At 43.7% G+C, this 144,179-nt stretch overlaps 4 protein-coding genes across 8 annotated transcripts; 3 read left to right on the top strand and 1 right to left on the bottom strand.

Moving 5' to 3' along the window:
• The first annotated feature begins 988 nt into the window (after positions 1-988).
• LOC147888446 (uncharacterized) lies at positions 989-3,435 on the top strand. Of its 4 annotated transcripts, none has more exons than XR_015543041.1 (4): positions 989-1,389; positions 1,472-1,660; positions 1,759-2,945; positions 3,022-3,435. XR_015543041.1 is itself a non-coding variant. In XM_087392862.1 (3 exons), the coding sequence occupies exons 1-3, from the start codon at positions 1,332-1,334 to the stop codon at positions 1,905-1,907; spliced, it is 384 nt and encodes a 127-aa protein (XP_087248988.1). In that variant the 5' UTR covers positions 989-1,331; the 3' UTR covers positions 1,908-3,435. The 4 variants fall into 4 exon arrangements, 2 of the variants coding, with proteins under 2 accessions (XP_087248988.1, XP_087248987.1); XR_015543040.1 differs by having other exon boundaries at positions 1,759-3,249; positions 3,326-3,431; XM_087392862.1 differs by having other exon boundaries at positions 1,484-1,660; positions 1,759-3,435.
• Positions 3,436-15,318: 11,883 nt separating this feature from the next.
• On the bottom strand, positions 15,319-17,973 carry LOC147888445 (pentatricopeptide repeat-containing protein At2g33680-like). Its single transcript, XM_087392162.1, has one exon. It carries the CDS (start codon positions 17,971-17,973, stop codon positions 15,319-15,321), a length of 2,655 nt encoding a protein of 884 aa, XP_087248288.1.
• A 14,241-nt stretch (positions 17,974-32,214) lies between these two features.
• LOC147888444 (zinc finger CCCH domain-containing protein 19-like) lies at positions 32,215-87,796 on the top strand. Its single transcript, XM_087392695.1, has 10 exons — positions 32,215-32,863; positions 33,002-33,081; positions 34,947-35,134; positions 35,510-36,425; positions 36,522-36,643; positions 71,205-71,264; positions 71,385-71,435; positions 85,886-85,956; positions 86,168-86,319; positions 86,465-87,796. Exons 1-10 carry the CDS (start codon positions 32,358-32,360, stop codon positions 87,484-87,486), a joined length of 3,168 nt encoding a protein of 1,055 aa, XP_087248821.1. The 5' UTR covers positions 32,215-32,357; the 3' UTR covers positions 87,487-87,796.
• A 37,097-nt stretch (positions 87,797-124,893) lies between these two features.
• On the top strand, positions 124,894-137,125 carry LOC147888443 (shaggy-related protein kinase epsilon-like). 2 transcript variants are annotated; one of them, XM_087392244.1, is made up of 13 exons: positions 124,894-125,480; positions 125,936-126,181; positions 126,329-126,421; positions 133,306-133,365; positions 133,637-133,909; positions 134,027-134,101; positions 134,258-134,314; positions 134,428-134,568; positions 134,885-134,935; positions 135,373-135,468; positions 135,562-135,645; positions 136,259-136,361; positions 136,497-137,124. In XM_087392244.1, exons 2-13 carry the CDS (start codon positions 126,020-126,022, stop codon positions 136,577-136,579), a joined length of 1,278 nt encoding a protein of 425 aa, XP_087248370.1. In that variant the 5' UTR covers positions 124,894-125,480; positions 125,936-126,019; the 3' UTR covers positions 136,580-137,124. The 2 variants fall into 2 exon arrangements, with proteins under 2 accessions (XP_087248370.1, XP_087248371.1); XM_087392245.1 differs by lacking the exon at positions 124,894-125,480 and having other exon boundaries at positions 125,966-126,181; positions 136,497-137,125.
• The last annotated feature ends 7,054 nt before the right edge of the window (positions 137,126-144,179 follow it).

Genomic DNA, 144,179 nt, shown 5'->3' with positions numbered 1-144,179 from the left:
CATTGTATAGTAGTTGTCTGAAAAAGGAATGGGTCCCAAACCATGAAGCAATTTCAAGACTTTCCACAGAGACAGTCATAGTATCCTGGAAATCAAGGTCAAAGAAAACAAAGAAGCACATGGGGTATTATGTAGAAGACAAAATAAAATTACCGCAACCAATTATTATGCACATTACAGAGTTCACAAAGATGCTCGCCCGGGAGGAAGTAGAAAGAGATAGCGCAAATGAAGAATGCCCATGATAACACCATTCAAATATCGAGAAAGAGTGAAGGTGGTGGTGGTTGTCAAATGAGAGTGAATGAAGATGGCACCCAAGCGACAAGTGACGATAGAAAGGACATTCTGAACAAGCAAATGTTTGGATCGCTCATTTCTGTGATCATGATAGAAAAGGACATTCAAACAAGCAAATGTTTGGATCGCCCATTTGTACCAAACTCATTGTAAAGGAAAAATTAAATTATTGAAAAGGCCACAGGAGATCCTTTGTACAAAGACTCATCCAGAGCAATATTTATTGTAAAACTTATGACATGATAATGTAAAATTGCAAGCATAGCTATTGCTATTTTTTGGAGTACAAAAGAGACTTCCATCATGTCTCATGTCTATATAAACCTTTTAATTTCTTGAATATTCAAGAGTGTTATAGTTTTCTGCATTGAAAGTAAAAAGAGTCTTACAGGTCTCTTATGTATACATTTTTAAAATGTTGTGAATCCTCAATAACTCGGATTTTTTATTTTAAGAATATGATTCTTATAAACAAGAAATACAAATTTAGGATTTAATAGTAGTTTTTGCATTATTTGTACAACATTGTAGAGAGATATTTTGAAATGTTTTATGTGAAAATGATAGTGCCCGGAAAGTAAACTTTTGATTCTCGAATGACAGTTTCATAAAGTAAACTTTTCATTTGGGAAGGATTTTAAGGAATAGTCCAAAAGTAGACATATGAGTCCAAAATTAATGAACTTGTTTTGATTCAAATTCTTTATTCCATTCTACTTTCCATTTTTTGTACGATTTCGGACGATTAACACATGTTTACATCATGCAGAGTTGCTGAAGTTCGCCGAGAAGAAACTTGAGCTTTCCAATGACGCGACATCGTCATTGGATGGTGCTTTTTGAGTGATTGTTCTAGTATTTTCTTCTGTGTGTCGACAGGGTCTTATGAATAATCGTTATGTCTTCAAGTGAACCCGAAGCGGCTTTTGTGGATTGCGAAGACGTGTCGGTAAAGGATGAGAAGGGAAAACATAAAGATGTCATGAATCATTCGATTGATCGGATGGAGAGCGACAATACAGTGGTAAAAGATGAGAAGCGCAAGGGGAAAAGAAGTTATAAATGATTCCAATGATGCGAAGGCAAACGGTATACCGTACATTCGTGTTCTTCATAGTTATAAATGAATCTCTACGTGTTGTTCGTCTAATTGTTTGTTGAATTTTTCTAGGTACCGACGCAGGAGCCCATGTGGTGAGTGCTTGGGCTACATGCTCTATCAGAACCTCTTGCCCTCGTCATAAGCTCAGCTTTCCTGCAACAACGATGGTTGATAAGAGCCCTTTGGTTCGTGGGGAGTCCTCCAGAAGATCTCTGAAGCGTGGTTTGGAAGCTATTGCCCGAGAGGCCCATGCTGAAGGTAAGACGTAAAGAATAAGTTACGAACGCAAATCAGTTAGGAATGTCAATAGATTGTTGTCTGGTTTGTCTCATCAGGACTTGGTTTCTGTTTTCCAGTCCACAAGATACTGCGCGAAATGAAGAGGAGAAGTAGAGTTTGTGTACAGATTACTATAAACATCGACCCCCTGTTCCAGAAACAGATAGCTGTTGAAGCTCTTCGGAATCCTGCGTACAGTAGGGCTACATTTAGATTTTGCGGATAATCTCTTTAATTTTTCCAGCTACCCACAATGTTCTTTGGTTCTTTGAAACCATGAACTTATTGTCTTCAATTGCTTTTATGCTGTACGAAAGCCATGTAGTAGAATTTCTTATCTATAAACGAAGCAAATACTTTTGCGTTGGAGATTCCTATTTCCTTTTTTTGAAGTAATCACTGTTACTTTGATCTTGATAGTAGTTTCTTGCTGTGAATGTCTTTAATTTGATGTAGAATTATCATATATGATCTGAAAGCTTGTGTATGGATACGTTTGTTTTTTATTATGCGATACAATGTCTGAGATCATGACAATACATCTCGTATGTGTGAGGTGATAGGAATACGAGTCTTCCCTTTTAATGTTATTCGATGTACTAAATTGCCCATAAAATTTTCCACCAATTACAAGTTTGGGGGGGGGGAGAATCATGAAGTGTGTGTGGACATAGTAGAGAGTTCAAGAGCACTAGTTCCTGCTGATTTCCTTCCTTCAAATCCAAATGTACTATCCTTGCTTTGCATTGAGAATATTTGTGAATATCTAAGCTATCGATTCGCATTCGAAGGAAAAGCTTTGTGCAAATATGGTACATTCAAGGCAAGTAATGTGTCCTATGCAGTGTACATGAGGGTGGACCTTACTGACAGTGATTGTTGCCAAACTATTGCTCTTCATGTTCCACACGCATTTGTTGCCTAGCTCAAAGATATCATTGAGGTCGATGGGTATTACAGGATTGAAGGACCTGCAGTTTCTAAGAAAGGTAATGGTGAAGGAGGTACCTGTAATGTTTCCTTGCGTATTGATGCCACGACTAGTGTTATCAAGGGGGAGCCCTTTGCAGGTGAAATATGCTTCCACCCTGACAAGGTAATCAGCCAGTACGTCCCATGGACAGCAAATCAGATGCAATCTACAAGTTCATTTACATCTGTCATGGACACTATTGCATTCGTTATTGTAAAGGTTGACTTGGATGGCCCTTTGTGTGACCAAGTCTTTGTTGCTGATGGACCTAATGCTGAGGATAGAGAAACGGTAAACATGTTTGTGAGTAGACTTTTTCCAATACAATCATTCTCTGCAAAGTATTTACACCTCTCTTTTTCTACAGCTCTCTTTTGTTGCCAAAAGATGCAACACATTGTCCTGACTGATACAGGAATTTCTTGATGATGGAGTAGTTATGTATGTTGCTAAAAATATATCTTTCATGTGTGCTCGACATTCACTCGGTATGTTTGACTTTATAATTCTAACGGCTGCCCCTGAGGAGAGCTTGCGTGAATCTATTTTGCATGCCTTCAAACGCTAAGTATCGAAGCTTAGCTATGGACAGAAGGTAATCCCAGATTTGAATCCCTTTGGATTTCACTCCCTCGTATGTACTTACCACGTATGATGTTGATGTGTTGTAGGTTACCGGCGTTTTGTAGTTTACAAATCTTAACGCACCATTGGTTGAATATTAATGCTTATCTTGTGGTGGCTCTCGCGTCACACGGGTTTCACTCAAGCCTTTCTGTTTCAGCTGTGTCAGTCTACTATGGCAAAATAATCCTTATTTAGACTTAACAAATTATGCAAAATATATCATTAGATTACTCTTCCATGTAATAGCTCCACTCGTGATATGCGAGGGTGACCGTTGTGCATTTATGTCACCGACTTATTAGCTGCAGATGCGATCGGTATACCGTCCATGAATAATAGTTGGATGATAGCTATCTTTATGTACTCTAGTTAGTGGCTCAGTTAGTATGCCACCTTGGTTAGCTAAGTTTGGTTTGAGACCCACATATAGGGTTCACCTATTTTTTTGTACTAAGAGAGTTATTTTGGCTTTCACAACTAAGAAGAGGAAAACTGTTTTCAGCCTTCACCTTTGTGTATATTCTCCCATTGTGTATGTGAGAAAGCCGCAAGTGAGACTCCTTCCTTCTCTCCCACTCTCTTCACAAAAGGGAGAGCTATACAGTGGAGGAGGCTATGACTTGGCTTGAATTGTCAATTTTTGAGGATCTATCAATGGGGCAGCCTAACTGTACATGGATGCATAGGGGAAAAAATTATGTTCTTATTCTTTGGATTTTGCAGGTGTGTGTAGACTACCAAGATCTCACCTAAGTTATCTCATGAGGTGCGAATTTCTTTGATAGGACGTGATTGGAACTTTATCATGATGACTTTTCATCTATCCCTCAGATCTCCTATTTTCACCTAGACCCTATAACTTAAAAAATAAAATTAGAATTGTGGGTGTTTGGGATAACTTGCCTCTTTTCAAGCCACGTATGTGTTGAGAGTGCCCATAAGTAGGGTGGATAGGGGCACCTTAGAGTTGTAAATGACTAGTACTGTTAGCTTGTTGGTGTGGACTTGCATAGTCTTTGCATGAGCATCCATTGGGAGTATTGTGGCCGTGAGATCTTAGTGGCCAAGTGACTCAACTTGATCCTGTGTGTCTCTTGTATGGATTTTTGCCTTCAAAGTCAGTACTCTCAAAGTAGGAGCAGTGGTAGGTTCTTATGGCACGCCGTCGCACTACTCCCTTTTTAAGAGCAGGTTCTTACGGGACTATCAAGCTAGATGTTATTATAGAAGCAGAATCATGGGTGAAACTTAGGGGTTTACTTATGGGAACGCATGAGGTCTCAACAATTGCTTTGGCTTTTGAATTTCCTCGCAATGCAACATGTTCTTGTGTCTCTACTCGTTTTTTAGGAGTAGATTCTTGTGGGACTGCCGTGGCCATTGATGGCATTATTCCTATTCTTCCTTGTGACCGATATAGTAGGGTTGTCTATGACCTTTCTGGAGGGGTCATTTCCTTTGGTGGGAAAATAATAGGTTCTTGTGCGGCTGTCTCTATCTTAGAGGTAGGTTCTTGTGGGTCTATTACTATCATGTTACTTAATGAGGCTAGATATTGCCTTGCACTTTTGGGGTGGTTGATGTAAGGCAAGGTAGTCATATAGTGGATCCTTGGTACCCAAATATAAGCATTGCCTTCATAGTAGCCATGATCCTTTAGTAACTGCTTAGGGATCCACCTGGGGTGACTCCTTTGCTTCTTAAACTTCGTTGCATGTCTTCTTCTTTGGGGTTTCCTTTATCTAGGAGCTTGAACCATATTTAGTGTGGGAAGTAAGGGTGAAAGCAAAGCCACATGTTGAGGATCTCTCTTAAATTTCAGATAGCATTGGCTTGGAGAGTATCCTTGGGAAGCCACTAGTCTCCTTCCTCCTGTTAGTCGTGCTGGTGACTCAAAGAGGAAGATGCTTGGTATATGTTTTCTGCAGGGATCTTAGGGGTGTGATGTCCTTGAAGGATCATGGTACAAGCTTTCCCATTTATAGTAAGAGCTGTGCAATGGGCAGTTGATGAAGCCTCAATCTTATTGGGGTGGTTCTTTGGCTCTCTTGTAGATCTGGGTGGATGCTGTGTTGGACTTGTATGCTGGGAAAATTTATGACTCCATGACTCCCAAATAGAGTGGAGTCACACATGTGTGCCCACTACTTGCTACTGTTGTTTTTCATTTGCACAATTGATGGCCCAACACCATGTCCTGCTAAGTATTACTTGTTCATCAATAGCATCTGCGGGCATCATATAGAATCAGCTTGCCACACTATGGTTACTCACCGAGATTTGTACTTCAATATACCCAATCACCAACGTGGCTTGACTATTTACATCTCGTACAAGTATAGGAGTGGGTTCAAGTTCACCTCTGATAATAATAATTGGTCACATACTTCTTGGGAGATCAAGTTATGGCTCACCCTGAGGTCCACTAAAGATTCAGTGAAGTGAAATCTCTTCTACTACTGCCTTGCAAATTGATATTAGCCCTAATTGTTACATTTTGGATTGGCAGGCTTGGGCCTCTTCTATTGCCTATCTCTTCATGTGGGCAACCTCTTTTTTGAGTTCCTGATGGATGGCTTGTAAGGTTTAGAGGGAAGGGGCCATAATAGCATTTAAGTTTGCTCCCATTAACAAAACCATCCATTTTGACTCCATCGAGGGTCACAATGCGGCATGACACTTGTGGTGTGATCTTCACAACTCGATATGGAACCATTCCACAATATTTAAGCTTGAATGTTCCTTACGCTATAAAATAGTATAAGGTCACCTTCACTAAGGTCCTTAAACTTTAGGTTGGAGTCAAACCATCATTTTCAACAAAGTTTTTCAACTTTTATGCCATATACTACCCTAAGCCTTGTTTCGTCAAGCTTCTTGAGCTCAATTAGCCTCTTTAGAATGGCTTCTTTAAATATTCTGTCTCAAACTTCCATTATTTCTTCTAGCGAGGCTAAAAGGTGTTGATTTGGTTGTAACTTTGTATGTAGTGCGATATGCCCATAATGCAGCGGCGGTGAGTTTGTGTTCCTAGTCATCTAGGCTAGCCTCTACCATGTAGGTCATTGTGAAGCATAAAGTTTTATTAGAGCTCTCAGCTTGACCGTTTGCTCTAGGCTAGTATGGAGTGGATTTTCTATGGACAATTAGAAACTCACTCATTAGGATGTGAATCGTTTCATTGATGAAGTGAGTTACTCAGTCACTCACAATTTCTAGTGGGAGGCCAAACATGATATAACATTCTCATAAAGGAATTTGGCCATTGCTCTGGTGTCACCCTTCCTAGTTGCCTTGGCCTCTACCTACTTGGTGAAGTAGTCAATTGCCACGATAATGTATCAAGGTTGTATGCCTTTAGTTGCTAGAATGATAGGTCTCATGAAATCAATGCCCCATTTTTCAAAGGGCTGGGCTGTAAGGACTCCTGTAAGAGGCATATAGTATTTCTTGTGGGGTAAGGAAGTTCTTTGGGGGTCGCAGTGTTGCATCTACAAAGAGAGTGGGCTACCATAGTTCGGCTTATAAGACCTAATGGGCCATGAGCTCTCTTGCAAATTGTCCTCTTGCAATGCCCGAGTAGGCTTCTTTTAATATCTCTACAAAAAAACGTCACGGATGTAGTGATGCATTATTTCCATCCTTACCCATTCAATAGCCCATATGCCCCATAAATCATCGCACACCCTTTGAGTTGGTAGGGGACAGTAGCACCAAAATGAGCTTGATCGTGTTGTAATATGCGAAATCCCACTCTTGGATACAAAATGGCCTAAGAACCCGGTGTTTAAACCAAAATTGGCACTTAAGAGGATTGGGGGAAATCCTATAGAGGCAACACCTCTCAAAGACTAGTCTGAGGTATTTGAGGTGGTCATCCCATGCCAAATGTATGCATAGTTCATCCAAGAATACCTCTAGGAAATCTCTCAAATTTTCCTTAAACGCTATGATCATCAACCTTTAGAATGTGGCGAGAGTGTTAGTGAGCCCAAAGAGCATCACCCTAGAAGCATAGACTCCCCATTCCGTGGCAAATGTTGTCTTATGTTGATTTGCCAGTGCTATAAATATCGAGTTGTACCTACAAAATCCATCTAGGAAGGTGTAAGCTTCCTTCCATGCAACTCTCTCCAACACATGCTTTGTGAAGGGCAACAGATAGTGGTTTTTATGCGTAGCAGCATTGACCTTTTTTACATCAACAGCATACTCTAATTTTATCATTCACAATTACTACGAGGGATACCCAGTTTGTATGTATCAATCTTATAGATGAATTCTAGGTCAATGAGTTTTTGTATTCCTCCCTCACTGTCATTGCATATTTGGGATTCATGGGATAGAGCCTTTGCTTTGACCAGTCTCATGTCATACATCATTGGGATGGCATGTTAAATGAAGTCGGGAGGTACACCCTTCATCTCTCTCTCTCTCCTTATGCTACAAGGGTTGGTTTATGTGGGATAACTAGAGAGAGAAGAAAGAGCTCTATTTATAGGGAGGAGGCTGGACTACCCCCTCCATGTTCTACTGCTACCCACCAGTCTTGTGTAGGGTAGACTAAACAGAATACAAAACTCAATTAACCAACCAATGGATGACCAAAGGTCAAGTCAAACCGATAGGATGCTGACTTAGTCTGCCTGCTGAGCTAATGACCAAAACAATCCAGGGAGTACCTAGCCTTTAAATAGACCCACTATTCATGCTGCCTAAAGTAGCCTCTCCACCCTTCATCTACACTTGAATCTACCTAGGTGTATTGCACCCTATTTTAACTAGTATGGGGACAGTGACCTCTTGCAGCACTCGGCCGTATTGAAAAACTCTTGATCATAAAGAGAAGTGCACATGTGCATGCTCATCCTCATATTTTCTTCTCTTTCCTTTGTCGTCTTCTTCTTTTCTTCTATGATCATCAACCAACCCAATCTTTCCAAAGCTAGATCAATCCACAATCATTAACATTTTTTAAAGAATAAAGTAGAGCTTCTTGTTATTCCTCATGAAATGCTATACGATCCCAATAATCCTTTGATTTTTCTTTGCATTTCTTAGCTTTGAAGAGGCTTCTTTCGTTTAAGATGATGAAGATATTTTGTTAGAGGACATGGATCTAAAAATTGGTTGGATTTTTCAATTTGTGCACAAAGAAGCATGAATGTCAAATTTGTTTAAATTAAACATTGAGAGCTTGCACATGAGTTAAATTTGCGAAAAAACTCCCCTTTGATTGATTAATGTCCTATTTTACATGGTCATATTGGTATCTGATTGAGAGAAGCCAAGAGCCTAACTAGCTATATTAATGTCAAGTGCACGCTCTCAACAAGTAGGTCCTATTCTCAGAAAGATACCTGACCTCAAACATTCTTTGCTCCACTATTTGACTCTTGGGACACTTAGTATGCGCTTAAATTCACTCAAGAGAGCTCTAGGAGTTCTTATGTCAAACTTGCACGTTGAGACTTAAATTAGTCCAAGTCATAAAACTCACAAGGTAGGCTCAAAATCGTGTCTTTACACCTTGAAGGAAAGAATTTTTAAGAGGTATGAGACTAGTTGTGACTCTCCATAGTAGCCAACTTTAATTACGGAAGGGACGAAGGTGACTTTCCATAGAACTTGACTTTAGCTCTAGAGAAAAATATACAAAATGAGCTAAGGAAACTCATGACTTTTATAAGAGGGCAAAAGAATTTCATGAGTAGTAACTATGCAATCATAAGCAAAGTCAGAGTAGATAACACGGGGGTTTTACTAGAACATAGAAGGAATAGCACGTGCTCATGACTCCTAGAAACAATTTGCATATGCAAGCTAGACTATATGCATTGTAATCCCCTTGAAATTCCATTAACCCTCAAATATATGCATGGTAAACGTTTTGAAATACTTGTTGTAATGAAGGGGGAAAAAGGGCTGATTTAGAGGCCTTTTAGGTGGGAAATGTGGAGGGACTATATAGGTCCCCATCCACTCCTTATTGTAGACTTCATGTGACATCTTATCCTATCTACTCCCACCTCATTCCTCCTACAAGCTGCCTACTCTCTCTCTCTCTCTCTCTCTCTCTCTCTCTCTCTCTCTCTCTCTCTCTCTCTTTCCCTTTTTCTCACTTCTCACTCCTTCCCCCTTCCTATCTCCCCCTCCTCCTGACTCCTTCATTACATTAGTATCAGAGCACCTTCCTAGGGCTCTGTGAGTTCTCCTCATTCCCATAGAACTGCGATGATACTAGCATCAACTGTTAGCATTGTGGGTTAGAGTAGATGACCCGAACATCTCCATAATGAGCATGGGGTAATAGCCATTGACGTATCTCCAATCATCTAGGCATACAGCTATGTCAGTGCCAACAGGTTTAAAGGTGGTACCTTCAGAGCAAACGGGTGCAATCGAATGGTCCGGTAGCAAAACTTTAGATCGACGCTCCCCTGGCTCCTAGCACCACCCCCGCTCCACCGTGATGATCCGTTGCAAATCTTCCATGAGCCTATAAGAACCAAAGCAAATCCATCACCCAACGTGTGCATCGAGACCCAAAGGCCTTCAATGCAATCGTCTGCCTCGTTGGCTTGTAGACCCATGCATTCCAACATTGCCTAACAAAACCATTTGTAAAGAGCTAATTTGACGTGAGACCCCAATCTGCCAACACTTACGAACGGCTGGGCTTCAACCCAAACAAGGTGAATGATATTCAATCATTCATAAGGCCTGCCCAAGATCAAAAAGTTGAAATAGAATACACTAGAGATGGGTAGGAAGGCTATAGGAGATAAAGAAAGAGAGAGATAGAGAGAGAGGGGGGTAAAAGAGAGAGAGAAAAAGGTGGAGGATTTCAAGGGAAAGAAATAGAAAGTGGGGAGTTGGACCAATCATAAATTTAGGACTTTCACAAAAAGAAAATTTTGAATTTTGGCTTTCATTAAACACACACTGGTCACTATACCCTACCCCCCTTGGGACATGCCAACAAATTAGTACGAATCACCACCGTCTTGTGATCACATCGTCGCTTGCGCCCAATTCTGCCCAAATTTTAGTCGCTTTATTTGCAAACCTTAGGATAAAAAGTATCAATTGGTAGGTTAGATTAGCCTGGGTTGGGTTAGTTAGGCTACATTGAGGTTAGTTAGCTGGGTTAGATTAGTGGTTAAGTTAGCTATGATTAGTTAAGTTGGGGCTTGGGTTAGGTTAAACTAACCAGGGCGACTTAAGTGTCTTAGTTATCCTAGGTTAGTGTATTAACAGTCCTAGGTGACTTAGGGGAACCCCACCCCCAAAAAAAGGACAAAAAGTCAACTTTTTTAGCCTCTTTCAAGGGGCTTTCCCAACCTCGTTTGGAGTCATTTTAGCTCTGTTATGAAGCCTCTTCTCATCAATCTTTCTCTCGAGCCTTTTTGGTGGTTCTAAACAGTATATCACGTGCTAAGCCCATGTAGAGGGTTTATGGTTGATGCACGTCGTGCTTATGAGCACCCATCTTTTGGACCATTGCATGTACCCCAACATGGGGATTATACTAATTTGGGTGATGCCTTTTCTGTGCCACAAAGCACTTCCTTGATGGATGCCAAGCTACCTTTCGACTCATAGTTTTTCGCTTCTACACATGCTGAGCCATCTATACTGAGCCGACCTACGGGTGTGCATCCGTTCAGTACTACACCATGAGTACACTTGGGTCTAGTTTTGGGTTGCAGTGCAGCTAGGAGCAAGGTCAGTCCTCTTCTCAAGCTTTTCAGAGGGATGCCTTTGGGAGGCAGACTTAGCCAGGGCCGCATGCTTCTATGGCTTTGACAGTGAACACTTTTAGACGCAGCCTATACTATGCAGCATAATGCAGGAAATGGGCATCAATTATCCAGGGATGATATGCTTTCAGATGCCTTATGCTCATATAGGGCTTTCTGTGTGATGAGATACCTTTTTCTCAGTATGTGAGCCTTAAGCGTGAGGATGCCCGATATTCTTGTGGGTACAACAAGAATTATGTAGCCAAGGACATGAAGGATAAGCTCTTAATCCATAAGTTCAAAGGCGACACTCACACTCCCAATGAGTTGGAGTGGCTCACAAAGTCAGAAGACTATTTCTACTTCTACCCCAAGACTGATGAGGAGCGCATCATCTTTGTTGGTATGCATTTGCAGGATTATGCTCACACATGGTGGTGGTATATGAGGGATTCACCTCAAAGGCCAACCACATGAAAGGGTTTTAAAGAAATGATGACTACTACCTTCGTATCCCCACCAGTATTTGTGAATTCTATGCACTGTCGTAAACTCGTATGGTTCAAGAGTATTTGAAGCCCTTCTGGAGGCTTTCCTGATTTGTACACGACATATCTGAGAAAGGGAAGTTGTTGTGTATCATTCATGGATTGAGTCCTTCACTGGCTACAGATGTAAAGCCACATAACCCTCAGACTATTGAGCGGGCAGCCCAACTTACAGAAGTATTTGAGCCAAAATATTCCAGCAAGTATAAGAATGTAACAAGCAACATGCATGTTGCTCCTTGAAATTGAGAAGAAGCCTAAGTTGGGTGATCGGTGTGATAGGAAATCTGGAGCAACGCCCTTTCCATGGTTTCCTACTATTTCAGGGAGTAAGATGTGTGCTAAGCAATACAGGCCATTAGATGCAAGCCAGGAACCAAGCCTACAACGGAAATGAAAAATCAGCAATTCAAGCTGTATACCGAGGGCCATAATGGACAGTAGGAAGAAAGAAAACTTGTGCTTTAAGTGTGGCGAGATATGGATGCCTAAGCATTAGGATGTGTGTAAGATGTGGAACGCTAGTTCAGCCAAGCTTAGCAAGATCACTGAACTCTCTAATGACGATGCTCCCGATGTTAGAGCTACGAAGGGAACTCATTTTCCTTTTGATCCGTGTGGTTCTACTACTCATGATGTTCATGGTATGCAATCACTTGACATTCAAACCACTCGTGGCATGCGAGGTCGTAGGCCTACATCTTTTCTTGTGGAGCATTAGGTTGCTATGCCTTTTCGTGCACATGAGGATGCTAGTGGTAATGCTCCAGTGGACGAGGAGGAAATTCATTGGGATGCCCAGCCAACACTTTGTCATCTCCCTTCATGCTTTGATGGGTGCCAAAAGTGCTAAAACTATCAGATTGAAAGGAATGATTAATGGCAGGACTGTTCTCATGTTGGTGGATGGTTGTAGCACTCACAGTTTTATTAATTGCAAAACCTTACAAAAGGTGGGACTTATTGCTACTGAAATAAATCATGGGCTGAGAGTAGAGGTGGCAAATGGATAGCATATGATCAGCAGATATGTTTTCCAGGGTGCAAGAATTAAGTTCTTTGATGATTATGAATTTGCAAGTGATCTCTTGGCATTAGATATGGGCCCAATAGATGCTGTGGGCTATGTTTGGTTGAAATCATTGGGCAAAATCAACATGACTTAAATGCTTTGTGGCTCAGCTTTGTCCACATGGTAGATTTGTAACATTGCATGGTATTACAACCCCCAAATTGCACGTCATTTCATCAAGGCAACTGGCTAGAGAGCTTGAGAGGGAGTGTACCATCTACGCGTTGAATGTGTCAGTATCCAAGGAGGGCAACATTTCCCGTGTTCAGGATTGTGATATGCAAAAATTGCTCTCAAAATTTGTTGATGTGTTTGCTGATATGCCTTTATAGATGCCCCCGAGGAGAGATGTTGATCATGCCATAGTCCTGGAGCCTGGCAATAAGCCAATTAATAAGGCTCCGTACCACCTCTCTAAGGCAGAATGCGAAGAAGTGGCAACACAAATGCGAGAATGCTTGAGAAGGATTTTCTCTCTCATAGCACTTCTCCTTTTGCATCCGCAGTGCTCTTGGTAAAGAAAAAGATACCGCATGTGCATTGACTGCAAAGACTTGAACAAGACCACTATCAAGAACAAGTTTCCAATCCTTAGGATAGATGACCTGTTGGATGAACTCAAGGGTGCTCAATTTTTTATTAAGATATATTTGAGGTCAGGCTACCATTAGATCAGTATGAAACAAGGAGATGAGCACAATCTCCATAGATCCTATTACACCAAGCAGCCCCAACCAACGAGTAGAAAGCCATGAATGCCTGTGCCAAGAAAACCCTCGTGTCTGCTTGGAAAGTTTTCACCCTCCACCCTAGCAAACATATCCTAAAAAATAAATGCGTAGAGAGATTACACATCCTTTGGTCATCACCCTGATATTGCCTGCTATCAAAACAACCCAGGTACCTTCCAAAACCACCCCCATCAGCAGGTCTCTGCAACTGTAAGCCATCTAGATGAATGCAGGAATGTGCCCAAACTCATCCTCTAAAAACACAACATAGTGCAGTTTCAATCTCCTGATAGTCACTCATAAGGCTGAAACCATAAACTCCATTACGCATAGCAGGGACTAGCTACTATCACATCCCCACTAACGTCATCAGCGCCCAATAGTGGTTGTAGACCATAGTATAAACATATGCTCTCACACATACTTGAGCATCTATTTATACAAAGGTCTTTGTACTGAGTTTCTGTCGGCAATTCGGAGGTGAAGGGCAAACTCAGCCGTGACAAAGGCTAGCACTAAAGGAGAGATGTAAGCCAATGCTGACTTTCTCTTTTGCTTGTTCACACTGTCATAACCATTCCCATCCTCTAAAGAATCATTCTTGTTTTACTCGCCTTTTCTAGGCTTGCCCTTTCCTGTTATCCTTCCATGTGAATTGTCATGCAACTTCAACGACACTTCCTCCTAGAGCAACAGAGGACAAACCTCCTCAAAGGTGGGAGGCTTCGACTTTCCTTCAGCTGTCAAGTTATTCACCAACCCATTGCAGTGTTGTGGAAGCTTGCTTGCCAAAAGCACGGCTAACTGATCGCTATCCACTCTCTGACTTGAGAATCTTCACCTTGACCATGTGGTCATTGAAAGACTCTTCCTCACCCATCGTCATCATAAATAACTGATTCTGGAGTGTTGCTATTCGGGCCACATTGTTAGTCTTGTACAAATCTTTCAGTATCTTCCAGGCCTCACAAGTGGTCTCTGCCAATAGAGAAGGTGCAGAAGCATCTAATCTACAAATGTCCAGAGGACCATGGATAGTGCCTCAACATCCCTGAGCTCCAAATCTTTGACATCCGCTGGATTAGCAGCCTTCATGAACCTGCCTGATGCATCCTTTTGATCTTGGGCCTTGGTCTCACCATCTTCAGTAATCTCCCATAACGATCTTACCATCCAGCAGATCTCTGCAGTAGACTACCCGCACTCTGATACCATGTTGAAGAATCCAATCATGTATTGCTACCTCACAGTTCAAGCTCAGTTACCATGTTAGAACAATGACCTTGCATCAAATCAAACCCTTTGACGTCACAAGTCGCCTATGTGGAAGAAATTGCCAGGACCTATCTCGTACTTACTGATCCAAAGTGCATATACAAAATGAGTGATGGAGTTGATCCTTTTGCGGTACCTGGGGTCAGCTGGAAGCATGGCATTTGAATTGTCTGATTCATATATGGTTCTGAGGAGCTTACATTGTTCAGCCATCTATCACCAATCGTAGTGGGATGCTAGAATTTCCTTTTCAGCAACATGAGATGTGCGATACCTCTCCATTAAAGGGAAGGACTCTAGTCTCAAACAGATACTTCCAGACTTATTCTGGATACTGCTACAAAACCACTCTGCTATGACCAAGAACCACCAACATTTGGCTCGACAAAAAAGTGTCACCATGGGCAGTGCATACCTCTCCTCAACACATCAGATTGCATAAATGGCAGAGCTCAAAGGGAAGGGATATTGCTAAAGATGCACTATTATCACCAGAAGTCCCCACAAACACACTTTCTGAGCTTGAAATGGTGAATGGGACCTACATCTCTGCAATTAACATTTCGCTGTTGTATATTGATATCATCATTACCTCGCATATGTTTACAACACATATGGGATGCCTCTCCATTATATTGAGTAAGGCACAAGCAATAGCCAAAATTTTCAATTGTACTGACACAGTGCATCTTCCTCTTCATCCTCAATTAACATGCACTCCAAGACACGCTTATATCCTGTCTCCTCCATTTTAAAAGTAATATCTTTCAGTTTTGGGTACATCCCTTTGCTTTGGGGATTACCTTTATCCCCTGTCACAAATGTATTCACCGTTCCATTAAGCTCAGTGCACCAGCTCTCCCCTGGATTCTCCCATACTTCAGCATTCTTTCTCATTGCCTGGATCCTGTCATACTCCTCTCTCATGTGAGCATCAGAATATATGTTTGCCATCAAGACATATGCTGGAGGGAATTTTTCATCTAACTTCAGCACATTTTCAAAGGCACGCCTTCCCACATCTACATTTTTCCACTTTTGACAAGCACCCAGCACAGTCAACCACACCAGAATGTCAGGTTGGAAAGGCATCTTCTCCAACATTGATGCCGCTTCATCCACTTGGCCTGCCCGGCCAAGGAGATCAATCATACAAGTATAGTGCTCAAGACTTGCGACGATGCCATACTGTTTGCTCATCGCACGAAAGTAACGTCGGCCCTTGTCAACTAGACCCACATGACTGCATACATTGAGAACGATAAGAAATGTGACCCCATCTGGCTGTATGTCTTCCTGCCTCATTCTCTCAAACAGATGAAAAACAAGTTCACTCTCTCCCTGGTGGGCATACCCTGCAATCAAAGCACTCCATGGTACAACATCCTTTGTTGGCAATGCATCAAACAGCTTTTGGGCGTCAATCATGCTCCCACATTTGGCATACATGTCAATAAGACTGGTTGCCACGTTCACGATAGTCTCAAAACCAACCCTGCTAATTTGACAATGTAATTCCTTTCCAGTTTCCAGAGCTGCTGTGTTACCACAGGCTTGCAGAATGGCGACAAAGGTAATGCTACTTGGTAAGAAACCTTGGTCTTGCATTTGTGAGTAAAGTCTAAAAGCCTCTTGATTTCCTTCTTTCTCATCAGCATACCCCATCATCACAGTAGTCCACGTAACAACATCACGATGAGGCAATGTATCAAAGACACGACGTGCATCCTCTATGCTCCCACATTTTGTGTACACATTTACCAGCGCATTCCCCACAAATACGTCTGACTCAATGCCATTCTTTATTACTTGACTATGGATGGATCTACCTTTGTCCAGGCACCCGGCTTTCTTAAATTCTCTATCAACCTCCTTCCCTTCTTCCTGTGCTGCCAAGCTACTGCAAGCCTTCAATGCACCAACAAAGGTTCGATCATTTGGTTGGACACCTTCGTGGTGCATCCGTACATACAATTCTAGAGCCAATGCGCTCTCCTCTTGCTCAACATACCCCATGACCATAGTAGTCCACGTAATCACATCATGAAAAGGCAATTTGTCAAAGACACGCCATGCATCCTCCATGCTTCCACATTTCACATACATATTCACTAAGGCATTTCCAACAAAGGCATCTAACTCGAAGCCACTCTTGACTACTTGGGAGTGGACGGCTCTACCTTTTGCCAGGCATCCTCTTTTTCCAAATTTCCAATCACCTTCGTTCCCCTCTCCTAGACCTGCCAGGCTACTGCAAGCCTTGAGCACGCCAACGAAGGTTCGGTCATTTGGTTGGACACCTTCATGGTGCATTTGAGTATACAATTCCAAAGCAAGGTCGCTCTCTTCTTGCTCAGCATAACCCACGATCAAGGTAGTCCATGTAATGACATTACGATAAGGCAAACCGCCAAAGACACATTGAGCATCCTCCATGCTCCCACATTTTGCATACATATTCACCAAGGTGTTTCCTACGAATACATCTGACTCAAATTCACACTTTATTACTTGAAAGTGAATCGCTTTACCTTTGGCCAAGCACCCTGTTTTCATGAATTTACCGACACTTTGCTTCCCCTCTTCCAGTGCTGCTAGACTACTGCAAGCCTTCAATATGCCAACGAAGGTTCGATCATCTGCTGCAACACCTTCCTGGTGCATCCGTACATACAGTTCGAAAGCCAGTGCACTGTCTTCTTTCTCAGAATACCCCAGGATCATCGTTGTCCACGTAACCACATCACGTTTAGGCAATTCATCAAAGGTCCGCTGTGCATCCTCCATGCCCCCACATTTCACATAAATATTCACCAAGGCAGTTCCCACGAATACGTCTGACTCAAAGCCACACTTTAGCACATGGGTATGGATGGCTCTACCTTTTGGCTGGCATCTTACTTCAGCATATTTCCTGTCACCTTGCTTTCCCTTTTCTAGTGTTGCTAGGCTACAGCAGGCCTTCAATGCACTGACAAACGTTCGATCATCCGGCCTAACACCTTCTCGGTGCATCCATACATACAACTCCAAAGCACACGCACCCTCTTCCTGCTTGGCATATCCAAGGATCATGATGTTCCAAGAGACCACATTGCGGCTTGGCATGGTGTCAAACACATTGCGAGCCTGCACCAGGTTCCCGCGCTTCACGTACACATGCATCTTATTGTTTGCCTTGACCACTGCAAGCTCGTTTAAACATTCCTGTGCATGGGAATGATTTTCCTTGGCCTCTTTCAGCTGAAGCAACGTCTTGTATAGTGCATTTCCAGCTCTAAAAGAATGATTGCAGGGCGGCAGCCTAAACTGTGGGCCCATAACCAATGAAGGGGCAGTAGAACGCTAATTTACAGGAGACGAGATCACGTATGGCAACAGAGAGATTTACCTCAGGCAAAACAAGATCGAGCAAGTGAAGCGAGAGAGTTGCAAGCATGGAGACAAAGAAGGTCATGGCGTAAGACAAGTTTGATGCAAAAAGGAAGCGCAATGACGGATTATAGTCTAGAATTCTTGAGAAGCTGAGAAAAAGATGGCTAACCATTAAAGTGTAGGCAGTTGGGAGAGCATCTTGCAACAGATCATTTGGGTCTTGGGGCTCAAATTTGTAAGACATAATTTGCAAATTCCTTCACACCAGCCGGTGGCCATCCCTTGCAACGTGTGAGCAAGACACATGGCCGAGGGCCATCGAGTCTCGCTTTCCCAACGGGCGGCGGCCATACATCTTGATCAGATAGTTGATTTGTCTGCAATCTGTGGGACACTGGGGGTTCCAGCAATCACAACCGACGCCCATCTCTTAAGATAGCGCCCACCTTTTTGGCCCTTCAAGGGTCCATTGGGATGAGCCTGATTAGTTTTGCTAAGGGTGGGTTCACACCACTCCCCCGGCCAGGGTGGTGTGAAGAAAATATCCACTAGGGTTCACACCACGGCGGACAAGCTATTAAAAAAATGAGCACACTAATTGCAATAACCTTTCATTGGCTTGGTGGTAGAGTAGATCTGCTTGAACCTGCGGCTCCGCGGCTTGGACTCAAGACCCATAGAGATCTCTAAAATTTTGGGCCGCCCACCTTGTGGACGGTCTTAATAGCACGGACAAGAGTTTTTCTTGTTTGTATCCGGGCCTGTGATGTTGATTTGTCCATGAGAGAGAGCGTCCCTTTCTTTTCATTTTCGAAGTCGTTTGGGTGGGTGGTCTAAACCCCAATGTTTTATGAAGGTGTAATCAAGTTGACCTCATTAGTTAGTGTTACTCTGCGGCACTTTCACCTTTGCTTGCACAGGTATTCTCCTAGCTTGGCTGCTCATTCTAGTGCATGTGCAGATACCATGGTGCTGCTCGTGGTGGCTTGTCCGGTGTCTGCGGGCTGTTGCATGGCGGAAATGAGTCCGACTTCGACCAGGATGTGCAGAGATGGACCCTAGCCCTTAACTTGGAGTATATTTTAGGCTAGAGATGGCGCCCGTCTGGTTAGAGGAGCCAATCTTGGCTCCCTTTGTTGATGAGGGCTATAAAAAAAATGATATGCGGGAAGCTCGTGTTAGACAGGCAGATCATTATCTGCTCTGACCCGATTAGATTAGCATGCTGGGATTTTTTGAACGGGAAAAGATTATAAATTGCTCATGGTGGCTGTGGGTCAATCATTGAGAGCTTGCATGATGTCTACAATTGGAATTGTAGTGAACGATTTCAATACTGTGATGGTGGAGTCTGAAGGTGTGTTTGCATCCCTTATTGCAGATTTTGGACTCTAGTTCCACTGTCTTGGTGTTGCATGTCGCATACAAGCTTTGGAACAGATTGACAGTCGAATTTCATCTATCTGTCCATTTTGAAAGGGTTGGAATAGTTTACTGGTCTTGGTCATGATTGGTTTCGATGGGGGACCTTCATAGCGACATGAGTCTATTTGTACGCATTATGCAAATGCCATACAAAAAATACACACAAACTAAGGGGCTTAGCACATGGGAAGAAATTGGATGGGAATGGGAAAAGGTGGTCCCAAGTGGTCCCATGCATATTTCTATCCTATTCCCATCCCACCATGTGCTAACAAAAAAAGAACTAGGGATGGGTTTAGGAGGAAGAGGACACGTGGCATCATTTCATGTGTTTAAGAGCTGGGGACCTTGTGGGGACAAGGACACATGTCATCCTTCCATGTTTTTGAATCCCTAAAAAAGGGGAACCCATTCTAGTTGCCAGGGTCTAGAGGCCATGGTCGAGGATGGGAGAAAAAGTGGCTACTCCCATTCTAAATCCATCCTAAACCACTTGGTGTAGGATGGGAGTAATGATGACAAAAATATTCCCATCCTAAACCCATGCTAGCACCATCCATGTGCTAAGGCCCTAATCACTAATTCAATGCACACGAAACACCTACACGTTAACCTTTTACCAACTTAGAATGAGATAAGGACCTCGAAACATACAGACAAATAAAGAGTATATGGATTTTCCATGTACCTTAATTAAAAATGCTCAAAGCTGGCATGATTGGGTATATCCCTGATTGGTATGCAATGTCGAAAGCATTCTTGGGAAGGTTCTAGCAAAAGGTCAACAAGGAAGATGTGAGGACAAAGCTTAGTGGACCAAAGCAGAACAAGAGATTATCTGTCCAAGACTTTGTGCTTAGGATGAGAGCTCTTATCAATCAGTTGAATATGGTTTTGGATGACAAGTCTATGTGAGCCTAGTTAGTCATAGGTTGTACCTAGGTAGATTTGCACAAGCAAGAGTCAACCCGACTAGAACTTATGAGGAACTATTAAACCGAGCTGTCACCTTGGAGAAGAGTGAAGGCTCAAAAAATAAGGTAAAGAAGAAAGATGCTGATAGTCATACGAAGGAGATGCCAGTAAAGAAAGATAAATTGAAAAAAATGAGTTGAAGGCCTTAAAAGAATTGGGCATTCGAGGTAAGCCAGGTAACAATGAGAAATGACGTAATAAATGTTCCAGATGTGGACATGTCGAAGAGGAATGCAAGACTAAGTATTGTATACTTGTGCCAAATTGGGCATTTGAGGTAAGCCACGTAACAATGAGAAATGGTGTAATAAATATTCCAGAGGTGGACATGTGGAAGAGGAATGCAAGACTACGTATTGTATACCTATGCCAAATTTGGGCATGATGAGTCAGATTGTTGGTTTAATGGTAAAATCACCAAGTGTCGACAAACCAAGTGGCAAACCACCGTGTCTTGAGTAGGACAAGGGGAAGAATGGAAAAGAGAAGGCCGATCCATCTAAAATCATCTATTGTGGAGAAAACCATCTCCGTTTTGATTGTCCAATTTGGGCAGAACACTTGTAGTTCCTTAAAAATAACATGGAAAGAAAAGAAGTGGATCCAGAATGCCGAACAATTTTAGCCCAGTTGTGCTAGATATAGTTGATGCTAGATACAATTGATGGTCAAGTGATCACTCAGTCAAGAAGACCAGTGACAACCACTGAGGACACATATGCTTCAAGTAAAGACATTAATTGGAAAGCACAGTAGGAATCGGCAACAAAAATTGCAAGGGAATTGATGGGAACAATTTCAGCAATGGAAATGCCCAAGCAGACTCAGTACTCTGTTCTTGAGAGGGGGGAATCCTCAAAATTGGAGTCCAAAGAAGTGGAGTCAAGCACTTCACATGAAACTAGTGTAGAACTAGCCCGAGCATGGGAAACATTTAAGAATATGCAAGTCAATTAACATTTGCTGAGCTAATGCAAATAGCTCTATAATATCATGATTTCTTTTCTCAGCACATCAAGGAGTCATCCAAGAACCAACACAAGTGCAATCCTTAGCCAATATACTTGTGATTGACAATCTAGTAGTTGATGAAGAAGTTCTAGTGAGATTACTATCAAGGTTAAGAAACAAACTATAGTTGTAGTTATTACTATCAAGGTTAAGAAACAAATTGTAGTTGTAGAACATGAGATGTACTCATTTATGGATGGTTATAGTCAGTGGCTCTAGAAGATCAATCAAAGACTGGCTTTATTACACAGTGGGATGCCTATGCAACCAAAGTTATGCCTTTTGGATTGAGAAATGCCCCATCAACTTTTCAGAAGTATATGGTTGAAACTTTCCGATATTACCTCACTGAGTTCATTGCCATTTATCTAGATGATTTATGTGTCTATTCTTTAGATATAGATCATCTTGAATACCTAGAGAAGGTCATTGTGAGATGCAAATAAGTGAGTATCTCCTTGAATCCAGCTAAGAGTGTGTTCTGTGTTCCAGTTGGCATACACCTTGGCCATGTTATTTCCAAGGATGGCATCAAAACCAAACCAAGTAAAACTAAAGCCATACAAGTGATGCATGAGCCTTAAAACTTAACTCAATTGCATTCTTTTGTGGGGTTTATCTGTTTCTATAGAAGGTTCATCAAAGGCTTTGCCAGGATTGCAGCGCCTTGTATGGATTGACAAAGAAAGATGCTAAGTTTGAATAGAATGCAAAGTTGATTGTAGTTTTAAATGATTTGAAGAACTAAGCAATGGTTACTCCGATTCTCAAGCAACCAAAGTGGGATATTATCTTCCAGGTACATGTGGATGCTTCTGGTTATGCTTTAGTCATTATTATAGCTTAGTCGGATGGTCGGTGGGACTATCCAGTATATTATGCTAGCTGATTGCTAACATGTACTGAGCCAAATTACAGCACTACCGAGTGAGAAGCTTTGAGAATGGTATTTAGTGTACAAAACTAAGGCACGGGAGCTAATTGTTTATCCAAGTTACCAACACCAGAGGATACACAAAAAGTTGATATGGAATTGCTAGATGATGAATTATTTGCAATAGATTATTATGAGAATGAATATGTCGAGTTGATGGATAAAGTTACCTTTCCTAAAACCATGCCTCGAGACAAACTCAGGCAACTAGCCTTAAAGGCTTGGAAATACATGTTGATTGGTGGGCAACTATATAGTCAATGTGCTGATGGAGTTCTTTGATGTTGGGTTTTGCCACATGAGTGAGCTAGCTCACTTGGGTTCGTCATCAGGAGGACATTTCCAAGGGGAGTTAACTACTCAAAAAGTGTTACAAAGCAAGTTTATGGTGGGAAACCTTGTTTGAGGTGAAGGCACATGATGGAGAGGAGTGGAAGGGAGCTCACCAATCAGGGGGGAGAGGATGGCTTCCTTTTGTAGGCTTCCCTCATCCTCTAGATTGAGCATGGAGAAGGGAAATATAGGAAAGGAGGCTTTGATACCACATTGATCTGACACTAGACAAGTACAGCTCTTATACAAAGCACACACACACATATGAACACCAATGCATATGGGATAACTCCCAATGTGACACGGACATATATAGGACACACTAGACTAGACCTCACACTAGAATACACCAAACTGATTCATCTTGACTCCATTTCCTAACATAAGGATGCTCAGACCAAATGCATGCAATGCGATGTTTGTCAACACATTAGATTGATTTTAGCTAATCAATCTATGCCCTTGAAACCCACCAGGCCATGGGAAGCTTTTCAACGCTGGGGTTTGGATTTTCTTGGTCCTTTTAAACCAGCTAGGTTTACTTATAATAAATATATCATCATTGACATTGACTCTGCTACCAAGTGGGCATAATCTAAGGCACTCTGAGACAACTCGGCTTGGAGTACTCCTAAGTTCATCTTTGAAAATATCATATGTAGGTAGGGATGCCCTTTGCAACTTGTTACTGATCAAGGGACATATTTCCTCAATGACATGATAATGACTCAAAATGGAATTTAAAATCATGCAACAGTCTCCACTACTTACTATCCCGTGGTAATGGTGAAGTCGAGTCAACTAATAAGACATTAAAACTCATCCTCAATAAGACAATACAATCAACTAAGGGTGAGTGCGATACTAAGCTACGCTTTGCTCTATGGGTTTATAGAATTGCTTACAAGGTGAATACCAATCCTACAATCTTTCATATGGCCTTTGGCTTAGAGGCAGCTGTTCCCTTAGAATTTACTGTTTAAAGTCTTTGAATTGCTATTGAGCATCACTTAGGTGAATCAAAAGCATTCAAGGGGTGATTGCATCAGCTAAACCACCTAGATGAGTTATGCCTAGTTACAATTGGTAATATAGCGCAAAAAGAAGGCCTATCATGATAAACACATTGTGCCTAAGCATTTGAAGAAGAATATGTTTGTGTTACTTTACACTACTAAGTTGGGGCCTATCAAAACCAATTTTAAGTTGGGTTGGAATGAATCCTACCCGAAGTTTTTGACAATGGATTTCAACTAAAGGATTTAGAAGGCAATGTGTTCTCCGAGTTGTACAATGGAAGCAAGATTACGCCATACCGAGCAGTGAGTTTTCTAGACAAACAAAACTCAAAACTAGATGACTCGATCGACAATGCCTTGGTGAATTTTTCAGAAGACAACGTGCCAATTAGTTGTTTGGTCAAGGTGGTGCAAATGCACCGTATTCTATCACATCGCAAGATTAACATTGAAGGCCTTTCAATGCAAAATCATCATGCTAAAGCAAGGGAGGCTCATGCAACCTCGATTTGAAAGGAACCATAGTTGCAGGTTTGGATCGACCACATTTGGCCAGAAACTGTACTATTCAACATTACTTGTATATTCAGTATACCTCTTTGTCATCGTCATCCTCATCATCTTCAAAAATCCTCTCTCTATTCTTGCTTGCCACAGCTCTTAGATCTCTGTCATCCTTTGTGAGTCCTCTACCTCTGTTGTGCCAATCTACTCTTACTACCCATTCTTTTCACTATCCATCTTCCTCCTCTTTGTGTATCTATGTTATCTTTCTTGTCATGGAGGGAGCGGAGTGACCCAATCGATAAAAGTGCAAAAGAAGCTCTCGCATTTCACCCCCGCACCCAATTGAGGACTTCACTAGTGATGTCCTTACAGGCATTCTAGAGGCCAATCGTCTGGTGAGCTTTGTACAACTTCCATAAAACAAGGTCTATGATGAGAAGCTTGTTGAGGAGATCCTTAAATCCTATGATGAGGAAGACCACATCCTCATCATCAACGAGACCCATGTCAGGATCAACTCAGACCTGTTGAAGAGAGCTTTCAAGTTGAAGCAGCACACTACCCCTGCCTTCATAAAAGGCCGAGCAATAGAAAGGTGACTCATCAATAGCCCCACTTACCTTGCCTCCACCTCCTCCACCTCTTTAGAGCCTCACCCATTGGAACTATTTCCCTTAGGCTCCTTACAAAGAAATATCATGGGATCCGGGCTCCCACTAAGAGCTAGTGGCAGATGTTAAGGGGAAGACATGGTGCATGTGGCGCAAGCCTTTAACTTTTTGGCCAACCAATAAATCCCTCCCAGGGTACTCGAACACAACTTGTTCCTACATATGGAGTGCCGAGAGGAGGTAACACGATTCTTTGAGGAGGAGACTACCGAGGAACATTTGTTAGCCAAATGCAAGCCACTATAGGAGCAGCTAGAGGGCAAGACTGCGGTCTACGAAGAGTTGCTTTAGACCCACTAGCAACTACAACAGGCTCACAATGAGTTGAAGACGGGCATTGGCAACTTCCAATGCGAAGTGGAAAGACTAAAGACAATCTTGAGCAAGGCCAAAGAAAATGTCATAACCATTGCCAAGAAGAACATGAAGCTATAGCATGCCTTGCAGTGCTTCCAACAGAAGACCTCAGAGGTTCGGCAATAGCAAGTACCTCGGAGTCAAATCGAGGCCCTGGAGCAGGAGAATGTGTGCCTAAGGGAGGCTGCCACCACAAAAGGCCAGGCACTGAAGGAGGGGAATGTGCAACTCTAGGCCAGGCTGGAGAGATATAGCCCTTAATCTGTCTCCTGCAAGTTCCTGACGAGCACCCAGATAAGCTACCTCATCTGATAGCCACCAAACAACAATGGCATAGATGGCCAAGCTGGTGAAACTCCTCAAATTCGAGCGAGCAAGTAGGCACCTTGGGACAACACTCTATTAAAGGGGGAGGTGCTTCATAAACAAAGGCAACAGCGCTTAGCGAAGGGCACCGAGCACAGGCTACACAAACCGACTGCAATTTTGAGGATACAATAGTGTAGGTCAAAATTTTGGCTGACGTAGGGGTGCAGATAGAGAAAACAATTGATGCCAAGCCCATTTCGCGATCTTAAGTTCTCCTTGTTGTTGCAATTCCAACCACAAAATTTTCCCATCGAGTTCTAGGTCAGGAGGAGATGCCCTTACCGGGTATATCGGCAAACTGAAGAGATAGAAATGTTTGCTCCCCCCATTCTATGCACCAAGGCATTTTGGAACTCGTGCAACCAGTAGTATCAGTGTATGACTGAGAAATAAGGGCATTCAACCATTTTGTTGAGGAATGTGCTCAACGCCGACATAACATCTTCAAAACTGAGCGTAGGTTGATTCGCGCCAAAGTATGCCAGTTGTCAAAGCCATCTATGCCCAAGCTACCCACCTATTACGGGGTAATCTTTTGCATGAGCTCGAGAAACTAATAAGTAGTCATGTGAAAGAATCCAAGTCCTTGCGCAACAATATATGCTATCCGTGTAAGGATTCCAACGTGAAGTGGCAGGATCAGGTCAACCAAGTCTAGTGGTACAAGACCAATTTCGCAATGTTACTGGACATTGATGAGCCATCTGAAGACCCAATAGCCGAAGCCTAGATGATGGATTGACTCACCAACCTCGAACGGCCTCCGTAGAGATTAGTGAAATTTATCCTTGGCCACCAAAGAAGCATCGTTTTGAAGCCAAGCCACCATGTTTCCCTCCCCGCCCTTCTACCATAGACAAGATTGGTCCATCCTGACAACCAGTTCATCCTCGACCTCCCCTCTATTAAAGGCATCATCAACGACCACAAGGATTTCACCTTGGATCGAGTAGCGGCTCATCCCTACAAGTCCGTGAGGACACGTCCAAGGGTAGACGAGGTGAGATGCTAGCCCTTAGGTTAGGCTAACATGGAGTCACATGTGGTCACCGAGTGTTGACCTCAGTTGGAAGCGACAGAGTTGATCGAGCACCAGTTTTGTAGCAAAGGTGTAGACGATCACGACGTCACAACCAATTAGCAGATGGAGGTTGGTGCACCAAGTGCATACTCTTTTGGAAGGCAGTTCCTTAGGTAGTGATATGGTTGTAACAAGAAGAGAAGAGAACAAGAGAGTAGTGTGCCGAGTTCTCTTCCTCTGCTAACCTGAGTTTGCTAGGATAGGGAGCGTTCACTACAAGCCGATGAGGTGGCTTGTTTGTAATCGAGTTGGTTTGATTCAATAGGAAGGAATGATTGATTGTTTATTGAACTCTATTTTTTATAATCCATTGTCTAAATGTTTGGAGTGTGTGCATGACTCGGTATTCTCCTGTCATCACACAGTTCTCCTACAATAGCTAACCTCCTTCTCTGAGTGTTTTTATATGTCGGCAACTGTACTTCTCTCAAGCACGCTCACCTTAAGACTGCAAGAGTGAGCATCTTCATTGAGCGCAGCACCGGGTTGGGTTGTCACCGAGCACCTCGGAGCAAGTCGGGTGCGAGAATTAGAGCGTCAACAAATACCCCAAAGAAGAGGGTATATGAATTAAGTGCACTCCAAAAAGATCAAATGCTTCTAGAGATAATAAGAGGAACCCACTTCTATTAGGGAAAAGGACCAGAGTGAGACAAGGCAAATGTAAAGGACAACCTATGGGAGGAACCACCTATTCTAGAAGATGATCAGGTTCTTGAAGTCCTAAATAAATGGAACGAGGTGGTAAAGCATGTTCCTGATAATCAGATGCAGAAATCTCCATCTCCAATGGAGGGATATTGAGAGGCTAAAGAATTTGAATCCATGTTAGATGATGAGCCCCCGAAAAACACATATATTACCTATGCAGGTGCCAGAAAGTCATTGGAGTTTCTAGACAAGTTCCATCAACAAGATGATGATAAAGGTATGCACAGATGCAGAGAATTCATGAGGAATGGCAAAAGTTCAAACATGATAGTGATATTTGGTTACACCAGCTGGAGAGTTTAAGGGAAGACTTGAGTTTTAAAACTCACAGGAAATGAAAATTACGGAAGAAGATCTTATGGAGTAGTAGATTGCTATAAAAAGTTAGTTTTGGAGTATAGAGAACAATTGCAGAAGAAAGAGGAAATGGAAAATCAGATACAAACTTGGTCTAAGGAGATCACTCAACATGTCAGGTGGAGGTTGAGAAATTAGCAAGGGCAAATAAGAGCTTACAGGTTGAGAAACATAATGGTCAAGGAACAATTAGCAGCTTTGAGGCCAATAGGGTTGAAGGCCATGGTTGAAGGTGAATCTAAGATTCTAGGGACATTCATGCTTGACATAGAATTGGAAGATCTAAAATCTCAGGTCACGAACTACATGCAGAAACCCTAGTGATGGCATCCACAATGCGACTTAACCTGTTGAATCAAAAACTATTTTTGTGGAAGACCAAGTAGTGGAACATGATAGTTAATAGAATCTGGATGATATGATAGATCAAATAATTGGATAGCCAAATGTTTCTCTGCCTACTAATGATGGACTCATGGAGGTAGTGTAGGGACTAGTTATCCAAGTGGGGGATTTATGCCAATTTGGAAAGCCAAGATGAGGATGTTCAATATACTAACAAACCTAGAAAAAGAAGATCCTCCTATGGTGCCAGTAGTAAAACAAAAAGAAGATCCTCCTATGGTAGGGTCTGCCCCAACAATCAAGACATAAGGAATCAATGCGATCAATTTGTCCCTCTAGAAACGATTAGATAGATAACTTGCACAAAAAATGCAACAAATCGCTTAGTCCCTTCATCCCTCACTAAAATCAATAAATGAGAGGTAGAACAAGTTCTCTCCTTTCTCTTTTCATGCTTCTCCCCTCCTCTCTTCCCATCAAGATGCAAAGAGTAAGTGGTATAGTATCCTATTGCTTGTTTCCCATGCTTTTGAGATAGATATAGTATCCTATTGCTTGTTTCCCATGCTTTTGAGATTGGTACATGACCCTAGTGCTATGTTAAATGATTTGCAAATGATATAATAATGCTCCGATCCCAAAAGATATGTGATGTGTGTAGCTCATTGTGACTATGGTGTTTAGACCAAAAATGTATCCTCAGGTCTTTAAGGTAAATTGTAATCATATAACTTGAGTCCTCTAGTCTGCCATACTCAATGATATCCTTGCCTTTAAAAGGTATAGGGCTATCGGCTTTTCTTCAACAAGAAGCATAGTAATTCTTTAGCCCACATCGTCTGACCAGCTATCTTTAACAATGATCAGTGGTATTAATATACAATGATCAACTATCTTTAGCAACAATGATTGTGATCTTAATATACAATCAAAATCACAAAAAATCATGATCTCAATTGGTGACAATTCGTACTTATCAAGGCAGACCATTAGAATCTTTGTCTTGGAATAAAATGGTTCTAATGGTGTTCATTGATCGATAGAAAATGTCACCAACGTTTCCCAAAAGGAGATTAAGTTTTTTGTGATTTTGGCCTTATACTAAGACCACTAATCACATTTAAAGATCATTGGTTAGTTGATATGAAGGAAAGAATGAATATTCTTCTTGATAAAGGAAAGCCAATAGCCTAGGACCTTTTGGAGACAGGGATTGTTGTGTATGTACTTCCAAAAGAGGATTTAGGTTGTAGAGGGGAATTTTTTTGTCTCAAAACTTCACTCATTGTGAGATATATCCTTCGCATATGCTTTGGATTGGAGCATCATTGATACATTTGAATCTCAAAAGCATGGGAAAAAAGCAATAGGATTCTATACCACTTTTTACCTCTCGATGCAAAGAGGAGAGGAGAGAAGCATGAAAAGAGAAAGGAGAGGACTTGTTTCTACCTCTCACGAATTGCTAGTAGTAAGACATGAAGAGACTAATCGAGTTGTTGTATTCCTAGAGCGATATGATTTATCTCTCTAGGCATGTCTGAGGGACTCATCAATTGATCAATTCCTTATATCTTGAATGAGTAATAATCCATGTTTCCTCACCAATCTCATCTCATGATACCACTTGCTTAGAGGATTGGTGCTCAGTAAAGGTGGAGCCGATGTATTTTGTAGTATCTTTGTTTATTACAATCTTGTTAGTTAATCTATTTTGTCTAATGTTTGTTCTTTTTTATACCTTCTCTTGCTCTTCTCTTTTCTCATGGAAAGCTATTCTTGTTGCAAATTTGTGTGGTTGGGATGAAGCTACATTCAAGATAAGCCTTTGACCACTCTTACTTTCATAATATAACTAGCTTCTTTAAAATTAATGTAATCCTAATGTGCTTAATAAACTTTTCCATTCATGTTGCATGCACCCTAACCTAGGTGGTAGCTCTAGAGAGGACGAGGGATCCTACGAGTTCTCATCTATGAATAGCCATGTTTTTTTGGTGTTATATGGTTTTGGAATTTAAGTTTGGTTTAGAACCACAAAGGTTGCACATGCAGTATTGGCTCATTAGTTCATATTCAGATTTCCTTCCTATTTTTTATTGTATGAAAAAATGCAATGCTCTAGCAAATTGGATCATTGTATGTGTATCTACCATGGAAAAATGCCATGCTCTAGCAAGTGGTTTAGAGAGAAGGGGGCCTTTAGGTTGCTTGGAGACCTCTAGTTTCAAGGTTTTTGAAATTACCACACATCTATGGGCTTTGTGTCGCTTGGAGACCTCTAGTTTGTCTAGGGGCTTTGAGTGTCTTATTTCAAAAGTCTCTACAATCAAGTATGAACTATGTGTAGGGTGCCCTATTTCAGCCCTAGTATCTTTGTGTGTTTTACATTTTGATTTGTATCTTGAATCATGTCATTTGGTTTGTAGTATGGAGAAGTGGACTGCATATATATGTAAACTGCATAGGACCAATGGGTCTCAAGAGGTTTTGTAGGAGTTTTGGTGATGAGTATGGGATGACTTTTTGAGGGTGTTTGTCATGGGTCTTGATGGGCCTATTCAATTTTCAAACCATTTGAGTGAATAAGGAGACTAGTTTTCGTACCTTTGTTTACCTAGAAGTCAAAATTGTTCGGAGTTGAACATCTTTCTTTGTGCTTGGGGAAGGAAAAAAGTGAAATATTTTATGTGGTTTAGTTGAAAAAGCTTACTAAAATTCGTATGTATATATTTATGTGTGTTTGAAGTGTGCCCTAAATCATGTCATTATCGAGGTTGTCCTCATGTGGGAGCCATTTTTTGGGGATTAGTATCATGTAGCTACAATTGTAGACTCCTCTCTACTCTCTCCCTCCTCGCTCTGATACGTACACTTTTTGATGTAATGGGATAGTGGACCGCTCGATAGTCTCTCCCTCCTTGCTCTCATACATACTCTTTTTGATGTCATGCCTTAACTATACTTTTGGGCCCTTGTATACACATATATATAGAAGTATGGCTTGGCTATGCCCTAATCCACCCTAATTTCCCCCCCCTAAAAAACTAAATCATCGATATAAGTATCCAAAATTTGAGTGTGAGAGCATTCGTGAAAATGTCCATAAAAGCATCAAAATTATAGGCACAACCACAAATAACAACATTAATTTCCACACGTATTTTGATGCTAATTCCAGTGGTTCTATATTGACACTTTTTCCTTGACACTACACAAAAATGTGGAAAAATTTTTCAAAGTCAAAAATGTCAAAATAGGATATTTGTGTGTGTAGTCAATTATGTGAATCATTTACATAATCCTTTAGTAACACATCAACACCATCTTGTTCATCATGTGCTAAGTCTTTGATGTGAATGCATGATCCTTTACTAACATCTTTTCATCATGTGCTACGTCTTTGATGTCCTCCACATCAAATACTAAATCCTGCACATCTAGGTTTAAGTAATGACATGAAGAGCTTAAACTTTCAATATCCTATGGAGGTTGCATAGCCACATGAGGTAGGGGAAGGGTGATTAGCACTTTGTTGGCCCACTTGATGTATTTCTGCTAATGAGGTTTGCTCTTGGGGTTTTTTTCATACATAATAGAAGTCTTTTCATTGACGAAAAAAGAAAACGGATTCGTTAAGCTCTGGAATGGAGCTCCCAAAAAAACATTTTGTATCAGTAGTATCAATAAGAGGTTGTTCATGCGAGACAGAGGGCTGCAAACCACCCTACCCTGTTGTCGTCCAAGTTGACTTGCAACCGGTTTTTCTGTTGGCCCTTGCTCCCAGAGGCAACCAGGATTTCCAGGGGCAACCAAGATTTCCAGCCACGCATGAACGAGGTTCGAAATTTATCACCTGCTGACACAATATCATCGTCATGTGACAATATCATCATCACCTCACACAATATAATCATCATCACCTAATAATATCATCACTGTGACACTATCATCACATGACAATATCATCACTTCTCAATCATGAGCCACGTTGCAACGGACTACGGACTCGTTTTCATGTCACTTGAACTGTCCCATTCCTGTCACTCATCGAACGGTAGCAATTTTCAATTTTCGGCAGTTCGGCTCCCTCCTCCTTCCCTCCCCTCGAATTCTGCTACTGAATCATCCACAGCAGTTTTGCTTCTCTTCCCTTCTCATTTGCAACACAATTCTCACTCAGCTCCCACCATTAAGCCTTTTGAACCAATTTGATTAACTTGGATGCTTCGTCAATGGCGAATATCCCCTACACTATAAATTTGGAGCCGCATTGCACTTATCAAAATTTCTCAACAAATTTGGCGCAACATGACGCTTTGCCTTTGTCTGAAGAACCTATTGTCGTGGAAGATACTCAAGATAATACACCCATCGTCGTTGTAGATGATGAAGATGGTGTAGCTGAAGTCACACCCATCGTGGTAGATAGTCAGGAGGATAATGTGGACAAGGCAGAGGGCCAAATGCAAAGTACTGCAAGTCATGAAGGTAATGTCCTTGATGATGCTGCTGGGGCAGCGCACAAATTTGAGCAGGAGAGGAGAAAGGATTCGAAACAAAATTTACGATCGTTGGAACAGAGAAATGTTAGTCGGAAACGTGTATTTGAGACTTCTACCCGAGATTATCGACCCAAACGAACCAGAAGGAAACCTTCAATAAATCAGCCACCGGACGAAGAGGAAGATGTTTGTTTTGTGTGCTTTGATGGTGGGAACTTAATTCTTTGTGACAAAAGGTCAGTACTGTCAAATTGGGCACTTCCCTTGTCAGCATGTGCTGTTTGGTAACAGTTCTCACGTCATCCTTACAATTAAGTAGGTAGGAATACATTCTGTCACCCACGTATTCTCGTTTGATTAATTGCACCTTGCAGGTCCTGCCCAAAGGCATATCACATGGAATGTACAGGAAGAGACTCCGAGTTTTTTCAGAGGAAAGGACAGTGGTTTTGTGGTATGTTGCATTCTTCTGTGACTTGTCTTTTGGATTGATGACGAGAAAGTGACCTGTGGACTTCAGTAGTGAAACGTTAATTGAGCTTGTGGGATTTGGGGAAAAACTATCGAGGGGAAACGACCGTAGTACCGCTCAGATATGAGTATCACTACTTCGCCTTTAAAAATTATTTTGCCAGATTTTGTGAACTTAAATATTATTTGTTAGATTTTGTAAACTTGTCGGTGATTAGCATGCAGCAATGGAACCTTAACCTTCCCTGACCTGTCCAAAACCTAGTAGATTCAAGCTTGTGTAGCATTAATGACGAAAGTGGTGCTCAAAGAGCTTACAAATCTGCACTTACTATTTTGATTTCACAGCAAGGTCAGTGATTTTAGCGCACAGTAATGGAACCGTAACCTTCCTCGACCTGTCCAAAACTGATGATTCCTGTGCAAGTTTGCGTAGCACTATTTGACAAAGTGGTGCTCAAAGAGCTTAAAAAGCCGCACTTGACATTTTGATTGTTGTTATTATTATTACTATAAAACATTTTGATTGTATAGCACAGAAGATAAGATGGGATGATACTCCTTCGGAAGGCCTAGGAACGAAGTATCAAATCCATACCATCAACAATGAAGACACGGTACCACGGAACACTAGATGCGGGCTGAGGAACATCGGACGCTATTCGACAAGGGTCTGGGCATATTGGGGGAACTTGGCAGGAGAAGAAAAACAACTCTCGCATAGATGGTCACCTCCTAAATATGGTCACCCTCTAAAACCAAACTCACATGTATCCAATCACAAACCTGGCTTTGGGTGGGTGGAGGCCCAAGAATGCGGCCCACCAGTGCTCTGGCCTGAAGGGACTGAACGGAAATCTTCACCCTGTTGTTTGTTCTTTGGGAAGGTATAAATCCAAACGGCTTGGAGAGTCGAGGGAGCTGCCATACACACTCCTCTGGCCAGACCAGAAAAAAAGTCACCACCAAGATTGCACTCCTTGAGTCAGAAACAAAAAGAGCTGCACTTGTTGGGGGGGAACGAAGAAGAGACAGCAGTGGAAGGAGGAAAAAGGGACAAGATGAAAGGAAAGGGACTCTGTAGAGTGCAAGAAACCCCCGAAAAAAACCCCAGGAAGGGGGAATTTCAGCAAGGCTGCCTTACTTCAGCCCCTTTGGGCTGGCAGACAGCCAAGGCCTGGGGATGATTGGGGTGTGGCAAAAGGCTCCTCTGCCGCTTCTACCAGAGGCGTGGCACCAGCCTCCAGGGCGCTGCTCCTTGAGCAGTGCGATGAAGGGGGGGGGGGACCTGTTGCAAGCAGCTGTGCAGGCAGCAGAGGCGGAAAGGCCACAGTTGAGCTGTGATTGATCGTGAGCTGGAGGGGCCAAAAAAACAGGGGGGAGGCTACTTTGCGTGTAGGCAGTGAAGGGGGTGGAAGCTCTGAGGGTGAGGGGTAGGTGAAGGAAAGTGGGGGGGGGCTAGCAGGAAGAGCCTCATCTCTCTTTTACTTTTAGCTTTGTTTCATGGGTCTTCTGAAGTCCCCCCCCATGCTCTCTCTCTCTCTCTCTCTCTCTCTCATTGTTCTTTTGTTTGTTAAAAATTGATTTGATATATGATGGTATACATATAAAGAAAATTAAATGAAAAAGCATGTCAACCTGAAATGACACCTTGCGCATACATATGTACGTACTTATGTCCATAAGGAGTACATTCTTTTAAACATCAAATACTTGTCTAATGCAACTTAGTTTCTACAATTTTGCGATGTTCAAAAAACAATGCTCTCAGGTCTTCTGCTTGAGTATTAGAGTTTAGGTAACAACGTTTTGCACCTTATGCATCTAATCAGAAACTAAATATTTCAGGTTGGCATTTGTGCAATTATTGTTCAAGATCTGCAACAAGGCATTGCTACATGTGTTCTACTGCTTTTTGTAGCACTTGCTTGAGGGAAGCAGATTTCCTATGTGTAAGGGAAGATCAAGGCTTGTGTGAAGTCTGTTACCCTATTGTTTACATGATTGAACACAATGAATCCATCAATGCAGATGGGGTAAGCTTTCTATATAGCCCTGGCATAGTTTCCTTTCATCACTGGAAATGGGGGGCCTAAAACTTGGTTTATTCCGCTTGGAGATGTGTTTGGAAGATGTTTTCCTGGTAAGACCTGTCTGCTGAGACTGTTGTGCATGTGTGGTCGTGTATACTCCTTTCCCTCACACATACATTGAGGGGAGACCAATATTTACTTTAGCGTTAGAAGTAAGGGGCGTAGAGGTTTTTGTGCTATCCAAATTCCTTGGGATCTTAATCTATTGTATGGTCATCTATGTTTAGCATGTTGAAGATGGACAATGGCTTAGGAACCTGCATGGGGTTGTTCTTATTTGAGGCATCTGAGGATTCTAACCAGTGCCTATCATCACAGGACAAAGTAGATTTTGATGATCAAGAGACATATGAGTGTTTGTTTAAGGAGTACTGGGAAGATCTCAAACGAAAGCTGTCCTTAACATTCGAAGAGCTCGATAACTCATGCAAAGCCAGGCAAGCTTTCGAGCCCCTTGAGAATAGTGGTAATGATGCAGGAAAATTTATCGGAAAGGAGGATGGAAGCAGCGAAGATTCTCATGCTAGACCTATTACAAGGAAGACGGAGATTTCGAAAAGAAAAAGGCTGACAACGACTGCCATTGTGGATGTTCCGAGTGGCAGTGATTATGAGGAAAAGGATGAAGAAGATGAGGAAAAGGATGAACAAGACGAGAAGAAGGAAAAGAAGGCAAGAAGAAGACGAAGGAAAACACATGAATTTAATGGTTGGGCCTCAAGAGAGTTGCTAGACCTGATTGATTCAATGAGAGATGACCCTAAAACGCCTTTGTCTCGCCTTGCAGTAAACAAGCTCTTGTGGGGTTATGTAGAAGCTAATAAGTTACTCAATCCTCAACGGAGTGGTCAAATTTTATGTGATGAAAAGCTGCAGAAGCTTTTTGGGAAGAAAAAGGTGGGCCGCTTTGAAATGATGAAGTTACTAAGTTCCCACCTCGCTGTTGGTGATGAGGTGGTAGAACTTGACAATAGTAATCACACCAGGCTAGCTGAAAAGCAGCGGAAGTCGGGGATGATTTCTGATGAAAAGAACATGTCCAGGCCCGATGCTTACGAGTATGCTGCCATTGATGACAAGAACATAAATTTGATCTATCTGAAAAGATCTTTACTAGATGGGTTGCGGACTGATCCTGAATTTGAGAGAAAGGTGGTAGGCACTTTTGTTAGAATACGTGTGATGGGCATGGCAAACAAGAGTGATACATGCTACCGGCTTGTACAAGTCCTAGGTGAGCTTTTATCAATTGTCTCTTTTGATTCAGGTTGCAAGGTCTGAGAATCATGCTAAACCATACTACCTTACAGCTCAAAGTGAAATATGGCAGGAATGAAACGGACCTGTGACCCTGAGAATCCCAACAAGGAGCAGATGAAATTACAGATTTTAAATCTGCAAAAGCGGGAAGAAATAACTTTTGATTTGGTTTCTAGCCAGGATTTCACAAAGGTACAATTTCTTGTGCATCTTGAACCTTTTTTTTAAATGCTGATGCAAACTCAATACAATCTTGTTTAGTTGCATGCTCATATGAGTGAGTTTATGACGTGAAAAAGTACTTATTATGTTTCTTTGACTTGATAGTTATTGGTGTGTTCCCAGATTCACCCAGATATCAATGTGGTTATTTTTTGCAAAGAAAGGAACTTTCTATGCTTGAAAAACTTCATACAAAACAGCAGCCCTGAAGGTGATGAGTATGGAAAAAACCACCAAGGCTGAAAGAAGAAAAACCAGCTTGTTGCAAAGAAACCCAGCTCACTAGTGGCCTAGGGAATCTCTGGTACAAGGGCTAACAGCCAGGTGGGGGGCCTATATAGCCAGCGAATCCCTCGTGGAGTAAAAATGTAGAAAACTCCTTCAGGCCAAGCCTTGCAGAAACGTGCGCGCCTCGCGATAGTTGCCCTAGAGCCCAAGGTCCCACCGCCCAGGTGGAGCGCAGGGTGTAAATGATATCCTACCAAATGGCAACTAACAGACTGCGAGAAAGGTAGCCGAGGGTGGAAGCGAGAAAGGTAGCTGAGGGTGGAATCGGATGCTCGCCCATCACCAGACTACAGCGAGTAACCCAAATATTCCATGCCGTGATACTGGCTACTACCTCCCACACGCTATCCTTCGGAGGGGGATGAGGATCCGGGCTACCGAACGCGTGACCTCCCTTGGTCAACCAAGCCACCATCCCCTAGGTGTAGTCCCTCTGAAGGCTCTACATGTGGGTCATAATACTGAGGGCTCCCATCCAAATCCGCGCTGTGCTATGACTGCTCCAGAGGCAGTGAGGGATCGTCTCCAAAAATCCACCAACGCAGCATAATGGGCAAGCCTCCGTGGTGGCTAGCTAGAAGAAGTAGGAGATCTACGTTGGCCGCAAGCTGGACCATAAACGCATCCAAAACATGGAACGGACCTTCTGGCGCACTCTCTGGGCCACTTAACGCCTCTCCCCCAAAGGGGTCCAAATTGAAGAGTCCATTTGAAACCTCCTGCCAATCAGTGTGGTGTAGGAGAAGGAGGATGCCTCGTCCATTTGCTCGATAAGGCCGATCCCGAAGGGCCAATTCCACTCTCCCGGATCCCACTGGACCTCCCTCAAGGGCCTACCCTCCTCCCAACGCCATCTGGGGGCATCTTGCTCTGGGATGCTGGGAGGATCAATGTGCCACTCCTTCCCCAATCAGCCCACCACTCTGATCATCTGCCAATGAATTCCATCCAGACTCCCATCCATCTCTAGGTCTCTCTTAGCGAGTACTTGAAGTAGGCCTCCAGGTCCTACACGAAAAAAACCAGGCTGCGTGCTGCCTCGCTGCATCATCATCCTCGAGGGGACCCTAGTTCGAGAAAACTGACCCAACCATGTGTTGTCCATCTACACGAGAAGTCCCTCCTACCAAGACTTAGGGATGGCTAGGTCAATCTCCCTCATCCGTTGCCTTGTCCCACACAAATGCGCTAAGGCTCCAAGCCTCGCCTCTGCCTCCATGGGTAATATGCTCCATCTGCCAAAGGAGTAGGCCGGGCCAATGTCCCACTATGCCTAACCAATGTGAGTCCGCTGCTCGAGCATACGTCCATCCTGATCCTTGATCTCCAGGTGTCAAACGAGGCGCTGATGCTCGAACTCCTCTTTGCAACGGGGCTGAGGACGGATGAGGCTCCCTACTAATCTCTGTCAGACCCTATGGAGGCTCCTCATCAAGGGGGAACCCTTCCCCATGAGGGGGGCCTTTGAGAAGATCCATTTGTGCAAATGCTGCCACTGCTCCCCCAGTGCGTGGGGTGTTCCTGAGAAGCCCTCGCTTTGTAAGAGGAGCTTCCAAGGCTCTGTGTCCCAAGGTGAGGCCGCGCACAACCAACTTGACCAAGAGGACTCTGCTCTGCATCTTCGGATCAATGATACCCAAGCCTCCCAATGCCTATGGCATGATTACCGTCTGCCAAGCGACCCGGGCTCTAGTATTCCTCGTGCCGTCCGATCCTACTTAAAGGAAGTTCTGAACCAACTATCGGAGCTGCCCAATGCACCCTATGTGAAAGCACCAGCAGAAGGCGATATACCAGGCTGTGGCAAGGATCTGGTTTGCCACTAGGACACGACCCGCTAGGGAGTGTTTGGTCGAGCTCCATTAGAGAAGCTTGGGCCGAACACTCTCGAGGAACGGGGCGACGTACTGTTCTGCTGTAATATCAATACCCACTTGGCATTCGAGGTATCTCGTTGTCTGGGCCCGCGGTATCCAGCGGAAGCCAAAGTCGCTCTCCACTCTCGAATCTCCTATGTCTCCTTAGAGCCTGTGAAGAAACTGATGGATTTTGTCCAGTTGATCTGCGCACCCGAGGCCTCACAGTAGATAGCTAGGGCTTCCTTGACTCTCTCCAAGCTTGCTGTGGTGCCCTCTACGTACAAGGCCGTGTCATCCGTAAACTCAGAGGCTAGCAGCTCCTTCTATCTGACTCGAAGCCTCAACCTCACAAGGCCGGCCACCTGCGATCTCAAGTAGTAGCCTAAAGCCTCCGCCACAAACAAGAAGAGAAAGAGAGTGAGGGGGCAGCCTTGGTGGACTAAGCGAGAGTGAGGAAAGGCCTCGTCCGTGTGTCCACCGAGAAGTATCTGACTAGAGCTCCCTGCATAAAGCGCATAAACTCCCCTAACCCATCTGTCTGAGAAACCCAACCTCTGCATAGTACCCTCCAAGAAAGACCACTCCACCCTGTCGTAAGCCTTCTCAAAATCCAAGAGAAGGATGGCCAAAGATTGTGACTCCTCCTTGGCCCAATCCACTGTCACCTAGAACGTAAAGATGTTGTCCATGATGCTGCGCTTTTGAACAAACCCGGTCTGTGTGTCATGGGTGATGTCGGTGAGATGAGGCCATAACTGCAAACTCAAGACCTTGGCAATGATCTTGTATGCGGTATCAAGCAAGGTGATTGGTCTCCACTGCCGAATGTCAGACCTATCTCCCCCTTTCAAGATCAAACAAATCCACCCCGGGGTTGAGGAAGGGAGCCCGTGTCAAAGATCTTTTGGCAGGCCAGGCGGAAAGGGGTGGAAATAATCTCCCAGAAGTTTCGGAAGAAGGCCGTAGTCAAGCCATCCTCGCCAGGACAATTTTGGGTCGGGAGGGCCTCCAGGGCTTCTCAGAGCTCCTCATCCGTGAAAGGCTTGTCCAGACTCCTGCACAACTCTCGTGAGACTACTGTTAGAACGTGGTCTCATACTAGCTTACGGGCCACAAGGCAAGCTGGAGTCATCCTCTTTGTTTGAAGGAGCTGATTGTAGAAAACCGTGGTCAGCTCTAGAATCTCCATGGGATCAATGTGCATAATGCCCTGTGGATCGTGTAAACACTGCAACTGCATGCTGCCGATCTAGGTCCAATGGTCTGAAAGAATTGCTTCGTCATCCTATCCCTCGGCTATACCTACCGGAGGCCTAGGAGGAGTGATAGGAGAACTCAGCCCGCCGAACCTTCATGTCCTGAAGCTCAAGGCGCATGCTCTCAAATTTGTCACTAAGCCACTGGGATCCTGGGTCCTGCTCCCCGAGCCTCTCTATGGAGGCGAGGTCTCTCCGCCACAGTGCAGGCTCACGCTCTTGAAGAGCCCTTCTCCGTCTAAGGGTGTGAGACTGCAACTCCTCACTGCTCTTCTGGATTGCATCGGCCACCCATGAAGTCCAGCCTTCGCAAGGTGTTGACTTTGACTGGTGCCAAATCTCTGCCATAACCTGCTGAATCTCCCCATCCTGTAGGAGGTCCTCTAGAATGCGAACCCCCTTTTGGGGAAGACCTTAGCGGGGTTGCTCTAGGTGGAGGTCCGGGTAGAGCCGCTTCTGTGCAATGCCCAGTCCCCAATGTAGAAACGGTCCAGCGTCTCAAGCAGTTTATCATGTCTCCTTTGGCCGAAAGAGAAGAGGAGGCTTCTAGGTGAACTCTGGCTCTTGCTACGGGTCTCTGCCATTGATCATGAAGATGAACTGCTCCCAGGTGCTTCGCTCTGCTGTTGGCATATCAGAGAATTAGGCACCGCCTTGCTTGTCCCCCCCAAACTCCAAGTCTCCTCCAACGATCCAGGAGTCAATATTTGGAAGACGCTCTGTTAGCCTCCTCCAAAAGGCCGGACTCTCCCATCTTGACTCCCATCCAAACTGTCTGTCCTGGGATAAGCTTGCCCTGATCATAGACATTTGGGGCCACTGTCTGTGAGACCGAGATGCATACCCCTCCGCTCTGTCCTACGATAGGGGACCACACCTCCGGGCCGCTCCTCGGAAGGAGATGGTGTCGCGGTTTGATGTCTGATGCTGAGAACATATGCCTCTGTATCAAAAGGATGTCCACTACCCCCCCTACCACTGCCTTCTGCAACTCCTGCCGAAGGATCAAGTACTATGGTTAACTATGAAGATGGTCAATGTGGTTATTTAAGCGGCTTTAGACATTATCGATGACAAAACCATGGAGCTATGTTGCTGCTCTAAACAACCATCCCTATAGGGACAACTTTCCCCTGCTAGTGCTTTGTTACTCTTCTTATGATGGATGTCTTAATAATTTTGGTGCTGAAGGTTCACCAAATCCAGTTTCCTATGCTTCTAATGCATTTGGAAATACTATGATAATGATTGCCAATGTGACTAATGGTAGATCCAAGAAGAGTATAAAAGAGATACAATGATAAGATATCAAACTTATACTAAAGCTCAAAGGTAGGGGCCTGATCAACTTATCACCCTTGTTGGAATTAGTACCAATTAGATATGGGAATCCAAATCCATTTAGTTGGATCAATTAGCTTCAGGTGTGCAAATGTTCATTGAGAAAGTAGTTAATCATCCTAAACGTGAGAAAAGTTATAACCTTAAGCTAAATGATGATTTATGAGGTCTAGAAATGCCTTTTGTTGACAATTGGACTCTGTTGTTGTCAAGCTAAGTTTCAAGAGAGGCCTGTTAGCTGTACAATTGAGGGTTTCTCATGTGGCACTTCTAACTGGTTGATGACAAAGACTTAGCAACTATCATGAGGGTAAAGATGTCTACAAGCATACTCTAGGGACTCTCATGTTTCATATATAACTAAAGGATCGATAGGATATATAACACCCTTGAAAACAACATGGAGGTAGGATTTGCTACATTAAACTTGGTAAGTACAATGTGAACTTAAAACACTAGGAGAGCTTTATTAAGAAGTTGGTGTCTATGCCTCCAGAAACTGCTGATAGACTGCTCCGACAGAAGGGCTGATTTTGGACAATTGAATGTATAGTGACATCTGGAGGGACTCTTCATTAAGCCCCATAGTTCCGGTTGTCCTTTCTCCCCAACATCATTGTTTGAGGAGATGGCTGGTGCCTTTTGAACGTGGTGACAAGAGCTACAATGTGACATGAATACCTTTTGTTGGGTTCTGGGAATTTAGAAACCTTTACAGATGTGGCAAGCTTCTCAAAGCTGTATCCAGCCACAGGAATATAGATATGTGTACTAGAAACATTTATAGATGTGGCAAACTTCTGGCTTTCAAGGCAGCTAGTTGTTAAAGGATAGATCCTAGATTGCTTAGGCGTTCACTCAATGACTGCCCTTCCTCTTCAAATTAAAAAATGTTGTTTCGGAAAAACTTTTGAATTGATTATCCTATTTCCAAAAAAAATTTAAAGCTTAGTCCAAACTTCACTTGCTTTCTTGTCAAGATCCACATGGTGGATTAGGTTGTCAGCAAGCCCTAGGCCGATGATAGCCAAGGCCTTATCATTTTGGTTCTCCCCGTGAAGGATGCCACGAATACGTTTGAGTCTTCAAAATAGCCAAGTGCCAGCAAGTCCATTCAATCCTCCTCCTTAGAAACTAGGAACAGGAGATCTTGCAAAGGGCCAAGCATCTTGGGTCAGTTTCAAGCTGATCATTCTCCAACAACATCTGCAACTTGAAGCTTCAAAATATGGGGTTTATATGAAGTATCAATTCGAAACCTATCCGTTTCGTCCGAAAAGTCCAAACGAAACAAAATGAAACTTGTTCGAAACGACGAAACAGACGAAGCGTTTCTTGTGACTATGCTTATGACCTGGCCGACTTCATCCTTGTGAGTGTTATCAAGCCATATTTGCTTATAGAGAATCTTGGAATCGGTGAGTAGAAAGATGCAGAGACAATGGCGAAGTTTTGGGATTGGGGAAATGCTCATGTTCATTCCTTTATTTTTCGGAATTGTACTCCTCAGGTTATCAACCATGTCAAGTGGGAAATGGGATCTGGGAGATCTACGTCTCTTTACAACAGAGTCTCCCCAACGACGTGAATCTCCCTTGAAGTGTAGATGAGAGTGTTGAACCCTCAAAGTTTGCCACCATGCGGGAGCATATCGACAAATTGTAGATGCTTCAACAAGAGGTACTCCAGGCGGGCAAGGAGGTCTCTTTAGAGGACATGGCCATCACATTATTGTCCCATTTATCATCCCTTTATTAGCACTGCCTAGGCCACGCTTTACACTTTCTATTCTGAGTGACAGCTCTCTCTCTCTCTCTCTCTCTCTCTCTCTCTCTCTCTTTCCTCCCCCCTTCCCAAAAAATTTTCGTCCCTTTTCCCTCTCTCTCTCTCTCTCTTTGCTTTGCTTCAGCCCTTTGTGGCTTGTATGAGTTTTTTCCCTTTGGTTTCACTTTGTCCCATAGGCCCGCGAGGCCTGCCGTGGACGCTAATATTTCTTTCTTTCTTTCTTTCTTTCTCTCCACCGACATGACTATGTTGTACTTAGTACTACTATTCTGCATTTTTTTCACTTTGTCCCATAGGCCCGCGAGGCCTCCCGTGGACGCTAATATTTCTTTCTTTCTTTCTTTCTTTCTCTCCACCGACATGACTATGTTGTACTTAGTACTACTATTCTGCATTTTTTTCATTCTGCATTGGTGTGGATGCTCGTTTAGTAGCTCCACCCTCACAGCTTGCTTGTACCAGGATTTTCACAGTCTCATAGACCCATCGGTCTTCCGAAGACTTTAATAAACTTTCTTTGTTTCTTTCTCTCCATCTCTTCCCAAATCAACTCGTCCTCCTAAGGGTAGTGCTCACAAGTACTTGTACTTGCTTGTTTAGTTTCTATTCTTCTCTAACTTCGCTCCAACCCTCCATCCTCTACGCCTCCGCCCCCATTAGGCCCTCTCATCCTCGCGGACTCAACCCCCTCTTTCCCCCCCCTCTGTCCCGCTCTCAGCTCCGCTCCTCTCAGCCTCCCCGCCTCTCTCAGCCTCTCCGCCCACTCTCAGCCTCCCCGCCCCTCTCAGCCTCTCAGCCCCCTCAGCCCCTCTGCGCCCTCAGCCTCCCTGCCCCTCTCAGCCTCCCCGCCCCGCTCTCAGCCTCCCTGCCCCCCTCAGCCTGTTAGAAACTCACTGTGCCCATCTGTGAGCCCCCGATTTGAGGGGACAAGGGGCAATGAGAGGTAGGAGGGCTGGGGAGAGAGAGAGGCTCAGGCTGGCATCATAGGCAACCAGCACACGGGCTGGTTGCAGCCTGCAACAGCAGGTAAAATAGGGCTTTAGGCCTCACAACAAAGTCTCCCCAACGACGTTGATAAGGAAAAATATGGAAAGACAACCAGGAATTATGTACTTCACCACGTCAGATAGGTGAGACTTCACAGGGATCAGCTGCAATGTGGGCTCGTAGAGGGTGAGCTTATGAACCAGATTCCAGAGCACACAAATAACAAGTCAATCTCCCACACAATCTGACTAGAACACACACAGACTCTTTGAAAGAGGGGAAAGACTACACAGCCCGAAACAGACTGAACTCAGAACTGAACTTTCCCCCAAAAAAACTCAGAAAACAGCCAGCCTCAGAATACTATGAACCCACAGCCCACTGCTCAATGGCCAGCAAGACCCCCAAGCCCACAAGCTGTTCAAAAGAAGAACTGGCGGGTACAATCATCTGTAAACCTGCAGGTACATTCACTGTACAGGCAGCCGTACAATCATACGTACGACAGCAGATACTTACACCCCGTACAACCACACATTAATCCATACAGTCTGCATTTAATGACGACCATCGTCCGTACAGCTCGTAGAAGACATCTTTAATGATCCGTACGTGCCCGTTCAGCCTGCAATCAAGGCACCGTACTATCAGCCCGTACCAATCAGCAATTAAGGCCCGTACAACCTCGTACTGCAGCCCGTACAAAGTCTGCGCTTGAGATTCTGTACCAGCCCGTACGGAAATTTAATGTCCGTCTGTACGTCTCTGTATCAACAGCATTAGCTGGCATTCAATTGCTCCTTCCGTACATGATCCCCTGCATCAGCCCGTACCAATCTCCTTTGCAGCCCGTACAAAGCCCGCACGGCTCTTTCCAGCCCTCAACCCACGCACGTCACCCGATGCAAGGCTACCCTTGTTCTCAGAGCTCATGAACCTCCCTTCTCTTCCAAGGTCCTCCCGCTTCTTTTGTGGCGATGCCTCCACTGTCACCAAGCTCTCTTCTTTTCACTGCCTAGTAGCCTCTCTCTCTCATACGAGCCTCGTTCTCCTCCCCTTCTTTTCGTGATCATCCTCCAGGTGCCCACGAACTCCTTCCCGAATCCTCTTGCAAGCTGTCACCTTCATCTACGTCCAGCTCGTCGACTAGAAGCCTCCCTTCATCCATCACGTAGCCACCTTTGCATGAGCAGGGTGCCTTCCTAATCAGTCCAGCCACCTCAGCCTAATTTGCCACCTCATCAGTGACATTTTACCACTCTCAAGACATTTTCCCCAAATCACGTTAAATGCACATTTTGGACCTTTAGTCACACAATTCCCACACACATTAGCATGCACATTAAAGCTTGCATGCACCCCCGTACACACACATGAAAAGCCCCTTGACATGGGCACCAAAACATATCAAATTCCCGTAACATGCAAGTGCACATTGACTCAGGAAAATAAAATTAGAAAACCCTTCATGACTTGATTTTCATGACCCCAAAAACATTTCACTTGACCACACACTGGACACCCTTGCTCTGGAAGTCTGGTACAATCACATTGCATTTCATCATTTCCCATGAAGTCCCTGCAAAACATACTTTATTATCTCAAAAAAAATACACATCAGTCCATCATGCTTGTGAAAGAAAAATCCACAAATGCCAAAAGCCCACACCTACCCTGGATGTGTAGAACTATGTGCCTACCCATAGCTATATACAGTGCTAAAAAACTTGATACAGATTTTGTCCTATCAACATGAGTCTCCCTTGAAGTGTAGATGAGAGTGTTGAACCCTCAAAGTTTGCCACCATGCAGGAGCATATCGACAAATTGTAGATGCTTCAACAAGAGGTACTCCAGGCGGGCAAGGAGGTCTCTTTAGAGGACACGGACATCACATTATTGTCCCATTTATCATCCCTTTATTAGCACTGTCTAGGCCACGCTTTACACTTTCTATTCTGAGTGACAGCTCTCTCTCTCTCTCTCTCTCTCTCTCTCTCTCTCCCCCTCTTTCCTCCCCCCTTCCCAAATCAACTCGTCCCTTTTCCCTCTCTCTCTCTCTCTTTGCTTTGCTTCAGCCCTTTGTGGCTTGTATGAGTTTTTTCCTTTTGGTTTCACTTTGTCCCATAGGCCCGTGAGGCCTCCCATGGACACTAATATTTCTTTCTTTCTTTCTCTCCACCGACATGACTATGTTGTACTGAGTACTTAGTACTTAGTACTACTATTCTGCATTTTTTGGATTTTGCATTGGTGTGGATGCTCGTTTAGTAGCTCCATCCTCACAGCTTGCTTGTACCAGGATTTTCATAGTCTCATAGACCCATCGGTCTTCCAAAGACTTTAATAAACTTTCTTTGTTTCTTTCTCTCCATCTCTTCCCAAATCAACTCGTCCTCCTAAGGGCAGTGCTCACAAGTACTTGTACTTGCTTGTTTAGTTTCTATTCTTCTCTAACCTCGCTCCAACCCTTCCATCCTCTGCGCCTCCGCCCCCATTAGGCCCTCTCATCCTCGCGGACTCAACCCCCTCTTTCTCCCCCCTCTCAGTCCCGCTCCTCTCAGCCTCCCCGCCCCTCTCAGCCTCTCCACCCGCTCTCAGCCTCCCCGCCCCTCGGAGCCTCTCCGCCCGCTCTCAGCCTCCTCGCCCCCTCATCCTTCCCGCCCTGCTCTCAGCCTCCCTGCCCCCCTCAGCCTGTTAGAAACTCACTGTGCCCACCTGTGAGCCCCCGATTTGAGGGGACAAGGGGCAGTGAGAGGTAAGAGGGCTGGGGAGAGAGAGAGACTCAGGCTGGCATCATAGGCAACCAGCACACGGGCTGGTTGCAGCCTGCAACAGCAGGTAAAATAGGGCTTTAGGCCTCACATGGAGGCTCCTGCAACAGCGCAGACTGGCTGCACAGGGCACCCTTATATAGGGGCCTGTGGCAGGCCAAGTCCGCCCAACCAGGGCCACCGACCAGGGCCAACCCTGGTCAGTTTTCTAGGGCCCATGTGGTCGGCCACCAGACAGGGTACCGAACCTGCTGGTCGGTCAACTCAAGGGGCCTGGGCAGTGCCTATAAAAAACTTACTCCTCCATTCATTCCATCATCCAGTGCAAGACTTAAAGCCCCTCTCCAAGGCTGTGTTCAGCACTCAGATCTGGAGCAGTTGCTGAGAGAGAGAGTCCATCAATATTCTTTAGCACTTTGCTATGTTTTGTACTGCTCCCTTGGAGCTATTTTTCTGCCCACCATCTGGTGGATGAATATACTCTCTTTCTATCTCCGTCCATATTTATTTCTGAGAGTGTTTGTTGCATCTATGATCATTTATCTGAGTTGAGTGTGTGTAAGAGTTGGAGAGATCTTGGGTGGAGGTTTGAGTGATTCATTCCCTCTTGATTTCTAACACAGCCTCCCCGCCCCCTCAGCCTCCCGCCCCTCTCTCAGCCTCCCGCCCCTCTCAGCCTCCCCGCCTCACTCAGCTCAGCCTCCCCCTCGCTCAGCCACCCTGCTCGCTCAGCCTTCCCCTCGCTCAGCTGCTCAGCCCGTCAGCTCTCCTGTAGCCTCTCCTCCGCTCCCACCCGCTGGCCTCTCCGCCCCCTCTTGTAGCCTCTCCGCTGCCCTCTCTCCCTCTAGCCTCTCCGCTCCCTCCCGCTAGCCTCTCCACCCCTTCTCGTAGCCTCTCCACTCCCTCCCGTAGGCCTCTCCTGTAGCCTCTCCGCACGGCCTTGTCCCTCCACCTCTCTGTCCTACCCCTCGCCTCTCCGCCTTGCCTCCCCCACAATGAATGGCAAAGGGGGATGAGGACAGGGGACTAGGCGGGAGACCCTTCGGTCCAAATTTACATACACGAGGAGATGGGTAAGGGGAACAGTGACAAGGGGAAAACACAAAAGCAACTCAGTCTGGAGGACTTCAACAAATGCAGCAACCGGAGTGGTTTGACAGTGGATAGGACTGCGGCCCAGAAGAAAGGGGCCCACCCGAAACCCATGCTACTCACCACATCCTCGACCTCTATGGTTACCACCACTATTTCACCACCATCGTCCACGTCATCATCTACGCCACCTCTCTCCTCCCCCTCTCTTGCACCATCATCACAGGTCTCCTCTCCAATAGCCTCACCACTAGCCCCACCGGCCACGGCTCCATAGTACTTTTCCCTCGTATCACCTCTACCTCTCAGTCAGCCATCCTTCATCACCTCGTCCAGCCTCGCTACTCCTACATACCACTCCCCCCGGGTTCGTCAGGCAGAGCTGACACATTACACTTAGGAACAAGATCGATACACCCAGGAGCAAGCCCGCATTATACACGAGCAGGGCACCCTTATCCAGGGACGGCATCACATAGCCTCGAGAGGAGCTCAGGACCCTGAGAGTAGCGCCTGGAGGGACCCCAATCACAGAGATGGAGGCACAGATAGCCACGATACAGTCAGCTATAGCAGAGACGACTAGGTGGGTGGATGTGGCGAAACGGGAACCCGCAAAGGCAACCGTTTCAGCCGCCATACAGGAGCAACAGCAGAGGGCTTCAAAGGACCTCAACATCTAGATACAAGGGATCACGCGAGACAGCACCAGCACCACTACGACGCCCATGGAGGAGGCGATCACCTTTGTGACCACCACCATGGGGGTCCCTGACCATGGCATAGAGGGAGCATGGCGTGTTGGGAGAGACCCCAACCGAGAGCAGTCCCTAGTCATTTGCTTCAGAGATTCACATGCTCGACTAGCGACACTCCGACGTCGAGCTGCTCTACGAGAGCATCCCACCCTGTCCATGGACGAGGATTTGACACCACTACAGATTGAGGAGCGATGAGCTCTTTTGCAGCAGTGGGATGTTTCCCGCAGGAGGGGAAATGGGCTGTGGTTCTAGGGGGACGGGGCCTATGAGACTCAGGTTTTCGAGACCCTAGCATGCACCATTTGGAACTGTAATGGTACCTTATGGTCAGACCCAGGGAACTTCTCGGAGTCTTATATAGGACAAGACATAGTCTTTTACATGGAGACACACCAGAGCCCAGAGCGTCCACTACCGATAGTCAGTGGCTACACATGGGAGTCAGCCTTCAGGGATGAGACGAGGGATACAGGAGGGGTTCGAGGATTAGGCGGGGTCGCAGTATTGTATAGGTCTTCCCTCGTTGGAGCCATCTCCATTGAGAGGAAGGACGCAGACTCCCGATTCATGTGGATCCGGATCCGATGCACAGCCACTCGTGACCTTTTCATAGCAATATGCTACTTTTCGCCAGACACATCCCACTTCGCTAGAGTTGCACAAGAGGGTGAGACATCGCCATATGCACCCTTACATTAGGATATCCTAGACCTTTCAGCCCGCGGGGAAGTTCTTCTTGTTGGGGACTTCAACGCCAGGACGAGCACGCGCCAGGCACCACTCCTGGACTTCCGAGATGACTCTATCATGCTACCAGACATGGACCTAGACGGAGCAGGTATGACCAGGATCTCATCGGACCGACACGGCCCTGTTACTCCATATGGACACGTGTTCCTCGATTTGGGCAGGATGCATGATCTCATCATCTACAACAGGCTTGACCTATGGTCCTCCTCAAGTGGTTTTACTTGCTTCCCACAACCTTCACTTCATGTATCACCGACTTCATCCTAGCACCACTCCCTTTAGGAGCTGATCACACATACCTATTCTTCACTATCGCCACCTCACGCTTAGCCACACCACACACACCACATAGGAAGCACGACACCTATCACGACATACACTTTGATCACAGCCTCTCACCTGCCTACTCTGAATGCCTAAACAGACTCCTAACCTACATCGATCACATACCACTCATAGAGGACTGTGCTGCCATGATTAGTTCACACTTCACGAGGCTGCCCTCCAAATCTTTCCCCACACCACATGGTCCACTAGACCACCACCTCTTGGTTCTGTACCCTGTAACAACTGGTATGATGCAGAGTGCAAGGCTTATTGCCGACAACTCCGACTTGAAACCAGATGTCACCTCCCAAACACACCAGACACGGTATGCAAGTACCGACGTCTCGTACGTCGGAAGAAGCAGGCATTTCTTCGTCGAAATGAGGAGGAGCTGCTGAACATCTTGTACAGCAACAACTCCAAGGATTTTTGGCGGAGATTCCTTGAGCGTAGGTCTCCATCACTCCTCATCGACATGAGAGTCTGGCACACGTATGCACACCATCTTTATGATGTCCCACACCAGCCCACTCCAGATCTCATACACACCCCTCGCCCCACCACTTGCACGTTGTTCACCAGAGGGGGAGTCAAGGATGTGGTATTGAAACTGCACAATGGTCGAGCTAAGGATCATGAGGGGCTATGCACTGAGTTTATTGCATATGGGATCGACATGTTAGCCCCGATCCTAGCAAAGCTATTCAATGACACTGTTTGCCTTGGCTTCCCCGCACTTGGACACTCAACACCATCACCCCCATCCACAAGGCAGGGGATCCCATGGACCCAAGTAACTACAGGACTATCATGTGGGACATCTTTATGATGTCCCACACCAGCCCACTCCAGATCTCATACACACCCCTCGCCCCACCACTTGCACGTTGTTTACCAGAGGGGGAGTCAAGGACGTGGTATTGAAACTGCACAATGGTCGAGCTAAGGATCACGAGGGGCTATGCACTGAGTTTATTGCATATGGGATCGACACGTTAGCCCCGATCCTAGCAAAGCTATTCAATGACACTGTTTGCCTTGGCTTCCCCGCACTTGGACACTCAACACCATCACCCCCATCCACAAGGCAGGGGATCCCATGGACCCAAGTAACTACAGGACTATCATGATTGGACATGTGATGTCCAAGATCTATGCAGCTGTATTGGATGTGTTGGTCAGCTTGTTTGCAGAGATGAGAGGGCTTAGAGCAGAGGGTCAAGCTGGTTTCAGGCGAGACCATGGAATTATGGATCACATACTCACACTCAGGAGTATCATTGAGGAGGCCAGATCACGGAAGGAGAGGGTATATTGCTGCTTTGTGGATTTCTGCAAAGCCTTTGACACAGTACCTCGAGCTCGTCTCATCGCACGCCTACAGACACTGGGATTTGATCAGGAGATCATCTGGGCAGTCATGGCACTTTATGAGAGAGTCTCAGGCCGAGTTTGGACAGGCGCAGGTTGGACAGATGAGATCTTGTGTACCATAGGGGTCAAACAGGGTTGTCTCTTATCACCAATCTTGTTTGGCCTCTACATCGATTGAGACTTTCATGGGGGCTTCCGGTGGGACCGGTTGCTCACTTGCCGGGATCATCATCGGAATTTTTCTTTATGCAGATGACGTGGCACTCTTGTTGTCCACACACGAGGGGCTCCAGCGACACTTGGATGCACTGCAGGCTTTTTGTTTATCCCATGATATGGAGGTCAACCTTGGCAAGACCAAGGTTATGATCTTGAACACCTCTCGAGCAAACATGCAACGGAAGCAGTTCACTTTCGGTGGGTCACCAGTTGAGATCGTATCCTCATACACTTACTTGGGGGTCATCTTCTCCGGCCCGATCTTCACGATGAGACCAGCGATGCAAGCTAGACTGAGTAGGGGATACGCCTCACTAGCTCGGCTAGAGAGACAATGCTTCCACTCCCACTTCCAGGACCCTCGGACCAAGGCTCTTCTCTTCGACTCCTTGGTCCGACCAGCTGGTATGTATGGCAGCCCTTGTTGGGGACCTGACATGTCAGAGATAGAGTGGACACGGGTGGAGCGCTTGCAGATCCTCATGCTCTCACGGATGATCCGGGGGAAACCATCAGTACCACATCACATCATTCAGGCCGAGTTTGGTGCTTCTCCACTCCAGCTAGATGCAGCGTTTTAGACCATCACATATCTACACCGGGTTAGATCATATGGGGACTACACATCAGGGAGACAGAGGTTACCATGGTTGGCTCTCGATTCCTCCATGACGCTGGCAGCAGAGGGAGATGAGCGATGCTGGTATGCACGGACTCACAGATGGTTAGTGAGATTAGGGTTTCACATCGATAGGATACCTCTCTTTCAGTACAGTTTAGATGCCCCTCCGGTACTCCCACCCACCATCCCGATCAGGCCACACACCAATTAGGTCATTCGAGAGGATCTTCTCCAGCTACACACCTTTAGGACCTGGTTGGAGCCGAGGGAGCTTCCAGTGAATCTGAGTTTCTACATAGATTACTGTCTTCATATTTCGGAGGAGGGATTCATTCCACCATCGGGGTACATTGAGCTTCATATGCCTCACTCACTATGGATCTCCATCAGATAGTTTCGGGTATCATCACACCGCCTCCGCATAGAGAGCGGCAGAGCAGAGGGGATCCCATATGCATATAGTGCGACTATCAGGAGGTTGAGTCGGAGGAGCACTTGTTTTTCAGGTACCCAATGTACTACGAGATCCGAGGTCGCTACCACTGTCTCTTCAGAGACGGCTCCGGGCTCCTTTCTAGATTCCTCGCCTACCCAGATCAGAGATGCCTTATGGCCTTCATTCACGAGGGGGTCCGACACAGAGAGTACTTACTCAGGCGACGGGGCTTGGCCACATCATCAGACACCTCTCAAAGCAAGATCACATAGTTCTTCCCATCGAGTGACATTGATTGTCCAGTCTCTAGCCGCAGGCGTGACAGAGACCTCGACGCGACGATCGCAACACGACACACGAGACATCGAGTGTTAACGACTTTGTCTATCCACGGTTTTATATGTAGCCTGAATCTCTGATCTTCGTTGAAACAATCACGGGCGATGGCTATTTGTTATTCCACCCAGCCAAATTCTCAAGGATTCTCAATCGTCAGATACGTGTATTATATTATTCATACCTATCCATGAGACCCTGAACTCCCTAGATAGTTCTCCTTGCCAAATGTCATCAATTTAGCCTCTCCACTTGGTGCACCTTTTTACCCCTCTCCTGAGGCACATTAAAACCCACTTGCCCCTTGGCATTATTACACATTTAGGTGCACCTAGGCCTTAGCACTCAGAACTACCTAGTCAATGCCATTCCACCCTCACCTAGGACCTTGGCAGTTACTTCTCTTGACCATTTCAATTACTCACATTAACTATTACAAAAGTTGGTCATCTAAGAGAAAATGCCCACCGATCTATCCGAGGTCATGCTATCTCGGCTAGAGCATAACATTCCTTCCCTCTTCAAGCATCAGCGTCCTTGATGATGAAATCTGGGAACAATCTCCGTAACTGGTATACAGATTCCCAGGTAGCTTCCGATAGAGGCTGACCATGCCATGCAACCAACACCGTGGGTATCTTCCGATTTCGTATTTGCATTGTTCCTCGGTCCAGGATTCTTGTTGGCCTGCGCCTTGCAATATCCTCTATCTCCTGAAACAAAACCACACCTTCGATTAGTGAGTCACCTGTATGCAAAAATTTCTTTAAGCGCGAAACATGAAAAACCGGGTGCACCTTACACCCCTGTGGCAATTCTAATTTATAGGCTACACTGCCTATTCTCTTTAGAATTAACCACGGCCCACAGTATCGAGGTGATAACTTAGCACACTCTCTTGAAGTCAACGACTTCGAGTGCGAAGGAACTCTGAGAAAAACTTTTTTTCCTTCTTCAAATACTCTATACCTTGGCCCTATCCATAGCCTGGCGGATATTAGCTCTCGCAATATTCGCATATACCTTGGTCCTATCCATAGCCTGGCGGATATTAGCTCTCGCAAGTGCTAGCATCTCCCGCATCTGAACTACAAAGTTCACGGCACTAGGCACTTTCTGAGGTACTCTAACTATAGTTGGATTGGCTGGTCTATAACCATAGTTCAGTTCAAACGGACTGAACCCGGTAGATGAATGTTTTCTATCATTGTAGGCAAACTCCAATAATGGCAACCACTTGTCCCATGTATGTTGCCTCAATGACACATATGCCCTCAGCATATCCTCTAAAGTCTGGTTGACTCTCTCCGTCTGACCATCCGTCTTAGGATGATCCCCACTACTCATTCCCAACTCAGTCCTTAGTGTCTCGAATACCGCTGTCCAGAAATGACCGGTAAATCTGACATCTCGGTCTGACACTATGGATCTAGGTAATCCATGCAGACGAAATATATGTCTAATGAACAAATCCGCCACTTGCGGGACACTAACAGACTCTCTAGTCGGAATGAAGTGAGCCATCTTGGTTAGACGATCAACCACCACAAGGATAGAATTATATCCTCCTTGTGTTGTAGGTAGCCCTACAATAAAGTCCATGGAAATGCTCTCCCACTTACTTAGTGGTATTTCCAAGGGCTGTAAAAGTCCGGGTGGCTTCACCCGCTCGGCCTTACTTACCTGACACGAGAAACACCGTGTCACATATTCATGAATATGCTTTTTCATATCTCTTCTCGACTCCTGGATGTCCCGCACACGGGCTATCATGGCACTGTCGAATGACTCTCTGCTTGAGATCATTCTGACCAGGTACTACAACCTTGCCATTTCTAACTAGCATACCATCCCTTATGGTATATCTTGCATAAGTTTGGCCTTTTCTGGATGCCAGGTCATCCTTTTCACTTTCCCCGGGTTTTAACACATGAGCCCTAGGCCATAAGCTCTGGACAAACTCGTCCACTTTTTGAGTTTCTCTGATCTCGGTCATTAGAGCACTCTCTAATACCGTGAAACTCAGGTTGTGTATAATGCGAGACAACGCATCAGCAACCTTATTGTCTTTTCCTCTTCGGTACCGAATCGTTAGATTAAACTCCTGCATGAGCTCTGCCCACGTAGCTTGGCGGCCCCTCAAGTCAGGCTGTTTACAAAAATGTTTCAGAGTATCATGATCAACATCCACATAAAACTCTGAACCATACAAATAATGCCTCCATGTTTTCAAAGCATGGATAACTGCATACAACTCCAATTCATGAGTTGGCCAATTCCTTTGAGGGGGAGAAAGCTTCTTGCTTTCAAAGGCTACTGGCCTTCCCTCTTGAAGGAGGACTGCTCCTACCGCAATGCCACTTGCATCGGTTTCTAGGAACAACGGTTTCTGGGGATCAACTATTTTTAACACCGGTCCTAAGACCACAGCTTGTTTTATGGTGTTAAAACTTTCTTGTTGATTCTACCCCCAAATAAAAGGTACTTTATCTGAGGTCAGATCAGTCAATGGCGATACTATTTCGGAATATCCTTTGATATGCCTTCTATAAAACTGGACAAATCCCAAGAATGATCGCAACGCGGTCAGACTCTGAGGGATTGGCCAAGTTAGTATCGCGGCCACTTTCTTCGGATCCATTTCTACCCCCTGTGGAGTAATTATGAACCCTAAGTACTCAAGCCTAACCATACACAGTATAGTTTTCTTTTTATTCACGTAAAGACTGGCTTTCCTCAAAGTACTGAACACTATCCTTAAGTGTTCACGATGCTCAGTATCACTTTTACTGAATATTAGGATATCGTCTATGAAATGTACTACGAACTTTCCGATATACGGACGTAGTAAATCGTTCATAAGCATGACGAAGGTCGCTGGAGCATTGGTAAGTCCGAAGGGCATTACCAAAAACTCATAATGACCAAACCTGCTTCTAAAAGCGGTTTTATGCACATCCTCGGCTCTAATCCGGATCTGATGGTAGCCGCACTTAAGATCTATCTTGCTGAAAATCACGGCTCCATGTAATGCATCTAGCAAATCATCAATCCGAGCCATCGGATACCTGTGCTTAACAGTGATATTATTCAATGCTCTGTAATCTATACAGAGGCGAAACGTATCATGATTTTTCTTCTTTAATATCACTGGCGAAGCAAAAGGTGAGAAACTTGGTTGAATCTGCCCCAACTTGAGGTATTCTTCTAGTTGTCTACGCACCTCCGCCTCTTCAGCAAAACTCATTCTATAGGGAGGTCTATTTATAGGTTCTACCCCCGGGATCAGTTCAATCTTATGCTGAACTTTCCGCTCTGGAGGTAACCCATAAGGTAGTTCATCCCTAAAACATTCAGAGAACTCCTCTGTTATAAGATTAGCCAGCTTGGCCATCTCACCACTTTGCGTAACATCAGTGCTAGCCGAAGAATCACCAACCGGCTCTACCGATGCTGTGCAAAGGAATAAAAACTCTACTTGAGCCTTTCTGATTTCCATCACGGAAACCAACGGTCCCTGAGGTATATCTTTTTCACCTCGCGAGACATAAAGCACATCATTCATCTTGAATTGATATACGTGCTTTTTCCAATCAATGGCTGGATTCTTCCTAGAATGCCACGCCATACCCAGGGCTATATCTGCATGAGCAAGCTTGGTCATTTCAAAATCAAGCTTCTCAGCATAGTCCTGAATCCGAAGTTCCAACTGGGTAACCCTTTGGTCCCATACTTCAGTTGAACTTCCATCTGCCATCCTGACTGTATACGCATAGTCAGATGGACTTGTCTTTAATTTCAGCCTCTTCACGAGCTTGGAGTTAATCACATTGTGAGTTGACGCCGAGTCAAACAACACAATGACATCATGACTGGCCACTTGCCCTTTCATTTTAATTAACTCCGTATCATTAAAGGCCGTATACCCCGTTGCTGCGGGCTTAGATAGGATGTTATCAGGTGCACTCGTCACTAACTTAGCAACAGATACACATAACAAACAAGGTACTAACCTCTGAGAAGGTCCCGCCAGTTGCATCTGCATATGTTCCGCATTGGGACTCTCCTGCATTTCTACGTCGCATTCAGATATTATCATATTAGCCGTGCGACGGTCTTTATTCAGTGGACAATCCTTCCACTGATGTCGCTGAAGGCAGCCGAAGCACAATCTTTCTTTTCTAGCTTTCTCTTTTTGTTCAGGGGTCAACGAGGACTTTGACCAAGCCCGGGCTGCCATTGGAGTTATTTTCCTTTTCACCCCAACGGTGGTACTTGTCTTTACTAGTCCCTCAACCGGCTTCACCTGCTTGGTTTGGCCACTTGGTTGCGAGACACTTGTCTTTGAAACCCATTTTCTCGGAAATCCCTCTTTTTTCGGGTACTCATACTAAGTCCCTGCCTGCACAAATCCACCAGATCTGCCTCTGGCATCCTCATAGTTCAAGGCTACTGCTATAGATTCATCTAATGTAGTCACATATTTAGCCCGAACTTCCATTTTGATTTTGTCGTTCAGCCCATAGATATAGTCTTTTAATTGAACCGACATAGGGAGAGGGTCTGTTATTTTCATAACACATTCCCTGAATTTGTCAGTGTACTCTGCCACTGACAGACTCCTCTGACGAAGATTTCTATAAGCATCCCAAGCTCGGGATTCCTCATCAGGTGGGAGAAAGTGTTTCTTGAATTCAGCTTTAAACCCTTCCCAGGTGGTTGGAGCAACTTGATCCTTCTGTTGCTTTATCCACCATCTGTCCGCTGCCTCAATAAACAGGTGTGTGGCCTCGCGGATTTTCTTTAGATTGGATCTAATTTCACAAATGGCGAAGGCTTCTTCCCACTTGTGTAACCAAACCTCGATCACATCAGAGCTGCGCTCGGTCATCCGACCAGCGTGTACTTCTCCGGTCTATAATTAGCGATATTAGGCACTTTGACCCTTGCGCGCTCTAAGGAATATATACTGGGCTCTGGCTCTGCTGGAGCTTTGCCCTTATCAGTTCTAGATGGTCTAGCCGACAAGGCTTGCACCATCTCCCTGATCTCATTTTGACCAGCATTCACTTGAAGCTGCTGGTTCATAATCTGCTGTAAAGCATCCTCTAATATCGAAATCCTACCAATCAAAGTAGGTGTTGCATGATGTGACATCTGTTGTGTAGACTGCACTCTAGACTCACTAGGATTCATCCTCGAATTCTGTCCTTCTGCCTCCATAGTTTCACAATGGAAGATGGGATTTTTTTTTTTCTCTTTCTTCTTTAAAAAAAAAAAAAAAAAAAACCCAAATAACCAATATATACACCCTTCACTTCTGTCCTGCTTTCCTGGTTTTTTTTTTTTTCTACAGTGCAGAAATAACAGGACCAATTGAAAACAAAAAAAAAAACTCCATGGAAAGAAAGGGCTCCCTGGTTGTTTCGCAACGATGGGAGCTACTCTTCCCAGACGTACAGTTTCCCTTCCAAATAGGCTGTGCAAAGGTCTTAGAATGCCTCGCAGCCGATGCTTCTGTAGAGCAGCAAGCAAGATGAAACCAAATATGCGGCTGTTGATAGACGTGACGCCTTCACGTTACGTAAACTACCATCGTGCTCCAAAAATCGGTTTTTTTGCCAGCTGTATAGCCTAGTTTCGTCAATGGCCACCTTGCGCTAGTCCTCGTCCACCTCCTAAATCTCTGCGCTGCCTTACGTGACACCAATGTTAGGCTCACTATCCCGATTTCAAGTCCAAAAAAAAACAGTCGCGATATCAATCTTCTCGTCGATGTTTGCTCCTCGACCCGTCACCTGCGACAGTTTTTTTTTCCAACGCTAACAGCCACCAACGCTGCGTCACGTCTGATCCTTACTAGACCCTACGCTCCTCTTGGCGTATATCACCTGCTTCCTCGATCTTGAAATCGATTCTCCTCTGCCCACCACTACAGCCACGCTTCTTCCTCACGCACAGCCTTCCGTCGATCCCTTCGTTGCCTTGAGCTCTGATACCAAAATGTTAACGACTTTGTCTATCCACGGTTTTATATGTAGCTTGAATCTCTGATCTTCGTTGAAACAATCACGGGCGATGGCTATTTGTTATTCCACCCAGCCAAATTCTCAAGGATTCTCAATCGTCAGATACGTGTATTATATTATTCATACCTATCCATGAGACCCTCAACTCCCTAGATAGTTCTCCTTGCCAAATGTCATCAATTTAGCCTCTCCACTTGGTGCACCTTTTTACCCCTCTCTTGGGGCACATTAAAACCCACTTGCCCCTTGGCATTATTACACATTTAGGTGCACCTAGGCCTTAGCACTCAGAACTACCTAGTCAATGCCATTCCACCCTCACCTAGGACCTTGGCAGTTACTTCTCTTGACCATTTCAATTACGCACATTAACTATTACAAAAGTTGGTCATCTAAGAGAAAATGCCCACCGATCTATCCGAGGTCATGCTATCTCGGCTAGAGCATAACATCGAGGGGACACACAGATCACTCTGGGGAACCTCCTGCCATTGTTTAGACCCGGGATACATCCTGCGGAAGTCATGGTGGCTCTGGTCTTGCGTCGAGCCTCGTCCAAGAGACGGAGACGCACGGCACCCCTTGACGGATGCCAGCGTCCCATCACCGGCTATGCACCAGCCAGGGTGACATGACATACGGAGGATTTTGCTCCGCTCTGGTCTTTTTTCTTTTCATTGTCACACTTAGATGTATTTGATTATGTATGATCAGATTAGGATTCAGCACTGGTGATGATGCTCGTTTAGAAGCTCCACCCTTACTGTGATTTGTATCAGGTTTTTTTTCAGTCTCATAGACCCATCGGTCTTCCGAAGATTCTAATAAAATTTCTTTCTCTCTTTCTTTCTAATCAACAGTGGGAGGTTGAACACTCTTATGTAGAAAGACTCTGTACCCATGGTGCTTGATCAGGAGGAGCATTTATCCACATCCTCAGAGAAGAAGACTGATGCAAAGAAGTAGAAGTATAATTTTATTATTGTCCTCGGGGGGCCAAAAATGACCCATGGGACCTAATCCTCAGTACAAAAATCTCCTTCGCTGTGGAGGGATCAAGAATTTTCAAGTTCTTGATGGACAAAAAAAGACGAGTGACAAAAGATCCCAATGCTGCCGGAGAGGCAGTGGAGAGAACTGACGAGATCTGAGTGGTGTCTGCCAGTATCTGCTGGTAGTCGTCTCTGATGTGCGCATATCGGAGGCAGTGTAGAGAAAGAGGTCTAAGAAAGAACGCACATGCAATCATTGTCGCCAAAAGAATCACTACTGGAGGAATTGTCCTCAGAGACATCAAGGCAAGGGTATTGATTCCTCGGCTGTAGCTACTATCACCCTCGCCTATGTTCATTTGTAGGTCATGGATTCTTCATCTTCTTCAGGAAGAGAGGGGGTGGCCCTTAACTTCAGGAAGAGATGGGGTGGCCCTTAAAGTTTGTGAGACAATGGACTAGATCCTTGATAGTTTTGCCTCTAGGCACATGACTCCATCATCGGTAGAGTTCTAGGACTTGCGTTTGAAGTCAGGCGACATGCTCATTGGCGACAGTTCCACAATACCACTTTGTGAAGAGGGAAGGCTCGACATTATTCTAGATGGTAGAGGGGGAGGCATTCCTCCAAGGTATTGTTTGTACCGTCACTGGGGTTTCATTCTCTCTCAGTAGAGGAGGTCTATAAGATTGAACGCGTGTGGAACTTGTGGCCATCAGGGACTAGCCAACCAGCCAAGTTGTGTGTGATGTCTCGGTGGAAAATGGCCTATACAAGTTCATTAGGAGAACGTGTGAATGGCTTGCTTGATGTGGGCAGCATGAGAATTGTAGTTTCTGCATCCGTGGGGGAAGCAGCATAGAGAGGCCTTTCTGAAGCAGGCTGGCAAGATGGCTTAGCATCCCTTAGGAATGATTCACATGGATCTCTTTGGTCCTATGTAGACCCCTTTACTTCATGCTATTGATTGATGTTTGCAACAAGTTCACATGGATATATTTCTTGACTCAGAAAGATTTGGTCTTTGAGGATGGTGTGCTCTAGTTGAGACCCAATCCAGACTACCCTTGAAGTTTTGGAGTGATGGATATCCCTCCTGAGTTGCTTCAGGAGGACGGACCCCGAGTTGAGATTCTGGAGTGATGGATATCCCGATATCTATGTGGCTGGTGTCTAATTGTCCACAAGCTATGGTGTAAGGCATTGAAGGCCATGTCTTCTTTCTCAAACAAGCAAAAATAGAACCCTTTCCTTAAGAATTTAACACTAATGGCAGAGGGTCAGGATTGTGGGCCGCTTGGGCAGGACTTGGTACATCAATTCCTCCATAGTCTTATCGACCCCGGAGGGAGCATTGTGGTGCCTATGGATTTGGGAGGGCAGACCCTTGTGTGACATTCAGTGGGATCCAGAGGAGTGGTTTTGGCCCGCTCACATAGAGCATCCGGTCCGAGTGGAGGTCTCCTTTTTTTCGTACACTTCTCGCATCGGGTGTTGCTTAAAGCTTGAGGCAACAACATGGTCCCCCATGAGGGAGCGCCATTAGCTAGAGCAGGGTACCAAGAGAGGTCACGGCCACGGAAGATTTCTTGTTTCTTCTGGCTATTGGCGTATGGGGCCCTGGCCATCGACCTTTGGCTAGAGCAGATGCGGATGGATGGCAGATGCACTGGGGTGTGTGGATGGAGTTTTGGAGACGATTCCACACTCTCTATGGGGCTGCCCTGACGCATAGTAGATATGGCTGGCGTCCTTTAGGATTGTTGCTAGCACATAGAGGACGAGCAGGGATTTCACGTGGGGGATGGTGGCTTGGCTCCCGGAGGGAGAACATGCCTTTGCGATCGACCCTGTCACACTAGCTTATAGGATACATGGACAGCAGGTTTACCGGATTGAGATCCATGACGCAGCTCAGCCGTCCCGTTTATGCCCACCACCTTTTCCGAAGGACAGTGTTTCGCAAACTGTTTCCAACATCACTGCCTGCAACGCCTAGGTGGCTCAATGCAGTCGGGTGATGGGAGCCCAGACAGTTTCTCTGACGGCTACCCTAGTAGCCATTTGGTAGGATATCATCCTCACCTTGCGTGCCATTTGGGAGCGCGGTACTCCAAGCTCGAGAGTGATTGTCGAGCGGCAGGAGCACTTCCGCCAGATATGGCCGACAGGAGTATTCCACACCCTTTCCGCAGAGTGTTCGCAGGATATATAGACCACCATGGTTGCTAGCTTTTGTTTCGGAATCTCTGTAGGAGATGAGCCATGAGATCCAGAAATGGGTGTTTGTTTTGATCGCTGGCAACCTGTTTTTTCTTTTCCTTGTTTTCATCAACAGCTCCTTTTGGAAGCTAGCTGTATGGTTTTTTTCAAGCATTAATAGAATTTACCTTTTTTTGGAAAAAAAAAATCCCATGACAAAGCAGCTTTTGTCTTGGCAATGTGGGTCACATGGTTGCCTTTCAAAATGAGATCATCGACATACAAGACAATGAGAGTCACCAGAGTTCTCTCCCGGAAGATTTTCAAGTTCGCATCTACCACTAACCTCCAAAACTCCTTTCTAAGAAGAAAGAATGCATTAATCTTTTGATTCTATGCCCGAGGCGCCTGTTTTAAGCCATACAATGCCTTCCTCAACCTGCAAACCATCCCCTCTTAGTTGGGACTTCAAACTTTGGGGGCTGTTTGACATATACCTCCTCATTCAAGTCACCATTCAGAAGGGTTGATTTAACATCCATTTGATAGATTGGCCATTGCTGGTGAGAAGCTACTGCCAGAATTCCGGATTGTAGCCATCCTCATGGTTGGGCAAAGGTATCATCGTAATTCGTTCCTGGGCAAGGGTAGTCAGGCTTTGTGTTCGTTCACAACTCCAACTAATGTATTGTGGGTCTTATAGACCTACTTGACGCCTATCACAACCCATCATAAAGGTCATGGAGCCAATTCCAAGTCCTATCTTCTCAATGGACTCCATCTCCACCTACATGGCTTTCTTCCACGTCTCGTGAGAGCACTTCTTTCAACAAGGACGATTCCTTGTCTCACATAATCTGATACATCAAGGCATAATTCACCTACAAGGGTTCTCCTTCGGGGCTTTGGCTTTCAGAAGAAGAAAAGGCTATGACCAAGCAGGGTTTGATCCCCCCTCCACTTGTTACAAATAATGTTTTTGAGGCTCTGAGGGATCAGGAAACAGAAGATTGGATAAGAGAGAATGAGATGGTTGAGGACTGTTTAAAACCAGATTGGTCTCAAGAGTTTGAGAATGATGTCAATCAGCTTGATGCCAGTATGAGTGACATAGAGCTGGATGATCCAGAAGAAGAATTACCTATGCCTAACACTGGAGAAAGATGTTGTGATGGTTAAGGATAAACAACATGCTACTTTACAGAATAAAAGAAGGATCTCCCAAGTGAAAGGCCAAGGAGCCTCCCCAAAAAGCCCTGCCCCCAAGGTTAAAAAGGGGCAAAGCAAAATTGGTAAGTAGCCCTTTCTCTTTCTCACCTTGAATGTGTGTGGGCTAATTGACCCTTTCAGGAGTGAGGAACTTGCCAGACGACTCGAGGAGAATCTCCTCTCTCCTACCTTCTTGGCCCTCCAAGAGGTCAAGGTAACAGAGGAATTACTGGAAAATCGTTTGAAAGTCATGGATAAAAGAAGAGTATGGTTCTACACTAACCATGAGGAAGGCAAAGGAGGTGTTGCAATAGGAATACTCTCTCACTACAAAGAGGGTGTTTCCAGCTTTCAAAAAGACAGGTAACAGATGGGTTTCCCTACAGTGCAAGATTAGAAGCATTGAATTCTCAGTCACTTTTGTATATACCCCTACTGGTGCATTAGAAAAACGGTTGACTTGGGATACACTTAAGATGTTAGAAATCATAGTGCTATTAGGCGACTTTAACATGGTCAAGACAAATGGTTACAGAAAGGATCAGTCCTAAGTGGCTCTGAATTGCAGATCTGGGAAGATTTAAAAGAACAGCTGCAACTGGTAGATACATGATGCTCAGGAGTGTTCACTTGGTGCAACAGACAGTGTGGTGACTTAAGGAGAGAAGCCAGACTTGACAGGGTCTATGTCTCTCAAGGACTGCTAGATCTGGCTCTTCAAGCGAAAAACAGAGTTTTTTCTTCCCTCACTCTTTCAGATAACAAACCAGTTCTCACCTGGTTGGATATGAGCTGGGGGAAAAAGGGAATTCCTGGTTCAAGGCAGACCCTTCTTTGTTTGAGCTCAGATCTGTTCAACAAGAGATTAGCTCTCAATGGGTAACTGCTTTTTATGCTGCTGGCAGTCATGCACAGGGGTGGCAAGATGCAGTTACAAGCACTCAAGTAATCCTGAAAGAAGCAAGGAAAAACAGCGCAGCTGTAAGGGCTAAAATAATGGACAATTTAAAAAAAGAGGTGGAAGATCTGGAAGCTAATGCTAGACTTGGAGATATCAATGCAGAGGAGCTGCTACTCAGAAAACGTTGGGAGATTAGACAGTAGGAGCAGATCAAAATTCAGAATGCGCAGCACCAGAGCTAGGCTTGATCACGTGGGGCGCGTTCTGTTGGTGCAGCACCGCACCTGGTCTACATCACTTATTCGAGGCATGCCAGCAGGACCCCACTTTCCTTATCACGCAGGGTACATGGGGGCTGCTCGAGGGTATCCCGCAGCACCTAGCAGAGGCGGATACAGGAGTTCAAGAGAGGCAGCCAGTCTGGGAGATTATTAGCAGCATAGCAAGGTGGCACATTTGGACCTCGCGTTGCGCGCAGATCCTCGGTGGCACCTCCTTATCGACTGCCCAGATCATGACTGATATTTGGTGCGAGATTATTCATACCCTCAGAGGCCAATGGGACCAGATTCAGGGAGATTCCCGGTCAAGAGATTCCCGGTCAAGAGAAGCGGAGACGCTTCCTCCGGGCTTGGAACACCAGATTCAGGGAGATTCCCGGTCAAGAGAAGCGGAGACGCTTCCTCCGGGCTTGGAACACTCAGGGCCTCTTCTTCGAGCAGACTTCGCAGGGCCTTCGGTGGCGCTACTCACCACCCCGATGGCTGTTCATTCACACTCGCCTTATCCCGACGTGAGAGAGTGATTTATTGTGTTACCTTTTAGGGTTGTGTCCGATTTGTGAACGCAGCCCGTCAGCTACAAGCTGACCTTTTGTATCTTGTTCTCGAAGTAATATAATTAGCACTGTTTTTTCGGCAAAGAATGCCAGAATTTACTTTAGAGATTGGTGGGTGGGTAAAATAGGCAGGCCACCCAAGGAAAATTTCAGTCTCATATGGAAGAAAAGACACCATGAGATCATACCTCTTCTCAAAAATGAGATGGCTCTGAAGGCCATTCTGAGGAGAATTTGGCTTCTTACTCTTGTTGCACTGATACTCCCCAGGATCTACAGAATCAAGCTATACCTGTCCTTCCCTCCTTGGTACCAGTCAAAGAAGAACCTCAGGACTGAAGACGATATGCTATGCTTGGCCCTACTTTTTTCCAGGATAAAATATGCAACTCTAGTAATGCTATCTGTTACTCAGAAAGTGTTCTTTTGTAAGACAGGAGCTATATTGTACAAATTATCTTGAAGAATTGAATAAAAATTCTCTTTTTTTTGCCCATAAATAGGGTCCCTCCTTGACCTCTTGTTTTATCACATGTGAAGGTTTTTTTTTCAGCAGTTATTAGTAAAGTTTTTCTCAGCAGTTATTAGTGGAGTTTCTCCCCTGATTCTTGTGTCGATTTCCATCTTTCTTCACTGGATTTCCTTGCTGTTCCAGTACGTTGTTCTGCTCTCACTTTTCTGCTCAATTTCTGCTGCACTTTCACCCTGCCAAGCCTCACTTGCGCTCTCTGCCTTATGAATGCATGGAAGTACTAAATCTCCAATTGTTCCGATAATCATTGGTTGTGCCTCAACATTTCTAAGCACCCAGTCTTTGACATCATTTGGATTGGCCTTCATCACCTCCTTGCCAGTTGCGTCTTGTTGAAGGTCATCGGGCTTGACCTGGACACCCTTGGTACTCTACCAGAGTTCCCTCATCACCATGTGATGCAGTAGCTTGATCTACCATATCGGGTAATTATTCCCATTCAGCATCCCTCTCCCCAAAGTTGGGGATAGGAAAAAGAGTCACCATGAATACTCATATAGATTCCCTGAAGTTTCTGTCAACCTCACTTACTAGAGCCTCTTCTCTCGATCACCCCAAACAATTCAAGCCGCCTTTCTTTCTTGGAGCAAAGGCCTCCACCTTCAGTTGGAAGAAGGTTGCAGCACTATCTTAAATTGTGTTTAGCTATACTATGTTCCAGAGAAGTGTACCAACACGGTATAAGAGCCGCATCTATTCGGAATTCTCAGCCTGTCTAACTACATGCATAAAATTTATCGGCGAACCACCTTTTGCCAAATACCAAATTTGAGGATTCAAGCCTTCCACAAACTTGCTGTTGTCAACAATGCATCATCCAATTCGGGTGCTATTTTTTCGGAGTTTCAGAAACCTATCCCAATATTCTTCCACCGGCATTCCTCTTTGCTTTAACTCAAGGAAAACTATCATTTTGTTCATCTTAAGTTTAAGAGGAAAATACATTTCTTTTGCAACTTTCTTGAATGTTGACCATGTGATTGGATCTATGATATCCTTGCAATCACTAACTCATCACGCAACATTTTATTATCTGCAACAAAGGTACAACCAAAATAGAATTTGCGGTCTATATACCCCAGTCCAGGTCCATAGACTGCTGACTTAGTCTGTTACTGACCCGAACCACCTTTGGACTGCCAACTGGCAGTCTGTATAACTGCCAACCAGCAAACAGTCCTGGCCTATAACAGGCCCTCTGCTGGCTCAGCGTTCTGCCCCTTTCTGCCCCTGCTCCAGCCCACAGGTGTGCCTTCTTCATGTGCATGTACCAAGGCTTGTGCAGGCCTGCACAGCAGCCCATGCGGCTGCAGCCCAGCTCCTAAAGGGCTACCCACATGGCAGCATGTTTGTTGCCTACATGGCAATCTTCTTCACTCCCTCTACCTGTGTATATTTGGCACAGACTATACCCAATAACCTATAGGTGTCAAGCGACGTTGCTCCTCATTTGAGGGCTCGCAGGTGGGGCATTGACCCTATATTTTCAACTGTGTACCCCTGGATGGGTGATTCTTAGCTCCAACTCCTGCTGGTTCTTCTCCCTCTGCTGTGCGCTTTATGTAGAGCTTCAGTGGCTGATGGAGAGGCTCAACTGCCTAAGGGTTAAGTTCCCAAATGAGGGGATGCATCCCTACTTTTATAGGCGAGGGATGCTGCCCTGACAGGTTGTTGATTATCAACCCTATTGTTGGGCCAAACTGCCACATGGCAAGCCAACTTGCCTGCGACGACCTGTCTAAGCTTTTGGTAAGGCCAATCTGCCTCTTGCTGACGTCGCTTCTCTAACCAACTGGCCCTGCTGAATGCTATCCATGGTGGGGCTATAAATATGCTCCAAGATCCCCTATAGGCCCTTCTTGCTAGGACGTACCAGCCCCCCAGAGGGCATACCTTGCATCAGACATGCCCTTTGTGCTTGCAGGCTGTGCAATATCTTGTAGCCCTTGTGGCCTCTGATGCAGCTCATATGGCTGCTCCCTGCTACCCATGTGGAAGCTTAAATTCTGCCCATAGTCCAGCCCCTCTAGTACTCTCATGTGCCCACGTGGCTCCCTAATGTTGTTCCTACATGGCACCATCCTACCCCAACTCCTCCTCTTAATGACATATTATGGTCCAACTCCCACTCTGTCACATAGTTGCTCCATCTGTTCCCATTCAAATGCTCTAAAGAGCATGTTGAAGGCCTCGTCATCATCCGGTATTACAAACTCATTCATTTCTCATGCCTCTAGGTCCTACCCCCATCATCCTTGAACAACTAGGTCCAGCCAAGTATTAGAATTTAGAATGGACAATGACTTGAAGAGCACACAGTTAATCTCTGGTTGAAGACGAACTTAACATGAAATACAAAGCTTTGCTACTATAAAAGGTCCAAGACTGTAATCATGCCAAAATCTTGATCTATTACTGCAAGACATACTGACCTCCACACATCCCTACAGGTCTTGTTGTGGAGGCTTGCAAGTATGTAAGGTCAGCCAGAAAGGCTCACAACTAGACACAACGACAGAGTTACGTATAATGATGAAGAAGCGACATGGACTGACAGACAGGTGTTGAAGAAATCTCCAAGCATAGCTGCGGCACGCATAGCTACTTGTCGTAGAGAGACTAATCTGCACTTTGTAACCACCTTGATTTATAGGCTGCCAATGGTTGCTCCACCAAACAAGAAGAAGCCAGGTCTTGCCTCCTACAAGAGCAGTCCATCAGAAAATGCTGCCAGCTCACTAACGTCTCCTAGATGCCATATGAAAGCATCTCATGTTGCCACCAAAGGATGCCTTCCGACTCTCATGGAGTCACCCAAACCGCGGGGAGTGATGAGTGAAATGCTGTGAAAGAACTGACTAGAACTAGCATTATATGAGCTGCTGCATGTATTTCTGACAAGTGGTCACCAATATTGATCCTTCGGAAAAGACTCCTCCCCACGAGGTTTACCAAGGTTACCAAGAAATCCAACCCCAAGAACAGGCTACAATCATAGAATCACCCGCTTGTAGCACTGCCAATCCAAACATCATGAACCTGCCAGAGTCTTCAAGATACCCAGGTACCATCGATTGGCTTATTCAGTCATCCTCCTCAAGAGCAGGGAGCATACTGAAGTGTGCACAGCACCAAGCATCATGGATCTGTTTCAACCCATTCAACATCCAAAAACAGACAAAAGCTTGATCTATGAAACTTGTACTATAACATCCCTATGGCTGGTCAACATGGGTTTCCATAGACAAACTTTGTTTCAAACACCTTGTTCTCCCAGCTCTGGACAGGACCACGCTTGTACTGAGCTCCACTCGGGTCTGTCCCAAGTTCACCAAGGTTACTTGGAATCCCTCCTATTCTCTCCGTCTCTCAATCTTTGACGCAAATTCTTCAGCAAGCTTGTTCAGCATTATATCTATGATCCTTCTTAGAGAGTCCACCAAGTCCATTGCCTCAGTCAGCATCACAATCTCCAAGGAGTCTCGTACACCACCATCTTCAATAGACGAGTAGAAGGCTCTGAATGCTTTCTCCATGAGAACTTTCCCTTGGTCTGTTTGGAAGGCTTTCACCCTCCACCTAAACAAACTTCAACGGAAACACACAACTGAATTTAACACGTATACTCAAATTCTATTTTATTTGTTTCGATTGCTTCATGTTGCAGCAAACCAGGTACCTTCTGAAAGTATCTTTTAGACCGGCATTTCAGTCTCGAAGCTCAGATACCTGTCTCCAATTGGTTCCACCTCGGAGTGCTCATCCGTCCCAGTGTAGACGGTCTCCTTTTCGACACTATCTGAGAAACTTGTGTTGTTATCAGGCATCGGCATTGTCACACGTGGTCAATGAATCCAATCTTAGGGCTATTGGCTGTAACCACCAAGAAGAGCTCTTCTTTTACTGTGTTGTAACCATCAGAATTGTTCCCATCCTTTGAAGGATCATTTTTCTTAGGCTTACCTTGTCAGGCCTGCCTTGGCGCTCCATATTCATGCCCCTCTCTTCTTTCTGTATCACAGTCCAATTCGTAGAACATGATAGGCTTCAATTGTTTTCTTTGCATGACTACCGTCACAAAGCTCCTGAAGTTCTTGGGCAACACATCAATACAAGCATGGCCAATTGGCAAGTGTCTGCCTTATCATGAACCGCCACTAGTTGATCCCTAAGTACCTTCACTATTACTAGTTGTTCCTAAACAAGATCACCTTCCTTCATCACCACTATGAATGACTAGCTTTGGAGAAAAAGAATCCTTGTTGTATTGTTTGATTTGTACATATCTTTGAGGATCATCTGGCTTTAAATCTGTATCAACCACCAACTGAATGCCAACTAAATGTATGGAATCATGCTATCTGTGGTTGTCCCTATGATCATGGACATTGCCTCATAGTTCTTTTTCGGGTCTGCATACTGAATGACTTCATCCGAGGTATCTAGCGTATCTTGGTCTTTAATTCTTTACCTATAGCTACATTCAAATCTTCCTAGCCACACATCGCTCTATATTTGCACCTTTATATAGGAATGAGTCCCATCTTAAGGCATTTAGAGAATCCTTGGTCAATTTTGTGCCTGTAATCACCTTTCAAATCTTCGTAGCCATCAGATGGTTCCTTATCTCCACCTTCTAGATAGGATAATTAGTCTTATCCAACTTTCCATTCTCCCCAAAGTTAGGTGTTAGCATGTGTGAAGCCATACCTAGAAGGAACTTGGAAAGGCAGTACCAATTGGCAAGTCAAAACACATTCCAACCTCAAATCTCACAAAAGACATCCCTATCTGAATCTGAGTGCCTTCTCGCAAGGTCTGGTCCCCCAGCTGTCAAGATAGATCACTGAACAAAGAATTTTGGCTTTGATACCATGTTAGAAAATCTTTAGAGCTGTGGCAAGCTTCTAAAGCCTGCTCCATGCAAATAGTAGTTTCACAAACAGTTTTAGTTTGCTCATCTTATCAAGCAGAGAATTTTTAGGAACATGCAAGCTTGTAATTTTTATATTACAGGCAAGGATGGCATGGATCTTGTATTTGCTGCACTTACTCGTATGTGCTCTCATATGTGCTCATGATATAAGGATGACAAAACATGTAGCTTGTTAAAATTTCAAGCTTTTCCGGCAGGAGTTTTGGCTTTCCATTTATCTATAGTGCTGTGTTTTGAACCAAACAAATATTCAAGCTTTTAAATGAGGAGTGCAGTAGCACAGATGCTTCATATAGTCAGCCCTTTTCCCTTTGTGACACCTAGGCTGTTTAGGAATAACTGGTACTTTGTATCCACTGATGATTGGTGCACAGTACAAGCTGATAGGAGTTGATATAATATACCTGGAGAAGAATTGTGCCTACTGAAATGCACAATCAGAGTCCTTCAGTTACTTTTTTATGCTACGATTGAAATCATGTGTAAAGATTGTAGATTAGTAGCTTTTACAGTAAAACGTATTAGGGTGATATTGTACTGCTGCAGGACATGCTCTCTGGATTTCCTGCCCTTTGTTACCTCTTGATTTCCTCTTTGAATTGTGCTGTTTGCATTTTCTTGCTTTTTGTTGCACATTTCTTTTTTTGGATATCTCTAACATGTTGGCTGTCAAACTTGAAACAGGAAGAATGCCAGCGATTGCGGCAAAGTGTGAGATATGGATTTTTAAAGGCCATGACAGTGGTCAGTACACTTTCTTAGCAAACCTGATATTCATTTGTGAACTGGCAAGTTCTTCTAAAAGTACAGTATGGATTTCCTTCTTTTTCCTATCACTCAGATTCTGTAAGAGAGTTTTTGCAGGGCGAGCTTAAGGAGAAGGCCAAAAGTCTTCACGAAGTCAAAATTAAGGATGTATGTACCTCAGGTTCACTGAATCATCTGTTGATTTCTTCCTCTCTTCATGGATTACATCTTTCAGCCTTACATAGAGTGGCATGTGAAAATGTTGTGGAACCTTTCAAGAACCATCAGTTTCTGCAAATGAAAGCCCATTTGAGATCAAAGGGTTGAAATGTACTAGGGCTGCATCCTTAGTATAAGAGGGAAGATAGCAAAGAAGAGCTTTCCGAATGCATTTATGGGGAGAAAAAAAGAAAGATAGAAAGAAATATTACTGTCCTCAGGAGACTTGGCGGGCCTTGAGACAAAGTACAAACTGAGGGAATAACTCATCTTACCCACTATGGGCTGAAGCAGAGGGCCCGCTAAGGCCCTTTGCTGAGTACTATGCTAAACTAAACTCAGAAAACTCAACTAAAAACTAGTACACAATCTCGGAGTCAAAACACATAACCAGGTGCCATGGTGGCTTTCCTGTGTGAGCTGCAAAAATATCTCATATGTGCTGTCGGGTCATCTCTTGCTGTGGCGAGAACGCAATCTCTATGATCTTTGTATCCGGTGCACCATATCGAGAGTGACGTCTTTGCTCGGGCAATCTCCTCTGCGTAGAGCCGTGACGGGATGATCTCCATCGTACGTACTATGATCCGTCTCTACATCGTGTGTGGTTCCTACGTCTCCGGCTGTGCCTCTCCTCGTTTTCTCATCCCATTGACCCATGCTGCCCTCATATCATGTATCTCCTCCTCGTCTACACCACTATGTCCTAGGGCCGACTCGAAAGCGTAGAAATATGTGATGTGTTGTTGAGCTCGATCCATCTCTGTCCCCCGTGGTACTATCCCATCCTGATTGTCTGGTCTGACGTAACAAGGTCTCTCTGTGTCATTTCATCTCCATCAGATAGAAGCCAACGCCAAACCCGGTCATGGAAGCGAATCAGTCGAGAGAGGCACCCAAAATCGTGCCCCTCTTGAAAGAGACAGTGATATTGTCCTCAGATCTCATAGTAAATTGGGCAAGTGCACAAGAAGTGCTCCTTGTCTCCACCTCTCCCAAATGTGCATAATTTGCAGATCCGTTGCTTCTAGGCGTACTTGTGGCTCTCCCTACCTCAATCCTTGGATGATTGGACGAGACTCGCATTTGTCTGATGGCAATCCTTAGGGTGTGTGAGACTCACCTGCCCTCCAGCCACCGGGGTCTGACAATCACTCCGTCCTCTGATACTCTCAAGAAGTGGTCGCTGTAGAACTGGATCTTGGTGGGAAACTCGTGATCCCCCTCCCCCCATGATGATGATGATGATTATGAGATTGATGTGTAGTGGACCACTGACATGACTATGTTGTATTTATCATTTTGCATTTTTTGCATTCCACATTGGTGTGGATGCTCGTTTAGTAGCTCCACCCTCATAACTCGTATGTACCAGGATTTTCATAATCTCATAGACTCATCGGTCTCCCGAAGACTTTAATAAACTTTCTTTCTTTCTTTCTTTCTTTCATTCTTTCTTTCGCCTTCACTCTTTCTTGTATCCCAAGCACAAAGTATGCATGGCACGTGAATAAAGGAATGCGCTTTCATTTTGGTGGAGACGCCGGTGGGCAAGCATGTGGTCACGGAGGGAGCTGTAGTAGGTCATGCGCTTTAATCAAGATGCAGCAAAAGAGGGACGGCGCAAGAGAGACGCAAAGGCCATACGTCTACGCAACTGATGGGAAGGATTCGGTTTAACAATGTGCCTCGTATGATGGTAGCGATCAAGTGCTGGTTGAGGTGACATGTAGACAAAGAGATGCGATTACGTTTTGAAAGGAGGTTCAGCACCTAACGGAGGAATTGATGGGAGCGATGGACATGATTGTGGTTGTTCTGTTGTGCCTGTGGTCGTGATCTCGTACTTTGTTGTGGGCTTTTGCTTCTTCTTAAAGGCTTCAAGGCTTCGACAGTTGGTTTGCTTGAGGTAGAATGTGGGATTGCAATTAGCAGCATACGTGTAGGGCGATTCTCTTTGATCTCTAGCGGCTGCATCGCTTCTTTGTTGTCTATAGCCATTCGAAGCTTGGCATCTTATGCAGCTTGTGTATATGTTGCTTCTCTTAAAAGAGTATTGCGAGTTGTGATTTCTCCCTTCGATCACTAAAGCATCTATCCGATTTGCTTATCTGGAAGTGGCACTGAGCACACACGTCTTGCGGGATCCTTCTACACTATTTGGTATTAGAGTACCACAAGTTGGCAATTAGGCGAGTTTGTGAATCCATCCTAGATCATGTGGGTCTCTATTGGGGGCGTGGATTCCTCTACTTAGACTAGTTGGCTAGGGAAGGAGCTGGTGGGCTGGTAGCGAATTCCATTTGTAGAGAGCTCTCAGGCAAGTCTGGTTTGCCCTTCTGGGAACACAAGCATATCACACATGCTTGGAGGGAGATCTCGATTCAGGCATGGGAGCTCGGGCTGGTCAGTTGTCGTGTGTGGCGATAGGGGCAATCCAAGTGGTTTACAGGATGTGTTTTGTAGTGGGGCCCACTTATGTCGTGTATCATACGGCCCCACCCACGAGCTATCCGGCTTACTTGGTTTTTTTTTTTTTTGGTGCTCTTTTGCAGAGTTTGAGTTTGAAATCCCTGTGGCAATTGTAGTTGGGCATGCGGGCGCTGATGATGAAGATGGTCAAAGCAGTGAATGAGATTCAAATTGTTGATTGAAATTAGCAAACAGTTTATTGTTGATTGGATATTTGGGTGTTGCCTTGTGTGAAGAGACCTTTGTAAAGTATCTCTTTTTGGTTGAGAGGCCTTTGTAAAAAGGGTTGTGTGGATTGTTCTTTTCTCTATTTGCAAGTGTGATTTGACAGAGTGTTGAAAATGGTGGAGGTACCAATTTTTCAAGGCAAGGAGGGGGAGGATGTTGAAGCTTATCTTAGGAGTTTTGTGAGAGCCAGCCATATCTCTGATTGGCCAGAAGCTTCGTGGGCTCAATTCCTTTCTAGCTTCTTGGAAGGGATGGCATTATCTTGGTATAGGAAAATTTTACAAGGAGTAAAGAATGATTGGGGGGCTGACTAATGCTTTAAAGAAGCAGTTTGGGGAGAGGAGTCCCCAAATTTTATGCTGGTCCAGCTGGATCAGTTATGCCATCGATGTTGGTAATATGGGCCTATAGGGGCCTTGGTGTGGTCCTAACCCCCTCATGGTACCTTGGACTAATGGAAGAATGAAAGAATAAGGGACATAAAGGGCCCTTGATACTCGCATAGGACACGTGGCATTGGGTGGGTGAATCCCATAAGCACTATGGTAAAATTGGAGATCTTGGAATATAAGAAGGGCTGTGAGGGACCCTCCCCTAATCCCAGCCGGCTCGTTTTGGGTGATGGGGAGGCTAGCGTGGCTAGGAGGCGGGGGAGTGGGACCCCCCGTACTCGGCGCTTCCTTTGACATGTGGCAGCCATGCAAAGGCTACATACATTGGTATCAAAGCATGCAGCTGGCCTGCGGACTGTGGCGGTGACATGTGGTGGTGACGGCGACTGTTTGAGAAAGACGGCACGCGCGATTCTCTGGTGGCTGCACATGCGGGAAGTGATGACCTGTGTGTGCTGTTCGTGGATCGCTTGTGATGGCATTCGTCAGTGGACAGCTTGTGATTGGCGGCCTAGGCTCTTAGTGGGCGATCGCATGTGTTGGTTGTTCGGGCCTTGAGTGGGTGTTCAACAACTGTGGACTGGCAGTTCAATATTCGTGGGTTAGGCCCATGAGGGGGTGTTGGTAATATGGGCCTATAGGGCCCTTGGTGTGGTCCTAACCCCCCTCATGGTACCTTGGACTAATGGAAGAATGAAAGAATAAGGGGCACAAAGGACCCTTGATACTCACATAGGACACGTGGCATTGGATGGGTGAATCCCTTAAGCACTATGGTAAAATTGGAGATCCTGGAATATAAGAAGGGCTTTGAGAGACCCTCCCCTAATCGTAGCTGGCTCTTTTTGGGTGATGGGGAGGCTAGCGTGGCTAGGAGGCGGGGGAGTGGGACCCCGTACTTGGCGCTTCCTTTGACATGTGGCAGCCATGCAGAGGCTGCCTCCAATCTAGAGGGGAAGTTAGTTAAGAGCTTTGAGGTGCGCTTTGAATCAGTGTGGAGCAAGTACGCGGCAGCTGTCGCAATGGCTATTGCTGCAAGGGCAGGAGGAAGCCATGGACAGATTGAAGGTGAGCTCAGGAAATCACTAGTGCCTGTGTCCACTACTGGAGCGCATCATTTAAAGTTGAATAGATTCCTTGCAGGCTTGGAACCCCAGCTAAGGCGGAAGGTTCAAGGGAAGGATCCCCAAGATTATGCTGCTGCTTTACAAGTGGCTCTGGCCAAAGAGAAGAAGAAGAAAGCTTAGCAGTGGAATCTAGCACCGGGAGAAACTGCTGAGCTGGCGTGATGTCCAGGCCGACCTGAAAACCCAAGTATCTAGCTGTCTGTCCCCGCGGGATCCACCTGAAACCCAAAAACCTCCCCCACTGAGAACGCGCCCCGGGGTCTGTGAGGAAACCAACTGATTTGTTCCAGTTGATTTTCGCACCAGCAGCCGAACAGAAGACCTCCAGGGCCATCCTCACCCTCTCCAGCATCAACTCATCGTCCTGGACATACAAGGCTGTGTCATCCGCGTACTCCGAGTCCAAGAGCTCCGTGTCCTCCCGGAGGGGAAGGCGAACACCCCTGATCCCTGTAGACCTCGCCCGGAGGTAGTAAGTCATAGCCTCGGCGAAGCAATGCAAAAGTACATCATGTCAATAAACGCATGAGAGAAATCAAAGCTCAAAAGAGCTAGCAAATAACCAAGGATGAGGCTGAAAATGCCAGGTCAACCCCGAGAAAAATGCCAAGTCAACCTTGAGACAGAATCAGAGAAGAAAGGAGATCCCCTCCAAACTCTAAAGAAAGTATTCCTCCTAGTAGAGGCTACTCTTAATGACCCCTGCATACTCTCGCCCAAATGGCCATCAAGGTATGTATAGTATCAGTCCAAATACTAGCCAATGTTTGAGACGGGTGAACCTGGGATCCATCCAATGCCTCTGTACATCTGGCTCTCCAAATATGCCAAGCTGCAATACTAGCCAAAATCTTCCATGATGTGTCTACCGAAGCATATGCAGCTTTGAGAGGAGTAAAAGCAACATCCTGTAGTGAACATGACTCTACTAAGTGTCGGTGAACCAAAAAAGCCCCATTTGAATAGTCCCTCAAAAATGACCTGAGGCCTCGTAAGAAAGAAAGAAAGAAAGTTTATTAAAGTCTTCAAAAGACCGATGGGTCTATGAGACTGTGAAAATCCTGGTACAAATGAGCTGTGAGGGTGGAGCTACTAAACGAGCATCCACACCAACGCAGAGTGCAAAAAATGCAAAATTATAGTACTAAGTACAACATAGTCATGTTAGTGGTGGGCTACATATCAATCTCCTCCTCCTCCTCATCATCGTCACCAACATCAAGACATCATGATGGGTGGGGGCAATGGAGGCATGAAATTGGCGATAGAGTGTTGTTGGCTGCTAACGGGTGTGGCCTTGTGATGTCTCCTGGTCATAGCTTTGTGCCTAACAAGGGCTACAGTAACCACTGTCGGTCGGGCTTTGCCGACTCTGAACAGAGAGGGGACATCCCCAAGGGTAATCTGTGCATCAACCCTCTGTCTGAGCTGTCGAGTCACTCAACCCCAGGTCATGAAGAAGGGTGAAGTATGGAAAATACATAATATCCTCACAACACCCTTCCAGATCGTTTTCGTCTGTCTGCACCCCAAAGACAATGCTGAATTGTCTCAATCGCAGAATGGCAAGTAGGACATGTAGGGTTAGCCCCGAACCTCGACCTCCATAGGTTCACCGCAATCCTCCATGAATAGAAAGCCAAAAGAAGAGTGATTTTTCTGTTCCTAAGGGATTCCAAGAGTCTCCTCCAAAAAAATTTCTGCACATCTGCAGAAATGTGAAAGCTGTCCCAATGAGGAGATCTAGAGGGCCTCCAACCTTTACAACTAAGCTGAAATCTCCTCGCATTTCTAACCGTGTAACGGAACAAGGGGATGCTCTTTTCTCAGTGCCCTTCATCAATCCACTCCCACTCTCGAGGGTCCCACTACAAACATCTGGGACATCTCCATAGAGCCAAAGTCTTCATGAACCTAGAGCCAGAAGAAAAGGGTCGGGATCTAGGTACCATTGTGAATGTGTACCCTGCTCCATAAACTGCAACCCTGACCGGCTGGAAGGGAACCACGTGAAGGATATCATCAGAAGAATATGTAGACTCCCTCTAGACTGAACATAAAAAACCAAGGCATTCTCATGTGCATCCCGCAAAGCAATAACCTGAATAGGAATACTCCTCTTCAGTGGGAGTGAGTACATCTTCTCTAGTAAATAATATAGTTGCTATGCCATCCAATATAGTGCCAACCAGCTGGAGAAGAATATAGAGAAAATGATGGCTGAGCTCAATGAATTCAAGTTACGTTTGGCGTAGGCCCCACTAGCTAATGCGCCCAGGATGGAATCGAGAATTCCACGTAATCGTGGCAATATTATTTGCTTCAAATCTCATGAAAAAGGACATGTGAAGTAAGATTGCCCTCGTTTGGTAGGAAAGAGGAAAAATGATAAACTTGTCTCTTTGCTGGATGTAGAGCAAGAGATTATTGTTGAAAAGGGAATTCAGGAGTTAGAGGTGTTTGCAGGAAAGCAAGGTCATGGAGATGAGATTGGGAGTGGATCTGATGAAGGCCATGGAGAAAGGGTGTATGAAAGAAGGATAAAGAAGAAGAAGTCTTCCAGTACGAGGATTTTCACAGTCTCATAGACCCACCGGTCTTCCGAAGACTTTAATACGATCTCTCTCTCTCTCTCTCTCTCTCTCTCTCCTCTTGCTTGTATCCCGAGCACAAAGTATGCATGGCACATGAATAAACGAATGAGCTTTTAATACCAATAATGGAAAAAAAAAAGCCTTCAACGTAACACAATATGACCCTTAGAAGGCTCCTTCTAAACCTAGCCACTTGCTAGGTACTAATGCGCGTTCCTTTAATATTAAACTTTAGGCCCTCTTGGGTACTCGGATCACATGAGTAGGCATGTGACTAACAAATTAACCCCAATTAATGCACACAGAGGTTAATTGAAACTTCTAGTCATCTTGGAAACCATCATCAAAGACCTTGACAAACAAATCCTTGACCCAACTATTTCAACACAACAAAACAACCAAGGATTTAGATTCATATACATTACCAATGGTCCCTCTTAAGGATTTTTTGTCACTGATCCCTCCGATGTCCTGTTACATTCCAACTAGAATGTAACATTCCTTCCCTCTTTTTAGGCATCAACATCCTTGATGATAAAATCTAGGAATGCTCTTTCTATCTGGTAAACGGATTTTCAAGTAGCCTCAAATAGAGGAAGTCCATGCCAAGCAATTAGCACTGTAGCTATCTTCCGGTTTTAAATTTAGGATTCTTGCTGGCTTGCGTGTTGCATTTTCCTCTAGTTCTAACATGACAATCCTATCAATTAATAAATTAGTTGGTTGCAAAAATCATTTAAACCAAGATGCATGAAATACTGGATGCACGTCGCAATCATATGGTAATTCTAACCAATAGGCAACCTTGCCTATTCCTGTAGAATTAACAACAGCCCACAATATCCGGTGATAGCTGAAGGAACATGGGTAGAGAGGGAGAGGGAGAGAGAGAGGGTAGGTTAGGGAGAGAGAAGATAATACTCAAATGGAAACATAATGAGAGGAAGCATAAATGAAATGGAAGTACCAAATGAAAGGACTCACATTGATAAGTTTGATGTAGACTCCTTGATGTGTGTTGATGTGACACACAAGTACAATCATATATAGGATAGGTGCACACACTCGAATACCAAAGTTTATATGGGATATCTCCCGATATGACATGTGGCCCTCACACATTAGACTCTACTAGAACTCCTAGTAGAACACAATAAAACACACTCAACTTGACTCCATGTTCTAACACCCCCCATGGAGTAAAGGTGAGGGACTACTGGAATGGAACCAAGAACAGCACATGACAATGACGGACTACTAATGTGTGTACCCATGCAACTCAAAGGCTAAAGTTTGAGCGTGTTTAGAGGTTGCTCCAAGCACTCTCATGGCTTGAGACTCAACATGCTCAGAGGCTCACGTCTTAGCATGGCTACATGACCAGCTCATAGGTCCAGGAATACACCAGTATCCTGGAATTCAGCCAGGCCTGATAAAGAGATCCTATCAAAGCCAATACATGACTCCCACAATACATCCCCCTCCTAGCTCTAAAAATAGGGTGACATGGAGCTACACACCATAGATAGCAAAACATCTTTAGGAGGACTAATGAGAACCTTTATTAACTCCATTACACAGGACTAAGACTGAGATTATTACATTCAAGTTTTTGGGGGTACCATATGAAGGAGCATGGTGGAGAGGGAGAGGGAGAGAGAGAGAGGGTAGGCTAGGGAGAGAGAAGATAATACTCAAATGGAAACATAATGAAAGGAAACAGAAATGAAATGGAAGTACCAAATGAAAAGACTCACATTGATAAGCTTGATGTAGATCCCTTGATGTGTGTTGATGTGACACACAAGTACAATCATATATAGGATAGGCACAGACGCTAGAATACCAAAGTGGGATATCTTCTAATATGACACGTGGCACTCACACATAAGACTCTACTAGAACTCCTAGTAGAACGCACTAAAACACACTCAACTTGACTTCATGTTCTAACAATAGCTTAACACATTGTTCTATAGCTAAGGACTCAGCATGCGAGGGAATCTTGAGAAAAAGTTTCTCTTGTTCGTCAAACTCTCTAAAAGTCTATTCTCATCAATCTGAGTCTTGGCTGTGTTCATGGCTTGGTGGATGTTTGACTTGGCAAGTTCCAACAGATGGCACATATGGATTACATAATCTGCAAAAATAGGTAGTTTTTGTGGAACTCCGAGTGTATTTGAATTAGCTGGCCTAGGTCCATAATTATGGATGAATGCTTTCTATCATTATAAGCAACATCCGTTTTAGGATGGTCCTCACTACTCATTCCCAATTTAGTCCTAAGCGCATCAGATACAATAGTTCAAAAATGACTTGTGAATGTGAATCTTGTATCCCTATCTGATATTATGGAGTTCGGTAATGCATAAAGACGAAGTATGTTCACTTAAAAGTAAATCTGCTACTTGTGGGGCACTTATTGGCTCTTTATTCAGAATGAAGTGAGCCATCTTGGTACGATGGTCAACGTCCAAAAGGATAGAATACTTTCTTGTGTTTGTGCTTTTTCATCTAGTCAATGGTATTTCTGTTGGCTATAGAAGGCCATGCGACTCTCTCCTATTGCAGCTATTATCACTACCTGCCCTCCTCCTACCTCTTCTCTTCTCCTCTTCCCCCTTCTCACCGAGGAGTGCCCATTACCTCCACCTTAGAAGTTGAAGCTGTTGAAGACACAAAAGAGGATTCGATCTTTAGAGAAGCTTCCAACAATTTCCTTTGCCTCCCGCTCTTCCTTGGACTCGGCCCTAACCCCCAACCTCTGGGAAAGGGTCGGCTTGAGTCTTCCTCGACCCCCAGGCTACAGCCTTCTCCTTAGGTTGCAGCCTTCCCCCCCCCCCTTTTCATTCAAGGGATAAAGCCTCCTTGAAGCACTCAGGGTCAAAAGGTATGTTCTCCCAGTTCCAAGCCTGAGGCCCTGCCAGGTGAGTAACCTTTGCCACGGGAGTTCTGGAGGCTAGGGCCGTGGAACTCCCTAGAAGTTCCAGATGTGTATCCTATTGCTCTAGATGATGGTGTTGATCTTGCAGCCGTGGAAAGGGGGCTCCATCGGAGTGGTTGGTTCCCGCAGTTGTCCTTTTTTTCACTTTGCCACTCTATGGAAGAGGAGCAGTGGATCCCTTCTCTGTTTGATTGCATGATGGGAGAACAGATATACCACATGATGGAGGTGTGGATGGGCCCCATGGGATAGATTTTGGCTCACCCATAGTGACTCAGCCACCTTTTAGGTTGGCTTTTCTGCGGATAGTCCAAGCACTGGCATGGCAATCTGAGTGTTCAATCTGGGACCAAGGGAGCAGCTCATGACGTCTCTTTCATGATGCAGCAGTCCCTTAAGGTAGGCATAGAGCCTATCATACCCTTGTTATGTGGCCGCACAAATATGGACTACTCTCGCTCCAAGTCCCCATCCAAATCACAGAAGTCTGATGTTGTAGTGCAGGCTTTCACTCACAGGCGCGCCCTATTCTCTCTCTCTTTCTCCCCATTAGCTGGATCATAGTGAGTTGGAACATGCACAAGCTTCACAGACGTGTACGAGAACAGCCACAACATCTGATATTCGTTAGGTGCCGCAAAGGGCTATGGTAGGATGGACAGTGAATTTTCTTCGGGTCGAGCATATATTTTCAGTAGAAGATGTCAGGCACTGGCACCATCTCCTTCTAGGAAGAGGCGAGCCCAGAGGTGTAGTCCTCTGCAATAGGTAGGAGTGGAGGGGTTTGTATTTCCGTCTCGCAGGCAGTGGTTGCGGATGTATACGACTAGGGGGAGCTAATCACAGGGAGAGCTGTTTGGATGGGATTATGTCGGGCAACTCTAGGATTGGAATTCTGAATGTTTACACCCCTACTTGTCAAAAGAAGCACCCTGCTTTTTGGAGGAGGTTGACTGAGAGCCCCTCCATTGTGGACTCTTGGATTGTTGGAGATGACTTCCACAACCTAGAGTTTGAGGACAAGCAGGGAGGAGCCTCTTCTTTGGGGATGCCGACGCCTGAGAGGAGCATGTGGAAGCAGTTTATTTACAGGATCTGTGGTAGGGATCCTTATTGGTGAGAGGCAGAGTTATCCAGACTTCTTGGTAGTCTTCCTTTCTCGTTCAAGTAGCACCGACATGATGGCCTTCTAGAAAGGCGGGATAGGTTCTATGTGGGTGGTTGGGTGCTACACGGGGAGGGAGCCATGGAAAGTACCACGATGTTTGACCATTCTGCTATCATTCTACACCTCGAGTAGCCCTGTCGAGAAACTCTGCAAAAGGGGATCCGCATTCTGGATGCTTTGCTCCGGGAGGAGGATGTACAGCAGGAGATCATTGGGATTTGGTGGTAGCTTGAGTCCCCCACCGGAGGGAGGATGGGCCCAGTGGGCAGCAGATGCGATTCATAGGAGCACGAGGAGCTTCAGTCTTAGGCTCTCCACATTGACACCACGTCTTATATGGGTGAGAGTTTTGAGATGAGACTTGGAGTCCATTGAGCATCTTAGGGATTTCAGTGGCTTGCAGATCGACACGAGCGTGTGCATGAGACTAGATCTCCAGGACAGGGAGATCTATCGCACAAAGTTCTTCTGTCACGGCTCAGAGTATTCGAAAAAAGCTTCTTCTGAATCTCATGCTCTCTGATATTCCCGGCTGTCTGCGGCTCCTGTTTGCTCCGCCCACTGCCCCCTCCTCCTCGCCGCCCTTCCTCCTTGCCTCGCCCTCGCCCTCGCCCTCGCTTCGCCTCGCCCCTCCTCCCTGTCCACTCTGCTCTGCCTTCCCCGCTCCACTTCCGCCCCCTGCCCTGCCTTCTCCCGCTCCGCCGTCCCTCCCCGCCTCCCCTTGCTGCTCCCCCGCCCCCACTCCACCCCTCCTTCCGCCTCCTTGCCTCCCAACCCCCTCCTTGCCGCCTCGCACCTCCTCCCACCCTTTTGCCCTCCCGCCAGCGTGCCCCCCTTGGCATTCCGTCTCCCCTCCACGTTCTTCTCCCGCCTCTCCCACCCTCCTTCCTCTTCTTCATTCCTTCCTCCTCCTCCTCCCCCTCCCCCTTGCTCCCTCCTTCCTCTCCTCCCCTCTACTTTCCCTGCCGTCCTCTCCTCTCTCCTGCACCTCTCTGCCTCGCCTCACCTCATCGTCCTTTCTTTTTCCTTTTTTTTCATTTTCCTCCTTGCAACGGGAGCATTCGTGTTTGTTACAGTGAAAGAAAATCTTGGTGGTGACATATGGTTTGGCCAGAGGGGCTCTACGGCAGCACCCTCGACTCCCACAACCGTTAAGGTTCTTCTTTTCCCAGCTGACAAGCAACATGTACAGCAGGCAGTTCAATCCCTTCAGGACAAGGCGCTTGTGGGTAGAATTGTGGGCCTCATGCCTACACGGAGATAGGTGTGAGAGTGGATCCAGATGAGCTTGACATTAGAGGGCGACCACATTCAGGAGGTCACCATCTATGGACAAGGCGTTTTTCTCCTCCAACTGAGCTCCCTTGACACCGCCTCGACACTTGTGGAGCAGTGCCCCATACTCCTTGGCCCACACCTTGTCTACCTCTTTCCTTAGTATCATGAGTTCACAGTGGAGGACATGGATACGACACACCATGTTCCACGGTTTTCGGTTACACTCCGCTTCTCAGGGCTCCCCAAGGAGTATCGAGTCATCCTCCCTTCCATTAGTCGGGCATTTGGCACAGTGCTTGAGTCCTCGCCAGAGACAACTGCCTCCGTTTTAGCAGATGATGGAGTCCCCATGATCAGACTGGTGGTGGAGAGCTTGAAGTCCCTTCTAGAGTTGATCCTTCTCGAGACCCTGGAAGGGGGCACACTTCGCCAGAGGGTGGAGATCTTCGGGTTACCAGGTCAGTGTCTTCGATGCAGACAGATGGGTCACCTCGCTAGAGATTGCCCCTGTGGCCTCCCTGGTGTGCCTCCCCTCCCTCCTCCACAGAGTAGGCAGAGTTAGCAGGCCCGAGTCCAACGCCCTCTCAGTCAGGAGCAGCAGGAGTCTCAGATCCCATGGGTTATCCCCTTGGAAGGAAACTAGACACAGGTTAAAAAGAAAAAGAAACCGAGCAAGCAGGCCCGCAAACGCCACAGACAAAGGGCCAACCGCAGGGAGAGGGACAGGGTTTACCGAGAGGCCTCGAAAGAGGAACAGTAGGAGCCACCTCCCCTAGTAGTAGGGGCCATTGCCCATCCAGCCGATCCTCCAGCTTCGGAAGTTCAGCCTCCGCACCCACCCTTGCAGCAGCAGAGAGCCCTAGGAGCTCCAGATGCGGCGATGGTGGAAGCCACAGATGCTAGCCCAACGAGGGCCGTGGAGGAGCTGATCCAAAGCCTCGGCGAGCCTGATCAGCAGAGGTGGCATGAGGTCGCGCTTTTCCCTCCTCCTCCCCAAATCGGCCTATGGGACCTGAAACAATACAAAACCTTACATACATTAAGACTCCTCCCTCAAAGGGGAGGGTAATAAGAGAAACTACCTTTATGTCTAGGTGAGTTTCTGTGCTTGAAAAGCTTAGATACAAATGTTCCTAAAGCTGAGGGTGACGCCTTATGTAGCAAATCAGCCAGTTTGTTATGTCCCTCAAGAAGAGAGCTGAACTTTTTCATAATGTATGCATAGTAAGGGCATATCATTACCATGTGTTCTTCTGTTTCTGGCATACCCTAGTCACATAATTGGCATATTCTGTTGTGTCTTGGCATGTCTTTCCATCCTCCTATTTCAATTTGCAGCTGGTGTGATCGGGTGCGAAGTGAAGCCAAAGCCCTCCGCTTATGCATTGCCATAGGTGTGCAAATGTACTTCTGCGTGGCTGACTCCTCTGCCGTATAAGTGGGCCAATATTGGGGGTTGATAAATGTGCAGTAGTACTCAAACTTATCTCTATTTTTAGCTGTTTGCCATTTCCTGTGTAGTGCATTCAGCAGGTCACGATGAAAAGCATCTTCATCTACCTCTTCTGGTGAGTAGTTCAAGTACTCCTCTACCTCCCACTTCTTGAACCAATTTCTCAGATCTAGTGAGAGAGAGAGAGAGAGAGAGAGAGGGGGGGGGGGGGGAGGGCGAGACGGAGGGAGAGAGATTGGGTAGAGCAGCAGGTGCCCCAGGAGGTCAGGTTGATATTTTGAACGTGTTTGTGGTCTTGGCTCCCTCATCTGGCCACTTGGGGCAGTTTTTAGGGCTCTTCACGAGAGCTGCTTTCAAGAAGAGCGGGATCATGGTTTATTCTTCACATATACGCCCACAAGACCTTCATGGAACCTCCACTCCTTGGTGGCAGCTTCGTTTCGTTTACAGCATAATTTTGTATGAGGTTTTCACAGAATTTCATGTATTTTGGTTATACTTAATAGAAGTTCACCATTTTGGAAAAAAGAAAAGGAAAAAGCATTATCAGTATTATAACCAAATAAGTATGGGTATGTTGATGAGTCATGGGTTATCGACTGAGGAGCTTCTAGCCATTTTGCTCCTCATAAAGAAGCTATTTGCAAGTCTGCTAACTCCTTTACCAAGACCTTGAGAGATTTGTGACAACTTGTCTTCACAAGATCAGTCATATGCTTATTTTTCTTGATTTTTAAATGTAGTGGTTTGAAACTGAGCTTCTGAGGCTCAGCCATCTCCGAGATAGAGCAAGTGCGAAAGGTCACAAGAAAGAATATCCTTTTCTAAAAAATTCCTGCGTATGGTGCCATGATCATCTATGTGATAGTAGTCATATTTTATTGGTCGATGTGATATCTGTCAAAGGAAAGATGATGCTAAAATCTCAGAACCTTAGTTGGGTCCTTCATATTCAAAAAGAACAGCTTGTTAGTTGCATTTTTTTCAATGGTTTTCGAATTCTTTAATGCAAGCCCCTCCAGCACACTCAGAGAATGTGTAGAAAGTCTTCAGCTCTTGAGTAACCCAGAAGAAAAGGAAAGACGGCTGAAGGCACCTGTGGAAATCAATGCAGATCCACGTATGGACCCTAATTATAAGTCTGACGATGAGGATATGTCCGTGAATGACAACCAAGGTTTTTAATGAGCTTGAGGCTCTTTGATTAAGGATGTTGTGTTAATTTATTTTTGTATACCTCTAACCCTAAGCGATTAGTAGCAATCAACAAGACTACACAACTTGATGCATCACTATTTTCTATTGTTGTTCTTCCACCTTAGGGGCTTCAGCAGAAACTCAGAGCCCATGGGAAAGAGTCCTGGAGAGGAACGATGACGTAAGGGCTAGAGAAAAGCACTGCCTTCATAAGAATAACAGCAGCTTATGTGAAGCTTTTGCAAAACCAGGAACATGGGATCCTAACTTTAACACCTCTGGCTGGGGTCACAAAGACCCTGGCGAGGATAAAGGCTCATGCAAATTTGCTGAGAAGCAAGCTCATAGTTGCAAGCCAAATTACACGACACTTGACAAGTGTAATGCTCTTAGGGAGTTCAAAAAGGGCCGGGGGGATGATGGAGTGAGTCTGGATCAATATCTTGGCTGTAATCACCAGGGAAATTTTGGCAGGTATGGATTCTCTAGCAAGGGAACAGAAAAAGGAGGTGATGCACACAGAGCTGATGCAAATTTATTCTACAACGAAGCGGAAGGATCTAGCACAGTGCCCCTTTTTGACACGAGCTCACTGGACAGGAGGGGAAGAAGGGGCCGAATACCAGGAACATATCCTTTGCCTGTTTCAGCTGCTGGGTTTCCGTCAGGTTCTCCCGCTACAGCTCTTACAACCAGGACTGACTTGGCAGTTGACATTGAAAAGGATAAGATTTGGTGTTATCAGGATCCTACTAAAACTATTCATGGTCCATTCTCAATGCAACAGCTGAGGAAGTGGGAAAAGACTCAGCTTTTTCCTTCAGATTTACAAATTTGGAGAAAAACAGAGACCCAGAATGAGTCAATCTTGTTGACAGATACCCTTAAGGGGAAATTCTGCCAAAATAGTGGGCTGGATTCCTTGCAAGGAGGTAGTGTAGATATTAATTCTCAGATGAGCTGGGGTACTGCAGTTCCTGCAAGAGATCTGAGAGATGCCTCCGTTCTAAACAGGTCTGGGACCAACTGTCAACAGAAAGATGGAAGGGCTGAATGGGATGGAGATGGTTGGTGTGGTGCATCAACTAAGCTCAATGATAGTGCAAGGGTAAGTAGCTCCATGGAAGAAAATTCGATGGGGAGCTAAGTCAGGATTTCCTGATCACCATCGTTCTGTCAACCTGAGTCACGATCATAGATTCACAAGAAAAAATGATGTCCCATGCAGGTTCTTTGCAAGAGGCATGGGTAAGAAAGGCCAATCCTGTGAGGTTAAAGCATTAATCGAGTGCTCTTGTATACAGGTGGATTTGAGTAGGATTTCCACAAAAGGACTTTGCTTTCTCTTGAATTTCCATGGTCATTGTCAAACTATGTGCTATTTAAGTGTTTCTGCTGTTATTTGTACTAACTGGAAAGAGAAGTCACTGTATCAGGAGACACTGTAAGTTTTGGATGGTTGGCCACTTGCCTTACATGTTCTGAAAAAATTTCGAACAAAAGGCATGTCATATTAAATACTAAATGTAGGTCAGCAGTTGCTCAGTAGAGGACCGAAAACCAAGAAAGCAAAATAATACTGATTTTTGAAGCCACATTAGGCAGCAGGTAGGCTAATCTAGTAATGAGCCAATATTTTGATTTCAAATGACAGGTCTGTAATAAAATTGTGGCCGTCTCTTCCCATGCATACCCTGTCTACATAGAGGCAATTTGTTGCGGGAGAAGGCATGTTCTTATTGTATTGCTGTGATGTGAGCAGGTATTAACTTAATGTTGAAGTGGAGCTAGTTATTGCTTAGAGTCTCCTTATTTAAAGGATACGAATCATACGATTGCAATAATCCTCAGAAAAGTACCGAGGTAAAAGATTGCACACTAACGATGGGCATGAGATGAAGCCAGTGGATCCTACAAAGTGAAAGATGGAAGGTGTGCGGCATTCCATTCTATGCCCTAGCAAGAGCATACTGGTGTCCAACAAAGAGAGAAGATTAGTAAAGTTAGTCTGCTTTTGTTCTAAACCAAGAAGATCTCTACGGTGACTGAGGGACTGGGGCTCTAGTGACCACGAGAACGGAGCGCCTGTGACCAGAGGACATTGGGGTGTCAGAGTACTAGTGTGACTAGTGACCGAATTATTGGAGTACCAGAATTAGGAGTATTAGTGTCTGGATGACCAATGTATCAATCCAATGACCCACATGGCCGGAGTGCCAAGCAACCAGAGAACCAGAGTTCCAAGAAACCAAACTTTGGAACCAGATGACCAAGGAACTCACGACGAGGTGACCTCGGACTTGGGTTGACTGTGCCGCAGAACAAGAATCATAGCCCATGACATGGGCATTGGTTCCAAGTGACTGATGGAGAGAGAGCATCTTGGGGATGCACATGATTGTAACATAAGGTGTCACCTTTTGCTTACTTCTGGTAGCACCTATGATTCGGAATCTCTAGAGGGCCACGAAACCTTGACATGCTTGTTGGATTAGGCTATCCTAGGGGAAGACGAATCGTCATCCTCGGAGCTCTAGGCTCTTTGTCATGTAACATGGTGGAACTAGGCCTTGTAGATAACTTTGACAACTTTATTGGTTTGATGACACACAAGATGTAGCTCATGCTAATGTTGCTTCCCCAAAACACGATGAATTAAATTATAACATGTTGCCCTTAGGTCTTTGCAATGCTCTATGCATGTACCAAAGGATTTTATCTTCTTCAAGCACCGCACTGTAAAAGATGCTTCTGAAAATTATGCAAAAGGATGAGTGAACCCATCACTAGACCTTAGAGGGAAATGAACATAAGATGACCACTAGAAGAGTAGATAATCACCTTATGACCGAAGTGGTCTGTGACCATAATGAGCCCAAGGCATTGGCGGGTTTGAAGAGGAGAATGTTCACCAAAGGAGCATCCTTGATAAGGCTATAAGGAATTGTAGGGCATAGTTCAATGCTTTTGGTAGCCTTATTTGAACCATCTTGTCATAATGATGCAATGATTATTGATTTGGGTCCACCTTCAAAGATGACATCTATGCATAATAATATAGGTTTCTACAAGGTCTTTAAGCCAGTAATCGATATACCTTGTCATTGTATTTTCTATTTGCTAATATATTGCAATGTCTCTTTGAATTCTACTATGGGACCTTGTTATTGAGGTTGTCATATCACTTAATCTACCTTGACATCTTCTTGATGTACTTGAGCACATCCTACTTTGGGATTATGACTCTTTAATATAAAAGAAAAATATTTTCACCAAAAAAGAGTGTGTGTGTGTGTGTGTGTGTGTGTGTGTGTGTGAGAGAGAGAGAGAGAGAGAGAGAGACAGTTTAGTAAGGCTACAAAAGACCTAAAGGTATATGAGACTTAAAAAAAATTGGATACAATGAAAGCTAAGGGTGGGGCCACTAAATGGGCACCCATACTCAAATGTCGTGATGTGAAAAAAAAAAATGCATTGTGTTGACATTGTGAGAGAAGGAAAACCCAAAAAAGGGGAACCTTGGTTGTCTAGGTATCAATCACCTATCCATTTGAGTGACGGACCTATATATATTGTCTATTGGATCAGCTCCACCAGATGACTGAGGAGAGACAAGAAGAGATTGTTTGATAGTGGATTTGGGTCTGGTGAGGGCTAGCATTAAGGAAGAAAATTGATGATGGATCACTAGCACTAATAGGGGTTGCATTGCATTTGAGTATTAATGCACTAAGAACATCTTTAATATGGGATGTGACCATGGTAGGGTATGGAAGCTCAACATCACACTTGTGCAATAGATGTCAATAGAAACAAATACCACCCATTGCAGTTTATTAACAAATTATTTTTGATCTCCTTACAAGGGGGGCAAACATCAAATCTTTGAAAAATTAATTTACGTATTGCCTTACAAGATGATAAATAGGACAACAAAGGAGAAGAATGTAAGTGCTAAGATCCTTGTTCTCCTCTACCCCTCCCCCTTACCTGCCTTCCCCTTAGCTTTCTAGAACCTATCTCCCCCTCGCCTAGCTAGTCACTACCAAAATGTGCTGAATTTAGTTGCTGCCAAAAAATACATTTTTTGGTGATCTTTGTTCAAATTGTGGGCTGTACACTAGGCCATTAAGTGCCGTATAAGTTGCTACCTAACTTTTTTGCACTATGAGCTGCACACTAGGTTGTACAATTTCGTACAAGCTATCAATAGATTCTTTCGTACTGTGGGCCATAACAATCTACCACTAGGGGCCCGTTTCTGCGCAACTTGGATGTGTGTGCCCAGGTGCGTGATAGCGATTGGTAGAGCAGTGCGCAACGTGCATCCATGGGTTGGATTGGTTATCGGTGGCTTGCAGGTCACTGTCACGCACTTGGGTGCGTGCATCCACGTGGCATGGAAACACAACCTAGGCTCGCACCATTTATTGGTGATGTAAGGGAAGTAAATTGTGTTGCATTACTACTGTTTGCATTGAAGATTGGTCGTACATTGAGCCATACATGTCCATACAACATCTGCCTACAAATTTGAGTGGTATCTCACTGCTTCGAGCTAGAAGTGGTTCGAGTGGTATTTGCAAATTCCTTGTTCGTGGCTCCTCAGATTTACCCTTAGGGCCAAGGCATTTTCAGCTAGGTGAGCTTTGCCTTTCTCTCCTCTTCTCTTAGCCTCTCCACACGTGTGAGCCTCTCCCCTCTTAATCCCTCTCCCCTCTCAGCCTCTCCCTTATCAACCTCCCTCTCCCCTCGCACCTTCAGCCCCTCCCTCTCTTAGCAGATCCCTTAGGTTTCCTTTAGGACCTCATGCTTCTCCTCTACCTCAATTTAGCCCTCTACCACCTCCTTCCGTTCCCAACGACGGACAAATTTTGCAACGGTTTGAATCCACCTTTGATCACAGATTGACAAATGGCAACCTATCTAGTCAATCCTTGTCCACTTCCACACCGACGATGAGAACGTGTATGTTTTCAAAAGGGGAGCTATTGTAGTTGTAAAAGGATGTGGAGCTTGAGAGCTCCACCCCACTCTTTGCCCGCATCCATGTGTCTCACCCTTCTAGGTCACAAGCTATGGATTGGATGCTTGTGGCCACACCTGAGGACCTCACCCTGTGCTTCATTGACATTTGATTATTAGGACGAGGATTCTTTTAGTCGCTTTTGGCACTCTTGGAGCTGCGAGCGCTATACTCAATGCCAGTCCCTTAGCGCTTAGTTCTAGGAAGATATTTCTCAAGCCCTTCTCTCTTGGATTTGATCTAGTAGAAGACAGGTAGATGACATTTCTATTTATTAGATTTCTAGGTAGGTGTACCATCGACTCCTTGCCACGATCAGAACTACATTTGCAGTGGTCACCAAGATCCCTCCCTCCCTAGTTTGGCCCCTTGAGTGGCAGAGATGATTAGATCGGGTGGGGTGCCTAGAGTTAGGGTCAGTACCTCCCTCCCTCCCGCCCAAGTTTGCCCCCTTTCGCGGCAGAGGCGATTGGGTTGGGTGGGGTCCCTAGAGTTAGGGTCAATATCTCTGACCCTGGCATTTATGGTGACCATATCATGCTCCAGCACCTGGATGGCTCTCTTTTACGGCAGAGAGTCAAGATACCAAGCAACCAGGACTAGTGTTGGATATGCAGGATCTTTAGACATTTTTCCAAATATTTCCCATACAAGAAGAAAAGACATAAGAGAGTTTCCAGTGCAGCCCCCTCTCGCACTCCTCGAGAGAGTGTATCTTCAATCGCCTCATTGTTGGGCACCAACTACACATCCCATACTTGTGCTATTGTCCCACATTAGATTTTGGTTATAGTGAGTGTGGCTTCTCCATCATGTATAGATTAGAAGGGATCCTCATCCACCTCGAACCCCACCCCTAGTGGGCCTCTTGGCATAACTTGATATGGTTGGGAATAGTGATCCTCCAGACCCTTCTCAGGTTGTGGCCATCATTATACCGGATCCAGTCTTGGCTAAATCTTTTTCCAGGTCCTTGACCCTTACTAGATCAGCCTCCTTATTCCTCCTCTTTTCAGATGAGCTTCATTAATCGAGGGAAGAGGTTGGCTTTTGCCTCATCACATTCTTGAAGTGTACGTATTTTATGCACTCTGATACCAGGCATATTCCTTTCCCCTTTTATATGTCCAACTCTACTGCTATGCATAGTTGGCCTTGCTATACTTAGCTCTATTATCCCCACAACACTCTTTCCCTCATCTTCTCAGTTCTCTTTCACATTCCTTTGGCTCTCTTGATCCTCCATTCTACTCAATTCTCTCGTGCTACCCACACAATACTCATTCCTATTCTTTTAGTAAATTTCATTTCCCCTACCTCAACTACCTCTATGCAATCCTTCACCCCAATCTCAGCTCACTCCACATCATTCACATCACGGAGTGACATCCTCACCCTTCCCTCCTTTAATTCCATGCTTCACCTAACTCACCCCCTCCATATTCCCATAGGCTACGTATTGCTTCTTGCCCCTCATTGGTCCTGACCTCATTCCCATATATTGACCCCCGTGTACTTCTGTCCCTCCCAAGGTTGATGCAAGATTGAATTAGAAACACAATTTGGAGAAAGATTGGATTCTTGCAACAATTTTACAAATCACAAGATAGTAAATGTGTCTCTATCTCATTTGAGGATTCAAGTAGCAAAACAATGATTTCATTGATGGCTCTCTTGAGAATTCTTGCAACCCGAGAAGAAATTTGTAGGTTGTGAGCGTAAACTTGAGCTTTAGTCATTCTAGCTATTTTTGTTTGTAGTTGTGTCTCCTTCCCTTGCCTAATATGGTCATAAGAGCATTTATCATGTTAAAATTTGCCTGGACTTGCCATCAAATATGCCTCATGCTGAGGGCGTACTACTGAATGTGCCTCATTCTAAGGGCTTACCAAGAAGTGTGCCTCATGATGAGGGCTTACCGAGGAATGTGCATGATCAGAAACTGCATGCTGATTCATGCTAACATTTGAAGCGTCTGCGTGTGCATAGGCCAATGAGGCTTGAGTCGGCGGCATCATACACTGGAATATGCCCTGTGCTAATGAATGGTCGAAGAAGGTTCTCTTTCCACTCACGGATCTTGTTCGGAGTCATGAGACTGGTGTATCATCAACTTTGAAATGCAAATAACTCCATGCTGGAGGCAGTCTGGTGCTCTATGCAAGAGGCTTACCCATGTATTGGCAAGAGTGTCTACCCATGAGAACACTATAAACGAGCTGCCACTAGGGGGCTTACACTAAATAGTCAAAACCAAGTCATGTGAGAACAACTGTGTGCCAAGGATTAAGCCTATAAAACGAAGATGACTACCGAGTGTCGAGCATAGCCAAGAGGCTATACAAGGCTGATGTATGTGCAAGAACCAATGCCAAAAATAGTCAACAAATGTGACTATACATGGATGGCATATGTGTGTGAAAATGTGAAACAATACTGAATCCGAGAGGGAAGATCACTCTGCCAAGTATCACAATGAGTGATGAAGTGCCAAATGCCAAGAGAATTGAACTGGTGTTAGATGTGTGAATGTGTACACTAATGTGATAGAACCACATGGGACTGACGCTGGTGGGAACTAATTGGGTAATGTGGCAATGGCTGACTTTGCTTGGTGGAGTTGGATCTCCTCTATGGCAGTGCTAGTCTACAGCTAGACTACATGTCGATGCGATAAATGCAACAAATGAATTTTATTTGTATTCATTTTAAGTGCTAGGTGCATTGCAGTGGATCAGGAGGTGGTTTCAATGATGAGGATTCAATGATGCTGAAGCATGGAAATGTCATATAGAAGATCTGAGGTGCTCAGCACGTAGAGCACAACTTGGCGAGCAATTTTACTTTTTGGAGTGCCTCAAAATTACCTTTGGATCAAAAGATATGACCCTCAGAAGGATAGGCAAAAATGATTTGATCCCAAGAAGGCCCAAAAATGATGATGTGGGCTAGAGGGTGATGTGGCAGACTGGTGGTCACATGCAGAATACAACTATGCTTGGTTGACTCTTTGTGCGCTGAGGTGGCACATGGGTGACTATGCATCTGACATGGCATGTTGAGGGCAAGCTGTTGATACTGATACTAACTGTGCTGCTGATTGGGCAGCTAATGTGGCTAGTGACTAAACCAAGGGAAATCCACCTAACCCTAGCTAGACCACCAAACTAACTTGACCAAGTCCTCAACTAGCTTAACCAACCCTACCTCTTCAAGGTTGGCTTAAGTGCTACCATGTGTCACTAAGCAGACCACCCACTGAACCCAAGGTTAGTTGGACCTAACCCAAGTAGATTCCTATTTGGCACGTGGCCTAAGGTATGAGAGACCTTGTGGAAGACTTGCAGGATATGCAAGGCGACGATGACGGCGTAGTGAAGCAGAATCTATCGGAGGTGTCGAAGATGTTGTTTGCATGCAGGCATCATCGGCTATGAGCTCGCTTGGAGGCTTTGTGTGGAGAAGCTATTGCTGGAAGTAGCTAGAGCTCAGAGGTGGTTGCAGCTACTCTCTATGGTGGAGGTCACTCATGGATATAAGTTGTGGTATTGTTGGTGGCTGAGCATAGCTGGGCCTCACTATTCGGCACTATGGTGTGTGCGTGCGTGCATGCGTGTGTGTGTGTGTGTGTGTGTGTGTGTGTAGTAGACATTAACAACACCCCTTTCTTAGTGAAAAGTAGACAAATTTGGAGTGAGAAAAGAGAAATGTTTTAATAGAAATACTTTGCAATAAATATCCAGACAAAAAAGGAATTGACATCATTAAAGGAAGAACAATCTTTATAAAAAGAGATAAAGCTAGCAGTAATGCTTTGAAGAGTCGTTGACAACATCACTTTTATTGAAGAGGGGAGTCTGCCTACCTACCACCATCCAACAAGAAAAACATGGTGAGAACCAATTAAACCTTAGTTGGGAAGATAGGTGTCATAAACATACCTCCCTTGTTATGGAAGCCACAATAAAAATAAACACTTGACAAATGACTTACAAAGCAAGTTAGAGAAATTGAGTGCAAAGTTAGTATGGAGTAACAGTATGATCGCTAGAAATAAGTGAGAGAGAGAAAGGAATTTAATTAATAGGAGTTTGATAAAATAGGGGTGGTCTGAGGGGGTTAAGAAGGGGGAAAAAGATCTTATTAGAGAATGTAAGCAAAATAGGGGGAAAAAGGTAGAAGGTAAAAAGAAAGGGTTGTTGTAAGAGAGAGAGAAAAAAAGAAGAGTGGGGTTTAAAGTAAGGGGTCTAATGAAGGACCATAGAATTTAAAAGATCATAAGGAAAGAAAATTAAGGAACCATGGAATGGGCAGAGGTAGAGAGGAACAAGGTAAGGAGTCTTTAATTAAATGAGAGGAGTTGATGCAAAAATAGAGAGGAGGATTTTTATGTATAAAGAAAGAGAGGGGCATATGTATTTTTTAAAGAGGGGGGGAATTTAAAAATAACAAGAAAAGTAAAAGAAACTAAAAAAGAAGGGAGGTTTTTTTTGGTTGGAAGGGAGGAAAGTTAAGGATGAATAAAAGGAAGGGGGGAAAATCAATAACAAGTAGGGGCAAATTAAGAAGCAACAATCTAAAGAGGAAGAAAAGGGGGGGAGAGGGAACATTAGATGTAGAGTTAAAAGAGACATAGAGGGGGAAAGGGGGATTCAATTATCTAAATTAACAAACTTAAAGAAATGAAAAAGGGGAAAGGGGGGTAATTAAAAACTCAAAGAAAAGAAAAGGGGGGGGGGAGGCCAAAGTAAAGGAAAGAGAAGTAAAGGACCTCAGAGTCCATGTGACGGCACATCGGTGATGAGACGCTGTGGAACAGTAGAGACGGGGTAGAGTTGTCGCAGGACAACATAGACCGACCACCGACGGTAGCGAATTGAAGAGAGTCGTAGGTGGGGAGCAGAGAACGAGGTGTGGGAGTCACAGGACATCGTACACCGCCGGCTGCAGAAGGTTAGCAGAGAGGCATAGGGGGGCGGAATACGAAGAGCAGGTGAGGTAGTAAGGGGGCAGGCAGTGAGTACGAGAGGGTGAGGGGGTTGTGCAAGTAGTAGAGTTTGCGAGGAGCATACAGAGGAGGTGGTGTCTGCGGGGAGAGTAATGAGTGTAGAGGGCTAGAGTGTATAGTGAGAAGTAGGTGAGGAGAGGGGTTTAATATATAGGGGATGGTAGGGTAGTCGAGGAGTTAGGGGAGGTGAGGGGTTCGTATAACGAGGATTAGGACCATAGTTCAAGGAGAATAGGTAGGACCGCGTAACAGGGAGAGAAAAGGGGTAAAGAGAAGATTTGAAGTATTTAATTTAGGAAAAAAGGGGGGGGTTGAAATCAATAGTACAAAATTAAGAAAAAAATAGAAGAAAAAGGGTTATAAAACTAGGAAAAAAAAGGAAAATTAGGGAGATTAGTAAAAAGGAAAAAAGGTAAAGGGATTTAGAAAAATAGGAAATTAGGAAAATAGGGTAATTTAGAAATGAGAAAGGATAGGAAAATAAGGAAGAAAGGAAAAATTAAGGTACAATAAGGGGGGGGGGGGGATTAGGGGAAATTTAGGGGAACATAGGAAAAGAGAATTTAGGAAATTAGGGAATTAAGGGAAGTAGAAAAAATAGGAAATGTAAGGGGGTTTGGGGGAAAATTAGGGGAATATAAGGAGGAGAAAAAGGGGAAAATTGGAAAATTGGGAAAATAAGAAAAAGGTTTAGAAAAAAATTAGAAAATAGGGAGGTTAGGGAAATAAGAAAATAGGAAAATCAGGAAAGTGGGGTAAATAGAAAAATAGGAGAATAGGGAGATAATAGGAAAACAAAGGGGGGGGGGGGGTTGAAAAATAGAAAAGATAGGAAAATAGGGAAAAATTAATAGGGGTTAGGAAAATTAGGGGGAATAGGGAGTATAATGAGAGAGAAAGGACAGGGGGAGGGGGGGAGGGAAAAAGTAAGGTAAATGCTAAGGAAGAAATGAATAGGAAGTGTGTGTGTGCACGCGCACACGTGTGTGTGTGTGTGTGTGCAGTGTGTGTGTGGTGTGGCAGAGAGAGGTGCAGCTACAGCAACCTTCATGTTCCGCATCGTCTTTGGAGCTCTGGTTTCTCGAGGTCATCCCACCCATGGCATCCTTAGCCACTCTTTATTTTCCAACTTCCTTGCAGATTTCGGTTGCCCTCCATAATCCCGCAACTTTGATCATCGTCTGTTGTCTCCTCGCTGCTCTGACTATTTTGGTTTGGCTCAACTGCTCTAGCCCCGCTCCCTCTTTGGTTTCTGCCCCATCCGCCTTCTGCTTGTTCTTTTTGCATCGTTCAAGCTCCCGCCTCTGCCCCTACTCTGTGAAAATACCTTCCATTGAATAAGCCATCTCGGTTGTGTGTGTATCTGCAAATATTGTCCTGTTTGTACATATATTTCACAACCTGCCCTTATTGTTCAAATTACGTTTTGAATTTTCACTACCTCCCTTGCTCTTTTCCCTTCTGCTCCGACTATTCTTTTTTAGCATGATGACTATTTCACTGTACCAAGTACCTTCGGTTTTACTTCAATATGGCAGAATCAACTAAGCATTTTGCAGAGAGGGCTTTTTCTCCAAAACCCAAAAGATAGTTAAAGGAGTCTCTGCCCCCCCTGGCCTTTTCATCTGAAGATGTTTCCTATGTGTTCGACATACTGAATGATGAATTTTAGCAAAGCAGAAGAGAGTGGATGCTAGCTATGCTCCGAAACTCACTTACAAAATGAAATTGCCCTCTCTTGTGCATCCTCTGAAGAAACTCTTCTAGACTACAGTCATCATCTTTTTCCCTGGGAAACTCCCTTTGGCAAATGATGTGGGATAGTGGGTTAATTCCCTATTAGGTGGTTGCTATGTGGAAGGAGTTTATTTTGCCTCTTGAGGATTCTATGAAGTTCATCTCTTGGATGCCTCGACAAAACAAAAGATGCTTGAGATGTCCCCCTTATTTTTTGGCCGTCAGATGGTGCATGTCATGCCTTGGTCTCCTAATAAGGACTATCAAAATCTCATCAAGCATCATTGCCCTATATGGGTTGAAGTGGTTGATTTCCCAGATTATATGAGGACAAAGCTTCCTAGCTTAGCTATGACATTGGGAAAAGTGATTTGTCCCCCTCGCCCCACAGGTAATAAAAATTGCTTTTGCATCTTGTGGGATACTGATAGACCAACCCCTCCTTCTATTGCTGTGGAGATTGAGGGTGTTAATACGGGAAAGAAATATTTCACTTTGAAATTGGGGATTTTTGCTAGAGCTTGTTTTTCTTGTCACAAGTTTGGACATTTAGCTTCTGAGTGCCCCTCTATCCTTCATCCTCCTCCTCCAGCTGCCATTCCTTAGCCATCTAATAAAGGAGGTCAGAAGGCATATGTGGAAAAGACAGAAGCCAAAGGGCAAAGCCTTCAATTCATACAGGCAGTCAAGCCATTTCAGCTCAAAATAAGGATAAAGGAAAGGGCAAGCAAGTGGAAAATAATTCATCTTCTCATGAGGGATGGCAGCATGCCAAGAAGACAGTGCCTCTCAAACAAAGACCTCTACAATCCCATAATTGGGATGCTTCTGCACCTTCTCCTAGTCAACCATCTACCTCTTTTGATAGCCCAATCTCAAAGGCATGGGTCAATGCAGTCAAGAAGGGTATTCCGCTTTGTGAAGAAGATGATCTTGTCAGGGAATCGGATTCTAAGAGTTAGCAAGACCCTGAGGCTTGTAAAAAAATAATACAACGTGTGTGCTCAACAGATAATAGGATCTCGTACGCAAGAGAGAAAACAAGACAGTATGGAGAATCAAAAATTTGATTACTGTAGAATTGATACAATAGATGGCGCTGCCTCCCAGCCGTGCGCTCCTGTGAAAGAAGCTTTGATGGCGTTCTGAAAAAAAGTAGAAGACGGAGGCTGAATGCTAAGGAATCAAGGTTACTGTAGCCAGTGATGAAATGGGCTTCACGGGCTTGCTCTTATATAGCCACCAGTCGTAGTCGGTTAGGCTCAATTGGGTGGCCGACCTAGTCCACCCAAAACGGTCGACTGGGGGTCGGTCCCAAAATAGGCCACCGACCATACGATAGAACCGGTGTGCAAAAATAGAGCAACTAACCTACAGTCTCCGTTCGGCCCACAGCCATCTGAGATCATCTGAGGCTCCAAACGGGGCCTGCAACCCAAGAGCCGGGCTGCCCCGAGAAATGCTCTATCTACCCTCAATGCGGTCAATCATGGGATGCCTTCCCGCACTTGCATATAGCCTAGTTGGCAGTGTATCAACTCTATCTGAAGCCGTTCAGCCATCAGGCCACACATGGCCCCCATCTGATGTCTAAACCAGGACCTACCGAATAACCGAGCTACTCAAATGCCTTCTCCTCATATGGGGGGCTTATAAGTAGAGTTAGCTGGTTCCCGCATAGTTACACAAGAGTGGAGAATTGGATTCTGAGGGTTAGCAAGACCCTGAGGCTATGGCAGAGGCTTGATGCCTCCTTATCTTTCTGAGGTTTATTTATTCCTTGTACATATTTTCATATGTGCTTCTTTTAAATGTGTTTCTTACAATATACAGGGCCTCTACAATCCGAATAAATGGAGGCTTCTTTGGCACTATGTAAATACAACTCATCCAGATTTTGTGTGTTTGCAAGAGCATAATTAGCATTCTTTTACTGGTCAGCATGGGTTTTTTTTGAGATATGATATATTCTATGCAGGCTGATCAATTCTCTTGGGTGTGCATTCTAGCCAAACATGATTTGCAGCCATGTGTAGCATATAATGATCTTTGTGGCAGATGGATGATTATCCAATGTATGATCAATGGAGAAATTTTTGAAATTGGTTCCTTGTATGCCTCTCAGACTTCAGCTTGTAGAGCTCGAATGTGGGATTCCATGAAGCAATATCCTTGGTCCACTAATGCTATACTTTGTGGTGATTTCAATAATTCTCCTCACTGGAAGGACAATACTACTCATAAATCTCATATGCTACCCTCTGAAATTCAGCAATGGGAAGATTTTATTTCATCACTTCATGCTACATATTTATGGACAGCAACACCCTTAAGTTTTAGGCTTTACATATCATCATAATGCTTTTACAAAGTATTGGGCCAGGTTTGACAAATTATATCTTATTTATGCTCAGCAATATGATGATTATACATGTCAAATGTGCACTGACTATTCTCAACAATTGTTCGATCACACTCCTCTTTGGTTGCAGTTTTCATTTGGTATGCCTTTGGATGATATGCAGCTCTCTCCAATCAGACACTTGCATGGCAATCAATTATATCTTTCTCATGAAAAATTTCAGCAAATGATTCAAATGGCTTGCAGGCCTTTGTTATCACATGCTTAGAAGAGAATCTGGAAGCTTTCATGATGGCAACCATAAGGGAGGAGAAAGGCATGAAGAGGTCTACAGATGTAAAGATCAAACCTAAGGATAGGGTATAGGAATGAATGCATTGAATAAAGAAATCTTTCTAAGTCCATTGGATTTATTTCAATTAATATATTCATTTCCCCACAATACAAAATAAATCAAGGCAAGAGTGCATACCTGGTGGACTAATCTAGAAATTTAAATTCTCACTCCTTACTTTTATAATAAGCACATGGCTATGGGTTGACTTATACAAGGAGCAAACCCATCTAATCAAAAGCAAGTAACAGTTATTCTCCAAGAAACCCTTATCTAATTTGTCATAACCTTTCTCAAGTTCTAGGGATGGAGCTTTCAAGTTTCTACCCATCTCATAAAGAGAGATTTTGTAACTTGGAGTATGAAAGGAAGGGGATTTTGACTCCAAGCATATGACAAAACTAAATTGTAGTAGGATACCCATCTACTCTATCGTAGTCTTTCTCAAAATCTAGGGAGGATCTTTTGACCCATTTTCATCTTGCCAATAGACCAGATGATTCTCCAAGGACAAATACAATGATAGATCATATGAAAAGCACAAACCCATCCAAATCCTTGAAGGCCAACTCTTGGCACAATTGAAAGGATGTTTTCCTTGAATGAATGAATTCCAAGATGCTTGGCAATAGTAGTTAGCACAAATTAAGCACAACTTCAATAGGAGTAGGATCAAAAGAACAAACTTACTTCATGCTATGTAGAACAAAAGAAATATGTGTACCATTTTGTATGGGATTGGCATCAACACTTGGATAGAAAATTAAGTTCAGCATGGATTCCCAAAAGATGCATCAAGAAAATGGAGAACCCCACTAACCTTTGTCCAAGTTCTTACCATGGCAAGATAAGAATCTGTGTGTCATTTCTGCATGCTAACACGTCAATAGCACACATGGTATTGTCACATCATCACTCCACCTTACCAAGCCACATGGCATAGTGGCACCTTAGCACTACCACATGGTAGACATAGTGCCACCTAAGCACAACAACCTCTTGCTTGGCACACTATGCACACACCTATCATGTCACACATGTGCTTCATAGGCCCACCTATCATGTCACACATGTGCTTCATAGGCCCGCCTATCATGTCACACATGTGCTTCATAGGCCCACCTCTTTATAGTCACACATTTGAATGTGCACCTGCCTGCTACATAGCTGACTTTCACATCATCCATTTTGGCCCCTCTTCCTGATCAAAGTTTAGCAAACACTAACTTTTAATCTAGAATAACTTTAGGTGGTCCAAAAATAAAATTTGATTAAGTTTTGAGCTCTACACATTGGGCACATCATGTTTTAACATTTATAGGTTACAATTATGAGTTTTTAGATCAAATGCATGTCCTTTGCATATTGAAGCCTCTTGTTTGATGCATCTAGCATAGCACTTTAAAAAGAACCGAGAAATTAAATTATTTATTGCTTTTCATTGCTATCATGGTTGGTTTACCATAGGTTAGCATAGTCTCAAAGCAAGTTCAGCTCCAAAAAGCCACTTAAGCCCTTGTCTAAACTTGCTTGACTAGTCCCTATCGAAGTCAGTTCCTCTTCTCACATGCAACTTCACATATATTAAAGCCTAAGCATCTATAGGATAGTGATCATAGTTCATAGCATACAAATATATTGGCACAATATTATGGAAGATTGCACCTTGTTCATCTTGCACTTCACATGCCTTCATTGTAAAGGCTTATTGGCTATCTTTTTAGTAGAGGAAAATTTCAAGGAAGAGAAAATGCATCCAATCACATGTGTAGCAATTTATTAGATAGCTGAAAAGGTGCAATAAAGTGTAAGCTTTTGTTGAGTGTTTGACAAAAACCATATCCTTGATAGTAGTATTTTGAGTAAGCACTACTAGTTCTTACATAAGATCTTTACCCAAAGTTAACTCATTCGTAGCCATTGATGGTTTGCCTAATTCCTTACTTGATGGTTGTCATTTTTCCCAATGGATAGAGTACTACTTAAAGCTTGAAATGGTGTCACAAGATCTACTACTTGGATTTCCATCCTGGCTTTGTTGGAACTTCAACTAAAGCCAAGATGTAAATTCAATTAAACCTTTCCTCTCTTAAGTGGGGGAGCTTTAACTTTAAAGCTTTGATTATTTTCCTACAAGGATGCTCTGGACCTCTACAGTGTATCTTGCTAGAATGAGGATTGCTCCAATATTACTTTTCTCCACAAATGGATGAGATGATGGATTCTAATTCTACTTCTACACCAACCCCACTTGATTTGGGTCCTTAGCATAGTTGGTGGCAACTAGCTCATGGAGAGTAGGATGTCTAGTTTCTTTCCCAAAATCTACACATCTTCAGTAAACTAATCAACAACCAAAATCCTATCTCCTAATTGTACAAGTAGTGAAGGAAAGACTTGGACATATATGATCTCAAATGGTGCCTTATGGGTAGTTGAGTGGGTTGAGTTGTTATAAGCCAACTCTAATAGAGGTAAATATTACTACCATTGGGTAGGATTGTCATGGACATAAGTACATAATAGCTAGATAATAGGTTGGTTAGTGTTAGATATGCTCAATGCCCCACCCTCCTGGTAACCACCAGTGGTCCAAGGTGCTCAAGTTGTAAGGCCCCCATATGAGGAGAATCCATGTATGAGCCCGAGACACTTGATGGATCCTGCCTTTGGATCCTGACTTGCATGTCAAATGAGGTCTATCAATGAGATCGTTGATGGTAGAAATGTGATTGTATGGGAGCCCCTTATTCTTGCTGGAGCCTGGGGGGTCCCAGGGGGGCTGTTGGCACCTTTGGTGGGGGTTCGGGGGCGAGAGCCCCTGAGGCAACGATATAGAGAATATTCCTTGAATATTCCATGGATGACTAGTTAGTTCCACCGACTAGGTTGACTGGTTGGCTTCATCGACTAGGTTGACTGGTCGGCTTCACCGACTACGTTGGTCCGACTACCACCCTCATAGCTATAAAGAGGCGACCTCCCCAATCCATTGTACCAGATCAGATCTTCTAGCTAGTAGATCTTCACCTAGTATCTGTCTAGATCACCATCTAAGCTCTACTATGGGAGCGCACGGGTGGATGGAGCCATCATTTGTACTGCATCAATATTAAAGGAAAATTTTGTTCATCTCCTGTTTGCTGTGTACTCTCAATTCTTTGTTCAGTTTCTATGCTATTGCACTGTGTAATTTAACATGGCATCAGAGCCTAGGTAGCTCTAAGGATTGAAGAATAGAAGAGAGGTGAGGGCTTCAACAACATACGAAGTGATGGTAACAAGAAGCGGCTCAATAGGAAGCAGCTCCAATAATTGCTACTGCTGCACCAACAATCCAAGCATTGAGGATTCGCCCACTAGCCTTCACTGAAGGCAAGCTAGATGGTACGAACTACACTTTGTGGAGTTTAAAATTACTGCTATTTTGGATTCATACGAGCTTCTAGACACAGTACTGGGGATTGACCAAGAACCACAAGGAACCCCTGACCCAGCAAATCTGGAGAGTATGATACCTCCTAATGCTGACCTTCTATGAGCTTGAAAATGCAAGAACACAGATGCTTTGTGTGCCCTGGTTACAAGTATTACTGATAGTGTTTTGACCTTGATTCAACATACATCTAAGGCAACTGTGGCCTGGAACATATTGAAGAGTCAGTATGAGACATGGAATTAGACAAGGATCTAGATTCTAGAGAATTAGCTTGCAGTTGAGAAGTTTAATGAAGGAGAGACAGCGGAGGCATTCATAACCCAAATCAAAAATCTATGTGACCAGATGGCTGGTGCTAGGATACAAAAGACTAGTGAAGAGCTAGCTCAGCGGTTTCTCTAGATATGTCCCAACCAAGGTCTGATAGACTGGTAACAGCGTTTAACACTCAAGTGAGACCCCAACCATTGTCATTTGAGGAGTGCTATGCTTTACTTATGGAGGAGGAATTGAGGCTTAAAGCTCGAGATGGAGGCGGCAATGGGGATGCTGTGTTCTCTACCACTGTGAAAGGCAAAGGTCGTTCCTCCACCAAAGGTGAGTCCTCTACTAGTGGTGACAAAAAGAAGAAGGGCGGCAAGAAGAAGTTTCAAGGAGAATGCTTCTACAGCAAGAAGAAGGGCCATGTGATTGCAGATTGCTAGGTCAAGAAAGCAGATGAAAAGAATGGTACCCTAAAGAAGATAGATAAGGGGAAAGAGATAGCGAACACAGCGGAAGCAAAGTGGGATCTATTTCTGGCCATTGAGGAAGAGTGTTCCTCAGTTCAAGAAGCATCAACCACTGATTCATGGGTATTGGATAGTGGTGCCTCCCATCACATGACCTGCAAGAAGGGTCTATATTGTTCCATGTAGCCTCTATAGGAACCCATCACCATGACGGTTGGAAATAACGCAAAATGCCCTGTTGAGGGTACAAGTACGATTTCATTTGTTTCTGTAAATGGAGATGTTAAGAAACTATCTAATGTGCTATATGTTCCACAAGTCAAGAGAAATTTGCTATCAGTTGCTTCCATAACTGACCTTGACCATGAGGTGAGGTTCAACAAGACAGGGGCAAAAATTCTGGATAGTGCTAGCAATCTTATTGGCACAGGAGTAAGGAGGAACAACCTATATGAGCTAAATGCTCTTACAGCCACCAGTGGAGTGGGCACAAGCAGACTTTGGCACAAAAGATTCGGCCACATCAGATTTGTAGTGCTGAAGGAGATGCAAAAGCAAGGTATGGTTGCTCACTTACCTACAATAGCAGAAATCAAAGAACCATGTGAAGCTTGCATGATGGGCAAGCAACAAAGAAAGGCATTCCCACAAGAAAGTAAGAATAGAGCAAATGCTCCTCTAGAGTTGGTGCATGTTGACTTGTGCGGTAAGATGCCTACACAGGCCTTGGGGGGATCTTCCTATTTTTTATTGATTGTCGACGACTATAGTAGGAAGATGTGGGTGTACTTTCTTTGTAAAAAGGCTCAAGCTTTTGGTAAATTGAAAGAATGGCTACAGCTTGTTGAAAATGAAACAGGGAGAAAAGTGAAGAAAATCAGATCAGATGGGGGTGGTGAGTTTATTTCTACAAAGTTTGGAGATTTTTGCAAGAGCAAAGGGATCAAGCGACAAACGATGACACCACATATGCCTCAGCAAAATTTGGTTGTTGAATGCTGAATGTGGACCACCGTGGAGATTGGGAGGTGTATGCTGAAAGGTGTTGGACTGCCAAACCCCTTTTAGGATGAGGCCATCAATACTGCAGTTTACATCCTTAATCGCACTATACAAAGGCACTCAAAGGTAAAACACCACATGAGGCTTACAGCGGTAAGAAGCCATTTGTCTCCCACTTCAGAATGTTTGGGTGTGAATGCTATGCACATGTACCAGACAAAGAGAGAAACAAGCTACAACTAAAAAACACCAAATGTATCTTCTTAGGCTACTTCTTAGGCTATTGTGATGAGAAGAAAGCCTATAAGTTGTTTGACCAAGAGGCAAAGAAGATCATAGCAAGCTGCGATGTGGTGTTCAGGGAGTAGCCACATGCATTGGAGGCAAAGAAGAGCTCTTCCACTTTATCATCAAGCGAAGAGGTAATTCATTATGGAGCTATCCCAGGAGCTATAAAGGAGGAGGAAATATCAGATGATGAAGGTATAAGTCACCAACATGTTGTTACATCACCAAAAAAGCCATTGCCACGATGGGTAAGGCAGCTCTACAACCATAATAACCAGATGCCTATGTCTGTTGAGCAGCATGTAGATGGACCAAGGCAGTCTTAGAGAATTGAGGAGCAAAGGAGGGCTTCTGCTCACATAATCAATATGGCCTTGATGGCTGAGATTATTGCAAAATTAAAGGAGCCTGCGAGTTTGGAGGAAGCACTTGCAGACCAAGATTGGAAAAACACTATGCAAGTAGAATATGGCAACATCATGAAGAATGAAATGTGGGAGCTGGTAGATCGACCACCTAACAGAAAGGTTATTGACACCAAGTGGGTTTGGACGGTAAGTACAAGGCCGATGGGACTTTGGAAAAGTACAAAGCCAGATTGGTTGCACAAGGATTTTCACAGGTTGAAGGGTTTGATTTTCAAGAATCTTTCGCTCCAACTACTAGAATGACCATTATTCGCACAATACTATCAATGGCTACTCATAAAAAGTGGCCAGTTTATCAAATGGATGTTAAATCAGCATTCTTGAATGGTGACCTCAAGGAGGAGGTGTACATGGCTCAGTCACCTACGTTTGAGACCCCCCATTCTAAGAATAAGTTATGTAAGCTGAAGAAGCCTCTGTACAGGCTGAAACAGGCCCCAAGAGCATGGTACCAATGGATAGACAAATTCTTTCATGAATTAAACTTCAAAAGATGTGCCTCAGATGCTAACTTGTATGTGTACAAGAAAGGTGGAAAACCTACTATTATTGTTCTATATGTGAATGATCTCCTTATTACATGTGACTATGAAGACAGGCCCCAAGAGCATGGTACCAATGGATAGACAAATTCTTTCATGAATTAAACTTCAAAAGATGTGCCTCAGATGCTAACTTGTATGTGTACAAGAAAGGTGGAAAACCTACTATTATTGTTCTATATGTGAATGATCTCCTTATTACATGTGACTATGAAGACATGATCCAGCAGACTAGAAAGGCATTGAGCATAGAGTTTGAGATGACATACTTAGGCTTGATGCACTATTACTTGGGGATTGAAGTCTGGCAAGAGCCAGAGGCAAGGTCTTCATCTCTCAATAGAAATATGCAAGGGAGATCTTGAAGGCATTTGGTATGTCCGAGTGCAAGGAGATAGCTACACCTATGGAGGTAAATGTGAGGCTGTCTATGGAGGATGCCTCACCACCAGCAGACATTGGGAGGTACAAGAACTTGGTTGGCAGTCTCATCTATCTATGCAACACCAGATCGGACATCTGTTTTGCTGTTGGTGTTTTGAGCAGGTTCTCTAATAAGCCCCGGGAGAATCATTGGAATGCAGGGATGCGTGCTCAGGTATGTGAAGAGAACTCTTGATTATGGCATCACTTATGGTACGGGCACTTTTTGGCTGGTCATTATGACTTGGATTGGGTTGGAGATGTTGATTCGTTGAAATCAGTTTCTGGATATTGTTTCTCTTTAGGTTTAGGTATCTTCTCTTGGATCAGTAATAAGAAACAACCAACAGTGGCATTGTCTTCTACCAAGGCTGAGTACAAGGTAGCATGTTTTGCTACTTGTGAAGCAGTGTGGCTGAGGAGGATCTTATGGCACATGGGAGTGTAAGAGGATGAGGCAACTGTGCTAAGGTGCGACAATCAAAGTTGCATGGCCATCGCTAAAAATCCAATGTTTCATGCATGCACAAAACATATAGAGATTCAATATCACTATGTGCATGATTTGATCAAGGACGGGATAGTGGAATTGGTCTACTATCCAATAGAGCAAAATGGAGTAGATATCTTCACTAAGGCACTCAGGAAGGATCAGCTTCAAGGTCATCTTCAGAGACTCGGCATTGGGCCGAGAAGGTAGTTCACCTATGGGTGGACATTGAGGGGCGGTGTTAGATATGCTCAATGCCCCACCCTGCTGGTAACCACCAGTGGTCCAAGGCGCTGAAGTTGTAAGGCCCCCATATGAGAAGAAGCCATGTATGAGCCCAAGACACTGGATGGATCCTGACTTGCATGTCAGATGAGGTTTATCAATGAGTCTGTTGATGGTAGAAAGGTGATTGTGTGGGAGCCCCTTATTCTTGCTAGGGCATGGGGGGTCCTAGGGGGGCCACTGGCCCCTTTGGGGGGGTTCTGGGGGGAGAGCCCCCGAGGCGACAGTATAGGGAATATTCCTTGAATATTCTATGGATGACTAGTCGGTTCCACCAACTAGTTGACTGGTCGACTTCACAGACTAGGTTGACTAGTCGGTTCCACCGACTACGTTTGTTTGACTACCACCCTCATAGCTATAAAGAGGTGACCTCCCCAATCCATTGTACTAGATCAGATCTTCCAACTAGTAGCTCTTCACCTAGTATCTGTCTAGATCGCCATCTAAGCTCCACTGTGGGAGCGCATGGGTGGACAGGGCCATCATCTATACTACATCAGTATTGAAGGAAAATTTTGTTCATCTCCAGTTTGCTATGTACTCTCTATTCTTTGTTCACTTTCTGTTGCGCTGCACCATGTAATTTAACAGTTAGCTATCTCACTTTCTTTCTCAGTCAATGGGTGATATGTAGTAGAAAGTTGCAACAATAGATCTAATAAGAAATGGCTCTGGAACTTAGGATTATTGTCTAATGTGATAAACTTAATCTAAATATTAATAATGTAGAGGTCTCTATTGTAGGGATGTTCTTATTACTCAACATGAAATGTGCTTACTTACTAAGTCTATCTAAGACTATGAGAATTCGCTCATTTTGTGCTTTAGACTTTGGGAATCTTGGCACAAAATCCATAGTAATGTGTTCCCACATTCCCCTAGGTATAGATAAGGGCTGAAGTAATCTAGGTGTATTTCCATGATCATTATTCAGTTTCTAGCATGGTTGAGCTAAATTAGTTACATCCTTGCTCAATCCTTACCAATAGAAGTATATTTTAATAACATCAATGGTTCCTCTAATATCTTTGTTTCCTACATAAGGACTACTCTACATTTGTTCAAAGATTAGGGAGCTGAAATCAGATAGTACACACATAAAACATCCTTGAAGAGGTAACCTTCATGAATTGCATATCCCTCTAGAGAATCAACCTTGTCCTTAAAGTGACTTACCATAAATAGTATTAAAAAAATTTATCACCTTGATAGGCATTCCTCATGGCACCAAGACATTCATGTTTCACTATTGAAGCATAATTTACACGATCTACAACTTAGTGCATCAACATCTATGTTCTCCTTACTAAGTTTAGTATTCTAATTCAAGGTATGAACCCTTGAAAATATGAACCCTTCAAGGTATGAACGCTTGACGATATTTAGCCCATTTTATTTGCCGAGGTGAAACTATAGGTTGCAAAAACAAATGCTCAATACCCTAATCATTTGTTTAAACCTTAAAGTCAAACCTATAAAGATTATGTTAGTATATCTTCAACGCATGAACTATGACTAATAATTCTTTCTCATATGTGCTTTAATTAAGTTTAGGACCTTGGAATTTTTTACTTTCAAAGGCTATATGATGTCCCTCTTGCATTAGTATAGCTCTAATGGACAAACACTAGCATTTGTACATACAATCAAGAAAGGCTTCTTAAGGATTGGCAAGACCAACATAGAACTAGACATCAAAGAGCCTTTAAATTCTCAAAGGCACTCAAATCACTACCATCCAATGATAAGTAGATTACTTCTTAAGAAGGCGATGAAGAGTTCAAGATAAATGTTCTATAATGACTCCAAAAACTAAGAAGGATCTTAGTTCATGTGCATTCATGGGAGTGGGCCCCTATTACATTCACCTTGGCTAGGTCAACCTACATAAACCAAGAAGGATATTAGTTCATGTAAATTCATGGGAATGGTCTTTATTACTTTCACCTTAGCTAGATCAACCTAGATTCCATGCTCATTGATAGCATGCCTAAATATTATATTTTAGTTTTAAAGAGCTCAATATTTTTAACAGTCAAGAAGAAATAGTTTTCATGCAACAAATCCATCACTTGTGCAAGATATTGCTTATGTTTTTCTTCACTTTGGCTATAAACTAAAATATCATCAGAAAAGACAACCATAATGTCCCATTTGTGTTCTAAATGTAGTATTATGAATTAATTTTTCTTCACTTTGGCTATAAACTAAAATATCATCAAAGAAGACAACCATAATGTCCCATTTGCATTCCACATGTAGTATTATGAATGTCATATTCTTTCATCCTAACTTGATCATAACTCGACTTCAAATCTAATTTACTAAATACTATGGCAGCATTTAAAGAGTCTAATAAAGTCATTATCTCTAGGTATATGATAACTATTCCTGATTTAAGCTTAATAAAGGCTCTATAGACAACATACATCCTAAAGTTTCCATCCTTCATTTTTAGTAGAAGGATTAGAGCTCAAAAATGCAAACTACTCAATCTAATTGACAATCCTTTTCCTAGCAACTTCTTAGATTACTTTTATGCCTTTTTAGGCTATGTATTCAATAAGCAACTATAAAAAAAGTGAGGATCTGGGAATCAACTCAATAGTATGACCTTTAGGCCTCTGCATCCAATGTCATTCTTTTGGAAGGAGCTCTATGTAACACATGCTGATCATCACTAGCAAATCAATCACCAAATTGCTTATGAAGTTCTAGGTGTTGGTGTTCATGATCACTATGTTCAGCTACAATTATATAACATATATCAAGTTGCAACTCACTCCCTTATATATTTCCCTCTTAGCTTGGTGTGAGAAATAAGGCGATCGTCATATTTGGTACTCAAAGGTACAAGTGTGTTTCTTTACATCCATTGATTTTTTGTTTTCGCAAACGAGCAACAAGGAAGCCTCTATGATCTTCATAGTTTTGTGTCCTACAGAGAATGTTCTTGACTTTAAAATTACATTTCTCTTCATTTCCTATAAATGGAAAACTAATACTCATGACTTGTAGAGGACATTTCCTAGCCTTAACTATAGTTCTCTTCATTTCCCCTAAATACACAACCAATACTCATGCCTTTTAGAGGACATTTTTTTGCCTTAACTACATTATCTAATCTATTAAGAATATTCTTCAACAATATCATAATTACTAACATCATCCATTGGAATGACAATCCGTTGACCTCCAACATATCCATATAGCTTAAATAAGTCATGTTGACCAAAGGTATAATCCAAACTTGCATGATTGCTCTTTATATTGTTTTCAACATCCTTACAAGTAATTTCACCCTCTTGCTTAAGGGGAGAGGCTATAGATACATTTACCTTACAAATATTCTTCTTAAAGCTCTTGCTACTCATAGAATCTATGATTAGTCACCTTCTTCCATCCAATATATTTCTTCTCCCTAAACAATCTGTCTCATTGCATAGGCATAAAAGGGGGTCTAAGATTTCCATTTTGAGAATAGGTTTCCCTATCGGTCTACTACTAATTATTTGAACTCTTGCTTGCCTACTAGAAAGCCTTTGTCCATTCCACCTAGAATTACTTGATCAATTCAATGGGCTAGTCCTTATGTTGGTGCCTTGCTTCTTGCATCTCTCTTCTTAGGATTTACTTTTCTTTCTATTGGCTTGACTAGTCTAATTGTATCCTTCAAGGCAATTGGGATTGGAGGTTCCAATTCATGTTGAATATTTAGTTTAAGGCCTAATAGGTATTTATTTAGTTTTCTCCTCTTGCGTCATTGCCTTCAAAAAATGCCAAAATGTAGTTGTGAATTTTCTTATCATATCCTTATCAAATCATTATAGTCTCTCCCATCTAAATAACTAATTTTTCTTATACTTAAGTGGGAGAAATGTAGCTTTTTAGTGTTCTATGAATTGATACCATTTCTAAATAAAGACATATTTTTCATTGACACACAAACCACCAAAGTAGCATGTCCTTTTCTAGATGTAGACTAGCTAATGCTAACTTTTCTTTTGCTGATCGTTTCAACTGTCCAAAATATAGTTGGAAATGTCACATTTAATTTGGTACTCCTTAGGTTGCCTAATCCCATCATATTTGGGAAGTTCAATTTTCTCCTTAGGATCTAATATCCTTTTCTAGTAGGTCTTCTTGATTCTCAAATAGTTTCCATTTAAGGGGCATCTCACACATAATTGTATAATTTATAATGGTTTATAGACCTTAAAGAAACTCTTGGAGCACATTATTTGCTTGATGCCGTGGTCATGGTGTTCTTAGTGGAGGTTCTTTTGGTGGTTGAGGGCCATTTGGTAATGGTTTCGTATACTTTGGTATAAAGGATTATAGGGTGTTGCTTCCATGAATTTTTTTGTTGCTTGTTGATCATATTTGGGTATGAATTCTTGATTATTTTTCATGTTTTTAAGTGATCATAATAAAACTATTTAAGTTTTTAATTGCTTTTTTGTGGTGTGAGTTACAAATGGGAAATGTCATCTATGATATTTGTGAAAATTTTGAGAGATATATGAAAAATATCGATAATAGTGGCACTCCCTCTCTCTCGTTTGATGAAGTGTCCATGCTTCACACTAACTCCAAAGGCATCAACCTACCATTTATCACCATACCAATGCCTATAGATCTTAAAGGCAAGTCAAAATCACCTTATTGTATGATGATAAAATAGAACCGGTGGGAGTGGTGCTCAAGAGCAAGTTAAAGAGGGGGGTTTCAAACTAGTAGGCAATGGTGACTCTATTGATATTGCTAGTCCCTACATGATGATGGAAACACTGGCTATAGTCGCTCTGCAAACAACTGCTGCTATTGTTGCCCTACGATGGCAATGATAGTAGCTTGTTGCTATTGTTAGTCTATGGTGGCAGGAACATTACCTCGCTACTGTGCTTTCCCATAGCAACCATGCAATCAAGTGTGGGGGTGTAGATTAAGAGAGATGGGGGGCTCTTAAATATGAGGGGTGGGTTTCACCTAGGAGGTGATTATCCATGCAATGGTAGTAGCTGCTCTACTAGCCTACAACAGCCACATGGCCAAAAGGGAGGCATCCAACCGTCGAGGGGGGTAAGACAAAAATAGAAGAAAGGGTCAATTCAATGCTATGCAACCAAGGGTGACTATTGAAGGGGGTAGAGATACCTATTAGGGGGAAAGAGAGTGGTGGTCGGGGGCTTGAGGGGTCACCTCAAAAAAATTTAATGTACCATGTGCATTCAAAAAAAGGGGTTTTTTAATTCAACTTTAGGGAAAATTTTAACAAGACTACAATAACATGAGGGGTTCTTTAATTTTACTTTAGAAAAAAAATCCATTAGTCCGTTAAAAAAGGGCATTGATTTTATTAGGGGGAAATTTTTTAGTTGACGGATTTTTAAAATACCCCTTGAACACACATTCTACATAAGGTTTCTTAGGAGTACACCCCCGAAGATCAAGGGGAGAAGAAGGGTGGAAAGCGATACAAGGGGGAAGATTGGTCTCTCCCTCTCCCTATGTCTTTTCTCTTTAGAAATTGCAAACCCACTCAGGGAAGAGAGGAAACAAGGGCCTCAACTAGATTCTTTTTTATCTCATGTGCCTTCAATGATGTCACATAGATGTTAGTGTCTACATAGCCTTCACATGGTGGGCCCACATAGACAGAGGATCTTGGCTCTTATAACACTCATCACAACCATAAATGCAAGATTTCATGTCTGTACAATGATGCAAAGATTGAGATACCTTGGCCTTCCAAAATGGGGTGGAAGGATTTCCCACATGAGTGTATTTTTGCTGAGACTCTTCTAAATCCTCATGCATGCAACATTCAACATAAATTGGCCTTCCAAAATGGGATGGAAAAATTCTCGAAATGAGCATGAGACTCTTCTAAATCCTCATGCATGCCACATTCAATGTATGAATGCAAATGCCTACACAACACACTATGAATGATGCAAGAGGGTATAACATCTCATGACTCTTGGGATCACATCCCCTAGGAATATAAAAGGGGGCTAAATGGCCCTTGGTATGCAAGCAAGACAAGTGGCATTGGTGAATATATATCATGTACAAATGTGTAATCAAGTGGGTCTTGTATAAATAAAAGGTGAAGGCCCTCCTCAGTCATCCCAACTAGCTCTTTTGGATGACTAAGGTGGGACCCTCGTACTCGACGCTTCTCTAGTTGCCATGTGGCAACGTTTGGGTAGATTTCTAATGTGATTGTGGATGGCGGTTTAGGAGTTAATATTATTTGTGAAGACATTGCAAAACAGATGAAGCTTAAGACTTTCAAACCATCTCCTTTCCAAATACGAATGGAAGATCAACAACTAGTTGACCCCAAAGGTATGTTATAGGGTATTATGATTTCTATAGGAGGAATTCATTACACTGTTAGTCTCATTGTGATTTCCATGGAGAAAAATGCCTATCTTATCTTTTTGGGATGTCCTTGACTTAAGAGTACTAAGGTGTTGCATGATTGGGGATCAAAGGAAATGGTGATCGAAATTGATGGCAAGGATGTGTGCATTCCCACTAACCTTGAAAGGTACCAAGCAGTCATTGGACTAAGGATTTAGAAGTTGCAGACCATTTCTTCAAGATGTAGAGTCATGCTTGGTGGTATTGCAAATCCTTCATGTCGGGGTGAAATCAATATCTTTCTAGTGGAGTAGATATCAGGAAGAAAATGAAGACCAACCAAATTGCAACTCATAAAGATTTATTCCCAAGTAACTTCACTGAAGATGTTGTAGGGGAAAGAGAATTGGCAGAGACAATACTCAGTATTACACACGTTGGAACTGATCAGTTGGTTCTAGAACCGACACAAGAACTCAACCTTAGCACAGGTGCACTCCTACCTTGTTGGCCTAAGGCGATAGTGGAGAATTAGGCTTAAAATTATCTGTATGTTGGTTAACATGGTTCTCATGAGCACCTTTGAATAGGAGACTCACCCAGTCTCTCTACTACTACCTAAACTTGCTAGTACTTTGTGATTCATTGAGTGTTTGGGGGGTGTTTGGAAATAAATGCCTAGGCTTGCTTTTTTATAGCTTTTTGAACTTCCTCTTAAAAGCTCAAAACTTGGTTGTGCCATCGTTGCTAACATATGCAAGGGGGAAGTTCTTAATGAGGTCATGTTTCTTCCATGAATGCTCTAAGAAATGAGCCTACAAACTGCCTCTAGAGACTTTAAGAACATGCTCAACCATCTTTGTGTCCATGTGTATTGTAGTATTCCCACCGATAATGTATCCTTGTGATTGCAATACTAACTAGGGCAGTGGACTCACTAGATGTTGCAGAGGAGTTGTGGACCTCCGAGCGTGCCTCTAAGAATTCAATAATCAATGCAAGGAAAAAAAGTTGCAAAAAGCAACTTATTACAAAGGGCTTGGAAAGGGGAACTTTAAATTTGAATATCATAATCAATATCACTTTCAAGTAGCCAATGGACTTATTAATGGAAACGAATAAATCCCTTTCATCCCCCATACCAATGAGCTTATTCTAGCTACACAAGATCCTGAATTAGGGATCGACATTGACTTGCATCTAGGAGTGGGTGTTGAACCCAATTTTGCATTCTTTACTTTGTTTGATTGTTTCGAAGTTCATGTGAAAATAGCTTTGTTATATACCTTGCCTCTCTTCCGCTTCTTGGGGGCCATATAAGATTATTGCCCCGTAATAAGATGTAACAGTGGATATTTTCTATACAATGGGCTTTTGGACATTTTAATTGTTCATCCCTATTGTGCCATAGAGATTCCCATTAAAGCCATGCTACTTAGTAAGGTCTCTTGAAGTTTTTTTGCCCCTTCTATGCAGTCATTTGTTTTTATTAGAATTGCATATTGAAAATCAATCATTTCTTTGAAAACTTTGAATTCTACGAATACAATTGATATTTTCTAGTTATGAAGTGCATACGTATGCTATCCTAATGACATCATCAATGAAGGTAACAAATGCTTGCTTCTTCCAAATGATGATTTACAATATGTGCATATAAACTCATTTTAGTGCATAAAACATCATTTTAATCATTTAACTTGATTCTTTGCTTCTCTTACCAAATTGACATATGTTGCTTCTCCAAGGTTGGCCTTGAAATAAACGTGTTAGTCATTGATGCTATTTGCTCTAAAGAAAAAAATGTGATGATTGTCATGGGGTCCTAATATAGTTCAAAACACTTTTCTTCTAGAATCCCATTTATAATGAAAATTTGTGATGATTGTTAAGGGGGGTCTTGATATAAGTCAAAAAAATGTTCGTCTAGAAGTGTGTGAACAAGGATTTATCATTCTAGATTAATAAGCACACACTTGTGCTATTTAATCTTATAACACACACATGGACTAATAGCGAGAAAATTCTGTAAGGTTTTACACATAAATTAAATCACAAACTTGTTCATACCTCCATTAATGTACTAGACTAGAATATCAACATCTTCAATTCATAACTGGTTGTCATCACCAAGATATATAATCGATTTATATCCAAGTGATTGATGAACTTGAACGAAGATTTTTTGGAAAACTTTTGTTGACATGAACACGAGTCAATATATCAAACATAATTTCCAAGATGGAAATATAATCTTTCTAATTATGCATTTCCACCTATGTATCATGAATTATCATTGTTTGGTCTTCATTGCATTCTCACTTGTCATATGACCTTTGTTCCACAATTGAAGCACATGATATTTTGCATTTGTTTCCTATTAGCTATTTCAAAAATAATTGATTGTTCTGGAAGTGTCAATGAAAATTGCACTAAGATTTGACCACCATAAAGGACTAAAATAAGGCCAAATAAGCTAAAAATGGTATGGCAATTATTAACACATTGATTGCCATAAATAATGATGCCCAATCAGACGTGGTCTACTATTTTCTTTGAATGATTGCAACTCTTATGGGGTCACAGGATGCTTGAGATAGCTTAAAGACTTTAGCCCTCTATGTTCAATTCATTCTCTTTGGTCAACTTTTTTGTAAAATGTTGCTAGTTTTGCTTGTAAATCAAGGATTTAGAAAGGTTGTATCCATTACCTTAATGTAGATGTTCTTTGTAAGACACCTAGCCACAAGGGGTCCATTTTAGAAGAGGTTGTATATTATTCTAATGTAGATGTTCTTTATAAGGCACCTAGTCATAAATCCATGGCTTTTGCCTTCAATTCTTCCAAAATTATCTTTGGAGTTCATTTCTCATCAAGAATTGTTGCTATGCCTAAAACAAGATCCAATTACCTTTTGAATAAGGAACTACTTCACTTTAGTTGATAATTGGATGTGAATCCCACTAGAACAAATTATCAATCTTGTTTGCAAGTTGAATCTTTGGAGGTGAACTTTCTCCCCTAAAGAAAAAGTTTAATCCTAAGGTCTTCTAGTTGATGACAATAACAAAAAGGGGTTCAAATAATGCCTAATGGCTACAACATGGCTTTGGGAAAATCCCATGGATGGTGTTAGAATTATTAATAAATTCTAGGCAGTGACCAATGTAATGTTAATAAGTGGGTTAGGGGCACTTTTCCCTCTTTTAGAGGTTTTTCCCCCTAACCACACTTAGTTCACTAACTATGGTTAGTGAAGGATAAGGTTTGTCACTTAGACAAAACCTTATCCCCCCTTTGTACTTTCCTTACTCTCTTCTATTGCATATTCGATGTTCAGCTCTCACTCTCTCTGGCTTCCTGCTCTCTCTCCATTTACATCATTTGGTATTAGAGCAGGTTGTGCATTCAGCCTACATAGCTCCCATTTAGCCCATTTAGCTCTTAGCTTCAAGCTGTTCTATACAGCTCTGACCATTCATACAGGTTCTTCCTGCTAGGTGCGCCATTCCAGTTCAGCTACATTCAGCCATACCTGTAGCCGTACACTTTTGTAGCCTGTACAAGTGCCTGCAACGTACGTCGTATGTACAAGCAACCGTACCAATAAGCTTCGCTTGCATCAGCATACTGGTCAACGTATGTCAAGCTCTGCCTCCATTAGCGTACAAGCGTATATTTATTGCCAGACCTGTGTTGTCCGTACATTTGTTCGTTCCTGCATATACTTGCTTCAGCACCGTATAATCAGACTTACTCCTGTGCTCTAAGGTACAACCTCTCATCCATACATTTACGCTCGGTCCGTACAACACCTTCAGTCGACCGTTCAATTGTTTTCAACGCAACCGTACAGCCTCTCCTGCGCCACACATGTGACAATGCCATACAATTTACCTGCTGCTGTATAGACCTGTTGTCATACATACCATATAAGAGTCATCATTTAATTGGTACCTGCGCAGGACATTCCAAATAGAGAATCATCTTCATTTGCAGATCTTCCATACAGGTTTTGCTTGCAGGATCATTTTGCAAGTGCTTTCCTTTGCAAGTGGTTCTTTTTGCAGAGAATTTGGGGTTTTTGAATTCTTTTGCAGACATTGCAATCAGTTTGCAAAATCTGCTCCAAAATTTGGGGCTTTTTGGTTTTGCTTGCAATTTTTGCAGAGAATTTGGGGCTTTTGCAAGCAAAGTGCAATTTTGTAACATTTGGGGCTTTAAGTGAATTTGCCCCCTTTTGTATCCAATTTCCCACAAGAAATTGGGGCTTTTGCAATTGGGTTGCAATTTTGTAGTGAAAGAGCAATTTGGGAGCTTTGCAGGCATTTTTGGACTCAGTTTGAGTCACATTGGAGCATTTGGGAATTTTGCTGATATTTTACTCTAGTGCATTTTGAGCCATTGTTTGGCTTTGGATTCAAGCAAGTGCACTTTGAGATTGTGGGTGTGCTCATTTGCACACATGAGCAATAGAATTTGGTTCTTTTGCAGATAAATTGCAAATTGGGGCTTTCAGACAATTTGCCCCTTTTTTAGTTGCAATTTCTTGCAAAAATTTGGGGCTTGTTGCTTTACATTGCAATTTCTTGCATTTTTGGGGCTTTCAGGCAATTTGTCCTCTTTTGGCATTCTAATGCAATTTGGCAATGTACAAGCATTTTTGGACTGTTACAGGCAATTTTAGACTCATTTTAAGTGACATTGGAGAGCATTTGCAGGATAATTGAAGTGCATTTTGAGCCTTTGATAAGTTGTGACTATATTTGTCATCACTATGGGCAGATTTTTCTTTGCAGATTTTACTTGTACATTTTACACCTCAGGAAGGGATTTTACTTGGTCAGTTTGCTGTATTTTTTGAGATTATCTGGTGAAAATGGCTTAGAACAACTCCAATGAGGTGTTCGGAATTCTCACATAGGAGGATAAGTTGGATGGCACCAACTACTCCTTGTGGAGTTTCATGGTTCGCAATATCTTGGTTGGCAGACATCTTTGGAATTATGTCAATGGAGATGAAGCAAGACCAAATAGAGCAGCTACACTTGTCACTCCTACAATTGGAGGCACAGCACAACAGTCGCTCTAGGAGCTCCCACAACAGAGAAGAAAAGATGGGATTCTAGAGATGCACAAGCTCTTTCAGTAATTTCTCTTTCTGTCAAGAGGTTCATTATACCTCATATTCGATCATGCAAGACATCTATGGCAGCTTGGGAGATACTAGAGAGTATGTTTGTAGCAAGAAATGATGCCAGAGTTTCCTTTCTAAAGAGAGAGCTTTTCCATATGCATATGGATGAGGGAGATTCCATGAATTCTCACCCCACAAAGCTTCAGGACTTAAGGGAACAGTTGCTGAATATTGATGAAGTCATTCCGGATTCAGAGATGATCACCACCACTCTGAACTCTCTTCTTGAGTCCTATCTCGGTTTCCACACCTCGTTGAATTTGTCATTAAGGGGGGACATCAATCCTCTCTCCTTTCACGAGTTGGTAGGACTTCTGTTGCAGGAGGAGCATACATGTAGAAATATGGCAACCCGGGTTGGCGAGCATGCCATGCTTTCCAAGTTCAAGCCCAAGGGTAAAGGGCAGCAAAAGCCACATGCCAATCAGCATAAAGCTGATTCAGGACAGCCCTCTTATTAGCCAAAGGGTGATACAAATAAGCAGAAAAAGAAGGGCATCTATCATTATTACAAGAAACCAATTCATTCTATTGGAGAATGCAAGAAGCACATAGCCAAAGAGAAGAAAAGGGATTCCAATATGGCTGTGTCAGATGCATCAGCTCCACATTCTCATGATGGGGGAGATGTTGCAGCCAACTTTGTGGAAGAGCACTATGCCTTTCTATCTTGCACTTCAGATTTTTCAGTGGGTAGTTTAGATGCTATAGCCACTACTGATGATGACCCATATGCTTTCTTGACTTGTAGTTATGATCCTTCAAAGGATGCATGCTCTCTTAGTGTCGATGAGACACTTCATACTTGGTATTTTGACAGTGGTGCTTCAAAGCACATCACTTCCAAGAAGAGTCTGTTTGTATCTAGGCATCTGCCACCCATAAAAAAAAAGGTGACTTGTGCAAATAATTATTCTTATTTAGTATGTGGAGTGGGAGACATTACTCTCACATCCACTGATGGTACAGATTTCAAAATTTCAAATGTTCTCTATGTGCTAGGGATAAAGAAGAATTTGCTTTCAATGTCCTCACTCAATAGAGGAGGATTTTAGGTTGTTTTTGATGATGACAAGTGTGCAGTCAAAGACAAAGAGAATGACTATGATTTGATGTTGTTTGGCACTTTGTATCGGGGTCTTTTTTAACTTGATCTATATGAAAAAAGATCCGATCTTGCATTATCAGTTAGCACTCCCATTACTGCGATGCAAAATGCAGAGTGTATGGGCACATGAGCTATGGCAACTTAATGACACTTCAGAGGCATGATATGGTTGATGCATTGCCTCCTTTGGAGTCGCCAACTCCTCATGCATGTGAAGGTTACATCCTTGGCAAGATGCATAGACTTCCCTTCAAGAAGGATGGTGCAGTGAAAGCTACACGGAAATTACAGCTTATTCACAGTGATGTCTGCAGTCCCATGAGGACACCTGCTTTTGTGGGTTATCTCTATTTTGTTACATTCATAGATGACTTCACCAACTACACTTGGGTCTATGGTCTGAAGGCAAAATCAGAAGTATTTATGCATTTTAAACACTTTGTCGCTATGGCAGGACTCAAGGTGCATACACTTCACACAGATTGAGGGGGGGAGTATATGTCTCATCAATTTGAGACATTTTTGAAGGAGAAAGGCATCATGCATCAGCTTACAGTGAGGCTTATACCTCAACTGAATGGCAAAGCTGAGCGGAAGAATCGCACTACCATGGAGATGGATAGATGCATGCTCACAAGTAAGAAGTTGCCTCATAGGTTTTGGCTTGAAGGCCTCATTCGTGCCAACTATATTTTGAATCGGGCTCCTACAAAGGCTTTGAAGACAACCACTCCCTATGAGGCATGGCATGGGAGAAAGCCTTCACTGGACCATTTCAAAGTTTTTGGTTGTGTTACATATGCCCATGTGCCTATGGAGTTTAGACACAAGTTGTCAGATAAGGCACTGAAATGCATTTTTGTGGAATATAGTTCTCAAAGCAAAGGCTATCGTCTCTACAATCCTGCTACACGCGAGATTTTTGTTAGTAGAGATGTTATATTCTCTGAAAATTCAGCACATACTCAGGCTGAATTTCAGATTCCAGCTTCTTTAGGTGATGTGTTTGAGGGGATGCTTCATATAATAGCATTTGGTTCCCTTGATGAAACTCAGAATTTATAGCAACCTCCTCCAGATCCACATGTCTAGATTCAGCCAACGATTGATTTAGTACTACCTCAGGGTGTGGATAAAGTTGTCAGGCAAGAGATTCAAGAGATACACACAGCCAAAACAGTCCCAGATTGGTTGCTTCAGACTCTTAGTGAGAGTCAGCTTGAGGCTCCATTGCCTGGTAGGACTCGTAGTGCAGTAAGGCACGTAGGGGGGGCTCTTTCAGTTGAGACAGCTTATGCAAAGGATAATGTGCATTGGATGCAAGCCATGTACAATGAGTTGCAGTCCGTAGAGAAAAATCAGACTTGGGCTATTGTGGATTTGCCACCAGGTAAGCATGCCATCGGTACAAAATGGGTTTTCAAGGTCGAATGGAACCTTGATGGGTCCATTGACAACTACAAAGCAAGGCTTGCACTTTTGTTATGATATGGTTCAAGTTGCATGCCCATGAGAGATTTCCGAGTTGCTATAGACTCTCATCCAACAATGCTTTCAAGGGACAAAATCACCATTTTCAACCCATTAAATGCTACGAATAAGAAAAGTCCTTAGCATGTGGGGGAAACTTGAAGGGGATTGGACACATAATGTAGGGAATACCTTAAAACAATATGAAGAGATCCACATATCACATGCTCTTGATGAAGAAAAATAAGATGGCCTCACAAGGCCAACTCAGGCCACATAAAAAAAGGAGGATGAAGTGTTATAAAAGTCGTTTGCACAGTCTTGTAGAAAAGAGGATGCAAGTACCATGTCCTTTTTTGGAAGTTCAAGACACAATAGAAAAGCTGGATGGAGGGCCAAAAAAGTCATTCAAAGGGAAAAGAAAGATGCAAGTGCTATAACCTTTATGGAAAATAACCTTAGGTGGAATGATGAATGGACCATCACCATGTGAGCCTCACAATGTTGAAAAGAAAGATGCCCACCCTTTAAAGGAATAAAGCAAACATGAATGGGGCCCAAATGGGGCTTTTATCTTAGGTTTTGCAATACCTTTCTATTATTGCAAGATACTAAATTTTAGGTCGCAAGACTTTGTGGCAATATACTCTTGATGTGAAATTATTTACATTTAGAAGAAAGCCATGGTGGTTTGAGTTTGCCTCATGGCATAGTAGGCTCATTTCTCCAATGTACTTACCAATAATACCGCTAGGTCTAAGATTGGGTTAGATGGTCAAACCCTCTTGGTTTTCTCTCTATGGTGTACCCTATGATAGATCCTTCGTGTGAAGTGCATAGGCTATGCAATCCTTCGTGCATAGGCTATGCAATTCTTGTAAAGGAAGGAGTACCCTTATGCCTTGAAATTGTAATTTCAAGGAATTGTAGTAGGTTAATAAATTTGGTTTAGGATGCAAGGGTTTGGACGCTACCTTCCTCATCTTGGCCTTAATCTAGTACATGCTTATCTTGGGCCCTAAATACCATAAGCCCCTTCCCCCATCCATTGTTCATTCATAGTGCACGTCCGCGTGTTAGTGCTAGTGGTCTATTTTCATGACTAACATCAAGGATTTTTGTGATGTTAGCCGTGAAAATAGGCTTAGAGAGGATTTTGAGATGTTTGAGCTAGTGAGCCGCAATGAACTGCTAGGAATTTTGGTGCGCGGAGCCTAAAAATTTTGGCATTAATTTGTTTGGAGCTGTAGCGTGAGATGTTCCCATTCCTATTTCTCCGTTTTGTCACAGGGATGTCCTCTGACGTTCGCCTTGAAAATAGGGGCTTCTTGAAGTTTGGAGTTGTCAATGTATGGCAAGAGTTTTCCTACTTTCCGATGTTGGAAGAGCCGTATGGTCAAAAACCAGTTGTCTAGAGTTTTCCTGGTGTTGGAGGTTTTGGAGGCATGCGGGAACGCACTCTCAGCAAGGCTATAACCGTTTTAGGGGGCATGTGACCCGACACGAGCCATTGGAGTTGTCCATGTATGGGAAGAGTTTTCCTACTTTTTAGTGTTGGGAGAGCCGTGTGGTCAAAAACCAATTGTCAAGAGTTTTCCTTGGAGGTTTTCGAGGCATGGGGGAACGCACTCTTAGCAAGGCCAAAACCGTTTTTGGACCCGCGGGGCACGAGCGAGGGCCAAAGACAGGTTCAACGACAAGTATTCCAATTCCAAATTTGAAATCCTTAACCAAAATGAGTACAAACTTCAAAGGTTGGTCCAGTTGTCCAACACGTGTTGCCGATAAGAGCATGTGAGATGTACCCAATGAACAGGTGCCACGCGGCAAAACCCCACGGGGTGGGCCCTCAACCTACCAATGGCGTTGACCACATCACAATCAATCCTAGGTGCCACGTCGTCAACGACCGGGATTAATCTTAACATGGAACTAATTATTAACTTAATCAGTGTGCATTCTTGCTCTGGGCTCCGAGCTAGTATTTCGGCGCATTTCGAGTTAAACTGGGATATGGTTTCCATCCCGTTGGAGCCTAAGTGGACAAGTTCGTGAAGCAGAGGAGAACTCAGATACAGAAAAGAAAAGGGCGGGGAGAGAGGGGAAGGGGGAGAGAGAGAGAGAGAGAGAGGATCGCAAGTAAAGAAGGCCACAGATACAGAAAAGAAAAGGGCGGGGAGAGAGGGGAAGGGGGAGAGAGAGAGAGAGAGAGGAGCGCAAGTAAAGAAGGCCACAGAAATAGAAAGCGAGGTAGAGGTTCCATCGCATTGGAGGCTTACTGGACCTATTCCTGAGGCACAGGAGAGTGGGAGAAAGCGAGAGAGAGGAGCCCACATAAAAGGAAGCTACAGTAGTCGAGAGAGAGAAAGAGAGAGAGCGCGCGCGCGAGAGAGAGAGAGAGAGAGAGGAGCGCAAGTAAAGAAGGCCACAGAAATCGAGAGCGAGAGACAGATTCGATCGCATTGGAGGCTTGTAGTGAACCAATTAAGCCACAGAAACCAAGGCGCGAGCGAGCAAACGAGAGGGGCCACAGGGCCTATTCCTGAGGCACAGAGAGAAACCCACAGAAATCAAGGCGAGAGAGAGAGAGAGAGAGAGAGAGAGAGAGACGCACACATGCAGAAAGGGCAAGCTTTTCTGTGTTGAGGCAGAGGATGTCTAAATTAGAGTGTGGCACATGATGACGATGGAGTTGATCTGTGCGGAGTGCGGGATCCATCGCATGCGAAAGCGACGGCCTTTCCACGTTGCCATTACAGTTGAACATCCACAGCTGCCAGTGGAAACCTCGACCTCGAGCTCAGATGCCACTACTCGACCATGAGAAGAAGTGGGCGGCCCGAACCCAGCGCACTGCGTTGCTAGGGAATCTTGCTCCATCCCTCCACTGAAACAGTAAGTAGCCTTACCTCTGCCTTTCTCTCTTCACCCCTTCACAGCCCACCTCTCCTTTCACTTCATTTATTCAGTTCTGCCCTTCTCTTGTCTTCATCTATCCTTCCCTTCTGCGAACCTTCTACTCCCTGGCATTCAGTCGAATCCCGAAAGCCGATCTTTCCGCAGCTTTGCATGTTTGGTTATTTCAGACTGTTTCGGACAAAGTGCTTCGCTTGCCACGTCCTGCCCTAGCCCTTCTTACCTTAACGCACCCGTAGGGGCATTCTCTTGCTCCCCGGAAGTTCGGTTTGAGTTCAGGTGTACAAGTAATTCTTCTGTTTCCTTGGCAATGCGATCGAATTCACCCAGGAGCTTCTCCAATAAATTTTACTGCTCTTTCATGAGCCCGGTGTCTTTGAGCTTCAACGTTTGCACAAAAAAAGTCTAATTCCTGGATTTTGCACGTTTTCAAGCTTCAAGGAACAAGTTGACACAGGAAGGTCTACAAACTGACAAAAGACTTTACGAGCCGTTACCGAGGCAGCTCGAGGTCCAAAATGGCATCTGTAAGTGTAGGGCCTGCTATAGCTGGCCCAATCGGAAGCTCTAGCATGGGGGGCCTTGCCTATGCTGGAAGCAGTGGCGTAGATCAGCTTCCCAAAGAGTTACTCGATATGAAGATACAGGATGACCAAGTGGACGTCAACGAGGATGATAAGGTCTAAAGCTACCATACCTGAAAATTGTAGTACCATGTGTGTGTGTGTGAGAGAGAGAGAGAGAGAGAGAGAGAGAGAGAGAGAGAGCATCATTTCTCAAAAGAGCGTATGGCTGTGTTTCACACTGAGGGTTGTTATTTGATATAGGAGTTTGAAGCGACTGTAGTGGAAGGCAATGGAACAGAAACAGGCCACATTATTGTTACAACCATTGCAGGATCGCGTGGACAACCAAAGCAGGTAATGACACCAGGCTTTTCAATTGCTGCTCGATGTTGTGTTCGTGAGGTGATGGGTTTATTAGAAGGGTATGCTTATAATTTTGACATTGCAGACTGTATTATGCTTTTTATAGTCTGCTGTAGTGTAGTCGTACACCTTGGTCTCCCTGGATTCTAGAGTCTTTCCTCTATGTTATTTATTATACATATGGTCAAGCAATTGGCTGAAGCCTGGCAGCTAAATCAGAATCTAATGTATGGTTGGTCTTTTATCATGCGCAAGAACAAGGACCCACAAGTGGCGTACAGGGAATGCCATTCCCTTTGCAGGCATACAGAGTGGCTGGGCAACATCTAGGAACACCCAGGGAATATTCCCTAGGCTGCCCCACACTAAATGACAGTTTTCAGCTTTGATGAGCCAAGGAGGATTTTTGTGTCCTTCCTATCTCTTCGCATATCCCTCCACACCTACCTCTCTCTCTCTGTCTCTCTCTGTCTCTCTCTCTCTCTTGGAGCAGACAGGAGCAGCCTGAAGGCATTCCCTTTGGCCTCATCTTGGAGGTAAAGGAGAGTTGAAGGAGTGCTGCTGACTGAGTTCCCTAAGGGCTGGGACCTTGGCTGTCTTCTAGGGCAGCAAGGTGTTGTGATCATCATACCTTCTGGAGCAGCCATTCACAAGCAGGTTGGAGCAGTGGAACAGGGACCTGTGTGCTGCAGACAAAGCTTGGCAGGGGCTGCCCACCTAGGCTGATTCACAGGCAGAAAGGTGGAGAAGAACACACTGGACGGAAAGTCTACAGACTCTCGAGGTGGAGCACGCGGGCTCGAGTCTAGAGATAGCCAGCAGATTGGAGAAGGACCTTGTGGTTAGATCAGAGGACCATACCATTGGTGGGACTCTGGATCTATCTATTTTGTATTGTGTCCATAGTTTTGGACGGAAATATATATTTTGGTGGTTTCTCTATCTGGCTGGTTCATTGTCTATTGATGAGTCTGCACATCTATATTATGCACATTAAGTTAAGAAGTTTGTGATTCCACACCCCACACGCACACTGTGTGAGCTCCTAGGCATTACTATAAGTCTTCCGCTGCGTGTACCCTTTGTTGAGTAAATTCTAACACAAAGATGCGAGGCACTTGCATTGATCATAGGGACAACGGTAGATGCGGTGATTCCTCGCAAAGATGGTGGACACGTCGGTCAAGGTATGTGTCACTTTGAAGGACTTAAATGAGCCAGGTAATATGTCCTAGATCATTGGAATGACCTTTGCGTGCCTGAATAGCCTGATTCCTGAGTTCTTCACCAAGTAAGACTGATTGTAGCTCTTCCAGTGTCCATATTTATCGTTGAATGGCAATACTCTGGACTAGATTCCCGTATCCCTCTCCTAGTCCATTCAGGATGACTTGAAGCATTTTTGCGAGATTCATAGTCTCGCTTGCTGTTGCGAGTTGATTGTTGTAATCTAGGAATCGACATCAACATGGGATTGTTCCAGATTGCTTCGAGGTGGGAGCCAATGGAGCATCTTCATCGCTGAGTTGGAATTAGGCCAAGATGTGTCGGTGAGGGGGGTATTGGAGAAGTCACCTCCCCATTTGTAAGCCGTTGAATGAGGAGAGCATGGGGGGGGGTACACTTAGGGTTTATGGGGCTGCCACATGGGCAGCACCTAGGCTGCCATGTGGGCAGCATACAAACAGTAGAGAAAACTGTGGAGATGGGGCTGTCACATGGGCAGCTCATAGGCTGCCATGTGGGCAGCACATGGAAGGGCTTACCTAGCAAGGCGGGGTTTTTGGAGCCCAAGGACTACCTAATTGCCACGCGATGATCTGGGATAGTGAAGAGCGTAATTGTGGAGATGGAACATTTCTGCCTGTAAGGCCATGTCAACATTCCTAGGATCCTGCAGTATATGTACGAAGTAGTGGCGCCTTGGTACGGATCTGCACGGAGGTCTACAGCAGCATATGTGTTGACTTGGCAGGGGTCCTAGGGCAGGAATAGGTCCTGATAGAAGGCGGGATTGATGGTGCTGACAGGCGCATATGTGTAGCAGGTATGGCATGTAATAGACCCCGATTTGGATTGTGGCAGGAGATGGATTGGGCGAGTGGCTGCCTGCTACATGGCCAAGCGGCTACAGACTTCCCTGGTTGGGCTGGTCCAAGCCAGTCGGTTAGTAGGGAAGGACCGGGTCGGCTGTTTCCAATAAATGGGTAGGTCAGGTTTTGGGGCCATTTAGGGCCTATAAAAGGAGCCACACTTGGGCTCATAGGTGTCCATTGCAGCAGCACTTGTGGAGTTTGGAGCAGCAGATGTGATTATCCTGGGGGCCTAGTGGGAGCTGAGCGCTGTAGAGATAGCTCAGGAAGGGGCTGCACCCTTGGCTGTCTTCCAGGGCAGCAAGGTGCAGAGATCAAGGCACGGTGACAAAGCCAACTTAAGCTCTACAAGGAGTACATAGGCTTACAGATCTAGAAGTGCCACAGAGGTAGTAGAACAGCATCTTTTGGTGAGGACAGAGCATCACGCTTTGGTGGGACTCTGGACTTGTTTTGTATTGTGTCGATTGGACATAAATATATCTTTTGTTGGTTCTATATCTCTCTTCGAGCATTGTCTATTTACCGGCTTGCACATGTATGTTGAGCACACAAAGTAGAACTCCATTGCCTCCCGCCACCGTGTGAGTTTCTGGGCTATCTGTTGGAAAGGTCACCTCCCCATCTGTAAGCCCCCAAATGAGGAGAGCATGGGGTAGGGAGACCTAGGGCAAGGTATGCCCAGAGAGAGGGCGACAGATGGTACAAACAGGCGCTGCACATGGCAGATGACGTCAGCAAGGGTACAGCCACTGTACGGATCAGTACGGGCCGCTGCAGGGCAGTGTACGAAAGGTGTGCAGGGTGTGCCAGGGTTGGGACAAGGGCTGAGCAGAGGCGGATCAGTAGCAGCATGGAGTTGCACTGTTGCAGCAGGTATTGGGCAGGTCTATGGCCTGCAAACAGGGCTGGCAGGTGGCGGGGTAAGCAGTCCAAAGGGGCTGGGCCCTGCATGGAACAAAGGGCTGGCAAAGGGCCCTAAATAGGGCTGGATAGGCAGCCAACCAGCCAACTATCTGGTCGGTTGGTTAGGGCTACTACAGACCAGCCAGTCGGCCCAATTAGGGCTGGCTGGTCGGTTGGTTCTGGAGGGCCTTGTGCCCTCCTATATAAGGAGGGCCTTTTTGTGCCCTCATATTTCATTCTCTGGAGCAGCAGATTTACAGCAGACAGGAGGAGTAGACAGGGCTTCCTTGGGCCTTTTCCCAGGGTGTGAAGGAGACCTAAAGAGGGCTGCAGACTAAGCTAGTAAGTGCTGCCTACCTAGGCTGATCTACAGGCAGTAAGGTCGAGAGAACCATTCTGGACAGAAAGTCTACAGATGCTCGAGGTGGAGCACGTGGGCTCGAGTCTAGAGATAGCCAACAGATAGGAGAAGTACCTTGTGGTAAGATCAGAGGACCACACCATTGGTGGGACTCTGGATCTATCTCTTTTGTATTGTGTCCATAGCTTTGGACGGAAATGTATTATTTTGGTGGTTTCTCTATCTGGCTGGTTCATTGTCTGTTGATGAGTCTGCACATCTATTTTATGCACATAAGTTAAGAAGTTTGTGATTCCACACCCCACACCACACTGTGTGAGCTCTTGGGCATTACTATCAGTCTTCCGCTGCGCGTACCCTCTGTTGGGTCATTTCTAACACTATCCTATCCGTTTTCCGTTGTGCGTACACTTTGTTGTGGTTATTTCTAACAGTGGATGTGCTTGAATCTGTGTCGATTGGACATAAATATATCTTTTGTTGGTTCTAATTCTCTCTTAGAGGATTGTCTTTTTACTGGCTTGCACATGTATGTTGAGCACACAAAGTAAAACTCCAAAGCCTAACACCACTGGGTGAGTTTCTGGGCTATCCTATCCATCTTCCGTTGTACGTACACTTTGTTGTGGTTATTTCTAACAGTGGATGTGCTTGAATCTTTGATGCATAGTCCATGCATGTGTCTCCTTGTATTAGCATTTGAACTAGTTTTGTAGTGTTCAACTTCAATGTCATGGGCGATACCTTATCCATATATTTGAACGTGATGATCACCTCCTCGTTATTAAAGATAACTCAATCTTTACACAAGTCCGATACATATAACACCATTAATATCTTGTCCTCACCTGTGCTAGGTGTGAATGGTACGTTGCCAATAACCTTGATTGGGCACGTGCGGCTATCCCCCATTAGGATAGATGATCTAGAACTTATACTAGCCATGGTCTTGAACCACTCCTTTGTCTCTGAAATATGTTTTGAGGATACACTATTCTCATACTAATCATCTCCTCCACTTGTTACAGTGTGTGCTGATCACTGTTGGAATAGAATAGGTCAGCTCCCCACTTGTGAACACCCATGAGGAGTGCATCGGGGGGTGGACCATAGAATAGTAATAGGCACGGGGCTGCCACATGGGCAGCACATGAGCTTTCATATGGGCAGCAGGGAGAAAGTACAGGTGCCTGGCACAGGAGATCCACCATAGAGGGAAGATGTAGATCCAGATGCTGTCCACACATGGAGAGGATAGAAATGCACAGGTGAGCAAATGTTATGGGACCCTAGGGGCATGGAAATGAGGCTGGAATGTTTGGGTCGGTTGGGAGCCTGTTTGGGTCCACTACAAGAAGAGAATGGGCCGGCCATTTTGAGGGATCAACCAGCCCCTATAAAAGGAGGAACTTGAGCCCCCATTCATCATCACTTGGAGCAGCAATCCAAGAGCATGAGGACCATCCTTGGGCCTATACACAGGAGGTGAAGGTGAGCTACAGAGGGCTGCAGAATTAGCTCAAGGAGCTGCCCACCTAGGCTGAGTTTTTGGACAGCAAGGTGGAAGGGATCCTTTGGATGGAGAGTATACATTAGCTCAGTGGAGCATGCGGGCTTAGAGATCTAGAGGTGCCATGCATATAATAGGAGAACCTTTTTGGTATTGTATCTTGTCCAGTTTGTGGACGGATGGAAACACATAAGAGCTGCTTATATATTGTCTTTGAGCATTGTCTATTTGCAGTGTGCACACACATGAATGGTAATGAAGTACACACATGGTTATGAAGCTTAATTCCATAGTGAAACACTTCTGCGTGTAATTCCTGGCTAATCTATCAGTCTTCTGCTGCGGGATACCCTCTAGTGGGATTTCATTTTCTAACAAGCACCCTCCATGATCTTGACTATGAAGAGTTCCTCTATAGTCGTCAACGGTGACATGCTTCGTGCACTTGCCTTAACAGCACTTGTGAATGATCACTGCAAGTTGAGTATGAATAAAAGTGGCATTGCAGTCATACTAATGATGATGGTCAGGGCCTTTGCATCTTAAAGCACCATATCCTTGACTGGAGTCAGATCTGCAGGCGTAACGGCCTTTCCTGAAGCACTATTCTGGTATTCACGCTTCAGCTAGACACCCCAGAATGGGGTCTCTCCTCTTGCTTGTGAGGGGCTTCTTCGTTCAGCATAGGAGAAGATCACAAGAATGTTGCCCCTGGCTCTGATACCATGCAGAGAAAGTAACCTGCTTGCTGTAGCAGATCCTCGCAGCGGAATACTCCCCAAGAAATCTGTCCACACAAGTACAGAAATGATAAACCTTGAATTGTACATTGCAAAGAGGATACAGGCCCAAAGGAACTGAGAATATATCATCATTGATGTGGGAACAAAGTGAGCAACAAACTTCTCGCATATTGGTTGTGAACATTCCAGCCAAATAGCCGAGACAAATCTGAGGACTACTGAAGGCAATCACTCTCCCTGCATGATGCTGCTATGACAGGGTTCAGTTGTGGAATTGGGGAGGGCATTGGCCCTCCTCATATAGGCCAATTTTTTCCGGTCCTCTTTTCAACTGGGGTTTATTGGGTCTGTAAGCTTCCTCATTGGGGATAATGAATATCTTGTTAGGACATTGGGGTGTTTTTGTTGAAAAGTACTCTTATTCTTCTTGCAAGGAAACTGTGCTGAATTCAACTCAAGGCATCTTTAGCATGAAGTCAATTATTATTCTCAAAATAAAAGTTTGGGTTACTGAAGTTCAAATGGTCGAGTTCACATGGTGAACTTCATCGTCAAACGGAAGCTTTGGAGTAGTATAAGTACATGAAAAGACATTCAGGTTTACCTGTAGCTGCGATAGTCTAGCCTACATACAGGTTAACCTGCAGCTGTGAGAGTCTAGCCTTGGGTTGGGATTAGCTGAAGCTTGAGAATTGGGACTGGTGAGTGGTTGGATGCCACGGGGGCATTACAAAGTCACAGCGTGCTCAACGAATGGTAACTCCCCCTTATACACAAGTAGTATTTCCTTCCATGCTTATACATTTGCAGATTTCACTCTACGTGTCCCAAGCATCGTCACTGATTTTGTATGGCTATATTCTTTGTTTGTAGTAGAATGTTAAATAGCGTGGCATCTGCTTTCCTTTTCACTCTCTCTCCTTCATATCCACTTTATGTGTGTGAAGTGAGTGAAAATTGCGTTTTTATGCAGGTTATCCCTTAATCAGCCAGGGGCCTCTGGGTTATAGCAGTCTGGTTGTATATTTTCATTCTTCAATTCATGTGTTTTTAGATACATGCTTTCACCTGGCCCAATTTTGTAGTGGGATAAGACAGTCAAGCGCGTACATGGTTCAGTGTGCTTAATATCAAGATTGCCTTGGTTATTCTTGTTTATTCAAGCTATTGATATTCTTCGATATAAGTTAATGGCAGTTTAGAGCCAAATTAAGCTCATGGACTTGGTTCAAAGTCTTATCCGTTCTTCCTTACATTTGCAGACTATCAGTTACATGGCTGAACGTGTTGTTGGTACTGGGTCTTTTGGTATAGTATTTCAGGTATGTGTGTTAAGCACATGGATTACTACTTTGTATATGTCTTATTTCAGTTAATGATATGTTCTTGCCAATATATGCATCTTACCTGGAAGAATCCACACATTCCAGAAGCTCAAAAAAGGCAAATTCTTAATGTATTTTGGGGGATTTCAAGCTTCTGAATAGTATTTATTGACCCTCCTTTATAGACAGGATTGATGTAGGGGCTTGATTTTTAGGCATTTATTGAGCAACATCATTGCTGACTCGCACATCATGTTTCTGAGTGCAGGCAAAGTGTCTTGAGACAAGTGAGACGGTGGCCATCAAAAAAGTTTTACAAGATAAGCGCTACAAGAATCGCGAGCTTCAAATCATGCAGATGCTTGATCATCCAAACATAGTGACCCTCAAACATTGCTATTATTCGAACACAGAAAAAGACGAGTTATACCTCAACTTAGTTTTGGAGTATGTTCCAGAGACTGTGTACAGGATTGCCAAGCATTACAACCGTGTTAACCAACGAATGCCTCTTATTTATGCTAAATTATATGCCTATCAGGTGACATATTTGTTTGGGATGAATTGGCATATTCAATTGTAGTAATGTGTTGGCTGTGCTTTTTAAACAACAATCTTGTGACTGATCTTGATTGTTGGTTCTTTTTATTTTACATAGATTTGTCGAGCATTGGCTTATATTCATGGTGGTCATGGTGTTTGTCATCGAGATATCAAACCACAGAATCTTTTAGTAAGCCAACCTCTTTATCTGGGATTTTAATTAAATCATGTGTGTCCCTAGTTAATGCCCTCCTACATTTCAGGTAGGAGGTTGGTTTTGCAGGCTTTCTTTGTTTATTAAATGGATCCTTATCATCATTTCACTTATGGGAATACCAATGTTTAGGTCAATCCACACACCCATCAAGTGAAGCTTTGCGATTTTGGAAGCGCTAAAGTACTTGTAAGTCTCACACTTTCAGCCTTGACTTTGATATGCTAAAGGGTGCTCTGCACAATTTGTTCACGATCCTGGAAGGATCTAAGTAATTTTTCTGCACATTATGGGGTTTGCAGATAAAGGGAGAGCAGAACATTGCGTACATATGTTCACGATATTACCGAGCCCCAGAGCTCATTTTTGGGGCTGTGCATTACTCGACAGCGATTGACATCTGGTCCTTGGGTTGTGTTTTGGCTGAATTGCTTATTGGACAGGTATTTGAGACTTTCTGTGCATATTCCTATTATCTGGTTTCTTTTTTAAGTATATTGATTAGTTGTCCAAGAAGATATTGGATATTATTTTTTGCCCCCCTCAAGTTATTCTCTATGCAATTTCCAGTGTATCTTATTTTCTTCCTTGAGGGATCAATTTCACATTTCATTGTATTTTCTCCTTTTGGGCTCAGCTTCAAGTCTTAGAGTGGCTAGGCTTTGTCAAATGCGATTCATCGATTGTTGTGGCACTTGACTGCGGATTCTGATATTTTAACATGTGCATGCTTGATGTTGGTGGGACCTGCTTTTTCAGCCGCTTTTTCCAGGCGAAAGTGGTGTTGATCAACTGGTGGAGATTATCAAGGTTAAGTAGCATTGGAGACTTTCTTGACATGATGGTTTTTCAAAAGCATCTGTAGCTGAATGAGTTGTGAAGTTTCTGTCATATTGCTCTACTGTTGAGTGCTATATTTGAGTACACCTTTGGCATATTGTTCTGATGACTTTTTTAAATCATGCATTCGAGTTGCATTTCCTGTGTAGTGCCACAGGTTTCGTTGTGGATGTGATATGATAAAATCTAGGACTCTAGGTGCATTATTCTAGAGCACTGAGGGATTATAGATATGAGAGTAGGGTAATTGTGATGCTTTAGTACGTAAAAAATATTCAAACTGGATCATTATGAAAAACTTTAAACTGCTTTTGCTGCTATTTTATCCTATGCTGGTCTTGTAATACTCACGATTGCACGTTGTGTTCTTATATTGGGCCTGAATCTGTCATATTATTTGGTTTCAGGTTCTTGGTACTCCAACAAGAGAGGAGATCAAATGCATGAATCCAAACTACACAGATTACAAGTTTCCGCAAATCAAGGCTCATCCTTGGCACAAGGTTTGCAGATCATATATGTATCCTTCCGTCTGTTATTCCAAGCCTGCTTCAAAATTTGTGGTTACAGTGATGAAGCTCATGTGTTCTCTTCAGGTGTTTCCAAAACGAACACCACCGGAAGCTGTTGATCTTGTCTCCAGGCTTCTTCAATATTCACCTAATCTGAGATACACTGCTGTAAGTGTTTTGTTTACACTCCCTTCCTATATCTAATCTGTTGTTTCATAAAGTCTTGGTGCATGCCCTGATTTGAGAAACCTGAGATGATATGCCATTGAGTTGAACTTGGAACACTCCTTTCATCCTAGATTGCTGGTTAACAAGTTGGCCTTTTTCCTGTGATGGACCTGCTGAATTATACAGAAATTACAACACAGGCCTGTACATCTGAGCTTGCCATTAACATATATTTTTTATGTTCGTTATAGACATATAAAGATTGTGCTTGACGCTGTGGACTCGTAGCTATGCTATTTCCAACTTGTTTCTGTTCAGCATAAACATGCAAAGTTCACAATTTGTGTTTTGGAATGATGATAATACTAGGAATGCCATGCATCTATAGTTGTATAAGTAGCTTGATTATTTCCTGAATTGACTTTATTGTAAAGAAGTCTCTTTGTTGGAAAATAGTCAGGTTCTTTATTGGAACGAATAACGATCACTATTGGGATTTGTAGGGTGGGTTTAGATGGTTTGATTGTGTAAATTTCTTGTTACCTTTTTAATGGTGTAAATTTGCTTTGTACCTGCTACAATGAGTTTGCACGGCTTTCCTTTTTGGATTCAGCTGGAAGCATGTGTGCATCCTTTTTTTGATGAGCTTCGTGACCTCAATGCACGATTGCCAACTGGGCGACCTTTCCCTCCTCTTTTCAATTTTAAGCCTCAAGGTGAGCCTCTAACCCCTAAGCCAATTGTTGTACTTTTCATAGATTTGAAATGTTTTGTTGAAATTCAATTGCTTCTGCCTCTTTCCACTCTTAAGAGTGGTCTACATACTTTATTTTCTTTATGAATTTATGCAGAATTGAAGGGTGCCACCCCAGAGTTGCTTCAGAAGCTTGTCCCTGAGCATGTACGAAGGCAAAGCCCGTCGCTTCCTATCTAATGTTGGCACTCTGCAAATCTCTTACATTTAATACCTAGCGGCAGTGCATAATTTTCACTTGGGTGTACTTTTCTGCAAGGCGGGATTTGGGCTTGTTTTAAAGAGGGAAAGGCGATAACAGGACAGCCATAGAAAACAGAAGTGCCCTGCTTGTATTATTTGCTCTCAGAAGAATACAGGAGGTATTCATACGACAAGTTGTACACTGGGATTGCAAGATATTGAATCACTTGTGAAATGTTTCAAGCCTTCGTATTCTCTCAGGGAACGTGACCGGATTGAAGCATGTAATTTGTTTGTGTTGATGTCTTAGCAGTCCGATATTATCCTTTTAAAAGTGCGGCTTCTTGTTAGAATGATGCAGAAGTAGTTATCCACTTGACTGATGATGTAGAAAGCAGTCGAGGTGTCCATGCCAGCTATTATGGACAGTCACCACCGTATATGCATTCTGAGATTCCCACCAGTTGTAAGCCTGCAGTACCTTGTTGTTGGCACACAATGACCTCGATTCAATGTCAGTAACAGTAGATCTTCAGTTTGTATTTGCATCTGGTTTGCATGCATTGAGGTTGCATGCTTTGGGTTACTCATGGTACGCTGTGACTGAAATTGTCTAAGCAGCTATCTCATTTAGTAGCACTTATTTGTCAGGTCTCTGGCACTATCTAGCTATGTTATAATTAACTAAATGATCCTGGGCTAGAGACCTTGAAAGCATCTGGTTTTGCATTGGTGACCTAAATTAAAAAACAAGCACTTCAGAGGGCGGTTCCTAGTGAGTTTAAATGCGATCCCTGTGTTTGGGATGTGCCCTTTAGTAATCAAGACGATGGCTAGAACTAGGGAACAAGTATTATCTAAAGAACCGTGCCGTTGAAGTTATGGTTGAGGCTCTTATTCGTCGACTTGTTTGCATGCTTCTCTTAATGGGGACTGGGTATGGGATCATTTCTCCTTGCGAGTGCAAGACCTGATTGAAAATTATGGCATATACTATCTTGGAGATTTTCGTCACAAAGTAGCAGATGCAAAAGCTTTGGCTTAGAGCATCACTTCTATGGCACAGTAGAGCCAATTGTCGATAGATGATCGATTTGGTATTAGGGTTGCCCTTCAATGCTTGACTGACAATGGTCAATGCAAGCTGAGAAAATGGTAGCTTCGCTCTTGCTAGAACGCTATGCAAGATACAAGTTGTTCTTCCAAGGACTTCTTCAAAAGCCTTCACGCATCACGCCGCATGCATTCCTTGTTGCAGCGTGAGCTACGTCGGGGACATTATCCCACATCATCCCTCTCTCTGGAGGCTAATGCCCAAAGGGTTTTTCTACAAAATGTTCAACAAATTCTTTCTCACGAGGATGCACACAATCTGGAATTGCCTTTTACGGATCTAGAATTGAAGCGGTGCCATCCAAGTTACGGCGCTCCAAGTCTCCAGGTTAGGATGGCTTAAAAGTTGAGTTTTTTACAAATTTTTTGGATCAATTGAGCCTTGTCGTCTTGTTCATGATTAATAGGGCTTGGCTCTCTGGTCGTCTTAGGGTGGCTTCACACACATCCGTGGACGGGCGAAGACTCCCCAAGGAGTGTCCGCACTCATATTCGGTGCCCGTCGGTGCTAGAGTTCACACCTGGGCGGATGGATAACAATAATTTTATTTAAAGCATAAAGCATATCACCAAATAAAGGATGTCTTGGTGGTAAAGCTAGTGCATGTGATTGGAGATATTTTGGCTGCCGGTGTAGTTCAAGCCTCTTTTGTCTTGCCCAAGTTTTTTTTATTGGTTCAAGCCAACAGACACAGCTTGCGGGCACAGTTGGGACGTCGGATGTCAAAACTTGAAAAGGTGTCTGTGACTCGGTTTCCACATATGAAATGATGCTGCCTGTCCGCTCTAATGTGTGAAATGCATTTTCGTGGGCTGGAGAATCTCATTGGATGAGACCACACTTTTTGCTTGTCCACCAGGGGTGGGTGGATGTGTGTGAACCCAGCCTTAGAAAAAGGGCTTGTTGTGTCTGATTCCAAAGTAGCCCTGCCGTCAATTCTTGTTTGATTGGTTTCCAATCACATTGATGCATGTGGTGTATAAGCTAGGTTTCCAAAGTGTTGGTTTTGCATATATTACATTTTTGTACATGGGGTTGCATCTTGTATAGTATGGTTTTGTGCCTCACTAGCAAATGATGGACAATATTACAAATGCCTATTGGCATAGAATATACCAAATACACTCATCAATATGTTATCATACGGGTGGACATTTGAGAAAGGATTTGACACTATCACATGGGAATTTTTTGTTGAAGTTATGCGACAATTGGGCTTTGGGCTAAAGAAACAAAATGTGATTTACTGGTCAAGATCTCGCACATTACATTGGCCACACAATGTGGGTTACTCTCTTGCAAAGTAGTTTGTGACCCTCTATTGGCTAGGCCGTTGGTTGGCTACTGGACTAGCTATAGGACATAGGCTCAACATTGGCCACACAATTTGGGTTGCTCTCTTGAGAAGTAGTTTGTGACCCTCTATTCTCTACACCCTTGGTTGGCTAGTGAGTGTATGATAGTGCTTGTGCCTCATGACTCTTAATGCAAAGAGAGGAACACAACATTGAGTCATGATAACTTTAGTATCTTTTTGACAAAATGAAATCAAAAGAATCAAGTACATAGATAATGTTGTAGGATGACATGCAAGATTGAATTATTGGCCTTATCCTACTTAATTTCCTTTTTCTATCTAGTTTAGTGGATTGAGAGAGGCATTGATAGGGTAAGGAATTTTTAAAATGTTTTTAATGATTTGTGTTGTCTCCATGGCTATAGAGTTTGTAGCATTATGCTATGGCCACTTTCTAGGATACTTTGAATGGAAACCCTTTTTGGGTTTGATGGACCTGTAAGGAGAGGAAATATTTTCTATTTATACAATAGGTTGTCCCTTGGTCTATTTGGTCTACAGCTTGGAATGTTGGTGTCATTTGTGGCATGTTGGGTCTTGGGAACAAGTTTACAATGAGATGCTATTAAGATGTTTCTTGGGGTCTCTTCATCTTGTTTGATTTTTTCATTATCTTTAATCATGGCAACACATAGGTATCGTTGATCTATGTCATTTGATTTGGTGCTTGAAGATCCAACTCCTGTGAGATTCTTTAGTTCCTAATGATACGTTTGTCTATAGCTTCAGTGAGGATATTGGAATATGACATTGGTTTTCCATACCTTGGGGCTAATGCTTTTGCAAGTAGCTTTGCTTTGAATGAAGCCATGCCTTTTGGTTTACCTCGCTACACCAACACTTGCAACTATTGGTTTATTTAGGTAGAGGCTCAACTTAGTCCAAGATATGGAAGTTCTTGTTTTAACATTCCAATTTAGCTTCTAAATAGATATTTATCTTGCTCTACAGATTAGTATTAGACCTCCTATAGAGGTGAGTAAATGACCAATTTGACTGTGTGGATACTTATTTAATTTGTTTTGTATACGAGTGACTTGTACTTAATGTAGATGTTCTTGACACTAGAAATGATTTGACCTACCTTGGTGATCTAGTTAGTTACATAAAGGTAGGATAGACCCTTGAAAAATTGGTTTTCTTGGTTCTTCGATCTTGGCTTGTCCAAGTCCATAGCATGGCTATGGCATTCCATAGGTGATTGCCAATGGGAGAAAGTTGTGGCATCCACCTTTGTAGCCTAGTGAAAATTGAATGCAATAGCTTTGCCAAGTTCAACATCTCAGAAATTTCAAGCTCAACCCATGTAAGACATTTATCTTTATTAGGAGTTCTCCCTTTCAGTGTGATGTATTTAGTAATGGTTGCTCATATGAGCAAAGAGTGTCTACATAGTGTCTTTATAAGATTCACTTTTACATTTTTGTTTAAAACACGTAGTGATTCTATGGAAGATATGCATTTGCATCTTTTGATATATTGAGTTTTTTGTTCAAACCTTAGATTGAGTTCATAATTGAAATTCAAATATCCTTTGGCATTAACTTTTTTGTTGTTATGAGGTTTATGAGGTTTTTTGGCTTCCTTTATTTTATAGCTTCTATTATTACCCAGATCTCTTGGTATGAGATTGGTTCGATGGCTTAACAATGTATTTTTGGTTAGCAACATGGCTATAGTCTTAGATATAGCTTTGGAGAAATTATAAAAAATGAGCATTAATATAATAAATTGAGAGAAACAAAATACATTAACCTAGAGAGAGTAGACTAAATGTGTGTGTGTGTGTGTGTGTATAAACCCACACATATATTGGGAGGGGGGGGGGGTGACGGGAGTAAATATTGCCATTGATACCTCAAATCTTGAGAAAATGAGAATATTGGATAGTTGTGCCATGTAAATATGGGAAGCCAATCATTCATAAACATGTTATGTCTTTGCTATGTTGTATGGTTCACACAACATAAGCATCTAGTTTGTAGAATTATTCATGGCTAGAGGCTTATGACGTTTCACCTATCCACCCATAAGGAAATAAGATTTCTCTTTTGCATCTTCCACTCTGAGAAATTTAGTGTCAAATGTATTCATTTTGATGAGCTTGGATTTCATAAATGTTAAAGTTTTGCTTGCACATTTTATTTTCCTTTATTTTTAATTTCCTATGGTATACTATATAAGGGGTGATCTCATTCATAACTACTTGTTTGTGTAAAGGACCAAGCATAATGAAATGATTTGATAATGTGAAAAATTCGATCCACAATGTGAATCTATGGAACGTTACAAACCAAACAAAAAGCCACGTGTTAAGATTAAAAATATAAATCCAAGGACATCCTTGTCTTGAATATTTATTTTAAGCTTGTGTGTGTTGCCTCGTACTTGAAAGAAAAAAGCACGCAGTAGTAGAAGTAGACACAAGAACTGTTTTGTATCCACACTATCACACTAGAATACTAAAATTTAGTTTCATTACACAGCCTGAAAGTATTGAAGTTTGCGACATTGAAAGCAGTCCTAATGTATAGCAGTAATCCAAAACTGCAGTATTCAAAAACATCAAATACAAAAGTAGTGTTCGATCAGCCCACAATGGCAATCATAGATATATCCTCTGCAACTACTCAAGTATCGCAACCACAAAATGCAGTATTCATAGACTACCCAGGCAAAAGTATAGTTTCCTACAACCCAAATCCAAATTAAAAAACTATCCTCTGCAAAAAAAGTACCATCCCTACAAGACTGTGTAGTGAATGTGTATGAAGGGTTATCTAAACTGTCTTCTCAAACCAACTCATAAAACCAGAATTGTTCATGGTAAACTGGCCTAACGGTCTCATTCCATCAACAAATTCCTGGTAGCTACAATGCTCCGTGCATGGTAATCAGTAAATCTGCAATGAAGGGCCAATAGGTCATCTACATGACTCCCATAAACTTGTATGTCCACTTGTGAACGATCCCGAAGTAAGACCGTGCCTTTCAACGAAGGTATAGGACATACCCAAGAATCATTGCATCATTATCATAAGATGGTTCAAATAAGACTACCAAAAGCATTGAACTATGCCCCAATATTCCTTATAGCCTTATCAAGGATGCTCCTTTGGGGAACATTCTCCTCTTCAAACTGGCCAATGCCTTGGTCTCACTATGGTCACAAGCCACTTTGGTCACAAGTTGATTATTTACTCTTTTGATGGTCATCTTATGTTCATGTCCTACGGACAACATGTTATAATTTAATTCATCGTATTTTGGGGAAGCAACATTAGCGTGAGCTACATCTTGTGTGTCGTCAAACCAATAAAGTTGTCAAAGTTATCTATAGAAGGCCTAGTTCCACCATGTTACATGACAAAGAGCCTCAAGCTCTAAGGATGATGGTTCTTCTTCCCCTGGGATGGCCTGATCCAACAAGCATGTCAAGGTTTCATGGCCTTCTAGAGATTTGGAATCATAGGTGCTTCCAGAAGTAAGTAGAAGGTGACACCTTACGTTTGAGGGGAGACCACGACCAAAACCTCTACACTCATGCACCACATGCCACCTATACTCCTCAAAAGACAATCTCCTCAACCTTTTATTTCTCTTTCAGTCCTTGATTTGCTGTAACTCCTTAATGCATTTCACTTTTGAAGATTATGCCCCACTGGAGATCCCAAAAATGCTGCTCTTGGAGGATCAAACTTTGTTGACATCTCTGTGTTTACCGCTTCCTTTAAAAAATAAAACCAAAAGGTATTTCTTTCCACACAAATTCACCACTTAATCAATTGGAGAAGAAGAACACAATCACACCATGAAAACGACAGTCGACTGGGTACAATCTCCCCCCCCTAAATGAGCGGCTCACGCTTTCTCATCTAGAGTATTTATGATATTTCATAAAAGCCCCAAGGAGCCAAAATTATCCCTCTCTTCCAAAATGAGGGATTTGCTTTACATAGCCATCTTAGGGCCCAAAAATGAATTATGTCCACTACAAAATATATTGCTCAAACTAGCAATAATAAATTAAATACAAAATTGGCCCATGGCCATATATAATGCACCATGCAACACCTCGATCGGTACCCTTGCACTAACTCCAATCCTCGCTATGAGTTCCATCATCTGTACTCAAGCCACCAGTTACATTAGTTATTAAAAATCGATTGAACGAATCACCGAATCAACCGATCCCAACATAACCGCGCTTAAAGCACAATAATCAAGCACAACACCAATAACACTAGCAACATCAATATTAACATGGAATCACCCACAATACCGACCATCTAGCATGGCAAAACACAAGCTAGTCAGGCATCCCCAACTAACCACACTAAGTATCCACTAGGACCCCCGCCGCATCCGGTGCGCTCTTATGGAGTACTTTGTCATAGTCACACTTGACTAAAATAATAATGTCCAAAGCAAGATACATCAGATATATAATTTTCGTAACATCCCTCTTGCTTGGATTGCAACTGACCTTGGTTGCGTGTTTGATTATAGGAAGTAATGAGGTTTGGGAAAGTTCAAAAGAACCGCTCAAGCATCCACTGAGCATCATCTCTCAGATGATTCTTAAATTTGAGCAAGTATTTAGTATAGACATTTCCTTTTCGGGTCGAGGTCTGTTGATGATCAATAATGCATTCGGGTTCTAGAATTTCTTCTTCATCACAACAATCAATGGAGCCTCTTCATAAAAATAGGATAAATAGGTAAAGGTCCTTTGAAGGGCTTTAAGAGGCTAATATGAAAAGCATTATGTATTTTCCAATTATCAGGTAATTCAAGCCTATAAGCTAGATTATTGATTTTTTGAATCACCTTGAAAGGTCCATAAAAACGTGGGGACATCTTGATTACTGGCCATTTCTCAACACTCTTCAATCTTCTTTTCTCAATCCGAAGAAGTACATAATCACCTTCCTTAAAAAGCATGTGTTTTCGTTTCTTATTAGCTTGTTTTGTGTACTTCTCTCAAGCTATTGCAATGGCTTCTCAAAGCTCTTTGAGAATATTTTGAATCTTGGTAGTCATGGGTAAATGAATCTGCTGCCTCCACTCTATGGGTCAATCGTGTGATAGGAATAGGTAAAACCTTCCCATGGATGATCTCAAAG

Source organism: Dipteris shenzhenensis, chromosome 21 (assembly GCF_047967505.1).
Source record: "Dipteris shenzhenensis isolate YYH24624 ecotype China chromosome 21, Dip_SZ_1.0, whole genome shotgun sequence".
NCBI classification, from domain to species: Eukaryota; Viridiplantae; Streptophyta; class Polypodiopsida; order Gleicheniales; family Dipteridaceae; genus Dipteris; species Dipteris shenzhenensis.
Note: the sequence above shows the minus strand (reverse complement) of the source record. Positions and strands in the feature narration are given on the sequence as shown.

Bases quoted from the DNA above. Each gene is read 5' to 3' on its own strand.
- LOC147888446 (XM_087392861.1), top strand. From the start codon at position 1,332: ATGAGAAGCGCAAGGGGAAAAGAAGTTATAAATGATTCCAATGATGCG. The intron at 1,390-1,471 runs GTATACCGTACA...GAATTTTTCTAG, and splicing joins CAATGATGCGAAGGCAAACG to GTACCGACGCAGGAGCCCAT. The intron at 1,661-1,758 runs GTAAGACGTAAA...TCTGTTTTCCAG, and splicing joins CCGAGAGGCCCATGCTGAAG to TCCACAAGATACTGCGCGAA.
- LOC147888445 (XM_087392162.1), bottom strand. From the start codon at position 17,973: ATGGGCCCACAGTTTAGGCTGCCGCCCTGCAATCATTCTTTTAGAGCT.
- LOC147888444 (XM_087392695.1), top strand. From the start codon at position 32,358: ATGGCGAATATCCCCTACACTATAAATTTGGAGCCGCATTGCACTTAT. The intron at 33,082-34,946 runs GTATGTTGCATT...TAAATATTTCAG, and splicing joins GAAAGGACAGTGGTTTTGTG to GTTGGCATTTGTGCAATTAT. The intron at 71,265-71,384 runs GTCAGTACACTT...GAGTTTTTGCAG, and splicing joins TTTTAAAGGCCATGACAGTG to GGCGAGCTTAAGGAGAAGGC.
- LOC147888443 (XM_087392245.1), top strand. From the start codon at position 126,020: ATGGCATCTGTAAGTGTAGGGCCTGCTATAGCTGGCCCAATCGGAAGC. The intron at 134,102-134,257 runs GTAAGCCAACCT...ACCAATGTTTAG, and splicing joins TCAAACCACAGAATCTTTTA to GTCAATCCACACACCCATCA. The intron at 134,936-135,372 runs GTTAAGTAGCAT...ATTTGGTTTCAG, and splicing joins AACTGGTGGAGATTATCAAG to GTTCTTGGTACTCCAACAAG.